This window comes from Peromyscus maniculatus, chromosome 15 (assembly GCF_049852395.1).
Source record: "Peromyscus maniculatus bairdii isolate BWxNUB_F1_BW_parent chromosome 15, HU_Pman_BW_mat_3.1, whole genome shotgun sequence".
Classification (NCBI taxonomy): Eukaryota; Metazoa; Chordata; class Mammalia; order Rodentia; family Cricetidae; genus Peromyscus; species Peromyscus maniculatus.
Window position 1 is genome coordinate 6,945,720 of NC_134866.1, and position 136,092 is coordinate 7,081,811.

At 39.7% G+C, this 136,092-nt stretch overlaps 4 protein-coding genes across 5 annotated transcripts; all 4 read right to left on the bottom strand.

Moving 5' to 3' along the window:
• Positions 1–8,770: 8,770 nt before the first annotated feature.
• Positions 8,771–22,578, bottom strand: LOC102903515 (uncharacterized). Its single transcript, XM_076552210.1, is given in 6 exon segments — positions 8,771–10,492; positions 10,495–10,596; positions 10,599–13,028; positions 14,510–14,602; positions 15,242–15,368; positions 22,424–22,578. Coding segments are annotated over 6 exon segments (2,883 nt in total). The 5' UTR covers positions 22,460–22,578; the 3' UTR covers positions 8,771–10,397.
• Positions 22,579–41,869: 19,291 nt separating this feature from the next.
• LOC143268730 (uncharacterized) lies at positions 41,870–63,082 on the bottom strand. 2 transcript variants are annotated; one of them, XM_076552255.1, is made up of 4 exons: positions 62,978–63,082; positions 49,984–50,110; positions 49,399–49,494; positions 41,870–48,526 (listed from the first exon to the last, which is right to left on the bottom strand). In XM_076552255.1, the coding sequence occupies exons 2-4, from the start codon at positions 50,015–50,017 to the stop codon at positions 46,845–46,847; spliced, it is 1,812 nt and encodes a 603-aa protein (XP_076408370.1). In that variant the 5' UTR covers positions 50,018–50,110; positions 62,978–63,082; the 3' UTR covers positions 41,870–46,844. The 2 variants fall into 2 exon arrangements, with proteins under 2 accessions (XP_076408370.1, XP_076408369.1); XM_076552254.1 differs by lacking the exon at positions 62,978–63,082 and adding an exon at positions 61,929–62,171.
• A 5,043-nt stretch (positions 63,083–68,125) lies between these two features.
• Positions 68,126–117,594, bottom strand: LOC102913818 (uncharacterized). Its single transcript, XM_042261858.2, is given in 6 exon segments — positions 68,126–72,629; positions 88,843–89,125; positions 107,087–107,997; positions 108,906–109,001; positions 109,519–109,645; positions 117,453–117,594. Coding segments are annotated over 6 exon segments (2,499 nt in total). The 5' UTR covers positions 117,459–117,594; the 3' UTR covers positions 68,126–71,553.
• On the bottom strand, positions 73,497–83,212 carry LOC121822879 (zinc finger protein 728-like). The gene is made up of 3 exons (XM_076552209.1): positions 82,631–83,212; positions 73,986–74,112; positions 73,497–73,600 (listed from the first exon to the last, which is right to left on the bottom strand). Exons 1-3 carry the CDS (start codon positions 82,634–82,636, stop codon positions 73,497–73,499), a joined length of 237 nt encoding a protein of 78 aa, XP_076408324.1. The 5' UTR covers positions 82,637–83,212.
• Positions 117,595–136,092: the final 18,498 nt, after the last annotated feature.

Below are 136,092 nucleotides of genomic sequence, written 5' to 3' on the forward strand. Positions count from 1 at the left end.
TGTCCTGTCTTAGGTTGAAAGGAGGCAAAGAAAACTTACCCGTCTTTGGCTACCAGCCTCTGGTGTTAAGTCATAGGAAAATGTGTAGTTATACTCTGTGGAGTTCTGAGCCCAGTCTCAATAACAAGTTCAAAATCGGCTTGAAAATCATAGGCAAACAGGTTATGCCTACTAAGACACATGCTCCAATATCTACAACATTACTTAAGAGCTAAGTAAATGATGACCATGATTGGGATAGCCCCTTTAAATTGTTCTAAAATATCTTCTGCTGTTTTAACTGCATTAAAATTCAATTTAGCCTTTTTCATTTCTATAATCTCTTGATGTAATTTAGCCAAATCTAAGGATTCATTAGAATCATGCCAGATTCCTTTAAGATGTGCCTTAACTCTTCCCCATCCAATAGCACTTTCATTGTACACAGACGATGTAACACAATTCATAATTAGTATGACATTTCAAATGTACTCTAGTTTTCAGGTTGGAGCTCATTTCCCAGAAACTCTACCACATCATACAAAGCATTCAATTTATTTTCCATTTTCACATCTATATCTTCTTAAATCTCTAATATCATAGAAACATTCATAGACAATTCATTAACAAACCCTGTTGTCTGGATGAATTGAGACAAAGCCACTGAAGCAACAGTAATAGTAGCAAGCATAGTAACAAGAACTGCAATTCCTGCTATAACTAATCGAGCAACATCTTTCTGTCTGCTTAAAGCTTTCTTAATTTCTTCAATTACTTGCAGCCCTTTATCATCAAACCATGGATCACTCATATATACTGGCAATGTTACAAAAGAAGGTCCTTTTTAAAACTATTACATGAGTATGATTATCTATGGTGATATTTTATTAGTACTGAAATGTGATTTTAATTTTATGTTAATAAATAAAGTTGCCCTGGGGTCAGAGCTATTAGAGCCATAGCAAGAGCGTGATGGTTAGAAGAGCTAGGTAGATTTCTGTGTGTTCAGGGATACAGCCAGTATTGGAGACATACGCCTTTAAGACCTGGAGGGCGGTACTTACAGGCAGTGATGAGGCAGTCATGTGGTTGGGTTTACAACCAATGAGAAGGCAGAACAGACTATTTAAACATAGACAAACAGGAAGTAGCTCTCTCTCAGGGAAGCTAGGAGCACTGCAGGAGGTAAGATTTTATCTCTGAGCTCTGACCTCTCGGCTTTCTCTTTTACATTGGCTCTGTGTTTCTTATTTTAATAAGACAATTGGTTACATCTACAATTATCCATTTGAGAAATACAATTAGTCAAAAATACAATTAAGACATGTTACATAGAACCATTCATAGAAATATTTGCTTCACCAATTAGAAGGACATAGAGCATTTTTACACAGTGAGGCTCTGTGGGCTAATCAGGACTTTCTCACAGGCCTTCAAGGAGACTCTGTGGACTAATCAGAACATTCTCACAGCCTTGGAGCAAACAAGCTCGAACTCTATTGACTCAGAATAGACTTCAGATTCAAACTGGGAAATTTAGTCAGTTGTGGGCTCCCACATGGCTCCGTGTTTTTTATTTAATAAGACCATTTAGAAATTTGTCTACATGTTCCTCTTTTTCATTAATTTCCCTAAACCTGGGTTACTGATATTAGGCCCTACATTCTTCTTTCAATTCCCATGTTGGCACAGTAAACTGCTGCGTTCTTTCTTACTTTTACACCGTGATTTGGAATGACTTACATTGCTTTCAAACTTTTCCAAGAAAATCCCTACTCACCTGAGTTTTGGTACCTGGGGCACTCTCACAAATATCATCCATTTTTTTAAAAAAAATTCCTGATGACAGATTCTATTGTCCCTTAAAATAACTGCTTTGCTATTGGTGAAATTATTAAGGCCACTCCAAGTAGTTAAAAAGGAGGTTTATTTAGTGGTGTAACTTACAAATGAAGGGATAGGTAGGTTGCAGGGTCTGGGAAAGGCATGGCGCAGTCCAGCGGTGTTCTCTGGAGAACTCTGCTTGGTCTACCTCCAGTGTGCAGGGTCCAGGAACCAAGAGAGCTGGCACATTCGGATCTCAGGTTTTCAGGGTCCTCTCTTGGCCCTGCCTTGTAGGCGTGACAGTTACTGAAGCCTCAATGGGGGTTGGAACTTCCAGATCAAGGTTGGAATGGCTCCCCACTACACTTTGCAGTTAGTTTTCTCACAAGGATTTGTTAATATTTTACTAGGTGCCCAGTTCCCTTAAAACAGTGGAAATAGAAGAGCACACTGGAACTACCCTGCTTTCTTTGGCTTGCACCCTGTCTTGATAGGCAGGAAACGAACCATTCAGTAAGTACAGTGTATCACCAGTTAAGTGATGGCCTGTTGATTCAATGGACACAGATAGAGGGATGTGGGAATGAGTGGCAGAGACTCCTGTGCTTGGCTAGCCAGAGTCCTCTATTTTCTGGAGGTTGCATTTATGCTGAGCATTGACTTAGGAAGTAAAAACGATAAGGTGCATTCTTCAGCAGGTGGTACTGCTTCTGGGCCATCACTAAGGTAAAGACAGATATGAAACTTGGATGGGCAGAAAAATAAACCTCCCAATAACCTAAGTCTGCTTGGGGAATGGGGAGGATGGAGTGACATGGGGGAGGTCAGGGGTAAGGAGCTGAGCAGTTCTTGGCAGAGGCCATTCCAAAAAATGGGATTATTCTGTTGTAGAATGTTATTTCAAGGCGTGATACTTTTGTTTATGCTCTGGAATGTTTGTTTAATGCAAAGATTGTTTGATTAAATAAAATTCACCTGTGGTTAGGGGGGCTGCGTCAGCAACTAGCTGACAGGAAGTGGTGGGGAGGAGCTGGGTGAGGAAGGGTTTGTAAGGAGGGGTGAGGAGAAGCATGGGTGTTTTTTGGAGGATGCCAGCAAGGAGAGGTGAGCTACTTGCTATTCAGCCTCTGAAGAGCATAATTCCACCTTAACCTTTGAATCTTGAGTTTTTTAGAGGGAGGGAGGTTTAGTTAAGCTCCCTTCATAGCTTTGTAAGAGTCGGAGTTGGAGGGAACAGATTCCCCCTCACCCTCCCCACCTGGCTATGTATGGCCCTTGTGGCCTAACTGCTGCTGGTAGTAGCAGATTTGCAGATGCTGATTCAGACAGCTGTGGCTTAAAAGGCAGCAACCATTTAAATAAAGGACAACATTATTTTATGAAGGACATGAATGTCTATGCAAGTATTTAAAATTTTTGGTTTGTTTTAGGAGAAACTAAGGAATTGGTTGTTCTACCTGTCTTTATTTTCTGGCAGAAAAAGAGGGCTGCAAATCGACTTTTGATATCAGTATCTTAAGTGTGGGAGCCCACAACTGACTCAGTTTCCCAGTTTGAATCTGAAGTCTGTTCTGATTTAACTGAGTTCATGCTTGCTTGCTTCAGGGCTATGAGAAAGTCCTGATTAGCCCACAGAGTCTCCTTGAAGGGTTATGAGAAAGTCCTGATTAGCCCATAAGAAGGAACACACTATCTAGCTAGATGCTGGCTGCTGATGCCAGCCAAAGGTACATTGAGATAGAAAATGAAACTGCCTGCTCCTTGATACAAGGCAGGATAGATAGTGGCTGAATGCCTGTGTTGTGCATTGTTCTACCTCTTCCCTTCAAAACTGTATATAAACTGACTGTGAAATAAACCCGAGGCTGTCTGGCATTGACCAGCAGACCTCTCGACTCTTTTCTGTCTTCTTCATTGTCTCTTCAATCCGCACATCTCTACCCAGCTACTTGGCTGACTGTCAGCAGGCTCCGACACTTAAGTGACCCAGGATGTGCCTAACACTTGGTAGTTTTCTAGGTGAATGAATTGGACCTGCCCACAGGTGCTACTTGTTTTTCATCATAAATGATCTGGTTACTGCCATGGAGAAGATGGGAATCTTGGACTTATGAAGCAGATGAATTCCTCATTTTATAGCTGGGATGGAGATACTGATGTGGAGAGGTTTAGGTCAGTAGGCCACTGTAAACCCTCAACCCCAGTGAGATTTTGTGTTTTCATTGTGGGCTTCCAAACATTTCCAGGACAGTGGTGATGGGGTGTTGCCTGCTACTACTGTGTTGCTAATCACGTTTTGAGTGTTCTGATACTTGGACTGCAATTTTATACAGTGAGAATCACATTATTCAAAGGCGCACAGGCATACACACATATGTAGTTGTGAGCACCCCATGCAAGAAACATGTGAACATGTTTGTGTCATTCTACTATGTCAGAATTTATTGAACAGTAAATTTACAAGGTGCAACACTTTCAAACCATCAGTTTGCCAGATAATGCTAACTACCTAGGCAGTCTGGCTGAGGTAAATATACGTTCTTTTATTTGAATCCTAATTTCTAATTCAAACTCATATTCCACAGCACATAGAACACATTCTGTATATCTATATTTAAGTATATGTATTTTTAAAGAATTAATACATGTTACAGACGCTAAAGCAGAGTAAGAGGTGCCCAAAGTGGGCTAACAGAAATACAAGTAGAGTCTGTATTGACAATAAAACCCAAGCCAGTGTAGAGAAAGAGCCGCTCCTGAGGTCAAGAGAGAGGCAAACTTTAATGTTGAATCCAGCCAAAGCAGGAAGGGAAAACTGGGTCAGAGCAGAAATGTCAGATCCATGTCCACATGGGTGAGAAGTGTTCAGGCAGTCTGCATCAACAGCTGGGGACAAGCCCAGCAAAGAGATGGACCCTGTTTTTTGAAATAATCTGTTAATCAAACTGCTTATGTAATATTTTATTATGCCTTTCTTAAGCACTGTATTGTGGAATTGTTTATTTCTTCCCTGTGCCTCCTCGGCCACGTTTAATCTTCTGACCGAAGTATTTCTTCTAGTATCTTCTGTAGGGTTGGCTTACTGGATGTTACTCTTTAAATCTGTTTCCATCTCCTTCACCTATGACAGTTTTGCTGGGTGTAGTAGTTGGGAGTGGAATCTGTGCTTTCAAAACTTTTAGGACATCAGTTCAATTCCTTCTGGCTGCCATGGTCTCCACAGAGAAACTTGCTGTGATTCTAATGGGCCTGCTATTGTCTGTGACTTCATTTTTCCTTCTTTTTGATTACAAAAGCCCCTTTGTTCTGTACATTTATTGTCTTGACTATTATATAATGTGAGTATTTCCTTCTTGGGTTCCATTAGTTGTTCAATATGACTCTTCAGTCTTCATTAGGTGCCTATGAATTGGTGGCTTGCTCAGTTTAAGTGGCTTTGCCATTATCATCATGGTGGGTGCATGGCAGCACTCATGACATTGGAGCAGTAGCTGAGACCTGTCATCTGCAGAGTAGGCTTTTGAAACTTCAAAGCCCACTCTCAGTGACACACTCCTTCCAAGGCCATACCTATTATAAAAGCACACTTAGTCCAATAAGGCCACACCTAATCCTTTCAAAGAGTTCCACTTTGGGGTGAATAAGCACTCAAGTACATGTGCCTATGGAAGCCATTCTTATTCAAACCACACACTTGTTTTGGGCTTATTCATGTTTGTGTATTTGCAATGGTACCTAGGAGACTGGTACTATGTCTTGATAGTAAAATCTTGTTTCTTTGTTTGAACTTCTATCTCCTAGTAACTGAATGTGTCAGGTAGTTACCAGCTGTATCAGACTTAAGGTTCAGTGTTGGGTGACTCAGTTGTTGATGTCTCAGTGGGGTTGCAGAACTACCTTGGCTTAGCTCAAGCTAAGTAAGGTTTCTAAGTCCAGATGCAGACCTTTTGTGGTTTGAGGACTGCAATCTTCAGGTGTTCTGGGAGTTTTCCTCAGATAATGGGTGCCGGTGGAATTGTTGGTACAAGTCTGAGATTTCCTACCTAAAATGGAGGGTTAGAGTATGGGGAGTCAGGTGCAGGACAGTGGTCCTTAGACACATTGCAAGAATGAGTCAAAAATTACTTTTTATGGTATTCCATTATTTTCTCCATTTACCAACACTGCAGTCAAGATTTGGGATGGTTTACCAATTCAGCAAATTGAAAAAGTCAAATTAAGTTGAATAAGTTGAAAATATGTATCCCTATTAACTTCATAGATCTTAAAGTACAGGTAATTTGTTGGTCACAGGATGGTTCTAGATAAGTTAGTTAAGACTGAAAAAGCCATCCTTTATGTGGGTGGCACTATTCCATGTGATGGACTCCTGAACTAATAAAAAGGAGAAATGGAAGTAAGCACAAGCATTCACCACTTCCTTTTCTTTATTAAGAATTTTGCACATGATTCAATTTTATTTACCCTCCCTCACCCAACTCTTCCCAGGTTCAACCTCCTTCACATCCTACTCATGACTGTTTCCTATCTCCACCTGTCTCCAAAGGACAACTTGTATGTGCGGCCTTTCAATGGAGTGTGGTCAACTTACTGGTGGCAACACTGAGAAAATTGACCCTTACCACAGCAGTTAGGAATTTCCCATAGGACCTTGGCTAGTGGTGGAACTTTGTGGCCAACTGCCCAGGGTATACAGCTATTTAGTTTGGTTTACTGTTGCAGTCTTAGGCATGGCATCAAATACCCTGACTTTATACGTGCAGCTGTTCTGTGTGTCCAGAACACATTGATTCATTGTATTTACACTCTTTCCATCCCTTCCTCCACAATGATACCTAAGCCTTTGGAAGAAGGGGTGGGGTATATATGTTCAATTTAGTATTAGAAATTATACAGTCAATTATTCACTGCATGTTGGCCATTGGGGTTCTGTGCTGACCATGATCTACTGTAACCAGAAGTTTTGTTGATGAGGGATGAAATGTCTTAATCTTTGGGCTTATGTATCAGTTATCAGCAGTTGGTTTAATACTATGTCCACTTAGCACAATAACAGTAGTTAATTCTCTCCTAGGGTCTATGAACTATCTAACTGTAAGTTATTGTTATGATAATGGATAATTGTTATGCTAAGAGGGGTTGAAAAGCCTGTGAGAGCCACAGTGATTAGATGTCTTCAGCAAAGCAGTATCTTCTAAAGATAACAAGGTCACTGAACAAATTCACTCCCAGCAGCTGTTACTACATGCACAACACCTATACAAGATAAATCTAGCCAAACTAGTATGGATCAGTGAGGGGCCTGTGAATTACTAAGCTTAGCTGTAGAGCTATTGGCAGTTGGTGGGTGCTGGGGAACACAGTATCAGCCTGAAAAGCTTCCCATACTTGTCACTTGTACTATACCTCTCCATATACAGGCTGCATTCAGTGAACTAAATATATTTTAGCAATGGACTTAGTTGGGAGAGAAAAGAGAAGGTAGTGATAGGAGAGAGATTTGCAGCAAAGGAATGGGAAGGGTGTATGGTTAAGACACTACATACATGAACAATGCTCTCAAAAGAAATAAAATGATCTTAAAAAAAAGAGCCATGGCTTTTGGGAATGTGCAAGCTTGACTAGTTTCAGTCAAGTCTGATCAGCAGTGATCAGTTCCAAGAATCTGGCTGTAATAAAGTTTACAGAGGGCCATCATTTTACTATGGAGAAAGAGTGAACCAAGAGAGAGGGGTACTCAAAAGTCTCTGGTTCTAAAAGCCACAGAAGCCTGCATCCGTGTAACCCTAGGGAACAGAAAGGAGTGCTCCCTGGAGATCAGACAGAGTGAGACTAACCTTGCATCTCCCACTTGTATTTGCCATGAATACTAAAGAGGAATTCTGCAGTGGCCTTCCAAACCTCCCTTTCTTTCCTTCATCATACATCTCCAATAATTAGTTCAGTTACTTGTTACTAATCATTATCAAACTTGAAAGCACAGAGGCCTGTGTTGGTGTAACTTCAGGGAACACTACGTGTGTTCAGTGCCCATGCAGACCAGAAGAGGGGGTCATATCCACTGCAACTGGTGTTATTGATAGTTGTGAGCAGACATATGGATGCTGAGAACCAAACATGGTTTCCTATATGAGAATCAATTTATTTTAACCAGTGAGCCATTTCTCCACACCTCAATAAAGGACTTTGTACTTGATGGGTTAGTAAGGACAAATGAACTCTCCTGTATCTCCTGCTAGTTCCTATGCTGTGGTTAAGATGCTTCTCAGGGTTCCTCTTTTCAAAGAGCGATGGTGGGTCTTCAGTGCAGTTTTTTCTAGTTGTGTTACTGTAATTAAGGAGTCAGCCTGTCAAGTTTCTCTTGTGAAACTGAATATAACTGTTCCCTAAGACAATGACAACGCGAGAAAACAGCTTTTAAAATGACCCGAGATAGAAATGCTACCTGTAGCCGGGCGTGGAGGCGCACACCTTTAATCCCAGCACTCGGGAGGCAGAGACAGGTGGATCTCTGTGAGTTTGAGGCCAGCCTGATCTACAGAGTGAGTTCCAGGACAGCCAGGGTTGTTACACAGGAAACCCTGTCTTGAAAAACCAAAAAAAAAGAAAAAGAAAAAAAGAAAATGCCACCTGTGATAGAATGAGGTGGCAAAGAGGTGCGTATCTATTCTCTCCATAAAGACTGACAATAGCTCAAACAACAAAGGAAAACAAGATTAAAGAAACTAATGCAAACCATGTTGCTATGGAAGTTTCAATATTGTCTCTTTTTAAGTAAACTCAATTTTTTATGCCTTTCTGGATATATGCAAATAAGAACTGAAATGACCATGATTAATACTTGAAGAAGTAGCTAGTAACCAAATCCATCCTATCTCCTGAATGAGTGTGTGTGGCTTGTGTCCCTGATTCAAAGTGGTTCTCGTTCCATGAAAACAGGGATTGTGTTGTTATACAAAAACCACAGTTCTCACCTGAAAGGGAATGAAACATTGTTTATTTTGGAGCCATATATGAATGACATGTTACCTATCTCTAGCCACAAATACCTAGTCACTACAAAGGGACCCAACAACAAATGATCCTAGGATTTCACCACAGCCCAAATTGATGAGAAAAGTGAATTTATTGGGTTTTCTTACAGACCAAAGGGGAAGAGTTACTAACAATTGGGGGATCCCAAGGGAGAAATCCGCCATAGAGATCATGGCTCAAGAATCGATTCAGGTTACCCAGGTACAGATGGATAACATGGTAACAATTTCAGGAAACATTTGTAGTTACAGAACAATCAATTGATGCACCCTGAAAACTTTGTCTAAAAGAACAGGTTTGTAGATTACAGCAAAGGGAAGTCTCTGCTATAGGACTCAGGTGTTCTTAGCTGAGGCTAGGGCTCTGATTCTCCACTCTAAAAGACGTTGTGACATTCTCTCCAGTATGAAGACTGATGATAATTAAGGTATAAAATTGAAAAGCCTTTCCATGTCCACTGCTGTCTGACTTTGATGTCTGCTGCTGTGATAAATGCTATGACTAAGACACAACTTAGGAGAGGAAAGGGTTTACTCCAGTTTAGGAATTAGAAAACCAGTTTAGCCAGGGCAAGAGCTCAAGGGAGAAATCTCGAGGCAGGAACTAAAGTATTCTGCTTACTGGCTTGCTCCCTCTGATTTCTGCTTGGCCAGAATTCTCATCCACCCAGGACCATCTGCCCAGGGGTGGGACTGGGCATTAATCAGCATCCAGGGTCCCATAGCCACATCTGTAAGCCAGTCAGATCCAGGCAACCACACAGCTGAGACTCCCTTAGAAAATGAAGAGGCATGAAGTTGAACAGTGAAGCTTACTGAATTCTTTGGTGTTGACTGAGATTTGAAATATTATTAAAGGGTTTGACACATTATTTATATGTGTAGTTTCCAGTATGAAGTCTCTGAGGATAATTAAAGTATGAAAAACAGCTAAAGGCCTTGCCACATTCTTTGTATTTCTGTGGTACTAATTCTTTCATGCTTATGCAGTGGCAAATTATAACTAAACACCTGCCTATATTCCGTATATTGTTTAGAGATTCTCCCAAGTGTGAATTCTCTGATGATCAGCAAGAGTTGACTGACAAATGAAACCTTCATAATATGCTCTACTGTGTGAGCACTCTTCAGTGCCAACACTTTTGTGTTAACTGATAAAGAGCCTTTAAAAGGCTTGTCAATGCATTCCCATTTGTAGTGTTTCTCCCCAGTATAACTTTTATGGAGGTTAGAAAGTGTTGAATTATTAGTAAAGCACTCGCCACATCCTTCACAAGGGTTTGGTTTCTCTCTGCGATGGATTCATTTGAGTTGGATAAGGTCTGAACGATAACCAAAGGCTTTGACACACCCCTCACACTTGCAGGGTCTCTCTTGAGAATGAACTCTGTGACTTTTTTCTAAGGATTGAAGACTAAAAATTCTCCAGCATTTTCCCATGGATAGTGTTTCTGAATAGAATGAACTACCTTGTGCTGGGTAAGGTTAAAAAGTCTAGCAGAAGCTTTTCCACATTTGTGGCCTTTCTCACCAGTATGATTTTTTGATGTTTAGAAAGTTCTAACTGAGTACAAAAGACTTTCCTACAGTCCTCACACTTGTGTGATTTCCTCCAGAACTAGTTAGTTGGTGTTGTTTAAGGTTTGGAGGATAGAAAACATTTTGCCACATTCCTTACACAGGTAAGATTTCTCTCCAGGAATTTGTGTCGAGGTAAGGATGGATAAGTTAAAAACCTTTCCACATCCTACACACCTGCAGAATGAATATTCAGGTGTGTAGCAAGTTCTAAGGGAGCACTAAAGACTTTGCCACACACTTCACACTTGTAGGAATTCTCTTGAGAATGAATTCTTTGATGTTCCTTTAGGCGAGAAGGATAATAAAACATCTTTCCACATTCCTCACACTTGTAGGGTTTCTCTCCAGAGTGAACCACCTTGTGCTGCGAAAGGTATGAATGAGTAGAAAAGGCCTTTCCACATTGCTCACACTTGTAGGGTTTCTCTCCAGTATGAATTCGCTGGTGTCTGGAACGTCCTGAGCGCGTGCAGAAGTCCTTACCGCATTCTTCACACCTGTATGGTTTCTTTCCAGAATGAATTGCTTGGTGTTCCCTAAGGATTGAAGGATAGTAAAAGGTCTTGCCACATTCCTCACATTTGTAAGGTTTCTCTCCAGTATGACCTAACTTGTGCTGAGTAAGGTATGAGTGGGTATAAAAGGCTTTGCCACATATATCACACTTGTAAGGATTCTCTTGAGAATGAATTCTTTGATGTTCCTTAAGGCGAGAAGGATAATAAAACATCTTTCCACATTCCTCACACTTGTAGGGTTTCTCTCCAGTATGGAATCTCTGGTGTTTAGAAAGTCCTTTGGGAGTACAAAAGACACTGCCACAAATTTCACACTTGTAAGGGTTCTCTTGAGAATGAATTCTTTGATGTTCTTTAAGGCGAGAAGGATAGTAAAACTTTTTGCCACATTCCTCACACTTGTAGGGTTTCTCTCCAGAGTGGACCACCTTATGCTGAGTAAGGTATGAATGAGTAGAAAAGACTTTCCCACATTCTTCACACTTGTGGGGTTTCTCTCCAGTATGAATTCTTTGGTGTCTAGAACGTCCTGAGCGCGTACAGAAGTCCTTGCCGCATTCTTCACACCTGTATGGTTTCTTTCCAGAATGAATTGCTTGGTGTTCCCTAAGGATTGAAGGATAGTAAAAGGTCTTGCCACATTCCTCACATTTGTAAGGTTTCTCTCCAGTATGACCTAATTTGTGCTGAGTAAAGTATGAGTGAGTATAAAAGGCTTTGCCACAAATTTCACACTTGTAAGGGTTCTCTTGAGAATGAATTCTTTGATGTTCCTTAAGGCGAGAAGGATAATAAAACTTTTTGCCACATTCCTCACACTTGTAGGGTTTATGGCCAGTGTGAACTATCTTGTGATGAGAAAGGTATGAATGAGTAGAAAAGGCCTTTCCACATTGCTCACACTTGTAGGGTTTCTCTCCAGTATGAATTCGCTGGTGTCTAGAACGTCCTGAGCGCGTACAGAAGTCCTTGCCGCATTCTTCACACCTGTATGGTTTCTCTCCAGAATGAATTGCTTGGTGTTCCTTAAGGACTGAAGGATAGTAAAAGGTCTTGCCACATTCCTCACATTTGTAAGGTTTCTCCCCAGTATGACCTAACTTGTGATGAGTAAGGTATGAGAGAGTGTAAAAGGCTTTGCCACATTCTTCACACTTGTATGGTTTCTCTCCAGAATGGATTCTCAGGTGTTTAGAAAGTTGCCAGCAAGTTCTAAAGACCTTGCCACATACTTCACACTTGTAGGGTTTTTCTTGAGAATGAGTTATTTGATGTTGCTTAAGGTTTGAAGAACAGTAAAACATTTTGCCACATTCTTCACATTGGTAAGGTTTCTCTCTAGTATGACCTATCTTATGCTGAATCAGGGAAAGATGACTAGGAAAGGCTTTCCCACATTCTTCACACTTGTAGGACTTCACTTCACAATCAATTTTCAGCTGTTTAGATACTGAATGGAGTGCACAAAAGGCATTGCCACATTCTTCACACTTGTAGGCTTTCTCTCCTGGATGAATTCCCGGGTGATCAGAAAGCATTGAGCAAGCACTAAAGGCCTTAACACATTCTTCATACTTGTAGGGCTTCTCTTCAATACAGAATCTCTGGTCATCAGAAAGTTCTATGGGAGAACAAAAGTCCTCGCTACATACTTCAATCTTAAAGGAATTCTCTTGGAAATGAATTCTTTGATGTTCTGTAAGGTGAGAATGACAATAAAACAGTTTCCCACATTCTTCACAGCTGTAGAATTTTTGTTCAGTGTGTTCTACCTCGTGCTCAGTAAGACATGAGTAAGTGGGGAAGGCTTTTCCACATTCTTCACACTTGTAGGGGTTCTCTCCAATACAAATTCTCTGGTAGCTAGAATGTCCTGAGCAAGTACAAATGGCTTTGCCACATTCTTCACACTTGTAGGCTTTCTCTCCCATATCAATTATCTGGTGTTCAGAAAGTACTGAGCAAGAATCGGAAGCCTTACCACATTCTTCACACTTATAGGCTTTCTCTCCTGGATGAATTCTCTGGTATTCAAGCAGTGAGTCCCAATCACAGGCTTTGCCACATTCTTTACATTTATATGGTTTTATATCTGGCGAGTAAAAGTTGACATGTGAATAAAAACTGAGTGACAATCTTATATTTACAATGCTTACCTTTAATATGGGGACCTTTACTCACATTTTTATAGGTAAATGAGAAATTACAAATTTCTACACCTATATTCACTGCAGTGTAATTCAGAACATGCAGTGAGTGGAAACAATATAAATTTCCACTGAAAGAAGAGGAAGACAAAATAGAATGCAGAAATAATGGAATATTATTAACAGTTTAATAGCAAAGGAAGATGTACTATCAATAATAATGGTAACTCTTAGGGCATTATGTTCACAGAAATGAACCCATTAAAATGTATAAATTATATGAACAGAGACAGATGAAAAATATAAATAGCTAAATGTGGAAAACATTACATTAATGGTGATTGTCAGAGGTTGGAAGAATGTAGAAATACACAATTTATATCCTTAGTTTTAATTTGGAAGGCACAAAATATATACTGTAGAACAAACTCTCCATAATATTAAGTATGATATTTCAGGGAGTTAAGTCAGGAAGCTATATGTTGTATTTTCACAAGAAATAAGTATCTAAAAGAATCAAATTATGAAAAGAAAAAAGTTAACAAGTTCACCTGTAATGATAGAACCTTTGCTAAAGGCACATATCAGTCAAAGAAGAAATGATAGAACCAGCCCCACTTCTAAGATAACACAATCTTACAACAGTCAGTGATGAGATGGTGCGCAAGGCATGGGAACCAGAGACGTGTGTGCTCATGTGTACAAATCAAGTGGAAACACACACTTCTGATGCTCACAGAACCAAAGCTCCCTGATGCTTTTTAATCTTACACTGTCCTAAAGTGTTTAGTATTATACACTTCATCCACAAAAAACATATAGCTTACATGTAAACAAATGATTTTAGACAACCTAGACTTCATTAATACAGAAAATAAAGTTGTAAAATAATGAAAAGAGAATCTTGAACCCACTAAATCCTGAAAAACAACTGATAAGCTATTAAAAACATTCTTTAGACATGTAAGGTTTTAACCTAGGAAAATATACCCACAAAGGGCATGTGTTTTAGATCAGTAACACTGAATATAGGAGAGAAAAACTTTGAGAATACATTGCAATCATTCATGGCGATTATGAAAAGATTTAAATTAGCATACATGTAAGTGATGTGAAAGAAATGTATTTGTGATTATATTGTATGATAATGGACTCATGTCTTTAAACATAAGTATAGGAAACAGTCCGTTACAATGCAGACTCTCAGAAAAATGACAAACTTTGTTGTTACTGTAAACACAAGCAGAGCTCTCTGGGGGGAACAAAGCTTAGACACTTAAAGCATCATAGGTAGATGAATAAATGAATGAATGAATGGAATATCTAAAAACTGATTTCCATCACAGTGTAAGATCTCAGTGCACATGGTAAAGCCTGGCCTTCTGTTGGAAAGCCCACTGACCCTCTGCCCCTCATTTCTACGCACCTGTTTGTATGGCAGCTGCTTGTCTCTTCACATCTGAAGGCTCTTGTCTTTGCTCTAGAAAGGTGACCAGGTATGGCTTAGAGAAAGCAAGCCCTGATTGTGGGGAAAAAGAACAAGATGGTTGGTGTGTTATTCACCTGGGAAATAACATGTCTACTCCAGGATTGTGCCCTTAGAGGGAAAAAGGATATACTCAGCTTCAGTTCTGTCATTTACAAATAAACAAATAAATAAAATTAAAACTTAAGGGTGGGCCTCATGTCTGTGAATTCCTGGCATTACCACTAGAGTGAAGGATACTTTAAGAAAGAGCCAGGTTAAAAAAACAAGAAGAAATAAAAACAACAAATTGTCTTAGTTACCTTTAACAATCTCTCTAATTCTTCCTTAGATGTAGGCCATGACCCTCACTGTCGGAAAGTACAAGCTCCCATGAGATGTTTTATAAAAGGAATTTAATGTTGACCTTGAATTAAGAATCCAATATGAGCCAGGCATAGTGGCACTTAATACCAGCACTTGGGACGGAAGCAGAGACAGGAGGATCTCTGAGTTCAAGGCCAGTCTGGTCTACACAGAGTTCCAGAAAGCCAGGACTACATAGAGAGACTCTGGTTCAAAAAACAAACCAAACCAAAAACAAACAAAAAAATGAAAAAAACAACCAAACAACAACAACACAAAAACCACACATATACACAAAAAAGAATTCACTATAGATGCAATCCTCACCCAGAAACACAAGGTTGCTGTAATTCTCCAGCATCACATCCCTGTACAGACTCCACTGAGCAGGGCCTAGGCATTCCCACTCCTCTGCAGAGAAATCAATGGCCACATCCCTGAATGACAGCATTTCCTGAAATAAGGAGAAATGAACAATAGATTATATTAATTAAAACCAATAACATAGATACCAATTGGCATCCTGTGCTTATGAATACATTCTTAGGAAGTATAGCAATAACAACACTTTGTTAATATTTAAAATAATTAGATATCACTAACATTCTTACATTTTCCCCTTTCCTGCTTTCTGTGATGAAGATTTATCAGACATGTATTCGTGTATTTACCATGTTCATAAGCAGTCTTTGAACTCATGAAAACTTCAGCTTAGTCTGCTGAGTACAAGAATGATAAATTGTGATGTTAATTATTATTTTCCCTTATTTTTATTTTTTTTTTTACATTTTAGTGTTGAGTTGCTTTTCATCTGATCGCATAAAGTTCTCAAATGGTCAATGACAGCAATACATTATTTTTTCCTATGGTTACATAATAGAAAATGAGAGATTTGCATGTTAAAGGGGGTATTCTGTAATATTGTTACAGGTAGACTGTGCATTTGTCTTTATATCAATTTTAGAGTGGTCATTTCCTCAAACATTTAATTTTTAAGTTTAAAATGTCCAAAGTCCTTAGGACAGGTGTGGTGGTTCGCATCTTTAATCCCAGCACTTGAGAGGCAGAGGCAGGTGATCTCTGTGAGTTCCAGGGCAGCCAGGATTATATAGAGACCTTGTCTCAAAAAACAGAACAAAACAAACAAAAAACACTGTTTTCTCATCTTCTGTAATATACTGCAAAATGGTTACTTATAGTCACCATTCTGGACAACATTTGCTATAGCTTTTTCCTTCTGACTGTATAAGAGCACTGACTTGTCAACATTTCCCAATGACTACCTTTCCTGATGTCACTGACTGATGGGAAAAAAAAAACATTATTTCTCCAACTTCTATAAGTTAAAATTCTTGAGTACTTGCCTTTCTCTACCTAAAGTAATAATTTCCTGGCTCTTCCATATTGACCCAAATTACAGGATTTCATCGTTTTGTGTGACTGAGCAGTTTCATACTGTAAACATGTGCACCATAATTTCATTGTCAAAAAATCAAGTAAATTACAGAACTCAGTTTTCAGCCATGTTTTGGTGACTGTCAGCCATGTTTTGGTGACTGTGAAACCACAGAAACAGGAATATAAAATAAAATTGAAGTATTCATGCTATAAGAATATTGAGGACAGCTTTGTACCTGAAATAAGCAAAGGAAGCTGCTAAAGGGTCAGAAAAACAAACCTAGTAAAATAACATTTACACTTGCTGCAGCATCAGTAAAACAGGAAGTAACCTTAGAAAAGCAGCCGGAAGTGTGTGCAGCTCTGACAACAAGGAAATGTGCAACTGTGTAGAGCATGTATCCTAGGAGGATGGTAATTCTGCCCATTTTAATGATACCACTGAGAGAGGTGTTTAAGAACAAGAATGAGATAGTTATTGATTCCTGTATTATTTCCACGTATGATTTCTTTTGAGCTTCACTCTACATTTTTATTAATTTGATAACTTTCTGTTAATCATTTCCCTTTACTGTATGAATTCAATGTATGAAGCTAACTAGTTGCTTAGGAAAAGCCATCTTGCTCTGCTTGCCACATACTACTCAGGTGTGGACCAGCAAGGCATGGTTTGAGGATAGCCTCCAATTTCCTGGTTCCTTTCTCAGGTTAAGAGTAGAAAGGCATTCAATTTCTTACAACACATTTGAAGGTCCTTTAAATTCAAGCTCATGACGGGTGGTCACTGTTATTCCCAAAGACCAAAGATCAATAAGCATCATAAAGTATACAAATAGGAAACATGAACCAGATCAAGAAAAACAAAATACTCCAAAGATGCCCTGAACACCCTACCTGTGGTAATGACCTAAAGGAGAATTCAGACAACCAAACAAAAAGGTAAGATAATATCTGCAGACATAAAATAGGAAATCAACCATGCATATGAAAAGCACAAGGACAGATCAGAAAATGCCATAGTGAGGGGCAAACAGTACAGAGAGAACAGTAGGAAGGGTCTGGCAGAAGGAAGCCTCAGCAAACAGGAAGCCTGCCAAAGGTTAAAGAGCATGAAGAGAGACATTGAAAACACTGAAGGCCTGGGGGGTGACTCGGCAGGTAAAAGCCCAGTCTAACCACCTGAAGTGGAACCCTAGTACCCATGGGGGTCCTAAACATACATACAGACACAATGAGGCAAGAAAAAGATAAGACAAGAAAAACAAAAACAAAAAACAAAAAATAAAAACCAACCTGAAGAGAGGGTAAAGAATTTATGGAACACTACACACAGAATAAAGGAAAAGGGGGAAACCAAAATGATGTCACATGTCTGTAATCTTAGTTCTTGGAAGCTGTAGGTGTTCAAGGCCAGTCTCATCTGCATAGAGAGTTCACAGCTAGCCTGTGATATGTGAAGAAGTCCCTTAAAAAAAACATAAAAGAAGAAAATATTTTTAAGAAATGAGGTCTTTAAGCTTACATTATGTGAAATAAGTGATGGACATAAACTAAGACTTTCCCCAAACTCCAGTCTAGACAACACTAAAGAGAGGCACAGAAGGCTAAGCAAGTTATGTAAGAATCCTGACAGGGCAGCTAGGGGCTCCTCACTCAGAAGGGACTTCTGTAAAATCCTACTGGGTTATCTCAGCAGAAGCGGCAGCCGGGGAAGCTGATAGCTCACACATGGTGGATAAAACGAACACGCATGATACACAAACAAAGCTTCGTAGCTGCTCCCAACAGACCTGGAGAGCGAGCGGAGAAGGCCACAGAACAAAAGGCTTGTCCCCGAGCCGGGGTGGAGGTGGGGGTGGGGGTACGGGGGATGGACACGGACACCGCAGTGAAGAGAAACCTCTGTATGGGAAATAGTCTTCTATCTGAACAGCAAGAGGACTTTGGGCCAACAGAGCCCTAAGGTCTCACTATGTGGTTCTGGATGTCCTGGAACTTATTATGTAGTAAGGCTGGCCTTAAACTCATAGAAATCCCTCTGCCTCCCAAGCACTGGGATTAAAGGTGTGTGCCACCTTACCCTTATGAAAAGAAAATGAGACTCTGTTGAAAGCATCTCAACAAGTAAGAGGTGAGAAACCCATCCTCCACTGTCCTTTACCTATGAGAGGGCCACCAGTCAGAAGGTGAAGTTCAACTTTCCTTCTTTTGAATGGAGGCTGGTCCTAGACACATGTCTAGATCAACAGAATGGAGCGAGCAGAAGTCATAAGAACTCCTGCATATCATGTCTGTGTCCCTCAGAGCTACTCTGACATAGATACCTAACAATCCTCAGTGCCAGGAGCTTATGGGGAAGTCAAAGCTAGATACAAAGACAGGGCTGGATTCCCAATTAACTTCTAGCTACTACTGATTCCATTTTTGGACATAGACTGTCTATGGATTAGAGAATATGCTACCTTAACATACCAGGATTTTGATAAAGCAGTCAACCCACAGGTCTCTGGCCCAGCTCTTGACTCACATGCAACTGACATGCAGATATCATTAATTCTCATTTTTAGTCAGCACATTTTGCAATACTATGACTCAGAGTGTATATTTCAAACACTGAAAATGGTATGGGAGACCATAGCTAACGTGTTTATTTGAAACATGGAATACTTGTTTAGACAACATATTAGTTTCTAAAGAAGTAGCATATGCTTTATTCTGTATGTTCAATGTGTAAATGTAACAGTGATCTTAAACTTTCAATACAATGTTACTCCATGTTCCTAATAAAATATTAAGAGCAGTCCATCTTGTCAACAGTAGGGGTTCATTCTTTTATCCATCTGATTTATTTTATGTAGCTATCTCAAAGAAGATAATAACTGCATGTATTTGAAAGAATCTGCCAGACAATCTGACACATACTTTTATTTTTCAACTCAAAATATGTCACTGCATTTGAAAACAACTATGGATAGACTCAAACACAGAAATATTTATAAACCAAAAAGAGAAGATGCTGAAAGTCTGTGCTTCTCATTTTCATTCCTTGCATATATTTCTGTCTCCTACTCAAATCTATACAAATAACTTCTGTATCTTCTCTCCATATTCTCTAACATATGCCACATAGATCACCAGAAATGTCATCATCCTGCAAACTTTCCCTTTGCAGTTTTCCAAGTACAACACGTCTAACACAACGTCACTATATGAGTTTCTTTTTTTTTTTTTTTTTTTTTTTGGTTTTTCGAGACAGGGTTTCTCTGTGTAGCTTTGCGCCTTTCCTGGAGCTCACTTGGTAGCCCAGGCTGGCCTCGAACTCACAGAGATCCGCCTGGCTCTGCCTCCCGAGTGCTGGGATTAAAGGCGTGCGCCACCACCGCCCGGCCAACTATATGAGTTTCTAAAATGAGTAAGTCCTTAGTAACTCTTTCCCTCATATCATCGTTTACACAAGCATTGGAATACAAAGACAAGAGCCTGTAAGGAAAAGGACAGAAATGTACCCCGTGGGAGACCCAACTCCTCCCAAGAAGAGGAAGAAATCCCTCATTAGCAGTTTACGGGCCGGATGTGAAGGACACTGGAGGTGTGGTTGTCACTGTCCACATGCAGAGCTGGAGTTCTGTTCTGGCTAACCATAAAGAAATGTTCCACACACTGTTGAACCTGTTGTGTAAACTGGGCAAGCCATTGAAGCTGCATAGAAACAGAGAGGAATGTAAATCATGGAGGGCTGCATCAGTTACAACTGCAGAGTGGAAAAACAGGGAAATTATAGAAGTCTCAGATGAGATGGAAAGGAACACAGACTAGAAGCATCCAGGAAAAAAACACAAGAAAGCAGCATGAGGTCACGACAGAAACTAACAAAGATTAATATCCAAAAGTAATGAATGTTCTCTGCAAATAAGCAAGGCAAAGAAGAGAATTTTTCCCCACACAGCAAATAAAACTAAATATCTAATCTCCAAAATTGAATGACTTTAACAAAAGTAAGTTAGCGAGAAAAATATTAAATTCTATGTCAAACAGAGTCAACAGAACTTATCAACCATGTGTAGAATTTTTGAAAATCAGCAAAATGTCAATTGGATAGATTTCTGTCTGGTTCCTGGTACTAAGTCAGATGACAGGAACCATAAAATACATTTGGTGCAGTCATAAGTTATTGTTTTAAAGTATGTTTTGACATGGCTCATTTAGCCTAGGCTGACCTTAAAGTCTCTAAGCGGAGGGTAACCTTGTACTCCTGACTCTCTGCTTCCACCTCTCAAATGCAGATGGCAACATTTCACCATGGACTATGCTTTGGTCAGGTGTTGTGACTGCAGATGACGTATACGTAAAGGGTTTACAAGTTATAGTGAGCAAGGGGCTGCATCATCTTTACAATGTAAGAAAGCAGCTTTGATGCACAAGGCAGTAAAAACAGAATGTTATTTTCCCACAGATTAGTGACATTAACTAGAAAGTATCTATATTAATTATAGTTACAAAGTCTACAGAAAATTCTGGTATGTAAGATAGGGTGCTTTCAAGACCACATGCTTCATATAAAACTTAGAAATAAAACATCACACACCGAAATTAACCAGACTCAAAGTCGGTACAACCTCAATGAACGTCTATACAGTTAGAATAGCCAATTGGAATGGAAGCTGTGGAGTTTCACATTCATTTAATACTTTAATGAGAAAAGTTCAATAATTTTTTTTTTTTAAAAAAACTTGTTTCTTTTGTTTTTTTTTTTTTTTTTTTTTTTTTTAGTTTTTTTGAGACAGGGTTTCTCTGTGTAGCCCTGGCTGTGCTGGAACTCACTCTGTAGACCAGGCTGGCCTCAAACTCAGGGATCCACCTGCTTCTGCCTCCTAAGTGCTGGGATTAAAGGCACGTGCCACCACAGCCCGGCTTTAAAAAAAAATACCATTTCCTTTGAGTAGACTTCAATGCTATAAGCCAATCTCTAGCACATAAACACTTGGTTTTATTGAAGTGTGACAAAACAGGAAACATCAGAAAAGACAGGGCACGGAGTCCACTGTGTAAACATTACAGGACCTCGAGTGAACCACAATTCTTCAAATGCAAGAAATGATAAGGGAGAAGCATGGAACCCAGATACCACAATCAGTGACAGAGTCAGTTTTAGAGTTTAGACACTAGACAATGGACAACGATAGAAGAAAGCGTGTGATTAGAGAGCAAAGCAAACTGCCTGTTGTGTGTGTAGGGCTATTTCTCCTCCCCAGAGAAACTCAAGCACCTATGTCCCTTTGCTAGCAATCCCTAGACATACTTCTACCCTCACATCAACTCATCTCGAAATTCTGCAAAGGAGCCCAAGCCAATGACATCATAATCCCCGATGAAACCGGATGAAGTATTCTCTACTGTTTTTAACTCTACAATGTAGGATCAGTAATTTGTTTTGCAAAACTCGAATCTCCCCCTTGAGAGATTCTACAAGGCTCTACGTGCGAGTGTCAGAATCAGGATTCAGGTCACAGTGGTGACCATGAAGGATTCCTATTCAAAACAGCAGTTCATAAGTCTAGCAATCTATTCCAATGGCAATGAGATTAACATCCTATACGTCAATCTCCCTCGCAAAACTCTCCGTCCTTGGAAACTAGTAACTTGATGAACTTAATATCAACTGTAACAATGCTAGGCCGACTATAAAACAGGACGGAGCCAGACCTCCATTTGGTCTAGGTGTCCTGAGAAAACTGACAACAGACGGGCAAGCGTGGGTCAGCTAGTAATCAAACGCCTCCATGGCTAATCTGGAATCTGTGCCCCCACCGGCACCTCCAAGCGCAGGCTCTTAGCCGACCCACCCTGCTCGAGCAATCCTGGATTTCCCACACTTCCCAATTCCTTCCCTCCCAAGCCAACCCTCATAACAGAAGCTCCTGGTGGGCCCAGGCTGCCGCCCCCTGCTTACAGGGGGTTCACTTCCAGCACCACACAAACGCCCCCTCCCCAGCCCCAACAGGCATCCAGACGCCGTGGCCCAGCCTAGGTCCGCAGAGCACCACCAAGTCGGTTCTTCCCTCCTCCGCCTCCTCCGCGCAGGATCCGCCCATCCCGCACGGCCCCTCCGACCTGCAGAGATGCGCGGCAGCCTGGACCAACCTCCATGTCGGAGACGCGACCCGAGCGCGGAGCAGGACCCGAGAATCGCCCAACTTTGCGAGCAGAGGCGCTGGTGCAGACGCAATGCGGAAGTGCCCTCTCCACAATGGCTCCTCGGTACGCGGGTGCAGCGGAAGACTACGTTTCCCACGAGTCCGTGCGAGGGCCGAGGCGGGGAACACAGGCTGGGGATTTGCGTGTTTCCGGTGTCTCTTCCCCCGTGCCAGTGAGGAGCAAGTAAACCAGGAGCTGCGTCGCTGTGCCCGGCACAGGGAGGCAGGATGTTTTTAGAATCCCGGATTCACCACAGGAGGTGTTTGAATGTGAGTCGAGCCTTGGTCAGTAATGTTTGCAATGTATTGCTGGTCGATATGTTGCGTTTCAAAACTAAAGTCTCCTTACCATGGGATCCTATTTCCACGTGTTCACATTGACTCCATTTTACTTTAAATAACTCAGCAAAAAAAAAAAAAAAAAATTATTTGGAAATGACTACTATCTCTTTAAGATAATTTTTGAAACCAGCCCCATGTCCCACCCCCCACCCCCGCCCGCCCTTTCGTCGCAGATGCTCAGGAGCTTGAGACAAAAGTACTCCAAATCCAAGGCTAACCTGGGCAAAATAAAAGACACTGTTTTTACAGAAAGGGTTAGGGAGCATCTTAGAGGTAAAGCCCTTGGCTGGGATAAAGGAGGCCTTGGGTATAAACACACCACTACAGTAAACAACCCTGTTCTACTGAAGTAAAATAAACCTTGTGCCGCAGCCAGGGCGGGAAATTTCTTAGTGTGAACATTGGAATCCATACAGCGTAGTGCATTGCATGGTCAGGGGGACTGAGAGATGATTTAAAATCGTAGAACGAGGTTAAAAGTCCAGCTCTCTGGCTTTTACATGTAAAGAATTCTCAGAATCCACCTAAGAATCTTTTCATATGTCCACAATGCCCCTTCTCCATACATTAATCTATGGAAGAAATTTAGTTTTTGTGAGCTGTAGCAGGACCCTCGCCTCCCCCTGCCCCCACCACAATCATGGATTCACATTCAGGAGTGTGCTGACTCCTGGGCCATCCTCTCCTGTTGTAGAATTTATCTCAGCATTAGGTTTCTTCCATCTCTCATCCTGAAATTCTTCCTGTGTGACAGTATTTTAAAGGTCAAGGATTGAACTTCCCTCAGTTCCTCTAACTTGGGACACAGATGGTTCTTTCTGGAATACAAAGATAACTGAATTATGTTCATAGGAATAGAAAGATGAATTCACCAGAATAAAGCTTGATTTGCACCATTGGGACCTCCTATGATAGATACTCATCCACAAGGAAGCTATATAACTTCTGAGACAGTGTCTGTGTGTGTGTGTGTGTGGGGGGGGATCACATAGTGCTTTTTTTTTTTTATCACCATAAGAAATGCATGTCCTCTTCCCTGCAGTGATTAAGTATGAATTTTATTAACTATTTGGTAACACAAATGCCAATATTTCTGTAGTATTAGATACAGGAGAATGAATAATGCAGCCCCAGTGGTAAACATGAATTAAGTTTGGAGAGAGGAGTGTAAGTTAGAAGTTGCAAGGTCTAGGAATGATTAGTGTGTACTCCCAGAGGCCCTTAATAATGAAAATGCATGGCTCGGTACTGGGTGTTCGGTTCTTTTTGCTCTGCATTGTACAAAAGTATAGCTTCTACGGGTAACACTCATCTCCATCACCCAGATGACCACTTTCTGAGATAACTGTTTATCCAGCATATATGCAGCAGGCAGGCAGGCAGGCATTTTCACTTTGCAATACTGCTCATGGTGGAGTTTTATCTAGTTGTACGTTGTACTATTGTAACTTATGGAGTCAGCCTGGAAAGGTCCCCTTGCTAAGCTGAATGTAATTGTCTATTCCATGATGATTATAACAGAAGAAAACAAGGAAATAAAGATGTCTGTCCTTGCCTCTTCAGTCCAATTATGGTAGCTGTATATGTTCTGGATTCTACTTGAAAAGAAGAAAGCATCTAAATTTTGAGGTGCCTTTTGGCGACATGTCCAAAATATTGAAGTAAGAAATTCAGTTACTATGATTCATATTTGTGAATGAGTTCATTTGGCTCATCTCCCTTTTTAATACAGGTCTCTGTTTCTACGGAAATGAGCACGGTCACTACATATTGACAAAAAAAGGACATAACTATTGTAAATATTAATGTAAATAATAAGACACTCATAAAGTACTTCATTCTTATATATAGATTGGTCCTCCAAATCAATATACACAAAGATTCCCTAGAGATAAATACTCAAATGTCTACTGGACTTATTAAATATATCTATGGAACATTATACCAACACATAGGAAACACAGTCTGCTCAGTGGCAAAGACCTCTAAAATGAACCACATTATAGACCACAAACCAAGCATTTATAAATAGAAAGAAAGAAAAAAAAAAACCCCTGTTCATCCTATTGGAACACATGGGGGTAAAATGGAAATGAATAGAGAGACAAACATGGAAAATACACAATTGGTGACTAAACAGTACACCTCTCTATGAACAGTCACTCACTGAAGACATCAGAAGGCAGTCCTATGAAGAATGGCTGTACTGAGTTCTTTTTTTTTTTTTTTTTTTTTTTTTTTTGGTTTTTCGAGACAGGGTTTCTCTGTGTAGCTTTGCGCCTTTCCTGGAACTCGCTTTGGAGACCAGGCTGGCCTCGAACTCACAGAGATCCGCCTGCCTCTGCCTCCCAAGTGCTGGGATTAAAGGCGTGCGCCACCACCGCCCGGCCTGAGTTCTTAACTTCAATATTAAAGAGGTCTCCAGCAAATAATCCAACAATGGACTTCAAAGTTGGAGAAAAAACAAGAAGTCAAACCAATAATAATAGAAATCAGGATGGAAGTCATGAAATAGAGACTTGAAAAGCTGTAGCTGGAAGTTTTCCTGTGTTCCAGCTGGCCGGCAGGCAGGAAAAATTTCTCCCACTCACATCCCCCAAGTAAACACACAGAAGCTTATATTAATTACAACTGCTTGACCATTAGCTCAGGCTTATTACTGACTAGCTTTTACACTTATATTAACCCATAATTCTTATTTATGTTTAGCCACATGACTTGGTACCTTTTCTCAGTTCTGTCTTGTCACCTTGCCTCCTCTGTGTCTGGCTGGCAACTCCTGATTCAGCCTTCCTTTTCTCATAATTCTCCTCATCTGCTTATCCCACCTATACTTCCTGCCTGGCTACTGGCCAGTCAGTGTTTTATTAAACAGGTCTTCTGTGTTTGGACCTGGCTTTACTAAGTGTGTGCAGCATCCTCTGACCATGTGAGACAAATCTTAAATTGCCACGTCAGCCATGCTAAGGCTCAGCTTAGAGCATGGCACTGCCACATGGTGCTAGTGGCTGGTTCCAGCCCACAGGTAGCAAACAGTAGCCACATCTCTGTATGCCAAGCACTGGTCCACCTGAGAGACTGCAAGACTCATAAGTGATATATGGCTCCTTGTCTGGGAATTTTCTTAGCTTTCTCAGGTCCTATGTTTGGATATTTGAGGCCCCACACTGGATGCCATATGTTACAGAACTTTTCTTTGGGTTTCCAGCTAACAAATAACAATAGGGAGACTAATTATTAAAGCTTGGCCTTAGCTTAGGAGTTTTCCTAAGTATTTCTTATAACTTTAACCCCTATTTTTAACCTACATTCTGTCATGACTTGTTACCTCATCTCTCCATATTTCTGCTTCTTCTGCACCTGGCTGGCAACTGCCTTTCTTCTTCCCAGCATCCTCTCTGTCCCCAGAAATCCCACCTAACCTCTTCCTGCCTAGCTAGTGGCCATTCAGCTCTTTATTAAACCAATCAAAAGGCATCTTTACAGCATCAACAAATATTCCACAATAAGAAATCCCATGGTTTGACTTCTTAAAACACTTATCAAGGTACATGCATTAGTAACTGCAGACTCACCTCTTATGAAGAACAAGGAATATTGTGATCCTATACATATGCTTTTAAACTGAATCTGTTTTGTGTATCATGTGTGTGTTTGCTGTGTGCAGAAGCCAGTAAGTGCATTGGATCTCTTGGAACTGGAGTTACAGATAGTTGTGAGCCTCCATGTGTACCTGGGGATCCAATCAGAATCCTCCTGAAGAGTGTCCAGTGCTCTTGTCCATCTCAGCACCATTTAAACTGTTTGTGAAAATATAAGGAAGACAATCATTCTAGTTGGTTGCTTCTACAATTTCTGGAACATGTGAAAAAGGAAAAAGAGCTGAGTGAGGAAATTAATTGGCTCCAGATTCACATACACATATATCATATTAATGGAACACATGAATCCCCATGAGAAAAGTCAGAGTCTATATAAATGTGAAGGTGGAACACTACAGTAAAAACTAATGCAAAACATTAAATGCAATAAAGGTATGATTATTTCTCAAAACCTATAATTCTTTTTTAATTTGATAAGTCTCATAAACCCCAGATTTGGCTGAAATTTCCTGTGCAATCATTGATGACCTTGTACTCCAGATCTTCCTGCCTCCTTTCTACCTCCTAAACACAGGATTTTATGTTAGCATCACTACACTGACTTACTATAATATTCTGCAATTCTTAGTTTTCTTGTTGCTCTGATCAGTTTTCTGACAAGCCACTGAGGAAAGGAAAGGGTGATTCTGACCATAGTTTGAGGCTATAGTCCATCTTGGCAAGATGAGCTCAAGGTAGCACTGTATCCAAAATAAACAGAGATATGATGCAGATGCTTATTTATGTTGCTTTCTTCTCCTTTTGTTCTAAACAAAATTTCGCCTAAAAGGGAAGCTCTTGGAATGTGCTGCCCGCACTTAGGGTAGACCTTCACACCTTGACCAGTCTGGATAGTACAGAAATGTAGACTACAGCACTCATACTGGAAGGTCGGCATTATCCAGGCATAGGCCATCATGATCCATGCATAGGCCAGCATGATCCAGGTCACCATCCTGTTCAGAGTTCCTTAGATAATGCTGGGCTGAGTGAGGGTCACAACTGAATCTAACTAGCACATCTTCATTTGCAGTTTTTGTCACAAATGTGAATTTTTATATTTATAAATAATTGAATTATTCTTTAAGCTTTAATGATACTATTCATGTACATAATTTCTCTTTGAAGTCTCTGAGGATGTTTATTTATGGTATGAAAAACAAGGAAAGAATTGGTCCCATTATTTGTTTTTGTAGGGTTCATTACTGGTATGAATACTCTGATGCTTATATAGGCAAGATAAAGCTAAATGTCTGGCCATTTCTCTCTCTCTCTCTCTCTCTCTCTCTCTCTCTCTCTCTCTCTCTCTCACACACACACACACACACACACACACACACACACACGCACACACACATGTGTGTGTGTGAGAAAGGTTTATGTCAAGTGGGAATTATTTGAGATTTAATAATAAAAAAAGGCTTTGGCACCATCCCAGTGTTTGTAGGTGTGGTGCTCAGTATGAATTTTTTTGTGTGCTGTTTAAATTATAAAAACCTCTAAAAGCCATGTCATTCCCTTCACATTTGGACTGTTTCTGTCCAGTGTGAACTTTACTGATGGTAGAGCACTCACGACATTCTTCACATGTGCACAGCTTCTCTCCACTGTGGATTCATTTGTGCAGGTTAATCTTGCCAAAGGTTTTGCCTGTTTCCACATGCTCTAAGTCTTTTATCTAGAATGAATTTTCTGGTGTTGAATTAGGAGTATTTTCCCATCACAGACTTTATCACTTTCCTTACTGTTATAAGGGTTTATTCCTGGTGAGTAAAAGTTAAGAATAAAAACTTGACATTCTTTACTATGCTTGCCATTAAAATGGAGACCTATATTTATACTTATACTTTTATATAGAAATGAAAACTACAGTATAGTTCTATACCTATACTCACTGCATTGTAATTCAGTATATAGAAATAAAGGGATATTATTCAAAATTAAATAGCTAGATAAGTTGTAGCATGGAAAATAGTGAAAACTCTCAAGGGCATTATGCCTACAGAAAGAAGTGCATTAAACAAATACAGAACTTGAATGGCCAGATACAACTAAAGGTATAAAGTAGACATATATGGAAAACAGTAATTTAATGGTAATTGTGTAAGATTAGACCAACATGAAAATGCATAAGAGCTATGCTGCATGACAAGCAGACTGTATGTAACACTCTTTAATAATGTATTTCAAGGATTATAGACAGTATTTTATACTTTATTTTTATCAAAAAAGTACATGAATTGCATCAAATTATCATATTATGTATGAAAATTAAAGTTCACCATGAATGAGAACTTTTGCTAAAGGCAACATTTCTTGCAATGAATAGATGATAAAATTACCATCTCTAAAAAGTATTCATTTACAACATTAAAAACCATCGAGTAATCAATTAAGAGAGAAAATGTACAAGGCATAAAAACACAAGTCACCATGTGGTAAATTTTTTCTTTTTTTCTTTTTTTTTTGGGGGGCGGGTTCAAGATAGGATCTTTCTGTGTAGCCTTGGCTGTCCTGGAACTTGCTCTGTAGACCAGGCTGGCCTCAAACTTACAAAGATCTGTCTGCCTCTGCCTCCCAAGTGTTGTCGTTAAAGGTGTGCGCCACCACTGCCAGGCTCACTTTATGGTGGTTTAAATGAGAATGGCCTCTATAGGCTCATGTGTTTGCATGCTTAGTCTCTACTTGGTGATCTGTTTAAGAAGCACTATGAAAAGTTACCTTGTTGAAGGAGTGGTGTTATTGAGAGTAGGCTTTCAAAACATACAAAAGCCCATGCCTGGCCCTGTTTCCCCCTCTCACTGCCTACTGTCTTTGGGTCAGGATGTAGCTCTCACCTACTTCACCATCATGCCCACTGTCCTACACACCTGCTGCCATGCTCCCCAGCATGATGATAATGGACTCATACTCTGAAACTGTAAGCAATTACCCCAATTAAATGCTTTCTTCTATAAGTTGCCTTGGTCATGGTATCACTTTACAGCAGTAGAATAGTAAATAAGACACATATTTAAACATGAAGTACGGTTTTGTTGGTAAATGCAGCAGAGGTTACTAGAGGGAATGAACAAAGCCTAGACTCTTAAAGTACCAGAAACATCTGACAGGTGACCTTCTAGACAGCAAGAATTATAACAGGAGTCATTTAAAAAGTGTTTTCCATCAGAACATAATGACTCCATGCACATGATAAAGCCTGGCTCCTTGCCTAATGTCTGGATCTCCCACCTGTCCACTGACTCCACCAATTCCTACATACCTGTGTATATGGTAGCAGCTGCTTGTCTCTTCACATTCCAAGTGCATGGTTTTGCTTCAGAAATGTGATCAAGTATGGCTTAGAGATAGCAAGACCTGTTTTTAGGAAAAGGGAACATGATTGTCTGTGTGTTCTCCTTGGTGCTGTGGGATGGTCTGTATGTCAAATGTGTTGCTCTGATGGTCAATAAATAAAACACTGATTGGCCAGTGGCCAGGCAGGAAGTATAGGCCGGACTAACAGAGAGGAGAATTGAGAGAACAGGAAGGCGGGAGGAGACACTGCCAGATGCCACCATGACTAGCAGCATGTGAAGATACCGGTAAGCCACGAGCCACATAGCAAGGTATAGATTAATAGAAATGGGTTAATTTAAGATATAAGAACAGTTAGCAAGAAGCCTGCCATGGCCATACAGTTTGTAAATAATATAAACGTCTGTGTGTTTATTTTAGAAGTGGGCTGTCAGACATCCGGGGCTTGGCGGGACCTGGAGAGGAAACTCCAGCTACACCTGGGAATTAAAATTTCTATCTCAGTATTGTGCTAATAAGGGAAGAGAAGATATAATAAATGATTGTAGAAAATTAGTTCTTTGCATGTTTCCTGACAGACATGTTAGAATAATTAGAGGGGATTTACAGTCTGTAGATCCTGAGCTTCACTGACAAGGAAAAATATGAAAAGTGGGGATTGAAACATTCTTTTATACCTGTGTGCTTTATGTCTCATGCCACCGAGTTTCTACTATTGCCACTAGAGTGAAAGATACCCCAAACAGATGGGTTAGAAGCATAAGAAATACAATAAAATGTTTCTTAGCTATACCAAAATTTCTCCTTAAAAGCAGGCCTGTAAACTTCATTGTTGGAGAGCCCAAGTTCCCATGAGATAGTCTACAAAAAGAGCAATTTATATGTTGACAGCAAATGTAAGAGTTCACTATGGATGAGATCCTCACCCAGGAAGGAGAGGTTGCTGTAATTCTCCAACATCACATCCCTGTAGAGATTCTACTGTGCAAGGTCCAGGTATTCACACTCCTCTGCAAAGAAATCAATTGCCAGATCCCTGCATGACAGCAGGTTTTGAAATAAAGGTAAATCAATGAATATCACACATTAAATTAATTAAAACCATTGCTAATAATATAAAGGCCAGTGGCTAATATGTGTTCATAGACACAAGTTTGTCCAGCATGAAAGGAGAGCTAGAAGTGTTTCTGATGTAGTTGAGTAAAATTACTAAGATACTCCTAACCTGGCCATTCAACCTTATGCAGTGCCTATCTTTAAGGAAAGAGCATGAGAGAAGATTCTAGAATCAAATATGAGTATTATGCTTTTAAGAGAGATAAAACATGAAACAAGGGGGATAGAGGGATGGTGCAATGGTTAAGACCACTGGTTAATCTTCCAGAGGACCTAGGTTCAATTCCCAGCACCAGTAACTTACAACTGTCTGTAACGCCAGTTTCAGAGTATATGACACTCTCATACAGATATACACAAAGGCAAAACACCAATGTACCTAAAGTAACAATAAATCATTAAAAATGTAAAACAAATGCACCCATAGGACACTATGCATTTAGTATCATAGGTTTATATGATACACCGTACATTACATACATTTCTCACAAAGAGAAGTTACAGAGACTGAGAAGGGAGTTTCCAACATACACACTACTGAATATGAAATGCAGATTCTGATACAGCAGCTCTGGGCTGAGGCCTGGTTTCTCGAGCATGCACAGAGTTTAGTATTGATGCAAATGACAGTATACCAAGAGATGGGAGTTTTGTTGCATGAATCCTAAATGGCCTTATAATAAAAACCCAGAGCCAGCTATCATGGTGAAAGATGAAAGAAGCAGAGCAAGCCATAGCCACCACCTCTCACCTCACCAACTCCTCAGCCAGAAAGCACCAGTTCCTGTCTCCTCCTGCCTTATATTCTTTTCTCTGTCCAGCCATATCACTTCCTCTTACAACCTTCCTAGTATTGGGATTAAAGATATGTGATTCCTAAGTGCTGAAATTAAAGGTGTGCGCACTGTGCCTGGCTCTGTCCCTCTTTTAGACTGGATAAATCTTGTGTAGCCCAGTGTGGCCTTGAACTGACAGAAATTCAGAGGGATCTCGGCCTCCTGAGTGCTGGAGTAAAGGTGTGTGCCACCACTGCCTGACCTCTACGGCTAACCCTGTGCCTGGCTCTGTCCTCTGAACTTCAGGCAAGCTTTATTTCTTAGATTACAAATACATCATCACAGAGTTTGAGGAGTCAATAGGTAGAATAATAAAGGAAGAACTCATAAAATCAAAATAGAATCAAAGTGTTTTAACAAATTACAAATTATCAAGTCTAGCAATATACATACTCTATGATCATTTAAAATACACCAGACATCACACTCATACTTTTCAATCCCTTTTTACAAGTTGGAAGCTAAATCAGGTAGGGTCTTTTTTTTTTTTTAATTTTATTTATTTTATTTTACAATACCATTCAGTTCTACATATCAGCCATGGGTTCCCCTATTCTCTCCCTCCCACCCCCTCCCCTTACTCCCAGCCCACCCCCCATTCCCACCTCCTCCAGGGCAAATCTTCCCCCGAGGACTGTGATCAACCTGGTAGACTCAGTCCAGGCAGGTACAGTCCCTTCCTCCCAGACTGATCCAAGTGTCCCTGCATAAGCTCCAGGTTTCAAACAGCCAACTCATGCAATGAGCACAGGACTTGGTCACACTGCCTAGTTGCCTCCCAAACTGATCAAACCAATCAACTGTCACACCTATTCAGAGGGCCTGATCCAGCTGGGGGCCCCTCAGCCTTTGGTTCATAGCTCATGTGTTTTCAGGTAGGGTCTTAATCTGAGAGTGCTTTAGTGATATATTGTGTACCCTAGTAAAATTTGCCTGAAGATCAGAGGACAGAACAAGCCACTAGACTAAACATGGAAGGCAGGCAGTGGTGGCACACACCTTTAATCCTAGCACTGGGAAAGCAGAGATCGGTCTTGATCTCTGAGTTCAAAGCTACCTTGGACTACATGAGATTAACTCAGGCTAGGACAGAAAAAGAGCCAGGCAGTGGTGGTATACATTTTTAATTTCAATACTTGGAAGTCACATGTCTTTAATCCCAGCATTTGAGATCCCATGCCTTTGCTTGGGAAGCACACACACCAATAACTCCAGCACTAAGAAGGAAGTGATGGCTGGGCAGAGAAAGGTACATAAGGTGTGAGGAGACAGGAACTGAAGACTTTTCAGGCTGAGGAGTCCTAGAGATAAGACGTGGCAGTGGCTTGTTCCTTTGTCTCTCTGATCTTTCAGCATTTACCCCTATATCTAGCTCTGGTGTTTTTTTTTTATTATAAGACCATTTTGAATTTGTACAACAGAGTGTCAATCCCTTTATTTCATTTTGGATCTGGCCTCTCTTTACTGTTATCATCTCTTTCAGTTCAAGACTTAGTTCCAACATTAAATTTCCTGTTTTGTTTCCACCTCAAACTGCACGTTTAGTATTTCTTTTTGCCCTGCTTGCTCTTTTTCATTGTAGAAACATATAAGACTGATTTCTAAGAGCCACACAACAGAGTCAATATTAGGCTGTCTTGAAATCTCCTCTGTCAAGGAAATTAATCCAATATTTTCCAGTTTAGCCCCAGGCAATGTTTTAGGAAAAGGGCTGAAAGCAGCCACATTCTTTGCCAAAACCTCACAGAATGGTCTCCAGTGGAGCTCCTACTATTTTTCCCCACTGATAATTCTTGAGCTGTATTCTCAGCGCTACTGTTTCCAAAACTCCTACTAATATGGCCCATCAATCTCTGTTACAATGGTCAAACTACTTTCCTAGTTGAAAGTCCTAAAGTCTTCCCCATTATTCCATAGAGGGCCAAGCCTGTCACAGACAAGTAAACAAAAAGTCAGGGAAATAAATGCATGGGTAAGGAAGAACATTAAAAATCAACCACACAACAAAGTTTTACAAGCACAAAGGATAGAGCTGAAAATTTCACACTGAAGGAAAAACAATAAAAGGTACAAAAGCAAATAGGGACAATCAGTGTTGTGAACAGCAGAGCCAGAGAAGTGGAGAAGCTTCTAGGACATTTTCATAAGTAGTGATTGATGTGGGAGGGCCCAGCCCATTGTGGGTTTTGCTAGACATGATTTGGTGGTCCTGGGGTTTATAAGAAAGCAGGCTGAAACTATGAACCAATAGCTGAGGAGCCCCCAACTGGATCAGGCCCTCTGGATAAGTGAGACTGTTGATTAGCTTGATCTGTTTGGGAGGCAACCAGGCACTGGGACCAGGACCTGTCCTCAGTGCATGAGCTGGCTGTTGGGAACCTGGGGCTTATACAGGGACACTTGGCTTAGCCTGGGAGGAGGGGACTGGACCTGCCTGGACTGAATCTACCAGGTTGAACTAAATCCCCAGGGGAGTCTTTGCCCTGGAGGAGATGGGAATGGGGGGTAGGCTGGGGGGAAGGGCAAGGGGGTAGATCAAGGGAATCAGTGGCTGATATTTAAAATTAAATTAAATTATAAAATTAAAAAAATAAATAAAAAGCAAGCTGAACAAGCCATGGGGAGCAAGCTAGTAAGCAATACTCCTCCATGGCTTCTACATCAGCTCATGCCTCCAGGTTCCTGCCCTGTTTGAGTCCCTGTTCTCACTGCTTTTAATGATGAACTGTGATATAGAAGTGTGAAGGAAATAAACCGTTTCCTCCCCAATTTCCTATTGGCTATGGTGTTTCATCATAGCAATAGGAACATTAAGAAAGACAATGCTTATTCAAATCTGAGCAAAAAACCCTCTGACATCTGAAACATGTATCACTAGGTAATGAATGTCATCACCTAACATACCTTTTCTTCAGGTTTTCCAAAAAATGGCATGACTAACACAACAAGGTCACTACCTGTGTGTGTATAAAAATGAGTAATTCCTTCCCTTGCATGGTCATTAGCCAACATTAGATAGAATGTAATGAAAACAGTCTATAAAGAAAGGTGCAGGAAACTCTTCCCATGGACCAGAAAGTAATCCTACTTTAGCAGTTTGGTTCCTGGCTGGATATGGCAACGCCACATGTGAAGGACAGTGGAAGATGTGGTTGCCATTATCCAAACACAGAGCTGGAGTTCTGTTCTAGTCAACAGAAGCATCTAGAGAAGCATCCCACACACAACTGAACTTGTGCTGTAAGGACTGGGGAAGGCAGCTTTGTGTAGAGAGAGGGGGATGTAAAGTCAAGAACTGCAGAATAGGAAATAGGGATATCATGTAAGTCTCAGAGGAGATGGAGCACAAACTGCAAGAATTCAGGTTAGATCAGAAGAAATCACCATAGGATTGTGACAGAATACAACATTTGGAATATGCAAAGATAAGGAACATTCCCTGCACACAGGGAACAATAATAAAGCAAAACAAAGGAAATCCTTTTCTACAGAGCAAATATAAATATCTAATCACCAAATTTAATGTCTTCCCCCCTCTCTCTCTCCTTCCTTTCCTTCCTCCTTTACTTCCTTTCTTGTATTAGTTTTTTGAGACACAGTTTCTCTGTGTAGCCCCGGCTGTCCTGGAACTCACTTTGTAGACCAGGCTGTCCTGGAACTCACTATGTAGACCAGGCCATAGTGGAACTCAGAGACTGGCCTGCCTCTGTCTCCAGAGTCCTGGGATTAAACGCATGCTTCACCATGCTCCACCAAGTTTAATGTCTTAACAAGAGTATTTTGGTAAGAAAAACCTAAACTACATGTCAGTAACAATCGAAATAAGTTCTCAAGCAATGGAGAAGTTTGTAAACTCAGAAAACATCCACTGGATTGATTTTTTCCAGTTATCTGGTACTAAGACATGTGATACAAAAAAAAGAAGAATTTGGTGTATTATAAAATATATGTAAACATTGGAGGTGCATAGTGTCAATTAAAATTGGATGGATTTGAATTTGCTCTGAAGTAGACGGTGACTTTGAACTCATGATTTCCTGCTTGCACCTCCCATGTCCAGAGATGACAGGGATGCACCAGATTCATCTTCGGGTTTCCTTTCAACCATAGGTATGTTTACTCTATATTATGTATCTGTAAGTTATAATTGAGCATGCTGCTGCATCATTTCTACATTGGAAGAAAAGAGCTATGATGCAGAAGACAGAAGACAGTGTACCATAAATAATATAAAACACAATGTTGTCATTTGTCTACAGATTAGTTACAATAACTAGAAAATGTCTATTTTATTTATAGTTGCATAATCCCTAGAAAACACTTATATTTAAGATAAGGTGGTTTTCAGTCCATAATTCTCACGAGTCTACTTTAATTTCATAAGCCAATCTCCGGAACACAGACATTTGGTTTGACTGAAATGTGTCAAAATATGAAACAGCAGAAAAAACAGGGTGAGAAGCCTCCTATGTGCAAATCACAGGTCCCCCAAGTGAACCAGAGCTCTTCGAGTTTATCTTTTAATCTTTATGGCACAGCAAAAATATTCGGGACACTTCCAGGAGAATTATCCAGGTAACTCTGGGGAAGTTGGAGGCCACATTCAGAGTTGGTGTAAGACAGTTCACACATTGCAGGATACAGGTAAACACAGAAGTAAAGTTGTGTATGTATAGAATAATGTAGACACCCTGCCGGATATGCAGGGCTACGTTTCCTCCCAAGAGACATTCAATACTTTTCCCATTACAACCAATCCCTACACCCACACCTACCTCACACCAACTCATTAGGAAACTCACACAATCTCTGCATTAGGAAAAGGAGTCCACACTTCCTACCATACATAGTCTCTGAAGGAACGGATGATGTATTATTTTCTAGTACTTTCACTCTGCAGCACCAAGTGATTAATTGCTTAGATGATGCAGGATGGTCCCCTTTGTGGGATTATTCAGCCCCTGTAAGGGAGTGTTAGTGTTGGGATTCAAGTCACCGGAGTGTACACTGGGGATTCCCATTCAAAGTGAGGCATCCATAAACATAACATTCCATTCCAAAGAAAAAGGAACTAACATCCAATACACCAATCTCCCTTGCAAAGCTCTTGTCTTGGAAACTATGCCTTTAATGAACTTCTGTCAACTCAAACCAAGAGTGTTGGGTAGGCTATAAAGTACAAGGGGTCCAGAAACCCAGCTTGCTCTGGATGTTCTAAGAAATAACAGCGTCCATGTGGTAGTGGGTCAGCTAGGGAGAGCATGCTTCCCCAGCCAAGCTGGAAAGTGAGCTCCCAGCACAACCTCAGGCACAGGCACAGGCTGCCCCACCCTGTCCTGGAGATCAGGTCAGTGGATAGAAACAAGGTGTTTCAGAACGGTTCAGCCACCAGAAGTCTGCTGCTTTTAAAATCTGGGATTTGATATCTGAGCCCAGCTTTTGGCAATAGTTTATTAGGTGTTAGTTACTCTGGTCAAGTTTTTGTGATTATAAACCTCAGGTCTACTTAATGTAGACTCTTGCTGGAGCAAAGGAAGTTCACCTTGACTCAATTTTACTGTAAAACAATGAAGCAAGAAACTAATGTGGAACTGAGAAGTAACTGTTTCACATGAATTGAAACCAGACTTTGTGTCCTGCCTGCCATCACAGCTGCTCTAGGTCTCAGTGTAGAAGGATGCCATGTCCAAGGCTAACTTGGACAATTTACAGACACCTCGTCTCTAAGTACAAACCACAAACAGGGATAGCTAGCTACCTTAGGGGTAAATCACTTACCTAGAATGAAGGAGGCTTTAACTTAGTCCAAATACTACAAATAAATAAGTTCTCCTGTATTGACATCTACATTGATACGTGGATGAGACTCCATACCTGGAAAATTGGTTTTCATGTGAACATCATAATCCTTATGGGGTAGGGTGTGGGTCATCAGATGAAATGTTTCAGAATCACCGAACTGCAAAATTCTACATGCAAAGAATTCCCAGAATCCCATTGAACATCCTTCCATAAGTGCCTTGCGCACTTTTATCCATTAATTGGTGTAATACATTTAATTTTGTTAGAGTTATGCTAGAAATTCATACCCTTCTCCCTGGCTTTTCACAAACTCAGGCAAGTATTTACCACCAGGTGTTCTCTGAGCAAATGCTTTCCTCCTCTGCACCTCTCCTAAGTAGAGGGACTCATTTCCTGGGCTGAGCATTGTGTATGTACTGATTCCTGGCCCATCATCCATTGTAGTGTTCCGCTAGCATTAGGTTTGATTATTCTTTCTTCTCACCGATTCTGACATTGCTCACATGTGACAGTATTTTAAAAGTCAAGAGTTTCTGCCTTGAGTTTCCCTCAGTTCCCTCAACTCAGAGATGATTCTCTTTTGAATACAAAAATGATCAGAAATACATTTGTCAGAATTACAAATGAGCTCATTGAAATAAAGAAGTTACATCGGCATGTATAATGATGGGATCTCTTCTCTCTTCTTAGTAATGTTCATTTCTGAGAAATGAACCAGAGACCAAAGTACAAACCTCTATAGAAGGGTGGGGGGCTTATAGTCATGTGATGAACCATGATTCTATAGGAAGCTGTTTCTGAGCTAAGACAGTAGAAAGATCACACTGTAATTTCAATCACTGTGAGGAATTCATGTCTCTTTCTTGTTTTATTCTTCTTTGCAATGATAGAGCATAAGTTTTATTTACTATTTAGCAACATGAATACCAGAACCTGTAAATGAGGCAAAAAGAGAAAGAGTAATACAGACAATGAAACTTTTGTGGTAAATATTAACAGTTCTGACAGGCAAGGGTTCTCTAGAACCAGGCAATGTTTGTGAATACTTTGTGCACTCCTACAGGCCCCCTCTAGTAGAATATTTGCAATCAAGTAATGTGTATCTGTCAATTTTGTTTCATGGTAGTTTGAAAAATTAGTATAGCTTCTGAAAAATGACAGAAGGCTCACAGCTCTCTCCTGCACTCAAAGAACATGTTCCCTGAGGTAACGGTCATTACGAGTCCAGCATATATGGAGCAGACATTGTCACTTGCAATGATGCTTGTTTTAATGCTCAGATAGAGGATATGTCATCCACAGGCAAGTCACATTTGATAAAGATTTGTTGTGTAACAATCCTTTTTGAACACCGTGAAGATGTGCTGCTCTCATTGGTTTAATAAAGAGCTAAATGACCAATAGCTAGGAAGGGAGAGGTTAGATGGGACTTGCTGACAGGGAGAGAGCTCTTCGGGATTAAGAAGGGTGGAGCCATCAGGAGATGTGAGGAGATGAACTTGCCATGCCGAAAAAGGTACCGTGCCATGTGGTAGTACAGATATAAAAATATGGGTTAAGTTATAAGAGGTAGTTAAAAACAAACTTAAGCTATTGGCTGAGCGTTTATAATTAATAATAACTCTCTACAGTTATTTGGGAGCTGGCTGGCAGGATAGAATATTCCACCAACAAAGACTGGACTTGGGGATTCTGCAATACAAAATATTGAATGAAATTTCAATAATTCAAATTGTATATAATTAAGTTTGAGAATCATAACTTTATTCCATTTGAGATAATCCCATATATCCCAGGCAGACTTCACGCACCCTGTAAAGCTGAGGATAACCTTGCACTCCTAATTTTCATGCTGGGATTATGAGCCAGTGATATTGTACCTGTGAAGCCTTTGTTACTGGTTTTGTTGGTAAGGTAACATATCTATTAGTCAATGGTTTACAGAGGAACACAACCAATAGTGTCATAAGAATTCCAGTGTTTAAATTCTCTTGACTATAAAATTGAAGCAGTTGTTTACCCCACAGATGCAACAAGATTACTATGCCCAATATGCAATGGAGCAATGGGAACTTTCTTATTGCAGAGGAGAGTAATAGGCATGTAGAAAGGAAAGAAATATCTAAAGAAAGACAGAATCCCAGAAGAGCAAACCCAAGTCCTAGAGACTTCAATACATGGCATCTGATGTTCATGACAGAATCATCTGGACTCCAAAGGATATGACCCACACCACACCTCCATCTCTGCTGCTGAGGCACAGATGGCCTCTCACCTTACATGTAGTATTTCCTCAGTGAATGGCCTATGGTTCAGACATCTCCAACCTGGTTGGGTTACAAAGCAACTTAGTTGTCACCTTCATTGCTTATTAGCAATGGCCACACAGGGACTGTTGTGACACAGAATACCCCTTAAAACTGCCTGTTTCTATGTCACAATGGTCCAGCACTCAATGATTCCCTGAATGTTCCATCCTAAGTACCTACAAAATAAATACCCTATGGATAATGACACTAAGTTTTTGTTCTGTCTTAGGCTGTTGACAGGGCCTCTGATCACACTGTCAATTGTCTTTGTTTGCTGATCCTGTAGAAACTCTTTCCAGAAGAGTATTTGGAGCAGCAAACATCCTTCAATGGCATTCCCAGTTTGGGTTCTCTCTTTCAAATGAATTACCAATTTTCAAGACAGACTTTTTCACCTATGTAGGTTAGGCTATGACACCCCAGGACAGAAGACCACAGTTTCTGTTATTGAAAATTATCTCTTTAACAATTACTTTAGAAGCCGGGCGGTGGTGGCGCACACCTTTAATCCCAGCACTCGGGAGGCAGAGGCAGGCGGATCTCTGTGAGTTCGAGGCCAGCCTGGGCTACCAAGTGAGTTCCAGGAAAGGCGCAAAGCTACACAGAGAAACCCTGTCTCGAAAAACAAAAACAAACAAACAAACAAAAAAAACAATTACTTCAGAGTTCACAGTTCCCTTATCTGTCACATTTAATGCACATGCCCTGTGACTTCTCATGGAGAAAATAGAACTGTCTACTCAACTCAGATAAAATATTAGCCACTGTCAGTAAAGTCTCCACTGAAGTCCATCATCATGAATCAATGAGTTTACTGGGGTAGTGGGCTGGAGTATGGTTGAGAGACAACAGAACATGGATGGCTAAAAGGTAATAGCCACCTTGGGTTCTAGGCTTTGGTTTGGTCCATTATTTATTCACTATGCTCCCTAGCCTAACGCCCAAGCCTAACCTTGGGCAGGAAGTAGTCTTATGAATCTTATAAATACCTGGTGATTTGGCATTCCTATCACTTGTTGACATCAGGAGGCTCAATGAGCTTCCCTCCAAGAAGGAGGGAAGTGCTACACAACACACTAACATATTTATCTTGGCCATCTTTACATTTCTTCCTGTCATTCCATCCTGACTTTTGTTCTTTGTCCTAGTCAGTGATCTATTGCTGTGAAGAGACACCATGACCATGGGAACTGATAAAGAAAGCATTTAATTGGGGTCTTGCTTGCAGTTCAGAGATCCTTGTCATCATGATGGACTGCCTGAAATCATGTACACGGAAATGATGCTGTAGGGATAGCTGAGGGTACTACATTTGGATCTGCAGGCAGCAGGAAGAGAGAGAGAGAGAGAGAGAGAGAGAGAGAGAGAGAGAGAGAGAGAGAGAGAGATGCAGTCACTGGGCCTGCCTTGGGATCCTGATACTCCAAAGCCTTCCCCCAGTGACACGCTTCCTCCAGTAAGACCATACCTACTTCAACAAGATAATACTTCCTAATAATGTCACTCCCTGCTGACCAAGCACTCACATCTATGAGCCTATGGGGGGGTTATTCTTATTCATACAGCCACATTCTACTTCCTGGCTCCCATTGCCTTAGCCATGTCATAATTCAAAAACGCATTCAGTCCAACTTCAAAAATCCCCGTGGTGGTAATCTAATTGTACTGAATTATTATTTTGATTGTATGTTAATAAATAAAGTTGTCCGGGGGTCAGAGCTATTAGAGCCATAGCAAGAGTGTGGCGGTGGTGGCACACGCCTTTAATCCCATAGATATCTGTGTGTTCAGGGTCAGAGCTATTAGAGCCATAGCAAGAGTGTGGCGGTGGTGGCACACGCCTTTAATCCCATAAGATCTCTGTGTTCAGGGATACAGTCAGCATTGGAGACATATGCCTTTAAGACCTAGGGGGCTGTACATTCAGACAGTGACGAGGCAGTCATGTGTTTGGGTTTACAACCAATGAGAAGGCAGAACAACATACTATAAAAAAACAAACCGACAGGAAGTAGGTCTCTTTTCGTGAAGCTGGGACAGCAGGAGGAAGGGTGAGATTTTAGCTCTGAGCTCTGACTTCTCGGCTCTCTCTTTTACATTTTTTCTGTGTTTCTTATTTAATAAGACGGTTGGTTACATCAACAAATCCCTATAGTTTAAAATAGTCTCAATATTGTTTCAAAGTCCAAAGTTTCTTCTGAGACTCATGGCAATCTCTTGACTGGAATCCCTTGTAAAATAAAAATAAAAAGCAGATTACATCTTTCCACCATACAATGACACAGTGGTAATATACATTACCACTCCAAAAGGGGAGAGGAGGGCGCATAGCAAGGAAATACTGGACCAAAGCACAACCTGAAAACCACCAGGGCAACTCCAAATTCTGTATTTCCATATCTGATATCCAAGTGCTCTTCAGATCTCCAACTGCTTTTAGCTTTGTTGAATGCAAAACAATGCTCTCTCTTGCTTTGGTTTCACACCCTGTTAGCAGCTCTCCTTGGAAGGTATCAAAAAACTCTGTCATCTCCATCTTGGGGTCTCCAGTGAAATCCAGGCTTTACTTTCACAGCTTCATACAATTGTCTCTTTGGCCTCCTTTTAGGGACACCCCAATCACATACCTAGTCTCAGAAACTTACCTTGGCTATGGAGGGAGATTCCAGAATCCCCCCTTTTTTTGTATTCTTGACTCTAAAGCCAGAACCATATGGCCAAAGCTACAAAGTTCTTCTGATTCCTGGGGCTGGAATATGGCCCTCTCATGCAATTACAGTTCCACCAGCTTTCTGTTTTCATTGGTTACCTCCACTGCCTATGATTGGCTATCCTGGAACTTGTTCTGTAGACCAGGTTGGCCCGTAACTCAGAAATCTCCTAGTCTATGTCTCCCAAGTGCTGTGATTAAAGGTGTGTACCACCATGTCTAATAATAAGCTTTGCTTTCCTTTCCTTTCATGAGTTGGAAGCTAAGTTGGGTGAGGTCTTTCCCTGTAGTCATTACTCTCTTTATTCCATTTAGGATCAGGCTTTTCTTTAAACTTTTTATCTCCTTTACCATTGAATTACAATTCCTGATTCTCCTTTTCTACTCAAACTGTACATTTTATAATTTTCTTTGCTCATCTTGCTCCTTTTCATTAAAGATACAAATAAGAGTAAACACTAATAAGCACATGACAAGAGTCAATACCAGGTTGTCTTGAAATCTTCTCTACCAAAATTGTTAATCAAACACTCTTCAATTCATCTTCAGGTAGATTTTTTTGCACAAGGACAAAACATAAACACACACACCCCCAGAATGCCACAAGAACAACTCTAGGTCTTTATTAATATTCTTTTCCTCAAAAACTTCTTTAGCTGGACCCCCACAGCTCAAATAGCCCACAGTACTACCTCCCATGCTCCTATGATGATGACCTTTATCATCCTTATAGTGTCCAGGCACTTTTCTAGTCAAAAGTCTCAACACTTTCCACATTCTTCCAAACAAAAGCATAGCCAGACCTATCACAGCAATACCCTACTCCTTGGTATGAACTTCTGCCTTAGTCAGTATTCTAGGGCTGTGAGAGATACCACAATTGTAACAACTGTTACAAAAGAAAGCATTTAATTGGGCCTTGCTTACACTCTGATTATCGTTTTGGTATGGGGCATGGTGGCATGCAGATAGACATGGTGCTGTAGAGATCTACACCTGGATCTGTAGCCAAAACAAGGGCCTGCATTTGCTTTTTTGAAAGCTCAAACCCTACTGCAGCCCCACAGTGACATACTTCCTCCAATAAATCTACACCTCTTAATCCTTTTCTAACAGTGCCACTCACTGATGATGATGAATTCAAATATATGAGCCTGTGAAGGCGATTCTTATTCAAACTACCACACAGATAAGAAAGTTAGAACAAAAGAATCTTGAAGCAGCTTGCCATGTTCCATCCACAGTAAGGAGGAAGCAGAGGGAGATAGATGAATGGTTGCCCTCAGGGTACTCTCTCTTTCTTATACAATCCAGGATCCCAGTCAAACATATGCTTCCATCCACACAGTCAACAGGTCTCCTGACCTCAAACTAATGAAGATAACCCCTGCAAAGGAATGGCCAAAGGCTTGCCTTTCACTTGATTCTACATCTCATTGTGTTAACAATTGAGATTTATGTATTACTCTACCCCTTGTCTACATAAAACACAAACACACATTTAAGAAAATATTTTAAGTTTCTTATGTGTTAGCGTGTGTGTGTGTGTGTGTGTGTGCGTGCACACACGCACACGCACACACACATATGTATGTATAAATGTATAAATGTATGTATGTATGTATGTATGTATGTATGTATGTATGTATGTATGTGTGCCCAAGCAAGAGTCAGAGGACAACCTTCAGAAGTAATTCCCTCTTTCTGTTTTGTGGGTACTGGGGATACAAATAAGGTTTTGGGTCTTGTTGGCAACCATGTTTCCTCCCAAAGAGATCATGCTAGCTCCAGCTACACAACATCAAATGATAATATTCCTTCTCTTGTCCCCAATCTTACATTCATCTCATATGCAAAATAGAATCTAAATTAAAAAGTTTACAATGTACTTCATAATTTGAAGCATTTAAACATCTCCAGTACATATCTAATGTGAGGCTCAAGAGAAACTCCTACCCATAAGCTCCTACAACCTAAAAACCAAGTGTCTATTTCTACCACACAGTGACACAGAACAAACATGCAATTCTAAATCAGAATAATTACAACACACTACAGAAGGATTAGCCCCAAATCCAGAAGGGCAAATATACAATCTGATACTTCCACTTTTGATCTGAGACTTCTGCAGCACTGGTGTTGACTTCAAAGGACTTAATGTGGCCCAACCCCTCTAGCTTCACCAGAAAGGCACATAATCTATATCCTAGGTATGCACTCTTCATTGCTTGTAGTTTTCTTCATATCCTGTATTTCCCACAATCATACAAGTGGCATCTCCAACACCTTGAGCAACATAATAATTTGGTTTTAATAACAAATTATTTATAACATCAATCTTGAGTGAACTGCATGATTCTAACACCTATTACTTGTTTCTTTCCAGCACATCAAACAATGATGTCACATAAATTCTAAGCAATACCTCCAAAGTTCCAACATTCCGAATGAACAGGATTGCTCTGCTACGCTAATTCCCCTCTACTCGTTAGGGAGGTTGAAATACTTTGCTGTATTCTTTGCCTTCACAAGATGTTTTCTGCTATAACCTCATTTACTCTTATGAAGTGCATATGTTGGACAAAGTTACTACTAGAATCATATGCAGAAGGTTTCTACATAATATGAATTCACTTGAGGTTAATTAAAATCAAGTTTAAGCTAAAAGTGTTCCACATTATTTGTATCTGTAGGTTTTTACAATGAAGGAAATTTCCTGATACAAAGGTGTGTCAAATAACCTACTGATGGAGTTTAGAGTAGTTTCTTTTAAATATGATTTTTTAGATTTGAGTTTCATTTGCTTTTGCAGTTGTCCTCTACACTAAGGTGTTCAATTGCCAATAAAAATCAGTAAATCTTTATAATATTCTTTGTAACAGTGGGGCTTTTTTTTTTTTCCCAGTGTGAATGCTCTAGTGAAAGTTAAGGTTGAACAAACATCAGAGCCTTGTCACATTGTCTCAAATATGAAGCTTCTGATGATAACTAAGGTATAAAGAAGAGTGGGAAACCTTGCCACATTCTTTATTCAGTTTGGTTTCTGTTGGTGTGACAAAAGTCATGGCACACAACTACATAGGAGAAAAAAATGGGTTATTTCAGCTCACAGACTGCACTTAATCATTCATGGAACCCAGGGCAGAACACAGCTGAACTCTAGAGCTGCAGGTGAAACAGAAACCATGGTGGAATGCTGCTTTCTGTTACCATCACTCTGGCTTGGTATCAGTCAGCAATCTGATACACCTGTGATCACCTCTCCAAGAGTGGCACATCCAAGGTGCACTGGCATCTCCCAGTGGTCTAGATTCATCTACATTAGTTAGTATTCATGACAATGCCTCACAGACATGCCCATGGGTCAATGAGGTCCAGTCATATACTCACTTGAGACACCATTACATAGTTGATCTGTGTGAAGGTTATCAGAAGCAAAATAGGGCATAAGTATTTGCAAAGCTTATCAATATATGTTCTTTGGTGTTGATAATGATTAGAAATATTATTGAAGACTATTCTGAATTATTTGGGCTTATCAAGTTTCACCCAATTTGGAGAACACTTCTGATATGATAGCCAGGTGAAGACCTTGCCACAATCTTAGCATTTATAGTGCACTTTACCAACATGAACACTATGATGTGTGTACAGGCATGAAGGACATCTAAACAACTGACCACAGATCATCCATTTGCAGAGGCTCATCTGTGATTTCCTTGGTGTGCAGTAAGGAATGAATGATCAATCAAACCTTCTCAATACTCTTCACATCTGTATGATTGCTGCTCTGTATAAGTCCTTTCCTTTTGTTTCAGGTTTGAGGAGCTTTTAAAGGCATTTTCACACTCTTCACAGTTGCGTTGTTTCTCTCTGGGATGAATTCTATGGAGGTTAGAGACGTTAACTGAAAGATAAAATTCACCGTATTCCTCATATGTGTATGACTGCCCTCTATTGTTAATTCTTTTGTGTGGGTAAGGGCTGAATGATTCCAAAGGCTTTACCGCATACCCCACACTTAGAGGGCTTCTACTCAGAACGATTTTTTTATATCTTTTATGGTCTGATGAAGTGTAAACATTTTATGAACATTTTACAATCTGCACTATTTCACTCCAGTATGAACTCCCATGTGTTGAGAAATATTGGACAGCTTATTTAAGGGTTAGCAACATTTTTCACACTTGTGGCATTAATGTCCAGTACGAATTATCAGGTATTTCAAAAGTTCTTACTGAGTACAAACGATCTAGGCACATTCTTCAGACTTGTGAAGTTTCTGTCACAAATGAATTTTTTGATGTTGCTTAAGACCAGAAGACTGGTAATAGCTTTTGCCACAATCTTCACACTTGTAACGTTTCTCTCCAGTATGAATTATCCGGTGTTTAGAACGTGCTGTAGAACTTCTGAAGTCTTTGCCACACTCTTTACACCTGTAGGGTTTCTCTCCAGAATGAATTCTTTGGTGATCCTTAAAGTTTTTAGTATTGTTGAGCACTTTGCCACATTCTTTACATTTGTAAGGGTTCTCCACATTGTGAGTAAATTTGTGCTGACATAAGTATGATTTTGTAGAGAAGGCTTTTCCACATTCTTCACACTTGTAGGGTTTCTCTCCAGAATGGGTTATCAAGTGAGTAGAAAGAATCCGGGAAGTCCTAAAAGCCTCACCACATACGTCGCACTTGTAGGGTTTCTCAACTGTATGAATTCTCTTGTGTTCAGAAAGTGATGATGGACAATGGAAGGCCAGACCACATACTTTACATTTGTGGTGTTTCTCTCCTGTATGAGTTCTCTTGTGTTTAGAAAGTAATGATGGACAATGGAAGGCCTTGCCACATAATTCACACTTGTAGAGTTTTTCTCCTGTATGAATTCTCTTATGTTTAGAAAGTAATGATGGACAACGGAAGGCCTTGGCACATACTTCACACTTGTAGGGTTTTTCTCCCGTATGAATTCTCTTGTGTACAGAAAGCACAGATGGGGCACGGAAAGCCTTGCCACAGACGTCACACTTGTAGGGCTTCATTCCTGTATGAATTCTCTTGTGTTTAGAAAGCAATGATGGGCAATGGAATTCCTTGCCACATACTTCACACCTGTAAGGTTTTTCTCCAGTATGAATTCTCTTGTGTACAGAAAGTAATGATGGGAAACGAAAGGCATTCCCACACACTTCACACTTGTATGGCTTCTCTCCTGTGTGAATTCTCTTATGCTTAGAAAGTATTGATGGATAATGGAAGGCCTTGCCACATACTTCACACGTGTATGGTTTCACACCTGTATGAATTTTCTTGTGTACTGAAAGTAGTGATGGAGCACGGAAGGCCTTGCCACATACGTCACACTTGTAGGGTTTTTCTCCAGTATGAATTACTTTGTGTTTAGAAAGTAATGATGGAACACGGAAGGCCTTGCCACATTCTTCACACTTGTAGGGTTTCTCTCCTGTGTGAATTCTCTTGTGTACAGAAAGTAATGATGGTGCATGGAAGGCCTTGTTACATGTTTCACACTTGTAGGGTTTTTCTCCTGTGTGAATCCTCTTGTGTTCAGAAAGTAAGGAAGGAAAACGGAAGGCCTTGTCACATACTTCACACTTGTAGGGTTTCTGTCCAGTATAACTTTTCTTGTGTTCAGAAAGTACTGATGAAAAATGAAAGGCCTTTCCACTTACTTGACATTTGAAGGGTTTTTCCCTAGTATGAATTCTCTTGTGTTTATTAAGTAATGATGGACCATGGAAGGCCTTAGCACATAATTCACATGTGTATGGTTTCTCTCCTGTATGAATTCTCTTGTGTTCCTTTAGTAATGATGGGACACGGAAGGCCTTATGACACTCTTCACACTTGTAGGGTTTCAATCTTAAATGAATTCTTTGATGCTTACTAAATTTTGATTTCCAATCAAAGGCTTTGCCACATTCTTTGCATGTGTAGCATTTTTTCCCTGGTGAGTAGAAGTTGAGAAATGAATGAAACCAGAGAAATATTCTTTATGTTTACAGTGCTTATTTTTTTAAAATAGTAACATTTATATATAGTTGCATTTTCCTATATAAATAATAAGCTACATTCAACTTTCTATACCTGTATTTAACAAAGCCTAATTTAAAACACATGATTATTGGAAATCATATAACCTTCCATTGAAGGAAGAAGATCATGACAACATCTAACATGAAAACAAAGGAATATTAACGAAAGTCAATCATGTAAGAAAAGCATAACATCAACAATTAAGAACATCCTTAACAAAATTATGCTACTAGAAATTATCCCCCTAAACAAATATAGAAATTTTATAACTACATAAAAACAAAGTATAAAAGTAGTCAAACTTCAAAAACACCTGAATACAAAATATATGTGTATACACACACACACACACACACACACACACACACACACACACACAGATATATATTAGAGAGAGAGTTGGTTTTTGAAGTTATCAAAGTTGGGCTACAGAAGAAGACAACTGTCCATAATAACATTAAATAATACACTTCAAGATTCAAGACAGGAAATTTTATGCCTATCTTAGGAAAAAATAAATAAATACCCATGTTAAAGTTTCCTTAGAAATAACAGAGTTTGGCTGTCACTGTAAACACAAACTAACCTCACTGTAGGGAAAAATGAAGCTCATGAGACTCAGATCATCCTAAACATCTAACAGATAGACCCCTTTGACAGAAGGAGATCCTTAAAAAATTATTTCCACCAGAACACTATGTATTAATGCTCAAGAGAAAGTCTGGCTTTCTGTTGGATCTCTGAACGTCCACTCTGTCCTCTGTCCCCCTCATTCCTACACACCTGCTTGCATGACATCTGCTGCTTGTCTCCTCACACCATAAGGCTCTTGTCTTTGCTCCAGAAATGTAACCAGGTATGGCTTACAGGAAGCAAGACCTATTTTTGGAAAAGAGAACAACATTGTAAATGTGTTCTTCTGGGAAATAACATGTCCTCCCTGAGAGTGTGTGTATACGGAATAAGAAGATACAATAAGGATCATAGAGGATTAGCTCTTCATGTGTTACATGACAGCCACATTGGAATGCTTAGGAAGAATTTAGGATTTGCAGATCCTGAGTTTCATGTCCCTTAGTTACAAGGAAAAATAATAAAACTAAAGTGTGTGACAGTCTCTTTAATGTGTACATGCTCTGCTCATACTACTTACTTTCTAATATTAGCACTAATATAAAGGATAATTTAAAAGATGAAGGGTTGTTATGAATACAGGAAGAAATGAAATAGTTCTGAGGTATATGAATAATCTTCATTATCCTTAAAAGTAGCACTATGAACTTCATTGTTGGAATAACAAGCTCCAAATGAAATATTGTACAAAGGGAGGAAGTTTCACACTGAAGACATCATGGAAATGATCCTCACCCAGGAACACAAGGTTGTTGTAATTCTCCAACATCACATCTCTGTACAATTTCCATTGAGCAGGGCCCAGGCAATCCCACTCCTCTGCAGAGAAATAAATAACCACATCCCAGAATGACAGTATATCCTGAAATAAAGTAAAAAGAATAAGTACCACACACTGTGTTGAGTAAAATTGTCAGTAAGAGTATAAATAACAAAAGGCATCATATACTTCTGGATACAGGCCCAGAGTGAGAGGAGAGATAGAAGTATTTTAGATATAAGTAGAGTAATTACCCTAAAATACTTCTGATGTACTATGATGATGTTACATAGGACTCATCATTAAGGAAATTGAATGGCAGAAGAGCCTAGAAACTCCTAGGAATATTACACTTTTAAGAATCATAAAATAGTGAGTGCATCTATAAAACAATATGTTGGGGCTGGAGAGATAGCTCAGCAGTTACAAGAACTGGCTGCTCTTCCAAAGGACCTGGCTTTGATTCCAACATGGCTGCTCACAACTGTCTGTAATTCCAGTTCCAAAGGATCAAACAATGTCTTACAGATGTATATAGCAAAACAACTAAGCTGGAGAGATGGCTCAGTGGTTAAGAGCACTGACTGCTCTTCCAGAGGTCCTGAGTTCAATTCAGAGCAACCACATGGTGGCTCAAAATCACCTGTAATGAGATCTGGCGCCCTCTTCTGGCCTTGCTAGGACACATGCAGACAGAATGATGTATATATAATAAATCTTAAAAAAACAACAAAACAAAAAACCATACAGATATACCTCAGCTAGGGTTTTTATTTCAGCAATGAAACCCCATGACTAAAAATCAAGTTGGGCAAGAAAGGGCTTATTGGGTTTACACTTCCATAGCACTATTCATCATCAAAGGTATTGAGGACAGGAACTCAAACAGTACAGGAACCAGGAGGCAGGAGCTGATACAGAGGCCATGGAGGCATTCTGATTACTGGATTGCTCCAACTCTTTCTTTCTCTCTTTTTCTTTCTTTCTTTCTTTCTTTCTTTCTTTCTTTCTTTCTTTCTTTCTTTCTTTCTTTCTTTCTTTCTTTCTTTCTTTCTTTCTTTCTTTTCTCTCCTTCTTTCCTTCCCTCCCTCCCTCTTTCTTTCTTTCTTTCTTTTTTATAAATCAGGGCCACCAGCTCAAGGTTGGCACCTCCGAAAATAGGCTGTGTCATGCTCTACCAATCACTAATTAAGAAAATGCTCTACAGGCTGGCCCATGTCCTGATTAAATAGGAAGCCTGAAGTGGTTTGAGAGCAAATGGCCTTGTTGGAGTAAGTGTGTTCTTGTTGGAGGAAATGTGTTACTGTCGACAAGGACTTTGAGGTCTCATCCACACTGAAGCCATACCCAGTGAGACAGACCACTTCCTGTTGTCTGCATAAGATGTAGGACTCTCAGGTACTTCTCCACCACCATGTTGCACCATCAATGATAATGGACTAACCTCTGAAACTGTAAGCCACCCCAATTAAATATTTTCCTTTATAAAAGTTGCTGTGGTTGTGGTGTCTCTTCACAGCAACAGAAACCCCAACTAAGACTGAAGTTGGTACCAGCGACTGGGGTATTGCTGAGATAGCCTGACCATGCTATTGTTTGAGGATATATGGACCTTGGGACTGTGGATTAGAGAAACCGTTGAATGCTTTAAGTTCTGCTTACTGGCCATATTAGTAAGAATATGGAAGACAGTCATGCTGAGTGTGATCAGATGAACTGTGGGGGCCTAGCTCAAGAAGATTCAGGGGAGAAGAATTTTAGTATGTTGCCTAGAGATCATTCTTGTGATATTTTGGTGAAGAAAGTGGCTACATTTTGTCCTTGTTCACCTAGGGCTAAAGTGAAGAGATTTGGACTAATATCTCTGGCAGAGGAAATCTCTAAACAGCCTATTATCGACTCTTTCATGTGTTTTTTAATGTTCACGCTTATACAAATTTAGAAAGAAAAGTAGCAAGCTGAGGAGAAAAGGAGCACCAGGGAGAGGAATACTGCTAAGCCCTGTGTTCAAGGAGATAAACAGATTAAGAAATGGACTAAATGGAGTAATGACCTCAGGGCAAGTTTGCACCTAGCTAAATTTCCAGAAACTAGTTTCCCAGCTAGTTTGTCTTTAAGTCTTTAAAGAGAGACTAAAGTAATATAAGAAATTTAAGCTATGTAAGGACAGGAAATATTATAACACAGGGAGTTTGGACCTTATATGGTGCCTTGTTAATTTTGAATTTATAAAATTCTGATAAATGAATTGCAGTAGCTGAGTGACATTGGATAGCAGAAATTGCTAAGTTAAAACAACCTATATATTTTAGGAATGTCTTAACTTCAAAATAGAAGACAGAAAATATGTTGCACTGGAGGAGAGGTTATATCTTTGTTTCCACAGGAAATAAGTAATGGTTCTTGGCAAAAATTCATGAAGATCAGATTTGATTGGGGGAGACCTCCTGAAGACCTTGGTTACAGACATGAAGAGAAAAAAAAAAAACAAGAAAAACTACAAGACAGGTGATGTACATGCCAATTCCCTCTACATGGGAACAGCTCTGAGACTGGATAAGACATGATAAATTTTATTGGCTACAGAGTCATAGAGACTTATTACTAGACGCCATCCTTTCATGTGGCATGGATAGAGGTTTGCTTATATAATCCAAACAGACTTAGAAAGTTAACAGATGCCTTTTATCTGCTCAGAGAACAAAAAAAAAATCTTTAGATGACTTGTGCACACCATACATTCCATACTTGTGTTAATATACACTCACACATATTTATGTACATATACAAACATGTGTGTGTGTGATAAGTGTGTGTAACCTTTAAGAGTTCATGTGTTTTCAGAAGAAAAAGGACCAGACACCAATGAAGACAAGTAGTCCAGGTGTTCCAGTCTCTTAGAATACTTCTGTTGCAGTTTCCTCAAAATTCTACATCCAGAACAGTTTCAATGCTGCTGGCTGAGATGGTCTGGCCTCAAAGACTACTCCAACCAAGACTTCAGATAAGCTCTACACTTTCCCCTCACAGAGAATAAACATGAAATAATACAGCTAGCTCTCCTAGGATGTGACCATTATCCCAATTTTCTCACTGTTGTCTAGAGATGCTGTTGCTCCCAGACAATAGGAAGCATCCTAGAGAACACAATACCCACATTCCCAAGAGGTGGGGTGGGTAATCTTTGGTCATTTGGTGGGTTATGGATGTGTGTCATCATATAGGGTGGTTGGTAACAAGTTGCTACTGGTCATTGTCAGGAAAAACAAACAAACAAAGGAGCTTAGATTCTGGGATATGTTTCTGAAGGGAAAAGTGGGGGATTTGGTATAGAAATGAAGGGATAAAAGGGTAGATTGTTGAGTCTACTTTTGAACAACCACTAATTTCAAATATTTTACATTGGTATTTTTGTATATTGATACCAATTTAAGGTTACTTTTGTTATACTGTATATAAGTTTTTATTTTTGTTTAAGGTATTGTACCCATACAGCTCACTCAAAAATGTAATGTAAAGTTCCAGTCTATAGGCAGAAGTTTCTGTCCCCCCAACAACTCCCAAATACCCAGCAGTCGCTTCCCAAATTATTGACTTGGAGGCTTAATATTAATTATAAATGCTCAGGCTTATTACTAACTAGCTGGTATGCTTAAATTAACCCATAATTCTTATCTACGTTTAGCCACATGGCTTGGTAGCTTTTCTCAATGTGGCATTCTCATCTTACTTCCTCTGCATCTGGCTAGCTACTCCTGACTCTGCCCTTTCTCTTCCCAGAATTCTCCGAGTCTGGAAGCCCCACCTATACTTCCTGCCTGGCTACTGGCCAATCAGCATTTTATTAAACCAATTCCAGTGACAAATCTTTACAGTGTACAAGAGGATTATTCCACAGCACTAGTCCTTGAAAGCTATTTAGGATAATAAAGATATACAGGTTAGTAGTTAGTCACCTATAACAATCATACTTATAGTCATGTTAGGTATGTTTTCAAGGTCAAAGAGAGATATATTTCCAATAAACAAATGGTCTTCAAACACTTCAAACACCTACAGAATATGCCATTTAAAATGTTTTAATAACCTAAGGCTTTTCGTGACAGTGAGGCATGTCTACTCCTGACAGCACAAATTTACTTAAAAAGGGAGGATAGGCATCCTCTATATGTATCCTCCATACATACTCTATGTGGAGTTTGCTTTCAATAGGGCAAAGCTAGTCATTTGGGCAAGAAACTGCCCTTGCCTTGAGTGTTGACAGTATGCTGTCCAAATTGTACAAGGATACAGAAAAGGAGGTTGCCAAACTTTGACAAGACAAGGTGAAACATTCCTTCAAAAATTCCTATTTTGCAAAAAGTCTATCAGATATCCTAGGCTTGTAGGCTGAAGATGGATGCCCTAACATTGCAGAGGAACCTTGGATTACTGCCCAGGAAGCCAGATGTCTCTGTTGTTTCTATAACTTTGGAAGTTGCTTTCTCTACACTTCTTGTTTAATTGGGTAATATTATATCCTTCTCAGTTCTCTGATGGACATTGAAAACTAGATAGTTATACAGATCTTTTTTATCAAATTAAGAAGAAAACTTACATAAAAGGCATTAAGTTTATAAGGTTGAGAAACATCAAAGAGTAAGTTTTTATCTAAGACAATGTTTTTAGGTCTAAAAAGATATTCTAGGTTGGTAACACAAGTTATGATAAAAAGTGAATTAGGTACAAAACTTTGAACTCACCAAGACAGGATAGATAATGGAGTATTTTTTTTCCAATTTTTTCATTCTTACCTGCTAATTGTTCTTATTGTATATAGATTTACTGTGTTAGAGTTAAAAATTTTTCCCTTTTATTTATACAAAAAGGGGGAAATGTTGTAGGATGTTTGTACACTGTTTGAAGATATATAATAAAGAGATGAACAGCCAATAGCTTGGCAGGAGATTTAGATGGGACTTCTAGGCAGAGAGAGAAGAGGAAGATGAATCCAGGTGTGCAAGACACATTAAGAGACACAGAGAGGAAACAGGAGGTGGGAGATGGAAGAGAAGTAATGCCATGTGATAGAAGGTTAAGATAAATGAATCAATTTAAGTTATAAGAGCTAATTATGATAATCCTAAACTATAAGCCGAGTTTTCATAATTAATAATAAGTCTCTATTTTGTTATGTGTGAGCTGGTAGTCCCAACAAAAAAATACTGATGCAGGATGCTGGGAAGGTGAAGCCTAGATGTGGTGGTATTGTGTTCCCCAAAATATTGTGCATGCTAATAAACTTATCTGGGGTCAGAGAACAGGACAGCCACAATATTAAACATAGAGGATAGTCAGTGGTAGCACACGCCTTTAATCCTAGTATTCCAGAGGCAGAAACCCCTCTGGATCTCTCTGAGTTCAAGGCCACATTGGAAACAGCCAGGCATGGTGACTCACACCTTTAATCCCAGAAAATGAACGTTTAATCCTAGGGAGTGAGGCAGAAAACAGAAAGATATATAAGGGGTGAGGACCAGAAACTAGAAGCATTTGGCTGGTTCAGTTTTCAGGCTTTTGAGCAGCAGTTCAGCTGAGATTCATTCTGGATGAGGACTCAAGAGGCTTCCAGTCTGAGAAAACAGGACCAGCTGAGGAGCTGGCAAGGTGAGATAGCTGTGGCTTGTTCTGTCTCTCTGATCTTCCAGATTTCACCCCAATACCTGGCTCAGGTTTGATTTTATTAATAAGACCTTCTAAGATTCTTGCTACTCCTGGATTGCCTTGGAGACCCCAAGATGTCGAGATGCCAGAGGTATGGGATACCTGCTGAGGAGAGCTGCTAACAGGGAGTGGAACCAGCCCAAGAGAAAGAAGTATGTTGTAGTCAATAAAGCTGAAAAGAAATGGAGATCTGAAGAATGTTTTGACATCAGACATGGAGATGCAGAGTTTGGAGTTTGCCCAGCTGGCTTTTGGTCTTGCTTTGGTCCAGTATTTCCTCACTTTCCTACCTACCCTATCTTTTAGAATGGTGATTTATATCCTATGCCATTATATGTTGTAAGTATATGATCTGCTTTTGGTTTTGGTTTTGGTTTTTATAGGGGATTACATTAAGAGATTGCATTAATCTCAGAAGAGACTTTGAACTTTGACTTTAAAATAAATATAAGACTGTTATAGACTACGGGCACTTTTGAAGTTGGACTGAATGTATTTTTGCATTTTTATATGACTACAAGCCTTTGGGTGCTAGGGCATGGAATGTGGTAGCTTAAAAGAAAATGCCCCCCAAAGGGAGTAGAACTATTAGGAGGTGTGGCCTTGTTAGAGTAGGTGTGGTGTTGTTTGAAGTGTGTCACTGTGGAGGCGGGCTTTGAGGTCTTATATATGCTCAAGCCACACCCAGTGAGACAGACTACTTCCTGTTACCTGAAGATGTAGGGCTCCAAGGTACTTCTCCAGCACCACGTTTGCCTGCACGTCACCATGTCATACCATAATAATAAGGGACTAAACCTTTGAAAATGTAAGCCATCCCATAAAATGTTTTTCTTTATAAGAGTTGCCACAGTCATGGTGTCTCTTCACAGCAATAGAAACCATAACTAGCCAGGTGGTGGTGGCACATGCCATTAATTCCAGCACTTGCAAGGCAGAGGCAGGTGATCTCTGAGTTTGAGGCCAGCCTGGTCTATAGAGCTAGTTCCAGGACAGCTAGGGCTGTTACACAGAGAAACCCTGTCTTGAAAAAAACAAGAAAGAAAACAAAAAATGAAGAAAAGTAAGTATAACTAAGACATCCCCGTTAGGGAGTGGCACTATTAGGCAGTGTGGCCTTGTTGGCATAGACATGGCCTTGTTGGAGGAAGTGTGTCACTGTGGGGGTGGGCTTTGTGGTCTCCTGTGCTCAAAATACACCCAATGTGGCACACAGTTGCTTTTGGTGCCTGAGGATGAAGATGGAGAACTCTCATCTCCTTCTCCAGTACCATGTTTGCCTGCAAGCCACCTGCCATGACAATAATGAACTAAACCTCTGAAACTGTAAGCCAGCACCAATTACATGTTTTCCTTTATAAGAGTTGCCATGATCATGGTATCTCTTCACCGCAATAAAATCCTAACTAAGACAAAGCCAAAATTCCTAACACACCAAGGCCAGTGAAAACACAAACAACATCAAAAATAAGCAACACAATGACAATTAACAATCACATATCAGAACAACTAATGCCTTCCATTGTGCCATCAAAGGACAAAGGCTGGGTGAATGAATCAAGAAACAAAATCCATCTTTTTTCTATCCCCAAGAAACACATTTAAATAATGTCCTTTTGTAAAAAATTTATTGAAGTTTGTTTTATGTGCATTGGTGTGAAGGTATTAGATCCCTGCGGAACTGGAGTTACAGACAGCTGTGAGCTGCCACATAGTTGCTGGTGATGTATTTTATGTTTTCCAATGGAATAGAACAGGTTTTCAAAATATTCTCTTATTATACCCTGAATTTCTTTGGTATTTGTTTTAATATCTCCATATTCATGTGTGATTCTGTTAATGTGGTCTTCTTTCTTTTGGCTAGTTGTAACAAGAGTCACTCAATCTTACTTATCTTCTTAATGAATCTGATGCGAATTTGTTGATCATTTGTGTCTTTTTGTTTGATTTAATTTCAATAATTTCTCTTCTGATTTTCTTGTTTTTCATCATCAACTGGGTTTGGATTAGGTTTGTTCTTGTTTTTCCCAACTATTTTTATTGTATAATTCAACCATTTTTGGTGCTCTTCCTCATATTTTCATGTAGGCAATTAGAGCTACAATCTTTGCCCATAGGGTTGATTTCAACAGGTTCCAGATGGTAGTCTTGTTGTGATTTCATTTTCATTCATACATATTTTTATATATAAATGAACAAAATTAAAGAAGAACTTAACAGCCCAAATGGACCCAAAACAAATGGGGAGACTGAAATTGTAATAAAAAGTCTTCCAGATAAAAAAAATAATTCCATGCCCAGATGGATTCACTACAGAATTCTCACAGACATTCAAAGATTTACAGGTAATAATTCTTCAAATATTAAAAAAAGAAACAGAAGGAGCATACTCAAACGACTTCTGTGAAGCCTGTATGGTTCTTAATAACAAAATCACATAAAGACAAAACAACAACCAAGAAATGTAGTGGGTAGCCATTCCAGCTTGGTTCTGGAAGTTCCAACCCCCATTGAGACTCTGGCAACTGTCACGCCTACGAGGCGGGGCGAGGGGAGGCACCTGGGGACCCGAGAGCTGGATGGGCTAGGGCTCTCTCTGGGCGCTCTCTCTGTGCGGAACGCTGACTGGTGGAGATTGACTGTGCAGAGCTCCGGAGAACACCACTGGACTGCATTACACCTTCCCCAGACCCTGCGGCCTACCCATTACTTAATTTGTGAGTTACGCCATTAAATAAATATCCTTTTAACTACGTGGAGTGGCCAAAATAATTTCTCCAATAAAGAAACACTAGGGGATAATAACAATAATGAACACAGATTCAAAGAGAACTTGCAAAGAGAACATAGGCACACATTAAAAAGGTCATCTATCATGATCAAGTTGGCTTACCCCTGAAATGCAGGGATGTTTCAAACATACACAAGAGAAGAAATGTAATAAACCATGTAAATAGTCGAAAGACAAAAAAAAAAAAAATTGCATGATCTTCCCAACAGATACCAAAAATGTCTTGAACAAACTCTAAAATGCTTTCATGATAAAAGTGCTAGAGAATGGAGAACTAGAGGGCACATATCTCAACTAATAAAATCAATATATGAGAAAACATCCAGCCAAAATCATCCTAAATGAGGAAAATGGGAATTGATCAACTGAAGTAAGTAGGGAGACACAGTTATACACTATCCATATCCTTTTGCAATATTGTGCTAGAGGCATGGGTTGGATCAATAAGTCAAGAGGGCAAAAATGTGCCTATTTGTGGATGACATTATATTATACAAAAATAATCTCAAAAGTTCTACTAGAAACCTTCTAGAAATACGTACAAATTCAGCAATGTGGCAGAAGAATCGGCTTGTACCAATTAAAGTTTTTCTATACATAAATAACAAACATACAGAGAAAGAGATAATGAGCATAGACCCATTCACAAAAGCATCAAAAGAACATAAAATGTCTGGAAATGTAACAAATCAAGGAGGTGAGTGCCTTTTACATGGGAAACTTTAAACAAATGAAGAAAGTGATGGACAACAACATTAAAAAACAGAAAGACATCCAATGCTAAGGGGTTGGTAAAATTAATATTGGGAAAAATGATCACTTTACCAAAATCAATTAACAGATTCAATGCAATCACATTCAAAATTCCCATCTAATTTTTCAGAGAAATGAACAGTATCATACAGTTAATACAGAATCACGAAAGAACCCCACATAGGCAAAACAACCCTGAAAAAAAGAACAATTATAGAAAGACTACTCCAGATTTCAAGATATATTATAGAGACATAGCAATGAAAACAAGATGGCACTTTCAGACAAGAGACATGTAGACTAGACCAATGGAACAAAATCAAAGACCCAAACATGAGCACATATAACTTCAGCCATTTAACAGCTGACAAGAATGCCAAAATACACACCGGAGAAAAGAAAGACCCTTCAACCACCACACCCATTAAATGTGTTTTTAAGAATCTTTTCTAAAACATGGTTCTTATGGAGCCTAGGCTCGCCTTGAATTTGCTATGCAGCAGAGGGTGACTTTGAACCCTGGGTTTCCTGATTCTTCCTTGAAAGTGTTTCTTGTGTCTTCCTTGAAAGTCAGAGATGACAGGGATGTGCAACAGCAAAGGCTTAATTCCAAATATATGTAAATACCTGGGGCCAGTAGGTTTCACACGATCATGGTGCTGTATTGTCTATGCATCATAAGGAAGCTGTTTTGTTGTACAAGGCAATGTGTTTTTCCTACGACACAGAATGTTACTATTTTCCCTACAGTTTAGAAACATTAACTAGGAAGTGTCTATTATTTTATGTATGGTTAGAAACCCACTGAGAATTCTAGTAGATAGGACAAAGTGGTTTGAAACCCATGTTTCCTAAGAGAAGACTTCAATATCATAAGCCAGTCTCCAGCACAAACACTGGTTAGACTGAAGAGGGTGATATATGCAACAGCACATGAGATGGGGGAGGGGCCGTGAAGGAAAATTACTGATAAGAGGATTGTCTGGTTGTGAGTGAAAAAACTCTTGGAAGGAGTCTGTGTCTGCAGAGACTGATGGACCATGTGGAATTTCAGAACTGTGGAGAGACTGGAATTTTGCAGGTTCAGAGAGTAATTGCCTTACCTTGGGCTACTTTTACCCTTCAGAAACATTCATTCCTTCCATAACTGTGTAGTGGACCAAATTGCCGATGACAATAGATAAAGGAACTTTTAGAATCCACTGACTTGGCAGAACATTAGCTTCGATAAATCCAAAAGCCAACAATGCCAGATAGTATCTTAAGCAGATAGAATACCACCCCCCACCGCCACCATCTCATAGTCCCTGCCTCTCTGGGGTACACACCAATGTATTTTAAACTTGCTTTGATTAATGACATTCTTTATTCTGTAAACCCATGTAACTACATGCATGTTGGAGCATGGAATTTGGGGTAATCTAAATCTGTGTTTCCAGCTAATGGCCACAAAAATGGCTCCAGACTAAACTGTCTCTTTCCCTTTAAGATGAGAGCTAAGGTTTTGCAGTGACAGGAACCTACTACATGCAAATCACAGGAAGCTGAGTGAGCTACAGCCTTCCAAATTCATCTTTTATTTTCTCTATCATAGTAAAAAAAAAACAAACAAAAAAAAAAAACTTGGGTAAATCATTCTAGAACTATTCAGGGAGCATCAGTGGACCACACTCAGTGACAGAGTATGTTTAAGGGAGTTTAGACATGTCTATAAAGTGAAGAAATAGAAGAAAAGCATATGACCAGAGAGAACAATGTACAAAGCCCACCAGATCAGCAGGGCCGTTTCTCCCCTTCCCGTTCAGAGATAGTCAAGGCCCCTTCTGTCAATCATGAGGTCCATTTCTCTCATCACACTAAGTCCTCTCTCACATCTGAGGAGTCCAAAATATCTGACGTCACACAGTCTCAAATGGAATTGGATGCAATATTACTCTCTAGTATATTTGACTCTGCAGTGTAAAATCTGTAATTCAGTGGATTGTACAAAGGCGGGTTATACCAATTACAAGATTATTCTGTGGTAATACAGGTGTATTAATGTGACGATTCAGGTCACAGGATTGTATAGTAGACATTCCTATTCCTCCAGAGAAATTCATAAATCTAACAATTCATTCCAAAGGAAAAGGAATTAATATCCCATACAACAATCGCCCTTACAGGACTCTGTCCCTGGAAACTAGGAACTTTAGAAACCTCTGCAAGATCAAACCAAGCATACTAGGCCAGCCTAGGCAGGCGCTAGATGTCCACGTGTTCTAAAGTCCTCAGAAATCTCACAACATCGATGTGAGCAAGGGCCACTTAGGGAGAGCATGTTTCCCCAGCAAAGCAAGAAAGTGAGCTCTCATCACCTCGTGAGGCACCAGTAACCTTCTCCACCCCTTGACTACTGAGCCAGCCCTCCAGTCCCAGAAGCACAGGTGGACACGGGCAGCAGCAGGTTGTCCTAATAGACTGGACACTCACAGCATGTGGCTTTGGCATGATGCCCCCTCCCCTGACAAACCTGCACCCAGGTGCAGTGGCCCAGCCTAGGTCAGCACAGCACCCCCAGGTCAGCTTCTCCTGCCTCCCAACCAGCCCAAGTCAGCTCCCTCCCTCTGCGCCGGACCCGCCACCGTGCACAGTCCCTCAGATCTGCAGGACGGCGCTGCACCTTGCACCAACCTCCATGTCAGAGATGCAAGCCCAGTGCCGAGCAGGGCACTCGCCTAACTTTGGGGAGAAGCTAAGTTTGAAGACTGACGCGGAAGTTCGGTATCCACAGCCCCTTCTTGTGATGTCGTCGTGGTCGGAACTACATTTCCCACAAGTCAGAGCGAAGGACTTCCAGGAACACAGGAAAGTGATTTATTTGTGCAGTGCCTGGGTTCCTGTCCAGCTGTGTGCAGATCAAGTTGGAAGGAAACAGGCTTGAGTGCAGGGACAGCCCCAGGGGATTCGGGCTGTTGCAGCCCTGCAATCTCAGCACCCGATGTTAGCCTGTGAGCCGAGCCTTTCACAGTAATGTTTTTATTACGTTTTCTTGTTATTTTTGCTAAAAAGTTGTGATTTTAAAGCTCAGTTCTACTTGTTATGCGACCTTAACTACCGCATGAAAACTCATTTATCTGTGTTACTTAAAAATAAAGAACCAGAAACCTAATGCAGGACTGAGCATCATCTCCTCAAGATGCTTCTTGAAACCAACCTTGGTGACCCTGCCTCTCATCCAGTCTCAGGCACTAAAGACAGAAGAATCAGAAAACAAGACTAGCAAGGACAATTTATAGACGGATGGTATCTAAACACAATGTAGAGAATGGACAGGGGGCCTAGCTTAGGGTAAAGCACTTGGCTATAATGAAGGTGGCTTTGGTTTAATATACAGTAACACAAAGAAATGAATAATCCTTGTTCTCCTGTGCTGACACACAGTGTGAGTCACACATGGCCAGACTCCACAGCTGGAATAGGGTTCATATGAACATGGGAATCCATACAGTGAAGGACATGGGTCAGGACCACAGAGATGTTTAAAATCATTGAACACAGTGGAAACTATGGAACTCTGACATTTACTTTCAATGAACTTTCAGAATCCATCTGAGGATCTTTTTCATCAGCTTTTAAATTATTTGTTCACACCTTTAACCTGTGCAATAAATATAAATTTTGTGTCCACAACCACCTCACCCATTTATCCCTGGCTTTCACAAACTCTGGCAAGTACTCACCACCAGGTGTTCTCTGAGCAAATACTTTCCTCCTCTGCACCTCTCCCAAGGGGAGGGGCACAGCTCCTGGGATCACACTGTAGTGTGTAGCTAGAGAAGGGAAGATATACCTGTAAGGGGGGCAGAACAGGGAAGAACAATGTGAAAACCTGGGTTTTGGGTGAACAAAGTCATATATCAGTTCTTTATGCTTGTGCTGGTGCTGCATTAGTCTCTCCATCTACAACCTTGTTGCCATGATCTTGGATGATTCTTACCAATAGGCAAAGTGAAAAGTGCCTGGAGATGTTGGTCAATGTTGATGAAGTGTATCAAGTTCCTGTGACCATGAGTCCAAATTTGTAACCAGAAGTCTCCAGGTAGGCCACATGACAATGGGCCTCCCCACACAATTTCTCGGTGCCTCTACCATATCTACAATTACTCCACCACTCCTCTTCACCCTGTCCCAGCCCCAAACTCAAAGATTGCCTTCTAGACAAGAGGGCAATCCAAATACCAGAAGTCAAGTCCAACGTACTTGAAGATCCTCCACCCTCCCTGCTCAACCACAGGCTACAACTGCCACAAGACCATAGAGAAAACAGAAACCAAGGAACAAAACACTCATCCAACAAAGACAAATTGAGAAACCTGTATCTAGATCTATAATCACCATAAACTCAGATGCCTACATTCATGATATGAACAAAGTCAACAACAGCCAAGGCAACATATCACCATCAGAGCACATCTATCCTCCTACATCAAGCCCTAAATAATCCAACATAGCCAAAGCACAAGAAAAAGACCTGAAAAACAGCTTTATGCAGATGATTGAGTTCACTAAAGAAAAAATGAATACATTTCTTAAGGAAATTGAGGAAAAGCAAATAAAAAATTGGAGGAAATGAATAAATACCTTCAAGAAAGCCAAGAAAATAATAAACAGCTGAAGGAAATGAATAAAATTGTTCAAGACCGCCAGAAAGAGAAAATAGAAGCAATATAGAAAACACAAATTGAGGGAATTCTAGAAATAAAAAATCTAAGTAAGTGAATAGGAATTACAGAGGCAAGCTTCTCCAACAGGATGCAAGAGATGGAAGAGAGAATCTCAGACATTGATGATATAATAGAAGAAATATATACATTAATGAAAGAGAATGTTTAATCAAAAAATTCTTGATACAACACATCTAGGAAATCTGGGTCATTATGAAAAGACAAAACCCAGGCATAATAGAAATAGAAGAATATTCACAGCTCAAAGACTCAGAAAATATTTTAAACAAAACCATAGAAAAAATTTTCCTAACATAAGGAGTACCTAGAAAGGTTCAAGAACCATATTGAAAACCAAATAGATTGGAGCAGAAAAGGAAGTGCCCTGCTACATAATAAAGAAAACAGAAAAAAATGGACTCAATGCAACAATAATAAGATATAGACTTACTAAATAGATGGGGAAAGAGGATCTATCCTTCTGCTGCATGCAAGAAACACACCTCAACATCAAAGATAGACATTAACTCTGAGTAAAGTGCTGGAAAAAGAGTTTCCAAGCAAATGGACCTAAGAAAGAAGCTGGTATAGGCATTCTAATGTGTAAAATTCAAACCAAAGTTTGTAGAAGTAACCGTATTATTCAATAAGAAACACAGAAAGTTAATATAATTGACAACAAAAACCAAAACAAAACAGAGGACACTTCATACTCATCATAGAAAAATTTAACTTGTTGCAATTATTAACATCTATACCCCAAACACAAGGGCACCCATATTTGTAAAAGAAACATTACTACAGCTTAAATCATACATTATAATGGGAGGCTTCAATATCCCACTCTCACCAATGGACAGTTCATCAAGACAGAAACTACACAGAGAAATACTAGAAATAAGATATTGTAAACTAAATGTACTTAACAGATATCTACAGAACATTTCACCCAAACACAAAATAATATACCTTCTTCTCAGCACCTCATGGAACTTTCTAAAAATTGTCACACATTTTGTCTCAAAACAAGTATCAACAGATATAAGAAAATTGAAATAACTCCCTGTATCATACAAGACCACCACAGATTAATGCTGGGTTCCAAAAATAACAAAACAACAGAAAGACTAGAAACTCATGGAAACAGAACAACTCTCTTCTGAAGTAAAAGAAACATAAAGAAAGAAAGAAATTAAAGACTCCACAGGATTCAGTGAGTATGAATACAGAACATATCCAAACTTTATGGGACACACACAAAAGGGATGATAGGAGGAATGCTTATAGCACTAAGTGCCTACATTGAAAAAAATACCCCAGGTGAGATCTCACACTAGCAACTTAACAGTGCACCTGAAAAGTCTAGAAGAAAAAGAAATGAGCACAACCAAGAGGAGTATATGGCAGTAAATAATCACACTGAGGGCTGAAATCAATAAAATAGAAACAAAGAGAATACAAAGAATCAATGAAGCAAAAGTTGGTTATTTGAGAATATCAGAAGATGACAAATCTTTGTCTAAACTTACTAAGAGAAGGAGAGAATATACATATTAGCAAATAAAAAGTGAAGAAGGGGGGTATAACAACAGACACCATGGAAATCCAGAGAATCATTAGGTCATACTTCTAAAAACCCATACTTCCCAAAATTGGAACATTTAATAGAAATGGATAAGTTTCTTGATAGATAAAATTTACCAAAGATAAACGAAGATCAGATAAACAATTTAAATAGATCTGTAACCGGTAAGGAAATAGAAGCAGTCATTGAAAGTATCTCTAACTAATAACAACCCAGGGTCAAATGGGTTTAGTGTAGAATTCTATAAGACTTTCAAAGAATAGCTAAGGCCAATACTCCTCAAATTACCCCACAAAAGAGAAACAGAAGAAACATTGCCAAATTCATTTTGAAGTCACAGTCACCCTGATACCCAAACCATACAAACATTCAACAAAGAAAATGACAAACACCCCTTATGATCATAGATGCAAAATTTTTCAATAAAATTCCTGCAAACCCAATCTAGGAACACATAAAAGAAATCATACATCAGGACCAAGTAGGCTTTGTCCCAGAAATGAAGGGATAGTTACACATACAAAAATCAGTCAATGTAATCCACTACATAAACAAAAGAACCCCACATGATCATCACTGCCTGTAATGTAGTATGTTTATCTCATGGAAACATCCTGTTCCACTGGGCATTTACCTGTAGATTATTATGAAGATGATTTATTCCTAAGATGTACTGTCTAAATGATAATAATAATAATAATAATAATAATAATAATAATGTTAGTTTAAATGGAGATTTGATGAGTTAAAATATAAATAAGGAAGTGTCACACTGCTACAACACATAAGTTTCTATTGAGGAGCCATATAGACTGTGGCTTAGGTTAATGATTAAGAAAACAATTGAGTCCTAGTTAGCCCAGCTAGCTTAAAATTTTTTTACCTTAATGTTGGGAGATGTGTTCACAGGTTTTAGAGTGCATCATGGGTGAAACAAAACTTTTAAAATAACTTAAAGTTAAGCTAAGACTTTTTTGCCAAATAGCTTTGAGGTGAAAAACCCAAGAAGATAATCTAAAGTTTTAGAAAGGCACATAGTTGAATGTGGAATTCTTTAAGGTCAGGGAATAAAAACAAAGCAGCCCAATTATTACTAACTGATGCACCTTTCTTGCTATGATTGGTTGATGACCAAAGGTGATGATTAATTTCTTATACCCATTTTTGCCCTCAATCTCCTGATATAAAAAATTGTTGATGAATGGATATGTACCCTAAAGATTTAAAGTAGAACTGGCTGATTCTTTTTCATATATAAAAGTTTAGACTAGCCGGGCGTTGGTGGCGCACGCCTTTAATCCCAGCACTCGGGAGGCAGAGGCAGGTGGATCTCTGTGAGTTCGAGGCCAGCCTGGGCTACCAAGTGAGCTCCAGGAAAGGCGCAAAGCTACACAGAGAAACCCTGTCTCGAAAAACCAAAAAGAAAAAAAAAAAAAAAAAGTTTAGACTTGTGATCCTTTAAGATTCCTTATAAGATTACCTTTCAAGATAAGTACTAAAGTAATTGGCCCTTTCTTTGTAACTGCAAAATGCAGCCTGCCAGCAAAAGACCTGACTGAGAAGCTGAGAAGAATACCTTACTTACCGAGACAGCTAATCTATAACAAGTTGCTTGGATATGAATGTATGAGAGTTCTTGGGATAATTTGTTTTTCACCTGTAATATATAAAATGTTTAATCATGTAATGGAAAGCATTCTGTTTTTTACTGTTTGTCTTGTATTCATTGTAATCATTTACTCGAAAAACAAAATGTAACAACATTGTAATTTTTATATTGTGTGAAAGATTTTGCTGGGGTATATAAGCTGTAAGGGAAAGAATAAAGATAGAGTTAAAAGAGGCTAGAAGGAAAACATCACAAATGAGAGTTAAAATGAGTAAGAAGGAAAATATCAAGAATGAGAGTTAGAAAGAACTAGAAGAGAAACATCAATAGAGTTAGAAGGAAAACATCAAGAATGAGAGAAGGACATTACCAGGAAAAGAAAGACTAGAGAATGCAAAAGACGTGTCTTTTTCCCTAACACCCTCCAATAGAAATGTCTAGTACTCGCCAATGCTGTGGATTTCCCTTTGAGCCCTGAGCTGTCTGGAGGCTGGCCCCCTAGGAAGCATATATAAGCATTAAAATATATGAGCCCTTAGGGGAAATTCTTATTCAAGCCACTACACATCGTGAGAATTTTAAGACAACAGGAGCTTGAATCAGCTGGTCATGTTCCATCCAGTCAAGAGGCATAAGGATATAGAACAATGGTTTGCTCTCAGGGTGTTCTTTTTTTCTTATACCATGCAGGATCCCAATCAAACAGATGCTTCCTCCCACAGTCAACAGGTATTCTGACCTCAAGTAAACTAATCAAGATAACCCTTGCAAAGGAATGACCAGAAATTTGCTTCTCATGTGATTATCATCTCATCACATTAACAATTGAGATTTAAGCTTTACTTCTACGTCCCTTGTCTATATGAAACAAAAATACACATTGAAAACCTCATTTAAGTTTATTTTGTATGTGTGCGCAAACATATGTATTTATGTATTTGGGCCCAAAAATGGAGGTCAGAGGACAATCTTTAGAGGTAATTCCTTCTTTTTATTATGAATACAAATATGGTTGTGGGTATTGCTGGCCATTAAATTTCTTTTCAAAGACATCATGATTACTCCAGTTACATAACTTTAAATCATAATATTTCATTCAACCCAAATATTTATCATTTGATCCATAAATTAGAATCCAATTTGAAAGGTCCATAAAGTACTTAACAACTTCAAGAGTATAAAAGATCCCAGTCCATATCCAATCTGAGATTCAAGGCAGTTTCTTATCTGTGAGGTCCTACAAGATAAAAACTGACCACTTCCATCATGTACTGATACAGAACAAACATTCTGATTCTAAAATGGAAGATATGCCACACAGCAAGGATCAGCCCAAAATTCAGAAGGGCAAATACATAATGTGACAGCTCTCTGAAACTGCTGCACTGGTGTTGACTTCAAAGGACTTATGTGCCCCACGCTTTCAGTTTTGCCTGAAAGTCACATAGCCTCTTGCCTCGGCATGCTCCACTCATTGCTTGTAGCTTTCCATAGCAGGTTGTGTACTACCTTCCTTCATACTCTTGGAATCTCCAATATCCTGGACAATGTAATCATTTGGTTTTACAGCATTTAAAAACAAACAACAGCTGAGCGTGGTGGCACATGCCTTTAATCCCAGTGCTCTAGAGGCAGAGGCAGGTGGATCTCTGGGAGTTCGAATCCAGCCTGGTCTACAAAGAGAGGTAGAGGACAGCTAGGCTGTAACACAGAGAAACAAAAACAAACAGGCAACAATCTCCCCCACCCCCCACCCTCGCGCCCCCAAAAAAAGCAAAAAAAAAAAAAAGTGACCTTTCCATAGTCGTGTGATTGAATAACAGAAAGGTTAGCTTTGTTTAAGTTTACAAGTCTAATTGATATCCTATCTTGAGTGATCTGCATGATTCTGACACTAATGAGTTATTTTTTTCAGCATATCAAACAGCACTGTCACTTTAATTCCAAGCAATACCCACATTTTTCAACATTCCTTATTAACAGTATTGATCTCTTACACTAATTCCCCTCTAGTCATTACTTTTTAAGGGAGGATAAAGGACTGTGCTATGCTTTTTGCCTTCATCCAATATTTTCTGCTATAACTCTCATGAGGTTTATATGTTGTACACAGTTACTGCCAGAGTCACATGTAGGGTTTCTACATAATGTGAATTCACTCATAGTTAGTCAGAATGGAGTTTAAATCAAAAGCTTTCCACATCATTTGTATTTGTAGGGCTTCTCAGTAACCAAATTTCCTGATGTGAAGTTATGTCAAATAACCGATCATTGGAGTTTGTAGTAGATTTTCTTAAATTGAGTTTCATTTCTTTTCACAGGATTCCTCTGCAGTTTGACCTTTGTGGTGTTCAAATGTTGATAAAAACCAGTAAAATCGCCGGGCGGTGGTGGCGCACGCCTTTAATCCCAGCACTTGGGAGGCAGAGCCAGGCGGATCTCTGTGAGTTTGAGGCCAGCCTGGGCTACCAAGTGAGTTCCAGGAAAGGCGCAAAGCTACACAGAGAAACCCTGTCTCAAAAAACCAAAAAAAAAAAAAAACCCACAGTAAAATCTTTATAATATTCTGTGTAACAGCATGGCATTTTTACACTATGAATGCTCTAGTGTAGTTAAGGTTGATTAAATCATAAAGCTTTGTGACATTGTCTCAATTATGAAGGCTCTGGTTGATAACTAATGTATAAAGCAGAGTAGAAAGCTGTCACATATTGTTTACTTAGTTTTATTTCTGTTGGTGTGATTAACACCATGACCAAAAACTACTTAGGGGAGAAAGGGGGTTATTTCAGTTCACTGGCTATATTTCATGATCCATGGAAGGCAGGGCAGGAGAACACAGCTAAAATACAGAGGCAGTAGGTGAAAGTAGAAACCATGGAGGAATGGTTACTTTACGTTTTCTTCTTACACACCCAAGACTAAGTCACCAAGAGTGGCATACACAAGGTGCACTGCCATCATCCAGTGGTCCAGATTCTCTTATGTCAAATAGAATTCATGAAAAAGACCCACAGACATGCCCAAGGGTCAATCAGATCCAGGCATTCACTCAATTGAGACTCCATTACATATTGTTTGTCTGTGTGGAGTTGAGAGCAGAAAGAAACAAGACATCTGCATTTGTAGAACATCTCACCAGTGAATATTCTTTGGTGTTAATGAAGATTAAAAACATTACATAAGTGTTTTCAAATTATTTGGATGTATAGACTTTTGTGTTGATTGGTGATATCATTGAAGGCTTTTTCACATTATTTGGATATGTGGAGTTTTGTGTTTATGATTAGTGATATTATTGAAGGATTTCCCACGGTTTTGGATGTGTAGACTTTTTTACTAGTAAAAAGTCTCAGAGGATATTTCTGATATGGAAGTCAGATAAAGGCCTTGCCATAATCTTAGCATTTGTAGTGCACTATACCAATAGGAATTCTATGATGGGGAAACAGTCATAAAGAACCACTAAAGGCCTGGGCATACTCTATGTTTGCAGAGACTCTTGTATAGCAAGGTCGGAATTGCTGTGGGATGGTCTGTATGTCAAATTGCTCTGATTGGTCAATAAATAAAACACTGATTGGCCAGTGGCCAGGGAGGAAGTAGGTGGGACAAGGAGAGAGGAGAATTCTGGGAAGTGGAAGGCTGAGGCGGAGAGACACTGCAGCCACCGCCAGGACAAGCAGCATGTAAAGATGCTGGGAAGCCACGAGCTACGTGGCAAGGTATAGATTTATAGAAATGGGTTAATTTAAGATATAAGACCAGTTAGAAAGAAGCCTGCCACGGCCATACAGTTTATAAGTAATATAAGTGTCTGAGTAATTATTTTATACGTGGATTGTGGGACTGCGGGGCTTGGTGGAGCCTGGAGAGAAGCTCCCCGGCAACACAGAATGATGACTCTTCACAGTTGTAGGGGTGATGCTAAGTATGAGAACTTCTTTTTTGTTTATGAGGAGCCTTCAAAAGCATCGTTGTACCTTTCACAATTGTAGTGTTTCTCTTCAGGATAAATTCAATAGAGGTCAGAAAGCATTCATTCAGTGGAAAACTCACTACATTCTTTACATGTGTATGGCCGCCTTCCACTCTGCTTCTTTTGTGCTAGGTAAGTTTATCACTTTCCCTACTCTTAAGGCTTCTATTTAAAATGAAAAATTTGATACCTTTTACAGTCTGAAGAAGTGTAAAACATTTTATGAACACATGAAAATTCGTACTAGTCAACTCCAGTTTGAACTGTCTTGTGCTGAGAAATACTAGAAAGCTTATTAAACAGTTAGCAATATTTTTCACAACTGTGGCATTTCTCTCCAATATGGATTTCAGGTGTTTTAAAAGTTCTTTGTACATCCAAACAGCCTTGGCACATTCTTCACATCAGTGTGCTTTCTCTTACAGATGATTTCTTTGGTGTTGCTTAAGACCAGAAGACTGGTAAAAGGTTTTGCCACATTCTCCACACTTGTAACATTTCTCTCCAATATGAACTGTCCGATGTCTAGAACGTGCTGTGTAAGTTCTGAAGTCTTTGCCACATTCTTCACACTTGTAGGGTTTCTCTCCAGAATGAATTCTTTGATGCTCTTGAAGGCTTCTAGAACTGTTGAGCTGTTTGCCACATTCTTCACATCTATAAAGTTTCTCCATCTTGTGAAGTAATTTGTGCTTAGTTAGGTATGACTTTGTAGAGAAGGCCTTTCCACAATGCTCACACTTATACGGTTTCTCTCCAGAGTGGATTACCAAGTGACTGGAAATCTGCCAGGAAGTGCTAAAGACCTCACTACATACTTCACACTTGTAGGCTTTCTTCCCTGTATGAATTCTCTTATGTACAGAACGTAGTGATGGGGTATGAAAGGCCTTGCCACACACTTCACACTTGTAAGGTTTCTCTCCTGTGTGAATTCTCTTGTGAGCAGAAAGTAAAGGGGGAGCATGGAAGGCCTTGCCACACACTTCACACTTGTAGGGTTTCTCACCCGTGTGAATATTCTTGTGGTCAGACAGTACTGACGGACAATGGAAGGCCTTGTCACATACTTCACACTTATAGGGTTTTCCCCCTGTATGGAGTCTTTTGTGTCTAGAAAGCACAGATGGACAATGGAAGGCCTTGCCACATACTTCACATGTGTAGGGTTTCTCACCTGTGTGAATGTTCTTGTGTACAGAAAGTAATGATGGGCAATGGAAGGCCTTGTTACATATTTCACACTTATAGCGTTTTTCACCTGTATGAATTCTCTTGTGTACAGAAAACAATGATGGAGAATGGAAGGCCTTGCCACAGACTTCACACTTGAAGGGTTTCTCTCCTGTATGAATTCTCTTGTGTATAGAAAGCAGTGAAGGGAAACAAAAAGACTTGCCACATTCTTCACACTTATAGGGCTTCATTCTTAAATGAATCCTCTGATTGTTAGTAAGTTGTGAGTTCCAATGAAAGGTTTTATCACATTCTTTGTCTGTGTATTGTTCTTTTCCTGGTGAGAAAAGGTTGAGAAATGATTGAGAGCTGAACAAAATTCTTTATAGTTACAATGCTTATTTTTTAAAACAGAAACATTTACTTATTATCATACTTGCATTTCCCTTTGTAAATGATAGGCTATATTCAAATTTCTGAAGCTGTATTCAATGGAACATAATTTAAAAACATAATAGCTGGAACCTTACATATAACCTTACACTGAAATAAGAAGACCCTGACAACATAGAACATAGAAACAAAGGAATATTAATCAAAGACAAACATGGAAGTAAGGCATAACAAAAAGAGTTAAGAAGACCCTTAAGAGTATTATGCTAATGGAAATCAGTCCCTTAAACAAATATATAAACATTATGACTGGAGAAACACAAAGTGTAAAAGTAGTCAAACATGGAAAACACATGTATATGTAATTATAAGTATTCTGACACAGAGTTTTAGTTTTGAAAGGTATGAAAGTTAAGTTGCATAATCGGAGGACTGTCATTACAATATTAAATTATATATTTCAAAGATTTAAGACAGGACTCTTTATACATATTTTATGAAGAGGATAAATACCCAAGATAATCATATAATGAAAAATAAGTCAAGTTCACTTAGAAATGACCGAGCTTTGGAGTCACCGTAAACACAAGCTGACCTCATGGGAGGAGAACAAAGCATGGGAGACTAAAGCATCATAAACCTCTGAGATGTCCTCCTTTGTAAACAAGGGACAGAAACAGAGATCCCTGAAAAATGATTTCCACCAACACCTCATGTCTCAATGCTCAGGATAAAGACCAGATTTCTGGTGCACTGTTGGCCTCCCGCTCTATCCACTGACCCCCTCTCATCCCTACACACCTGGGTGCATGGTGGCAGCTGCTTGTCTCTTCACATCTGAAGGCTCTTGTTTTTGCTCCAGAAATGTCACTAGGTATGGCTTTGATGAAGCAAGACCTGTTTGTGGGAAAAGGGAACAACACTGTTAGTGTGTTCTGCGAATAAGATGTCCTCTTCAGGACTGTGTGCACAGGGAATAAGAAGCTACAATAAAGGGTCATAGAGGAGTGGCTCTTCCTGTGCTGTGTGACAGCCACATCAGAATGCTTAGGAGGAATTTAGGATTTGCAGGTCCTGAGCTTCATGTTCCTTAGTTACAAGGAAAAATAATAAAACTGAAGAGTATGACAGTCTCTTTAACGTGTACACACCCTGCTCATTCCACTTAATTTCTAACATTACCACCCACTACTGTAAGTACAAATTCCCATCATATATTCTACAAAGGCAGAAAGCTTCATGCTGACAATTATTAAGAATTTGTGATGAAAGAGATCCTCACCCAGGAACACCAGATTGTTGTAATTCTCCACTATCACATCCCTGTACAGATTCCACTGAGCAGGGCCCAGGCATTCCCACTCTTCTGCAGAGAAATAAATGGCTACATCCCAGAATGACAGGACATCCTGAAATAAAGAACAGTGAATGAATACCACACATTGTATTCATTAAAACTGTCAATAATATATAAATAACATGAGGTATCACCTGCTTCTACATACAAATCTAAACGTCATCAAGAATGACAGGATAGCTAGAAGCACTGTTAATATATGTAAGCAATACCCCTAAAATAAGTCTGATATAGTATTGTGATGTTACATGGAACTGATCTTTAAACAAAGTGAATAGCAGAATGTCCTAGAAACTCCTATGAATATTATACTTTTAAGAACCATAAAACAGAGAGTGCGTGTATCTATGAATCAGTATGATGGGTCGAGAGAGGGGGCTCAGTAATTATGAGGACTGGCTGCTCCTCCAAAGGACCCGAGTTTGATTCCCAGAAGCAATATGGCTCCTCACAACTGTCTGTAACTCCACTCGAGAGGCTCAGACAATCTCTTAGACATGCACACTAGCAAAACACGCCTACACTGGAAATGAATGAATAAATACTAAAGTTTAGAAAAAAATATGCATTTAGTGTCCCATGTTTGTATTATAATACAGCACACATTATACACATCTCTCACAATAGAGAGCTGTGCTGATGGAGAAGATATTTCTCAACATATTCTACACAATCATGAATGAGAAATACAGTGACGGTGTAGATCTGATGCAGCAACTCTGGGGTGAGGCCTGGGATCCTGAGCATGTGGAGAATGATGCAAATGACAGTGCACCAAGGGACGTGATCAGCCAAGGGGCAGAGGAATAAATGAAGAACTCACAGACAAAATTGAATAACAAGCAATTTAATAAATTTATAATTAGGAAATTTAGAAATACGTGTATTCAATGTGACAACTTACATTGACTCAAGGCTTTTTCAGAGGCACCTATGAGAGGACAATGGGAACTATAGTTCTCTGTTCCTGTTCAACAGTGTCCTTGGGCCAGGCCAGTCTGACACAGGATCCAGTGCCATGAAGGAGGCAATGTGGCAGTTACTGGGGGATCTAACTCTTCTCTCGAGACTGGGGTTATCAGTCCTAAGGCAGCTGTTCCTAAGGTATCCTGTGTTCTCATCACCAACATTGTATGATTAAGTCTCTGCTGACCTTGACCATTTACCACCTGGTAATACTATATAGCATGCTGTATTTCTTAATAAACTTCCTTGCCTTTGAGTTTTCAGTTAATATAAAACTGTGTGGTACCAACTATTTCTTTTGTCATCTTTATGTCTTTTTCTTCTTCACTTCTCATCCCTGGTCTTCCCACTCCATACCTATCCATTTGGAATCCTTGTTTCTGTAGGTTCAGGTCAGCCACAGTACCTTAACATTCCTTCCTGTTATCTAAGTAAACAAGAACATCCATTGATCCATGGTTCTCCAGACCTCTTCTTCCTGATGTCACCAGCTAATGGAATAAAAAATCACATCTCTCTCTTGATTGAAAATTCTTTAGATTCAACATCTGACTGACAGTGCTACATTTCTGAGACAGCATAAAGAGACAGAAGACAGAAAAGGGACAGGAGTCTGAACTTCAACAAACAGGACTTTGTTCATTAGCTCGCACAGTGAGGAGCAGTCTCAATCCCCTAGGAAACTGAGGGTTCTACCAAGGGAAAATATGGCTATAACCTTTATAGGGGTACAATGAGGGGCCAGGGAACAAGGAAACTGTTATGACATAAAGCCCACCTTTCTCACTGGGTGGTGGTGGCACATACCTTTAATCCCAGCACTCAGGAGGCAGAGCCAGGAGGATATCTGTGAGTTCAAGGCCAGCCTGGCCTACAGAGTGAGTTCCAGGAAAGGTGCAAAGCTACACAGAGAAACCCTGTCTCGAAAAAAACAAAACAAAAAAAAAGCCCACTTTTCTCTCCACATTCTCTATCACACTGTTTCCCAATGTTGAGACAGGCTGACCCAAAAGGCATTTTTTTTTCTAGGATGACTGAGATCAATGACACCCATAATCTCATAGGAATCCTGTTTTACCTCCAAGTACAGTTGATCAGTGCTAGCGATCAGAGCTAGATGTGCTTCTGATATAGGTAAGTAAGTCTGATAGCACAATCACAGTCACACATAATGTGGGACTTGATGAGAGTTCACGTCCCTCTCTGTGAGTACAAATTAACAGTCTCTGCTGTGCTGTGGGATGTTCTGTATGTCAAATGTGTTGCTCTGATTGCTTAATAAATAAAACACTGATTGGCCAGCAGCCAGGCAGGAAGTATAGGTGGGGCAAGCAGAGAAGAGAATTTTGGGAAGTGGAAGGCTGAGGCAGAAACACTGCCAGCCACCACCTTGACAAGCAACATGTAAGGTACCGGTAAGACACGAGCCACGTGGAAACTTATAGACTAATGGAAATGAGTTAATTTAAGATATAAGAACAGTTAATAAGAAGCCTGAGCCATTAGGCCAAACAGTTTAAATAGTATAAGCATCTGTGTGTTTATTTTATAAGTGGGCTGTCGGACTGCTGGGGCTTGGTGGGACCCGGAGAGAAAAACTCTCTAGCTACACCTCTGTTGTCAGCTTCTTTCCTGCCTTTTGTCTCTTTACTCTGTATTCAGAAATCTAACATTATCCATATTGTCACAAATGACCATATTACATCCTTTTATGTAGCCGAATAGTATCCCACATTAAAGATGAGAGTTACACTTAGGAAAAATGAAATCAAACCATGCCAATTTGCAGATGACATGATATGCATGAATGATCCCTAAAGTTCTACTAGAAAATGACTAGAAATATAAACCAATGCAGGATTGTGGCATGATATAGAATCAATTTGCACAAATCAATAGTTCTATATATGAGCAATAAACATCCAGAGAAAAGAGATCATGGACACATACCCATTCACAATAGCCTCAAAAAGCATAAAATATATGGGACTGTGTCAGAACAGTCAAAAGAATAAGGTATCGTGAGTAATGCCTTGGGGGAACTATGTGAGAAGCTCTAGGAAGAAGGGCAGAGGGCCTTTTTTCTCCGGTGCATTCTGATCCTTGGATTGTTCTTGGATGTGACTTTTTTTGTCTCCCATGACAAACATTTAAATTTAATTTAAAATATGCTTGTTCTTGTTGGATGTCAGAACATTACTATAGAACCCAATCTGGTAAATATACTCTGAATCTGGATATAGTTTTCCACCTTGTTCTGTGCTTTCTCAAATAGAATCTATAGTATGTGCCAGTCAATTGTGTTAAAATTGGTCTGTCCTGAGAAAGTTCTGGGAAAGGGCTGCTCTGTTGGTATTTAGAATTATTTAGTATATTCTTTTTCCCATTTATTTACATGTTTTTCTGATCATGTTCAACTAAACTCAAACAACCTTCCTTGGATCATTGTTTTGTTACATTCATGTATAAAGTACACTGAAACTGAAGTAAGGTCGTCTACAGCATTAATCTACAGCTGTAGTCTATCCCATTATTTCAGGTCCTCAGATGCCAGGTCTTACAGACACAGATCTGTATAGGTCAGTGAAAGTTGACAGTAATGAAACTAGGAGGTCAAGGCCCTTTGAAAGAGAGACTTTAAACAAATGAAGAAAGTGATAAAGACATTAGAAAATAAACATTCAATGCTCATGTATTGGTAGAATTAATATTGTGAAAAAAAACCACTTTACCAAAATCCATTTATAGATTCAAAGCAATCCCAGTTAAATTCCACATCTCATTCTTCACAAAACTGAACACTATCAAAAGTTCATAAAGAATAATAAAAGATGCCCACATAGCCATAGCCAAAATAACCATGAGAAAAAGAACAGTGTTAGAAGGAGGACCACTCTGGACCTCCAGATATATTACACAGTCTTAGTAATAAAAAAGGGGGGGCATCACAACAAACAGATATGTAGACCAGGTGAAAAGAACAAAATAAAAATCCTAAACATGAGCATAAATAGCTTCAGCCATTTAAATTTTACAAAGATGCCAACAATATCCAGTGGAGAAAAGAAAGCATCTTCAACCAACGTTTCTGAGAAAATGGATGTCCACTGGAAGAAGACTGAAATTAGATTTGGATCTATCACTATATAGAAAAACTAACAGTAAACTGATCAAAGAACTAAAGGGTGAAAACCTGAACACTGAAACTGACAGGAGGAAGCATAGGCAGCATCACACCTGAAATAGGTACAGGAAAGGACTTTATGAATAGGACTTGATTTGCCTTAGAATTAAGGCCAAAAATTGATTAGTGCGATTTCATAAAACTAAAAAGTTAGGTACAGCTAAAAAAACAATCAATCAGGTGAAGAAAAAGCCACAGAATAGAAGAGAACCTTTGCCACCTATATATCTGACAGACAAAGTAAACTCCAGAATTCAAAGAACTCAAACAAAAAAGAGTCCAAAACAACTAAACAAAGGACCTATTTACAAAATGAGCCTGGGACCTGAACAGAGAGTTCTCAAAAGAGGATGAAAATGTCAGAGAATTTTCTCAAAAACTGTTCATCTAAACAACTTTGAGATTTCCTCTTACCCCAGTCAGAATGGCAAAAGATCAACAAAACAACTAACAAATAATTCTGGAGAGGGTGTGGGGAGAAGGGAACTTTATCCACTATTGGTGGGATTGCAAACTGTTAGCCACTCTGGAAATCAGGAAAGAGAATTGCTGTGGAACAATCCCTTTCTACACTTTGAATATTTATTACAGGCCGGTAGCCGAACAGGAAGTTAGCCAGGAAAGCCAAACTGAATGATGGGAAGGAGGGCGGAGTCAGGGGATCCGCCAGTGAGCTGCCCAGGAAGCAAGACATGCTAGAGGACAGGTGAAGCCATGAGCCACATGGTAAAACATAGATTAATAAAAATGGGTTAATTTAAATCTAAAAGCTAGTTATTAATAAGCCTGAGCTATCAGTTCAGCATTTACAAATAATATGAAGTCTCTGTGTGGTAATTTGAAAGCAGCTATCAGGACAGGGAGTGGATGGTCAGGACAGGAAGTGTCCATCTACAGACAATTTCCAAAAAGCTAAAGATAAATCTATATGCCCCAACTATACTACTCTTTGTACTATTTATTGCAACTGACATTCAATCCAAGATAGCTGATTAACCATGTTCACTGCTGTTCTAATCATAAGATCTAGGAAATGGAAATGACACGAATATCCTTCCATTGACAAAGCAATAATGAAAATGTGGTCCGTAGACACTATGGAACACTCTGCAGCTATACAGAAAATAAACGTCACGGGTCAATAGATGGAACTAGAAGAGATCATATGGAGTGAGATAGTCCGGATCCATAAAGACAAACACCACATGCCTTTGTCATCTGAGGCTCCTACCTCTAAATCCTCTTACATTTTTACATAGCCTGGAGTAACTGCAGAAACCAGGAAAGTAAAAAATGACCTTTGTGGGAACATGTGTGGGGCACCGAGGTCTTTGCATGCACACATTCACTTGAGGAACCTGGAATTTAAAGCATACAGGGTTCTTTCTTCAAGGCGAAGGAATGCAAAGCCTGTTTTCTGTCCAGAAGCTTGGAGTGGATTTTAAGCCTGCTGACGTTTGTTCTATCTGTGTGGTTAGAGCTGATTCTGCCACAGACCTTCCTCCAGACGCTTATAAATTAGTTTTTCTCATCCATTCTAAAAGCCATTTTTTCTTATTCAATCTATAGAACTTATCTGTATAGACTTTACAAGACTTTACTTTATCCTTGTAGTCACCTATGATCTGTATTTAGGTTACTTTGTTCCTCAAAGTATGCTTTGTTGTGAATACAGGGTTGAGCTAATTATCACCAGAAGAATTTTCATCTAATTGTGCTTGTGCATAAATGTGTCTAAAATAAAGACCTAGAGGTCACACTCCTGACATTTGAATCAACACCTGCTACTGAATTTTGTTGGGCAGAACCACCTTCCTGCTTCCCCTGCCTAGTTATTTTACTGTCCATGAAGGTCACAAACACCCCTGCAGGGACACAGTAGGGTACCAACACAGAGAATTCAGGATATATACAACTTCATGAAGGAAACTGGGGAGAACACTGGGGCACTAATTATGGACGGACATAACTATGGAAGTTGAAAAGTGTCCTTGGACTCAGTGACAGAAATTTCAACTCCAAAGCTGAAAATGATCCGAACCCATGCTTCTCAGGATTATTCCTTTCTTTTGCTGTCAACATACCACAAACAAAAAAACAACTGAATACAGTTTTTGATAGAGTCTGCCAGACAAATTGAGTCAGACTTTTCAACTCAAAACATGCCATTGCACTTGAAAAGTATCATTGGACTCACTGACCAAAATGTTTTAATGCAAGAGCAGAAAATGTAGCCTAGGCTATCCTTGAATTTGCTAGGAAGCAGTGAATTACTTTGAACTCTGGGGTTTCCTCATTGCTTGAAATGTAGAGATGACAGGGATGTGCCACAGCAGATGCTCAATTCAAAATACATATATAAATATTTGGGGCCTGTAGGATATATGTGAGCATGGTGCTGTATTGTCTCTACATCATAAGGAAGCTATTTTGTTGTACAAGGCAGTGTGCTTTTCCCACCTCACAGAATGTTACTATTTTCCCTACACATTAGAGACATTAACTAAGAAGTGTCTATTATTTTATATATGGTTAGAAACTCATTGAGAATTCTAGTAGATAGGACAAAGTGGTTTGAAGCCCGTGTTTCTTAAGAGTAGACTTCAATGTCATAAGCCAGTCTCCAGCACAAACACTGGTTAGACTGAAGAGGGTGATATATGCAAGAGCACATGAGATGGGGAGGGGCTGTGGAGGAAAATTACTGATAAGAGGATTGTCTGACTGTGAGTGAAAAACTCTTGGAAGGAGTCTGTGTCTGCTGAGACTGATGGACCATGTGGAATTTCAGAACTGTGGAGAGACTGGAATTTTGCAGATTCAAAGAGTAGTTACCTTATCTTGGTTTACTTTTACCCTTCAGAAACATTCATTCTTTGCAATAATCTGTAGTGGACCAAATAGCTGCTGACAATAGATAAGAAACTTTTAGAATCCACTGACTTGGCAGAACATTAGCTTCCCTCAACCCAAAAGCCAAGAATGTCACCAGATAGTATCTTAAATAGACTAGGTCCCCCATCTCATAGTACCTGCCTCTCTTGGGTACCCACCAATATATTTTAAATTTGCCTTGATTAATAATTTTTTTCTGTAAACCCACGAAACTGTTTCCATGTTGGAGCATGTTATTTTGGATAACCTAAATCTTTGTTCCCAGGCCATGGTCACTCAGATTGTTCCAGATTGAACTACTCTTCTTTCCCTTTAAGACTAAAGCTTCAGTTTTCACATGAGGAGGAAGCTTCTATATGCAAATCAAAGGACTGTGAGTGAGCCATAGCCTTCCAAATTTATCTTTTATTGTCTCTAGGACAGCACAAAAACTTGGGTAAATCGTTTTAGAACTATTCATAAAGCATCAGTGGACCTGGAAACCACATTCGGTGACCGAATGTTTGAGGGAGTTTAGACACTGTTGATAAAGTGAAGAGACAGAAGAAAGTGTGTGATGAGAAGACAATGTACAGCCCGCCAGATCAGCAGGGCAGTTTGTCTCCTCCCTTTCAGAAATATGCAAGCCCCCTCCTGTCAATCATGAGGTACCTTTCTGTCATCACACTAAATCCTCTCTCAAAGGTGAAAATATCTGATACCACACAGTATCAAACAGGATTGATGCAGTATTATTGTCTAGTCCCTTCCACTCTGAAGTTCAAAATCTGTAAATATGTGGATTGTACAATGAGGGGTTAATACCAATTACAAGATTATTATGTGGCTCCACAGGGGTATTAATGTGATGGTTCAAGTCACAGGAGTGTACGTCAGGAATTCCTATTCAACAGGAGGCATCCATAGCAAATCACTGAACAAAGGGGGTGGGGGTGGGGGTACTAATTAACATCTCATACAACAATCACCCTGGCAGGACTCTGTCTCTGGACACCAGGAACCATAGGAACCTCTGTGAGCTCAGACCAGGAGTGATAGGCCAGGCATAATGTATAGGAGGAATTAGATGTCCACATGGCCAGGACTGAGAAATCTGACTACAGCCATGCCAGCGAGGAGCACTAGGAAGAGCATGTTTCCCCAGCCAAGCAGGAAAGTGAGCTCTCATGAGCTCCTGAGACAGCAGCAGTGACATACCCATAGCCCTTGCAATCCTGTTCTTTCCAACCTTCTCCACCCCTTGACTACTGAGCCAGCTCTCCAGTCCCAGAAGCACAGGTGGACACGGGCAGCAGCAGGGCGTCCTGAGAGACTGGACACTCACAACATATGGCTTTGGCATCACGCCCCCTCCCCTGACAAACCCGCAGGCAAGTGCAGTGGCCCAGCCTAGATCAGCACAGCACCCCCAGGTCAGCTTCTCCTGCCTCCCAACCAGCCCAAGTCAGCTCCCTCCCTCCGCGCTGGACCCGCCACCGTGCACAGTCCCTCAGATCTGCAGGACGGCGCTGCACCCTGCACCAACCTCCATGTCAGAGATCCAAGCCCAGTGCTGAGCAGGACACTCGCCTAACTTTGGGGAGAAGCTAAGTTTGAAGACTGACGCGGAAGTTCGGTATCCACAGCCCCTTCTTGTGATGTCATCGTGGTCGGAACTACATTTCCCACAAGTCAGAGCGAAGGACTTCCGGGGACATAGGAAAGTGATTTATTTGTGCAGTGCCTGGGTTCCTGTCCAGCTGTGTGCAGATCAAGTTGGAAGGAAACAGGCTTGAGCTCAGGGACAGCCACAGGGGATTCGGGCTGTTGCAGTCCTGCGATTCCAGCACCCAATGCCTATGATCTGAGCCTTTCACAGTAATGTTTTTATCACGTTTTCTTGTTATTTCTGCTAAAACGTTGTGGTTTTAAAGCTCAGTTCTACTTACTGTGGGATCTTAACAACCGCATGAAAACTCAGATTTATCTGTTTTACTTAAAAAGAAGAAGAAGAAGAAGAAGAAGAAGAAGAAGAAGAAGAAGAAGAAGAAGAAGAAGAAGAAGAAGAAGAAGAAGAAGAAGAAGAAGAAGAAGAAGAAGAAGAAGAAAGAAGAAGAAAAAGAAGAAGAAGAAGGAAGCTAATGTAGGACTGAGCATCATCTCCTCCAGATGCATTTTGAAACCATCCTTGGTGACTTTTCCTGTCATCCAGAGTCTCGGGCTCGTAAGATGGAAGAACAGAAAACAAGGCTAACAAGGACAATTCATAGGCACTTTATATCTAAACACAATGTAGAGAACGGACAGGGGGGCTGGCTTACCGTAAAGCACTTGACTATAATGCAGGTAGCTTTGGTTTAAGACCAATTAATGCAAAGAGATAATCCTTGTTCAATACCCAGTAATAAAAATAATAATCCAGCCGGGAGGTGGTAGCGCACTCCTTTAATCCCAGCAACTCGGGAGGCAGAGGCAGGAGGATCTCTATGAGTTCGAGGCCAGCCTAGGCTACAGAGTGAGTTCCAGGAAAGGCACCAAAGCTACACAGAGAAACCCTGTCTCAAAACAAAACAAAATAATAATAATAATAATAATAATAATAATAATAATAATCCTTGTTCTCTTGTGCTGACACACAGTATGAGTCATACTTGATCAGAATCCACAGCTGGAATAGGGTTCAGATGAATGCTAGAATCCATACAGTGAAGGACATGGGTCAGGACCACAGAGATGTTTAAAATCATTCAACACAGTGAAATATACAGATCTCTGGTTTACATGCAATGGACTCCCAGAATGCATCTGAGGGTCTTTCTGTAAAGTCCTTTCCCACACTTTCAATGATTTATCTGTGTAATTTTTGTGTCCATTCTACCACATCCACAGCACCTACTTCTTCCTGCCTTTTCATAAACTCAGGAGTGTGGCCACCACCAGGTGACTTTACACCTCTTTTGTGAGTTTCTTTTCTGAATTTGTTAACAAGGAAAACTATAATTAGGCAGTCTTTAATTCCATCAGAGACCTGAGAAGATATAAAATTACCTGAGTAAACAGGAGGTACAGAGCAAACAACTTCCAAAATTAAGAGATGACAGAAGCAGCTAGCTGTCTGGACAGGCACCCTAGGTTCCTCTGTAACATTGGGGCATCCATCTTCGGCCTGCAGGCATAGAATATCTGACAGACTTTTCTGTGAAGCAGGTTTTTGAAGGACTGTCCTACCTTGTCTTGGAAAGATCCGGTAGTCACTTTCTTTTGTGACATGCTTGTACAATTTGGACAGCATACTGTCAGTAGTCGAGGCAATAACCTTAAATTTGAATCAATATCCAAAAACATCTTAAACAATAGTAGAAACATATATACAGTACCACAAAAATAACCTCAAATCTGTATCAATATTAAAAATCCATATCAGTGTAAAATATTTAAGACTAGTAGTTGATTTTTTTTGGTTTAAAAGTAGATTAAATAATCTCCCCTTTCTCTTTTTTGAATGAGATCCCTGAATCTAATCTCCTTTGTTCAACTTTTTCCCTGATCATTACCAATAACAACTTGTAACCAACACCCCAAAATGATGACAAATATCCTCTTAATGACCAAAAACCACCCACCCAACTCTTGGGAATGTGGGTGTTGTGTTCTTAAAATTACTTCTTGCTGTCTGGGGACAATGGCATCTTTAGGGAACCCTGAAGAAAACTGGGATAGTTGTCAAGTTCTGGGAGAGCTAGTTGTATCATTTCTTGTCCAGTCTCTGTATAATGGGAAAGTGCAGGGCTTTTCTCAAGTCCTGGCTGGAGTTGTCTGTGAGGATGGACCATGATGTTTAAAGGGAACAATATTTTATCAATATTTAAATATACATACAAAGCAATTGGTTAAATACCTGACAATACCCATGAGAAAAAAAATCCCTTCACCAGTGATAAGCATTCATTCACAACTCTTTGAATTCTCTGTTTTCTTTAGTGGAGTTGTGTGTTTAATTCAAGTGTAGGAGGAACTACAAACAGAACATGGATAATCTAAGAGGGAGACTCATCCAGCAGGATATTAGGGATCCAGGTATACATATGAAACATTCTACCCAGAGTCAGATCTCAGGCCTAACATGTTTGTTTAGACCATGTTGGCAACTTTATTATCTCTAGTAACATTTTTTGTATAACATCTTGATTATCTAATTGCCTCCCATTGAAACATTCTGCACTAGATGTGATTTTTGGCAAAATCATTTTAAACTCTATGCTTACAGGCTGAAGATTTTTAATTCAGTTAAAATTTTAATTAAATTTTTAATTGAAAGATTTTTAAATTAGGCATGGTGGTGTATGCCTTTAATCCCAGATCTCAGTTGGAGGCCAGTCTGTTCCACAGACCAAGTTCCAGGAAAGGCAGGGTTACACAGAGAAACCTTATCTGGAAAACATAATTTTAAAATCTCAGGTTTGAACTTGAGAAAAGGAATTGCTGTTTGGAGGTAATATTGTTTTCTTACTATTTAAATACACAAACAAAAACAAATGGTTAACTACCTGCCCAGTGCTATTTATAAAAATATATCCTTTCATCAGTGATAAGCAAAAATCCAGTGAAAGACACCTTGCTAGTGCTGTTATGAAGACCCGATACTATCCACTTGTGTGCATGAGCAGTGTTTTCTCCTTGCCTTGTGAACATGTATCTTTTGGCTATCTGCCTTCCTCTGTGGTTTAACTTGTCCTGCTTTGAACTGGTCTACCTATGCATCTCATGAAGCTATTCATGGGTCCCTGCCAAGAACAGAATTACATAGGTATCCACAAACATGGGGTCCTGTGTGCATTCCAGTTAAAAGAAACAGGATAAGGATTGGGAATCAGAACATCCATGTCAGTGTTGTGGGTTTACAAATGCCAGGAACAGATACTTTCTGTTGTAATCATGTTTATATTTCTTTTAAAATACAAGTACCCTGGAGCTTATATCTTTGGGCAAAGACATGTTCCTTTTTACCTCATGACTCTCTGGTAGTTGGCTTCTCTGTTGTTGTTACAGATTATGCTGCCCTAATGCCATGCTGGGGCAGAAAGGGTTTATGTGACTTACATACAGGTCATAGACCATCATTAAAAGAAACCAGGGCAGGAGCTCAAGCATTAAACTGGAGACAGGAACAGAAGCAGAAACCATGGAAGAATGTGCTTTCAGGCTTGCCCCACCACCAATGGCAACCTTGGTTTCCTCGTTATACAACCAAAGAGTAGTTTGTCAGCGATGAAAATGCCAACAGTGATCTGAGGCCTCTGAAGCAATTATTAATCAAGGAATTAATTCACAGACTCATCTACAGGCCAATCTAATAGCGGTTCATTCCTTAGTCAAGGTTCCATCTACCCAGATTACCACAGCTTCTGTCAAGTCCACAAATATTTGCTAGCACACTCCCAACTTGAAAATCCATGTTATTAATTTTCAGATGCTGGAGAAGGAAAGATACACCTGTGTGGGGAAGAACCACTGGCAAACTTGCACCTTGACTGAACAAAGTTATAAACCAGTTCTTTATGCTTGTGCTGATGCTGCATTATTTTCTTCATCTGTCAACCTTGCTGCCATGATTTTGGATGGTTATTACCAACATGGCAAATTGAAAAATGCTAGGGAATGTTGAATCAATGTGATGAGGTGTCTCAAGTTCCTGCTACCATGGATTCACCTCCATGAGCTTCTATACCTTAATAATGTCTGTCATCTGAATAACAATTTCCTTTCCTGTTTTAGGTAGGTTTACTATTTCTGTTATGAAACATTGTGACCAAATCAACATGGGGAGGAAACTATTTGGCTTATGCCGCCCCATCACAGTTTATCATTAAAGGAGCCAAGACAGGAACTCAAAGAGGGCAAGGGCATAGAGGCAGGGGCTGATGCAGACATCACTGTTTACTGGCTTGCTGCTCATGGATTGCTCATCTTGCATTTTTATAGACTGCAGGAACACCAGCCCAGGGATAGCCCCACCCACAATGCGTTGGCCCTTCCCCATCAATTACTAAATAAGGTAATTTCCTACAGCTTTTGTTCTCAATCCTTTTAATGCTTTGGCCCTTTAATAAAGTTCCTTATGTTATGGTGGCCCCCAACCATAACATTATTTTAGTTGGTAACTGTAACTTTGCTACTCTTATGAATTGTAATGTAAATATCTGATATGCAGATGGTCTCAGGTGACACCCGTGATAGGGTCATGACCCCCAGGTTGAGAACCTTTGTCCTAAGGCTTGCCTACATTCTGACCTTATGGATGCATATTTTAATTGAGATGCTGCTGTGGGATGTTCTGTATGTCAAATTGCTCTGAGTAGTCAATAAATAAAATACTGATTGGCCAGTGGCTAGGCAGGAAGTATAGGTAGGACTAACAGAGAGGGGAAAAGAAAGAATAGGAAGGCAGAAGGAGTCACTGCCAGCCTCCACCAGGACAAGCAGCATGTGAAGATGCTGGTAAGCCACGAGCCACGTGTCTAGGTATAGATTTATGTAAATGGATTAATTTAAGATATAAGAACAGTTAGCAAGAAGCTTGCCACGGCCATACAGTTTGTAAGCAATCTAAGTCTCTGTGTTTACTTGGTTGGGTCTGAGTGGCTGTGGGACTGGCGGGTGACAGAGATTTGTCCTGACTGTGGGCCAGGCAGGAAAACTCTAGCTACAAGATGCCCTCCTCTCAAATGACTTTAGCATGTCTTGAGCTGACTTAAAGCTATCCAGCAGTTATGAAGGTTCTCTTTGCAAGTGTTTCATCACACCAACAAATAAGTATTTACTGCATCTACTCATTTTTTTTTTAATGCAGGAACACATCTGGTTCAACTGTGAAAGAATGAGTCAGGAATATAAAGTCACACATTTTATATGAAGTGGTTCAATAGTAAGTAAAATTAAAGACCATTTGAAAAAGTTAATGTAACAGGACAAAAAGGCAATTGTCCCTCAAATAGAAAGTAAATTTAACATAAAAGTGAATCACTTCCCCATAGCCAGACTCAAAGAAGCAATCTAGCAGATGCAGAAAAGGCATTTATTTGCTCAACATCCTGCTATGATGAAAACTCTCAAGAAAATAGTATAGAAGGGAAATGCAGCAAGAAAAAAAATGGCCAGTTATACATTATACAACAAAAACAATATGGAAACAAAAATTTAAAAGATTAAACAAGTCAGAAACTTTAGCTAATATCACCACAAACATAAAAAGCTGCAATCTTTCCCTCTCAGATCCAACACGAGGATGCCCAGTCTCATCATTACTTTTCTACAAAGCACTGAAGCGTGACCTAGAATTTCCATGAAATAAATAGAAATAGCATGTACCCAAATCCAGAGAGGAGAAGCAACATATATTCACCTTGTCATGATACTTTTCTGGATGCAGTCAACACCAATATTTACAAATAATTAATGAACTCAGAAATTTCAGGTTATGAAAACTTACATTTAAAAATAAGTTGTTTCTTTTTAGAACAATAAGAAGTCTCACAAAGAGATCAAGGGGATATTCCCGAATAAGAAAGCACCAAGAAGAATCCATTAAAATAAATTAGATTTCCTATGTTACAAACTTTAGCATTTTCATAGGCTCTCCTGAATCCTCATCAGGGAATGGAGGAAATGAAAGGTTAGTTGAATTATCAAATTCTTCATCCCATGCTTTAGGGTTTGCTCTGGGATGTCTTTCTGTATGCTATGAATGTGTTTTATTACCATTGGTTAGTTTCTCTCCTGTATGAATTCTCTTGTGTTCAGAAAGTACTATTGGAACATTGAAAGCCTTGCCACATAGTTCACACTTGAAGGGTTTCTCTCCTGTATGAATTCTCTTGTGTACGGAAATTCGTGATGGAACATAGAAGGCCTTGCCACATACTTCACACTTGAAGGGTTTCTCTCTTGTGTGAATTCTCTTGTGTATACAAAGTAATGATGGAAAATGGAAGGCCTTACCACATTCTTCACACTTATAGGGCTTCATTCTTAAATTAACTTTCTGTTGGCTAACAGGTTGTGAATTCCAAGAAAGATTTATGCCACATTGTTTGCCTATATAGTGTTTTTTTTCCTGGTGAGTAAAGTTGAGAAATGAATGAAAACTGAACAAAATTCTCTATATTTATGATTATTTTTAAAAATATAAACATTTACTCATACCTGCATTTTTCTATATAAATAATAAGATGCATTCAAATTTCTAAATCTGTATCCAGTGTAGCCTAATTAAAAAGCCATGATAGGTGGAAATTATGTAACTTGCAGTGAAAGACAAAGACCATAGCAACATAGAACATAGAAATAAAGGAACATTAATCAAAGTCAAACATGAAAGGAAGGCATAACATCAACAATTAAGAAAACAAGAGTATTATGCTATTGTAAATAAGCCACTTAAAAAATAAAGAAATTTTATGACTAGATGAACAGAAAGTATAAAAGTAGTTAAAGTTAGAAGACACATGTTTTCACAGTTTATATATATCCTAAGTACAGACTTTTAGTTTTGGAAGGTATAAAAGTTAGGCTGTATAACAAGAAAACTGTCCATAACAATATTAAATATATATTTCAAGGATTGAAGACAGGCAGATCTATGAACATTTTATGAGTAAATATCTCTTAATCAACTTATGAAAAATAAATCATGTTCACCTAGAAATCACAGAACTGAGGCAGTTACTGTAAACATAAGCTGACCTAATGGGAAGTGGAGAAAAAAGCATAAGAGAATCAATGCATCAACAACATCCTCTTTTTACAGCAAAAAGACAGAGAGAGAGAGAGAGAGAGAGAGAGAGAGAGAGAGAGAGAGAGAGAGAGAGAGAGAGAGAGAGAGAGAGAAGGAGATCCTTAAAAATTGGTTTCCATCAGAACATTGTGAGTCAATGTTCATGATAAAGCTTGGCTTTCTGTTGGATCTCAGGCTCTCATTCTGTCCTCTGTCCCTCTTATTCCTACACACCTATTTGCATGTCAGCTGCTGCTTTTCTCTTCATAGCTGAAGGTCCTTGTCTTTGCTCCAGAAATGTGACCAGGTATGGCTTAGAGGAAGCAAGACCTGTTCATGGAAAAAGGGAACATCATTATTGTGCTCTCCTGGGGATAACATGTCCTCTCTAAGACTGTGTGTATAAGGAATGAGAAAATACAATCAAGGATTGTAGAGTATTAGTTCTTCATGTGTTTCCTGGTGGCCACATTGGAATGCTTAGGAGGAAATTAGGATTTTCAGAACCTGAGCTTCATGTCCCTCAGTTACAAGGAAAAACACTAAAATGAAAGTGTAGTATTCTTTTTGAAATGTATGCCTCCTGCTCATGCCACTTACTTTATAACATAACCACCAATATAAATGATACTTATAAAAAGGAAGGGGGTAGTTTGTGAACACAAGAAGGAGTAAAATCATTCTAAGGTATATAAATACTCTCTTTAATTTTCCTTAAAACTGGTCCCATAAATTTCAATGTTGGAAGCACAAGCTTCCATGAGCTACTGTACAAAGCAAGCAAGTTTTATATTGATAGTTAAGAGTTCACCATGGAAGTGGTCCTCACCCAGGAACACAAGGTTACTGAAATTCTCCAACATCACATCTCTGTACAAATTCCACTTAGCAGGGCCCAGGCATTCCCTCTCTTCTTGAGAAAACTCAATGGCCACATCTGCAAATGATAGCATACCCTGAAATAGAGGGAAAAAAGAATGAATACTATACATCATGCTAACTAAATCTGCCAGTAAAACATAAATACCAAGAGGCATATGTGGATAAGAGGATATAAACCTAAAGGTCACCCAGAGAGAAAGGAGAGCTAAAAGAGCTTCTGATATAGGTAAGCAATATTCCTAAAATAAGTGCGATGTAGTACTGTGATGTTGCATGAGACTCATTTAATCAAAGTGAATGACAAAAAATCCTAGAAACTTCTACAGATATTAAACTTTTAAGAACCATAAAATGGAGAGAGAGTGTTATCTATAAAACAATATGTTGAGGTTGGAGAGATGGCTAAGCAGTTAAGTGCATTCGCTGCTCTGCCAAAGGACCTGGGATAGATTCCCAGCAGCCACATGGCTGCTCACAACTGTCTGTAACTCCAGCTCCAGAGGATCAGACAATCTCTTAGACATGGACACTAGCAAAATAACCATGCACACAACATAAATAAATGATAAATTTTGAAATGAAATATGCATTTTATCCCATGCTTACCTCATAATACACCATACATAATGTATATTTCTCACAGTAGAGAGCTATTGTGATAGAGAGGGTACTTCCCAACCCAATATGAATAATCACAGATGATAAATACAGTAAAGATGCAGAAATGATCCAGCACTTCTGGGTTGAGGTCTGGCTTCCTGAGCATGTACAGAGTGATGCAATTGGCAGTATACCAAGGGATGTGAGTTTCAGCATCCAAGGGGTGGAACAATAAATGAAGAATTTGTAGACAAAAATGGAATCCCAAGTATTTTAACAAATTGATAATTAGGAAACTTAGCAATAAGTTTAGTCACCGTGGGAACTTACACATACTACACAGGAAATATTGTACCCATTCTTGGGTTGTACAGCTCAACAGTCTAAAGTTTCTATTATCAATCAACTTTTATTAGCTATTTTACAGCCATTGACTATTTTAACTAAACTCATGCATTAAAAAAATTATCTTAGGATTCACAAATTCATTGAGTATGCTGAAAAAAAATAACAAAAATTTAAGTTAAAGCTTGTAACAATCGGCTGATAATTAAATCTATAAACAGATAATTTTAATTTACTACAGTATACTACACATAAGATTCAACTCTTGTTTAGAAAAAGAGGTCTACTACATAACACTGTAAGAAGAGATGTCTTTAAATAGTAGCCATGTGGCTTGAGTCCATCTTGGCTGATGACCTCATCAGGATAAAAACAACCATGTGGCTAGCAGCCATCTTAACAAAGATTAAAGAACACAAGCCATGTAACTTCACTGGCATCTGGATTTAGAGGACCACTCAGCATAAACCAACTAAGGGAGCACCTATAAAACTTCTTAGTCCTATTGTGCCCTGTATGTATGATTGTATCTTCTTTGTAGACTAAACAGGCAACAGCAGGTCTCCAAGGTATTTTAGATTAGGATGAATTTCTATACAACATTAAATTCCTAAGGTTACAAAGGTATACTCAATCTAACAAAAGACTGAGAGATGTATGTCTAACCACTTATGTCTTTGCTAACTGTATGTTTAACCACTTATTTCTTTGTTAACACTAGGCTTTTAAAATTTTTAAAATATAAAACAATGTATGTTTGATAAATAAGGTATAAATTCCTAAGGTCTGTTTAGGCTAGCCAAACTGACATATATAGTATATATATATATATATATATATATATATATATATATATATATATAATCTTTGTCTTTACAACTATGTTTATAATTTAAAATTTTTACTTTAATGCTAAGGGATCTTCAATTCAAATTTTTAAGGCTCAGACTTAACAGCGATAAAACTGTAAAATCCTAATCTAATAAAAGCTACTAACTTCTTGTAAATTGTGAAGGATAATTAAGTCGTACAATTAATGGTCAGTTATAAATGAGTCAGTTCTTCCATGTCCTCAAAACTATGTTTTATAGTAATGGTAAGCACAAATGTACTTCATTTACAAGAACAAGCTTCAGTCTTCTGCACATGTTTTCATATAGAGAAGTAAGTACAAATAAATTTTGCTTAAAATCAGGTATACTTAAGAGATGGTCCTCAAAGTCCTTGGAGATACACTGAATATGACATTTAAAATATTTAATGATTGACATAGAGGCTATCTGGATTATAATTCTTGTTCTAATTTATCCTTTTCAGATCTCTGGTGTTGATGAATAACTAGCTTTATCAGTTTAACAGCAAAATTAACAAAATAAAAAATTCTCTTGTCTTTAATTTTTAAAATTTATATATAAATTTATCATCATATTTAAATTTATGTTCTTATACAGCACAAAAAAATTAAAAGAAAAATGTAAACAGACGAGATGGATTTTTAAAAAGCTAATAGGATTAAGATGGAATATTAAAGAAAATAAAAATATTTCCTCTGGGTAATATGATGGCGAAGAAATGCAAAGATAATTGCATGTTTTTAAAATTTCCTTGGAGGCCAAAAAGGTTGAACAGAAATTACAAGCATTAGAAGTTAAATTATCTTAAAATTTTCACCTATCATTATTTTGGTGCAGGCTGAGAATCTGTTCCATCAGACTGTCTGCAGAATATAGTAAGAACTAAATCCTCCCAGCAAGGGTTTCCTCCATGGAATTGTTATACATTGAAATTGTTCCCATTTTTGTATCCAGCTGCATATGTACTTTAATGTTTATTTGAAAAAATTCAGTTGTTTTCTGCTTCAGAATTTTCTATGATTATTTCATGGCTTCTTCCAAATATCCTGTTACCTAATAGATTCTTCCTGAGCTCAACATTGATATTGTCCTAAATTTTAAAGATCCCAAGTCTAAAATTGATAAAGCGTTAGGTATAAATTCTAAAAATTTTAATGACCACCATTAAGTTGATAGATTTTGCTTGGTTTTTAGTTTAGTATTTGCTCTTAGTCTTATAAATGATCAGACTCTGGCAAGGGAGGTGATGAAAGGGGGCTCACAAAAACGTATCCTCTATAGAGGAATGATGTTATATAGTATAAAGGTGATACTCCAAGCTTCTAGTGCACAACTAGTAATGGGTAGACGTCAGCTTGATACCTGAAGCTGTGTCTGTCAGTGTACAGGGCCTTCTCTGCTATCAGTTTTGCAGAGATCTGTGATCAAATTCACTAGATGCATGTACAGTGCCTCTCCCTCACTACTCAGAACACAGCCTCAAATACAGCACAAAGCTCTGGGAGCTCAAGCAAAATGACCATTGTGTCGTATCTGGAACTTGACTTTGACAAATAGCTCTATGCATAACCTTCCCAGGACTCTCATTATAACCAAATACTAATAATGGTCTTGCTTATGGTAACAAATAATTTAAGGCATCATGTTACTAAAATCTCTTACAACTCACAGAGTATTGCTACTATGAAATGCCATCAAATACTTCATTGGCAATTTAAAAAAAATAAAGGGGAATAGAGGGCTACATTCATCTATATCCCCACATAGTGTGCTATATTTAGTTATGCTAACTTTAAATTTTCAAAATATGCACTTTAAAGAAAAATTCTTCCTCCCTTAAACCATTTTCCCAAAAGGAGATGCAACATGATACACACTGATATATTCTGCAAATAAATGTATGCTAATACTCCTTTCATAAAATTGTTTTCAACCCCTGATATTAAATGTGAAATATTTATATTTATATAAATAAATAAATATATATAGCAGTTATATTGAAACACAAAAATGGCTGTGTTATTATAATGTAAGATGGCAGAAAAATGTAAAATCATTTAAAATTATTATTAAAAAAGTAAAATCATTTAATGGCCACAGAAATGCACACAGAATAGTGGACTCTGGATAAATTAGAGCACGCATCTAATTGTTGTCTCATTTCAGGCTTAATGAAGAACTGAATTCTCCCTTGTCTCCCCCAGAGACCCAAGAGGAAGGGCATGACACCTGGAATGGTGGGGCCCAGATATTGAGAAAAAGCTGTAGCCCAAGAGATAGGTTCCTATAATATGTTAGAGAGGTCCTTGAAGTTCTAGCTGGAGGTCAGTGAAATTTCTAAAGCCCAAAGTCAATAACCATTATAAAGCTTATGAATAGGAAACATGGACTAGAAAGAAAACAAAACATCAACAACAAATCTACAAATATGCTATGACTGCAACACCTAGGTCAATGGTCTGAATGAGAATTCAGATAACTAACAAAAAGTCAAAATAATAACTGCACATATAATAAAGAATATTAGAAATCAACCATGTAATAAAGTATGAGAAGCACAAGGATGAGTCTGAAAATACCACGGTGATGGAAAACAAATAAATATCTAACCACATGCTGAGGCATAAGGAAGCCTTGACAAACATAAAAGCTGGCAAAAATTACAAGAGCATGAGGAAAAACATTAGAGAACACTAAAGGTCTGCAGGTTAGCTTGGCACAAAAAGAACCTGCAGCAAAACCTGACGGCCTGAAGTGGATCCTGTACACTCACACAGTGCAAGGAAAGAAACTGGGATCTGTATATTCATAGTATGGCACGTAAATCTACATATAAACACAGGCACACAGTCCAGCAGTCAATCAATCAATAAACCAGTCAATCAATTTACTAAAGAGCACCAAGGGATTGTAAAAGATTTATTGGACACAATGCAGAGAATAAAAAAGGAGAGAAACAAGAAAGCCTGTATGGTGACACATGTGTGTAACCTTAGTTTATGGAAGGTGTAGGTAGGGATACAAGGCATTTATGGCCAGCCCCATCTATGTTGTTCAAAACTAGCCTATGTTGTATCAAGGCCTCCCTCATTTAAACAATCAAACCCTCACTCTACCATCAAAGACAATGAACTCAAGGAGAATAAAGAGCTTAGTGATACCCAACCAAAAAGAAAATCCCACAATAATGGTGGAAATGACAAGACAATCCAGGATTTGAAACTGGAATTCAATAAAGAGAAAGATTGATGAGGGCTTTAGCTGAGATGAAGATGGAATTGAAAAGCCCAAAAATCCAACTAGGAAAATGTACAATCAAATGAATCAAGCAGAAGGTAGAATGTCAGCATTTAGAGATAAAGTAGATGATCTACGTAAAATAAGTTAAAAAATATGGAAATTAAAAAAACCCACAGGAAAGGAACATTGGAAATGTTAGACACTATGAGAAGATGAAACCTTCAAAATACGGCATAGATGGGAAGGATCCCTAGGGATAGACAAGATATTCAACAAGATCATAAAATAAATCTTCAAATGAAGAAAAGACATGCCTATAAAGTTACAAGAAGCACACAGAACATCAGTTGGACAAGACCAGAAAAGAAAATCCTTAGGGCATACTGAAATCTGCAAGTAAAAAGACATGTCCATAGCGATAAGGGCTGATTTCTCAATAGAAACTCTGGAATGCAGAAGGGCCTGGAGAGATGCATTCCAAGTCCTGAAAGACCACGACAGCCAACCTAAGCTACTACACGCAGCAAAACTATCTGTCATAGCTAAAGGACAAAGATAATATAAAAAGCATTAAAAATTGTAATCTACAAACCAAACCTAAAGAAAATACAGGAAGCAGTATTCTATGCTGAAGAGAAGTCTATGCATAGCAAAGAGACTGTGGAAAGAAATAAGAAGCCAAAATTCCTAAAACACAAAGGGCCATTGAGAACACAAACAGCACCACCAAAAATCAGAAGCACAATGACAGTTAACACTCACATATCAGAACAACTAAGGTCCTCCATTCTCCAGCCAAAAGACATAGGCCTGTAGCTAGAGTTTTTCTGGTCCTGCCTGGCTCACGGTCAGGACAAATCTCTCTCACCTGCCAGTCCTGCAGCTGCTCAGATCCAACCATGTAAACACACAGAAACTTATATTGTTTACAAACTGTATGGCCATGGCAGGCTTCTCGTTATCTAGTTTTTCTATCTTAAATTAACCCATTTCTATAAATCTATACCTTGCCACATCACTCGTGGCTTAGCAGTATCTTACATGTTGCTTGTCATGGCAGCAACTGGCAGTGTCTCCCTGCCTCAGCCTTGCACTTCCCAGCATTCTCCTCTCTTTTTGTCCTGCCTATGCTTCCTGCTTGGCTACTGGCCAATCAGTGTTTTATTTATTAACCAATCAGAGCAATACATTTAAAATACAGAACATCCCACAGCATAAGCCAGATGAAGGGATCAAGAAATAAAATCCATTTTTCACTTGTCTGCAAGAAACACACTGAAGAGATTTCTTCTATGGACAGGTTTTCAAAATATTACCTGAAGATAGACTGAATTTCTTTGGAATCCATGGCAATGTCTCCCTGTTCATTTCTGATTCTGATCATTTGGGTCTTCTTCCTTTAGGTTAGTTGGGCCAAGAATCACTCAACCTTCTTTATCTTCTCATTGAACTTGCTGTGAATTTGTTGATTCTTTGAATCTTTTTTTTCTTTGTTTAAATTTCTGTTCTCATTTTTATTATGTCTTGCCATGGACTAGGTTTGGATTAGGTTTGTTCTTCTTTTTCCCAGTTGCTTAGCTTTATCATTAAATCATTTGCTTGTGCTGTTTCTCATATTTTCGTGCACACAATTCGTGGTATAAATTTCTCTTTTAGAAGTGATCCAAACAGGTCTCAGAGGTTTATTCTTGTTGTGTTTTCATTTTCATGCATATGTACCTTTATATATGAATGACCAAAATTAAAAAAGATTAAGTTAACCTACAGAGTCTCAAAACAAATGAGATGGAATTGTGATAAAAGGTCTTACTTCCAGATTTAAAAAAAAAAAAAAAAACATGGCCAGATATTCAAAACACAATTCTCCCAGACTTTCAAAGATCTAGAGTCAATTCTTCTCCAAATATTCAAAACATATAGAAACAGAAGAAACACCTGCATACTCCTTCTGTGAAGATGGTATTGCTCTTATAACAAAACCATGTAAAGACACAACAAAAACACTGAAGGAAAACTAGACATGAGCACAGATAACTTCATCCAAAAATATGCACTGGAGAGAAAAAAACATCTTCAAGAAATGTTTCTGGGAAAATGGATGTGCACTTGCAGAGACTGAAATTGGACTCGAATCCATCACCCCATAGGAAAACTATCACTAAATTGATCAAAGACCTAAACGTGAAACCTGAACACTACAACTGATAGAAGGAAACACAGTCAGTACCCACATGAAACAGGTGTAGGAAAGGACTTTTGGAATAGGACTCAATTTTCTCTATAGTTAAGATAAAAATTGATTAGTGGGATTTCATAAAACTAGTTAGGTACAGCTAAAGAAACAATCAGGTGAAGAGGAAGCCACAGAATAGAACAGAAACTTTGCCAGCTATATACCCGAGAGAGGAGTGAACTCCAGAATATACAAAGAACACAAAAAAGAAAAAGTCCAAACACAAAAACTAAAGAAGGATCCATTTATATAATGGGACTGGGACCTGAACAGAGAGTTCTCAACAGAGGGCTAAAATATCAGAGATACATCTCAGAAGCTGTTCATGTGTCGAGCAACTAGGGGAATGTGAATCTGAACAATTCTGAGAGTTCATCTCACCCTAGCCTGTGGTGGTATTGTGTTCGCCAAAATATTGTGCACCCTAATAAACTTATCTGGGGTCAAAGAACAGAACAGCCACTAGATACAGAGGCTAGAAAATGGTGGCACTTACACCTTTAATCCAGCATTCCAGAGGCAGAAATCCCTCTGGATTTCTGTGAGTTCAAGGCCACATTGGAAACAGCCAGGCATGGTGACTCATGCCTTTAATCCCAAGAAGTGAGCCTTTTATCCCAGGGAGTGATGGCAGATAGCAGAAAGGTATATAACGTGTGAAGACCAGGAACTAGAAGCATTTTGGCTGGTTAAGCTTTCAGGCTTTTGAGCAGCAGTTCAGCTGAGATTCATTCTGGATGAGGACTCAGAGGCTTCCAGTCTGAGGAAACAGGATCAGGTTTGAAGACTGACTTGGAAGTTCGGTATTCAAAGACCCTTCTTATGATGTCATCATGGTCAGAACTACATTTCCCACAAGTCAGAGTGAAGGACGTCCGGGAACCCACTGAAGGTGATTTGTACAGTGCCTGGGTCCCTGCCCAACTGTGTGCAGGTGAAGTTGGAAGGAAAGGCTTGAGCACAGGGACAGCCACAGGGGCTTTGGGATGTTGCAATCCTGCAATCTCAGCACCTGATGTTAGCCTGTGAGCAGAGCCTTTCACAGTAATGTTTATTACATTTGTTGTGCCCTGATCTCGACCCCCAGAGAGACCACTGAAGACGAGCATGCTGGAATGCAAAAGCAAGGTTTAATTTGGGATATCCAAAAGCAATACAAGCCTAGGCAGGGACTTTGTCCAATACATCCAACACAGTGGAGGCTGGAGGAAGTGCCCACCTCTCTGCAAGCTCGGTTTTTAAAGGCAAAAACCACAAGGTTACATCATTTAGGGGTGCTAGTATGGGTGCAAATCTGATTGGCTCACTTCTAGGGGCTTTCTAGAAATCATGGCTTAATCTTACTTCTAAGGGAGTGGTTACCCACCACCATTTCTCACTGGCTGCCCTCAGGTGGGGACATTTCTGTGGTCAGTTACCCTGGAAACCAGGGAGAGGACATTCCACAGTCTGGCAGTCATTACCTCATGACTACCTTGTGACTCTGTATTTTTACACTAGTAACTCATGGCCTGTACCTAAAAGGAGATATCTCAGGCCTTAGTTTTAGGGTGAAAGCATTTTGGTCTTATTTCTAAGATGACTCATTTTGGTCTCAGTTATGTTTGACATTCCTTATTGAATTTTCCCCTCTTCCCCCCCTCCCCCTGACCCTGACATTGCTCGTATTTGACATGATTTGAATGTCAATAGTATTGACCTTCCCTTGGTTTTTGAAGCAGAACACCAAGATGACTCTTCATTGAATAGAAAGGTCTTAGAAATGTGTTTTTAGGAGTATCAAATAAGCTCACTGTAGTGAAGACGCTACATTGGAACCATGGAGGACTGAGAATGCACATCTCTTCTTAGGGATATTTCTGTGCAGCTCATGCTTGTGACAAAGATACAAGCCCATTACAAGGAAGATTTCATGTTTCCATGATGGACACCGATTCACCGGAAGCTTTTTCTGAGCAGAGACCATGGGGAATTCATAGTAATTTCTTTATTCCAAGCAGTGTGTTCAACCCAGTGATGAATAACAGCTTCCTCACCTTGAGAAACTATTCCACAAGCAGTGTGTCCCCCTGGACATTTGATTCACAAGTCTGTTTAGAATGAGGTCATGACTGCTCTGTCCTCCTCCCTAGTGCTGCAGTGAAGGGCGTTGTCGGCAACCTTAAGACTTAGCATTCCTGAGCATAGCTAGGCTTCCAATGTGTGTGTGTGTGAGTGTGTGTACATGTGTCTTGGTGTTTGTGAGTGTATGCACATGTACTTGTGCCTGTTACATGGAAACATGATTGTGAAGCTGCTGATTCTTAAGGATGCAGTACTCCTTCACACCTCTTCTGCAGTGTCCATTTCTTTCTAGTGGGGTTGTTTGTTCAATTCAAGAGGAGGAGGAGCTATCATGGTGTGGTTACAAACTCAGCATTCGGGACCAGGACCCAGAGGCTGGATAGCTCAGAAACTTGGGATAGAACCAAACATGACCAGAAAAAAGTCAATGAATAATTCTTAATGATACTGTGTTATACTAGCATAATCTTCATCAGCAACTGATGGAAGCAGATACAGACCCACAGGCAAACATTAGGCAGTGCTTGGGAAATCCTGCTGAAGAGGGCAGGAAAGACTGTAGGAGCCAGAAGGGTCAAGGACACAAGAAAACACACAGAATCAACTCATCTGGGCTTATATGGGGTCGCAGAGAATGAAGTGACAATCTTAAATACAGCTGAATTGGCTACTTGTTAGTAATCAAAGCAATACTATTCAGAAGAAATGAAGAGCTTTGCACTTTGAGAAATAGGACATAACTATTGTAAATATTTATACACCAAATCATAAAGTCTCCAATTTTATCTAGATAACATTGTAAGGCATGGAGAGTTCACATTGTTCAGGTACAATATTACTGGGACACTTCAATGCTCTTTTCATTTCTAGACAGGTTCTCTTAATAATAATAATAATAAAACAGTGCAAGGAATCCACAAGATAAATACCCCAAATAGTAACCAGACTAAAACTGTATCCACAGTTGAAAAGTCGGGAGTACACATTCTTCTCAGAGACACAGTGAACTTTCCTTAAAATAGATCACATTACATACCACAAATCAAACATTTATAAAGAGAAAAAAGCAGAAATATACTCGTAGGTCCAATTAGAGAACCCTAGGCTAAAACAGAAATGAAGACAGACTAAGCTTAGAAAATACAGAAATACTTGGTGACTAATTAATATACCTCTGAATGAACAGTGTAGTTCATTTAATATCTAAGAGAAAGCAGTTCTAAGTAGAATTTTTATATGGACATTGCTTAATTTAAATATTAAGTTCTTTAGTAAGTACTCTAGTGATTCAATTCAAAGGCAGAGAAAAAAGTAAAAGCCTAACTTAAATACAGAGTTGACTAGGATTTGTAAATAATAAAATCAGGATAGAATTCATGAGGTGGAGACTTCAATAAAAATATAAAAATTAATCAGACAAATTGGTTCTTTAATAAGTTCAACAAGATTCTTCAACCTTGGCCAAACAAAAGAGAGAGAAAAAGAGACAGAAACACTGAGAGAGAACCTAAACTGATAAAACTCAGTACAAAAGGGACTGGTTAAAATGACTCCATTGAAATCCAGAAGATCCTCAGGATAAACTTTGAAATCTTATGTTCTAACAAGTTACAAAATATAGTAAAGGATAAATTTCTAAATATTCATCAACAACTAAAAACCCAGGAGAGAAAACAACTAGAGTGGTCCCATAACAACAACAACAACAACAACAACAAAACAGTAATTAAAGACCTCAGCACAAAGGAAGTCCAGGGCAGATGGATTTACTGCTAAATTCTATCAATCTTTCAATGGTGATCTAATAACAATACTAATAAGAACACTTCCATAGAATAGAAAGGGCACTGTCAAATTCATTCTATGGAACCAATATATCTCTACTACCATACTTGGATAGTCAGGTGTAGTGGTGTACAACTTTAATCCTAGTATTCAGGTAAGTGGGAAGATCTCTGGGAGCTCAAGGTCATTTTGTCCAACAGAAATATCCAGGCCAGCCAGAGTTACACAGAGAGACATTGTCTAAAACAAACAATAAAGACAACAACCATAAACAAAATCTGGATAAGAACATACTCCTAAACAATATCCTCAATGAACATAAAAATTTAGAAACTCTCAAATTAATTTGACTTAGATCAAATTTACAACCAAGCTGCTTTAATCCCTATGACAAAAGGTTGGTTCATCTTTTGAAAATCACTGTGTATAATATACCATATTGAGAGAAGAAGAAATTAGTTGTCTCAATAGTAGTAGAAAAGGCAGTTGTCTCACTTCAAAATGTCTCCATCATAAATCAATAGAAAAGCAGGGGTAGATGGAGAAACTTTCAACATAATAAAGGCCATGCATGACAAGCCCATAGTCGATCCTGAGTAAATGGAAGGAAAACTGAAAACTTATCCTCTAAAATTTGGCATGAGGTGAAGTTCCCTATCTATCCTCTTATGCAATGTTGTTCAAATACTACATTAAAGAAATAAGACAACAGAAAATAACAAACGGTAAAAATGGGAAAAGGAAAAGTTAACCTATATGTTTGAAGATTATGGGACTCTATACTTAAAAGATCCCACACTCTCCAGTAATAACTCATGAATCTAATGGGTACTTTCAGTAAAATAACAGTTCACAAAATCAACACATAAAAATCATTAGCCTTGGCCAGGTGGTAGTGTCACACACCTTTAATCCCAGAACTTGGGAGGCAAAGACAGGTGGATCTCTGTGAGTGGCCTGGTCTACAGATTGAGTTCCAGGATGGTGGGGATACAGAGAAAAACCCTGTCTTGAAAAAAAACAACAACAAAAATCATTAGCCTGTACATACATCAACAACTAACAGGCTGAGAAAGTCACCAGAGAAACAACTGTGCTTTTACAATAGCCTCATAAGAAGGAAAAAAATACAGGAACAACTCTAACAGAGGAGGTGAAAGACTTCCATATGAATAAATAAAAATAAATAAATTACCCAGAAAGACATTATAGGAGAGAAGAATATTACATGTTCCTGGATTTGCAGATCTCATGTTGTAAAATGACTTCATTAATACTCAAATAAAAACAAATATGTACACCAATGGACTATAAAGTTAACAAAGATAAATCATTAAGTCAATAGATAAGGAATTTTTGAACAAGACATCAAAACCATATCCTGAATTAGAAGCTTTTAAGCAAATAGTATTGGCAAAATTGGATATCCAGTTGTGTAAAAATGAAATGATCACCATGCAGAAAAATCAATTTGGAATGGACAGACATTTTGCATTGAAAATGCAAAAGAGTGATATATTAACTAATACCCCCCCACACACAAACACATGAACACACAAACATCGAAAGCACATACGTAGTTTGTACATTTTGCAAAAGAAAAACATCATTCACAATCCATAAGCTTATGCTGATACTACATCTGTGTTTGTTCATGTAGATGTGTGTGTAGATACATAGGTAAAAAGTAGAGGGAACACTTTTGGAAGAAAGGGAGGTAATGAGAAGGGACCAGGAGGGAGGATAATAATGGGAATAAGGAGGAAAAACTATGATGCATATGTATTAAACATTGTTACTTTCATTTGGCATGGAACTTCAGTAACTGCTCCTATTGCAGAGATAAAATGTGCTCACAAGAGCGACTTACAGGAGAAAGGGTTCAGATTGGACTGTGGTCCAAGGTCACTGTCTACCACAGTGAGAAAGTTAAGACTGAAGGAGCTGGTCATGTTCCATCCACAGTCAGGAAGCAGAAGGAGACAGAAGCATTATTGTTTTCAGGGTACTTTCTTCTTATACCACACAGGATCCCAGTCAAAAAGATGCTTCCACCCATAGGCAACAGGTCTTCTGACTTTAATTAAACTAATGAAGATAAGCCCTGCAAAGGAATGACCAGTGACTTGCTTTTCACATGATTCTACATCTCATTGTGTTGACAATTGAGATTTAAGTATTACTTCTTCATTCCTTATATACATGAAACATAAACACAATTTTAAAAATATACTTTAAGTTTAGTTTGTATTTGTGTGTGCACGCGCGCGCACTTGCACAGGGACGTGCGTGCGTGCGCGTGCGTGCGTGCGTGCGTGCGTGTGTGTGTGTGTGTGTGTGTGTGTGTGTGTGTGTGTGTACCCATGAATGGAGGTCAGAGGACAACCTTCAGAGGTAACCTCTCTTTCTACTATGTGGGTACTGGGAATACAAATATGGTGTACATCTTATTGGCAATCAAGTTTTCTCCCAAAGCCAACATGCTAGCTCCAGCTACAAAGCTTGAAATCATAACATCCCTTCCCTTCCCCTAATCTTACACTCATCTCAGAAGTAAACTAGGATCCAGCTAGACAGGTCCACACAGCACTTGACAATTTCAAGAGTTTAAAAGGCCTCAGTGCACATCTCACGTGAGACTCAAGGCAATCTTAAGTGAGGTGCTACAACATAAAAACAAACGGCGCACTTCCTCCACGCAGTGACACAGAACAAACATCCTCCTCTGTAACAGAATATTCAGAGCACAGCAAGGAAGGGTAAGATCCAAATCCAGGAGGCAAACACCCCATCTGATAGCTCCAGTTTTGATATCTGAGACTTCTGCTGCACTGATGACTTAGGTGACCCCCACCTTTCCAGCTTCACCCGAAACATGCATAGCCTCTCTCCTAGGCATGCTCCAATCATGGCTTGCAGCTTTCCTTAGCAGGCCCTGCACTTCCTTCCTTCAAACTCCTGGCATCTCCACTATCTTGGGCCATGCAATAATTTGGTTTCGTAACAAGTTGCTATCCTCAGACTTGAGTGGTCTGAATGATTGTGATATCTATGACTTGTTTCTTTCTAGCACATTAAACAATGTTATATTAATTCCAAGTAATCCTTCATGTTTTTCAACATTCCACTTTGACAGTATTGGTTTCCCACATTAATTTCCTTATATTCATTATATTCACAAGGGATGACAAGACTCTGCTACACAATTTGACTTTATATGATGCTTTCTGCTATAATTTGCCCTATGAGGTTAACATGTTGGACAAAGTTTCTGCCAGAGTCATATGTGGAAGGTCTCTATTTCACATGAATTCACTCATTGCTGTGGGATGGTCTGTATGTCAAATTGCTCTGATTGGTCAATAAATAAAACACTGATTGGCCAGTGGCCAGGCAGGAAGTATAGGTGGGACTAAAAGAGAGGAGAATTGAGAGAACAGGAAGGTGGAAAGAGACACTGCCAGTTGCCGCCATGACAAGCAGCATGTGAAGATGCCGGTAAGCCACGAGCCACGTGGCAAGGTATAAATTCATAGAAATGGATTAATATAAGATATAAGAACAGTTAGCAAGAAGCCTGTCACGGCCATACAGTCTGCAAGCAATATAAGTCTCTGTGCTTACTTGGTTGGGTCTGAGCTGCTTCAGGACTGGCGGGTTAGAGAGATTTGTCCTGACTATGGGCCAGGCAGGAAAACTCTAGCTACAACTCGTTGTTGTTCTGGCTCTACCAACCTGGGTACCCTGCGAGCAGGGGGTGAGAAGACACAGAGTCAATGACACAGACTCTGGGAGATTGCAAGCAAGCTCATTTATTAAATAAAGGGCTGAGGTATTTATGCATGCGCTGTTTGGCAGGCTTTGCTTCTATGGCTATTGTGGTGTTCTTGATTTGGCCCTGGGTCTTACATCAGCAGTTGTCATCTTGGGGGTCCAGTTTCAGGCTCCTCTGGGTCAAGGTGCTATTGTGCATGTCACAGCTTTTCTTACTTGAGGCTTAGCCCATTCATCTGGCATATGGGCTTTATCTGCCTCAACTCATCATTTATTAGAATGTTGCTTTCCAGTACATAGGCTCTGATGATCACTAGGATATAAAGAAGAGTGGAACACTGTTTCTCATTCTTTACTGCCTTAGTTTGATTTCTGTTGTTGTGATAAACACCACAACAAAAACTACTTAGGGGAGAAGAGAGGTTATTTCAGTTCACTGGCTGCACTTCATCATCCATGAAAGCCAGGGCAGAACACAGCAGAAATCTAAGGCAGCAAGTGAGGTGGGAACAAGAGAGGTGTGCTACTTTCTGGCTTGTGCCCTTTAGCTTCAGCTCAACCAGCATTCTGCTACTATCAGGATGAGCTGCTCAGGTGTGGGTCATCCAAGGTGCACTGGCATCATCACAATTCTTCTAGATTCTCCTATATCAATGAGTATTCATGAAAATACCCTATTGACACAGTCACAGTCTATCAGATCCAGATTGAGACTCCATCACATTGTGTGAAACTGAGAACAGAAACAAATAGGACATCTGCATTGTAGAGCTTCTCATCAATGCAGATTCCTTGGTGCTGATGGTGATTAAAAATATTTTTTATGTTTTTTCCACATTATTTGGGCGTGTAGAGTTTCACTCTACTATAGTGTCTCTGGGGACACTTTGAGGACACTTCAGATAAGGAAGTCAGGTAAAGGGATTGCCACAATCTTAGCACTTGTAGTGCGCCTTACCAACATGATCCCTATGATTCTTAGAATAAAAAGCAGCTAAACACATGGCCATATTTTATACATTTACAGAGACTCTATCATGTGTGACTTCCTTGAGGTTCAACAAGGGCTGAATAAGCTTTTCAATATTCTTCACATTTGTAAGGTTGTTGCTCAGAATGAGTGCTTTCCTTTGTTTAAGGTATGAGGATCCTTTAAAATCATTGGCACTCCCTCCACAGTTGTGCTGCTTGTCTCCAGGATAAATTCAGGTCGGGAAGCATTGATTGACTGGGAAAGCTCTTCAGCATACTCTTCACATGTGTTTAGCTGTCCTCCTCTATTGATTCTTTTGTACTGGGTAAGGTCTGAGTGCTTCAAAGGTTTTACCATATTCTCCACACTTGTAGGGCTTCTAGTCAGAATGAATTTTTTAATATCTTTTAGGATCCAAAGAAGTATAAGACATTTTATGAACATTTACCATTTGTATTATTTCACTGAAGTTGAACGACCTTGTGTTGAAGAATATTACAACATTTTTTAAACAGTTGGCAACACTTTTCATTCTTGTGGCATTTCTCTCCAGTATGAATTATCAAGTGTTTCAAAAGTTCTTAGCTAGTGCAAAAGACCTTGGCACATTTGTCACACTCGTGTTCTTTCTCTCACAGATGAATCCTTTGATGTTGTTTAAGACCAGAAGACTGGTGGAAGGCCTTGCCGCATTCTCCACACTTGTAACGCTTCTCTCCAGTATGAATTCTCTGGTGTTTAGAACGTGCTGTGTACGTTCTGAAGTCTTTGCCACATTCTTTACACTTGAAGGGTTTCTCTCCAGAATGAATTCTTAGATGCTCCTTAAGGTTTTTCGCACAGTAGAACAGTTTTCCACATTCCTCACACTTGTAAGGTTTCTCCCCGGTGTGAGCTAATTTGTGTTGAGAAAGGTATGACTGAGTAGAGAAGGCTTTTCCACATTCTTCACACTTGTAGGGTTTCTCTCCAGAATGGACTCTCACGTGACTAGAAAGTTGCCAGGGAGTTCTAAAGACCTTGCTACACACTTCACACTTGAAGGGTTTCTCTCCAGAATGGATTCCCAAGTGAGTAGAGAGATGAGAGGAAGACCTGAAGGCCTTGCCACACACTTCACACCTGTAGGGTTTCTCCTGAGAGTGACTTTTCTGATGTTCCTTAAGCTTTGAGGAATAATAATACATTTTGCCGCATTCCTCACATTTGTAGGATTTCTCTTCTGTATGAATTCTCAGGTGTACAGAAAGCACAGATGGAGTGCTGAAGGCCTTCCCACATTCTTTGCACTTGTAGGGCTTCACTCTCGAATGAATTCTCTGGTGTTTAATGAGGTGTGAATTCCAATCAAAGGCTTTGCCACAGTCCGTACACGTGTAGCATTTTTTTCCTGGCAAGCAGAAGTTGAATACAAATAAAAGCTGAGCAACATTCTTTGTGTTTATAATAATTATTTTCAAATTGGAGACATTTACTCACAGTTAAATTTTTCTATATAAATGAGCTACATTCAAATTTCTACACCTGTATTCAATGGAAACTAATTAGAAATCACACTGGGTAAAATTGTGTAACTTTGCATTGAAATAAGATCATGACAACATAGAACATAGAAACTAAGCAATATTAATCAAAATCAAACATGTAAGGAAGGCATAACATCAACAATCAAGAAAACCCTGAAGAGCATTATGTTAATGAAAAAGGGTTCATTGAAAAATATAGAAACTTTATGACTAGATAAACAAAAAGTATAATAGTCAAGCTTGGAAAGCACGTGTATATGATACACACACACACACACACACACACACACATATATATATATATATATATATCCTAGATACGATTTTTAGTTTTGGAAGGTAGGAATGTTAAACTTCATAAGAAGACTGATTGTCCATAAATTATAATGGAGTAATAAATTATATATTATAATTATAATGAAGTAATTAATTATATACTTCAAGGATTTAAGAAAGGAAGCTTTGTATATATTTTATGAAGAGAACAAATATCTGAGAAAATTTATAAAAAAATAAGTCAAGTTCACTTAAAAATGACAATTTTGGAGGCGTTGTAAGCACAAGCTGACCTGAAGGGAGAAGAACAAAGCCTGGGAGACTCAAAGCATCACAAATACCTGACAGACATCTTCCACTGATAGCAAAAGACAGAGAGGGAGATTTTTAAAAATGATTTCCACCAGGACATCGCATCTCAACGAACATAGCAAGCCCTAGCTCTGCCGGATCTCTGGCCTCCCACTCTGTCCTCTGTCCCCTCATTCCTACACACCTGCTTGCGTGGCAGCAGCCCCTTGTGTCCTCACATCTGAAGGTTCTTGTCTTTGCTCTAGAAATGTGACCAGGTATGGCTTACAGGAAGTAAGACCTGTTTGTGGGAAGGGGGCAACACTGTTAGTGTGCTCTCCTGGGAATAACATGCCCTCTCCAGGATTGTGTGCGACAGGAATGAGAAGGTAACACAAAGGATAGTAGAGGATTACCTCCTCATGTCTTCCGTGATAGGCACATCAGAATCCTTAGGAGGTGCTTAGGTCTGCAGGTCCTGAGTTCCACCCCACTCATTTACAAGGAAAAAAATATTAAAACTGAAGAGTGTGACATTCTCTACAACATGTATGCCCTTGTTCCTGCTACTTAATTTCTAACATAACCACTGATGTGGAGAATACGTGGAACAAAATAAAACAAAAAGCCAACAAAAGGTTATAAGCACAAAAGAAATGAAACAGTTCTAAGGTATAACAATAATTGCCCTAATTTTCTTTAAAAGTAGCTCTATGAACCTCACTGTTGGAAACACAAGCTCCCATGAGATATTGTACAAAGAAAGCAAATTTTATGCTGACAGTTAATTAAGAGTTCACCACAGAAGTAATCCTCACCCAGGAACACAAGGTTGCTGAAATTCTCCAACATCACATCCCTGTATAGGTTCCACTGAGCGGGGCCCAGGCACTCCCACTCCTCTGCAGAGAAATAAATGGCCACATCCCAGAATGACAGCATGTCCTGAAATAAAGAAAAAAAAAGAATGAATATCACACATTGTGTTAAGACTGTCAGTAATTACATAAAGAGGCATATGTGCTTCTGCACACAAATCTAAAGGGTACCCAGATTTAGAGCTTTGCCGCTCATATAGGTAAGTAATATCTCTAAAATACGTCTGATGTACTAATGTGATGTGACACAGGACTCGTGTTTAAACAGAATAAGCAGTGGAAAAGCCTAGAAACTCCTATGTAAATTATACTTTTAAGAACCACGAAGTGGAGAAAGAGTGCATCTGCAAAACAGTATTCTGGGGCTGGAGAGACGGCTCAGCCGTTAAAACACTGGCGGCTCTTTCGAAAGACTTGGGGTTGATTCTCAGAAGCCCTGCGGCTGCTCACAGCTTTCTGTAACTGCAGCTCCAGAAGATCAGACAACCTTTCAGACATGCACACTAGCAAAACAACTACACACAGAAAATAATCTACTCTCTGGTGACTAAGAATTCAAGTATATGAGCCTATGAGGGCCATTCTCATTTACTTTATCACAATTATCATGGCTGCCTTGGTTAATGGATCCTAGATATGTACAAGTCTATTCAAATACCTTAGTATTTCTTACTAAGGACAAACACAAACAAGTAACATGAAATCAAATCACTGTGCTCAGTACAGATTAAAATGTCTGTTTCCAGAATAATGGAGAGTAATGTGAAAATGTACATAGAGTTGTGGTGATAAATTAGGTAACCCAATAAACTTATCTGGGGGTCAAAGAAAAGAACAGCCACTGGATTAGACATGGAGGCCGGACAGTGGTGGCACACAACCTTAATCCTACCATTTGGGAGGCAGAGATCCATCTGGAGCCCTGAGTTCAAGGCCACACTGGAAACAAAGCTAGGCATGGTGGCACACACCTTTAATCCCAGCAATGGGAAGCACACAGACAGGCCTTTAATCCCAGGAAAGGACAGCAGGGTGGAGAAAGGTATATAAAGCATGAGGAAACAGGAACTAAAGCAGTTCAGCTGAGATCCTTTTGAGTGAGGACTCAGAGGATTTCAGTCTGAGGAACCAGGGTCAGTTGAGGAGTTGGCGAGGTGAGGTTGGCTGTGGCTTGCTCTGCTTCTCTGATCTTTCAGCTTTTACCCCAATATCTGGTAGTGGGTTTTTTGTTTTTTGTTTGTTTTTTATTAAAAGACTATCTAAGATTTGACAACATGGAGTAGTTTCTATCAATCAGAGTGAGGACGGTTTACTACTTCATTGTAGGCCTAAGGATTTTCCAGAACTCGTCCCTGAATTTCCTGCAGTTCTCGCTCAGGAGCTGGGTCCCAACACTGCTTTTCTAGAAGCCACAACTGTGTTTCCCGTGGCATTGCCAGCATGTCCCCCTCACAGATACTCTTTCTCCTCCTTACAGTGTTTCTGCCTTCCTTACAGTAGGTGAACCCTTAGGGTTTGGGGAGTTTTTGCAGGTGTCCACTTGTGTTTCTGAAACTTGAATTTATCCTTTCTTAGACACTGAGAAGTGGGCTCTTGTAGAGAAGTAGGCTCTTCTAAATACTCTCCATTGTTGTGAGTTTTTCTCTGTTCTACCTGCCAGCTCCCACATAACCATACAGAGATTTATTATCAATTATGAAAGCTCAGCCAATAGCTTAGGCTAGTTTCTAACTAGCTTTTATAATTTAAATTAACCCATTTCTATTACTTATGTGCTGCCACATGGCTTGTGGCTTGTTACCTCATCTCCTACATGACCTGCTTCCTCTGTGTTTGGCTGGCCACTCCACTTTTCTTCTTCCCAGCATCCTCTATGCCTGGAAATCCTGCCTAGCTATTGGCAATTCAGCTTTTTAAAAAACAAATCAGAATGACATCTTGACAATGTACAAAAAAATTATTACACAACATTTCCCCCTTTTTGTGTAAATAAAAAAGGAAAGGTTTTTAACTCTAGCACAGTAAAACTATATATGGTAAGAACAATTATCAAGTAAGAATTACATTCATAATGTCCAATCCATTAGTATTTGGCAAATTAAGAGAAATAATTCATTATCTACCCTCTCTTGATGAGTCTAAAGCTTTGTTCCTCATTCATTTTCTATCCTAGCTTATACTGCCAACCTGAAGTTATTTTTTTAGACTTCAAAACATTTTTAGATAAACAACTTAAGCTTTAATGCCTATCAAACTTATACACTTTACACCTCTTTTGTGAATTTCTTTTCTGAATTTAGTAACAAGGAAAACTATAACTGTATCTATCTAATCTTCAACTCCATCCAAAAAGGCTAAGACCCTCTCTAATCCCCACCCTAGTATTTTCTGTCTCTCTGTCTTCAGTCCTCCAAAACCTCTATGGTTAATTTTTGTCAGCTAGTAGCTAGCTCTGTCCTCTGATTCAAAGCAAATTTGATTGAAAGTTCTGGGAGCATCAGAATGTGGTGCCATTTGTAGGGAGACTTTCTGTCCTACCAGCCAGCTTCCAAATCATGACACAGAGACTTATTATTAATTATAAAAGCTCTTCTGAAAGCTTAGGCTTGTTACTAACTATCTCTTACAATTTAAATTAACCCAATTTTATGAATCTACTTTTTTGTTTTATGGTCTTATTACCCTTACTCTGTACTGCCCATGTTGCTTCTTGTCCATCTGGCTGGTAACTCCTCACGACTCCACCCTTTTTCTTCCCAGTATCCTCTCTGCCACCCCCCCCCCTAAATCCTGGCTAGTTATTGGCTGTTCAGCTTTTTATTAAACCAATCCAAGAGACACCTCTTCACAGTGTACAAAATTAACACTCCATTTCCACGGCATTGTGCTAGACTGGGAACTGAACGGATTTCCTTTTCAATGTTGTTTTACTAACTCATGCACATACAACTTATTCATAGAGCCTTTCACATAAAGCTTATGCATACAAAGGAATAGAAACACTGTCACATCTTAAGATTCCATAAAAACCCAGCTACTACCCATGGAAATGCAGGGCATTTATGCCTCCCCAGAAGATAAGATGTGCCAGAATAAACCTCAGTGAGAAACCCACAGATTGTTGGTGAGTTTTGGCACAGCAGAAAATGGTAATCTAAATAAGAGTGCATTGAAGTAAAAGAAGAAAGGGGCTGGGAACACAGCTCAGTGGAGAAATTCTAGCTCAGATGTGTGAGGTTCATTTTCCAGCATGGAGAAGTGGACTGAAGGCAAATTAGAAGTACTGTGCTTGCTCATGCCCCATTCACATGCACCAGCAAGGCAGGACTTGCTGGACAGTCTCCAATTTTCTGGCTTATTCTTCAAGATGCTAAGAGTAGAGCAGACATCTATTGTCTATCTCCTTTCAGGCTGACCAAGAACCTAATTCTTACCAGTCTCCCTCAGAGAGCCAATGAGAAGGGCATAGTGTCTTCCATGATGGAGTCAAGTCAATGAAAAGAGGCCACAGCCCAAGTGAAAGGTTCCTGTACTATACTAGACAAGTCCTTGAAATTCTAGCTGGAGGATACTTAAAGCCCAATATCAATAAAGCGTTATAAGGACTATGAACAGTAAATATGGATAGGAAATAGAAAAAAAAGAAAAACAAACAACAAAACTATAAATATGCTCTGAATATAAGACCTATGCTAATTGTCTGACTGAGAATTCAGACATGTAAACCAAAAGTCATAATAATAATTGGAAATGTAATTAAGAGCATTAGAAATAAAAATGTAGTAATGTGTGACATGCACAGGATGTGGCTGAAAACACTGAACTGAATGGCAAATGATAAAGACCTAACAGCACACACTTCAGCAGAAGGAAGCCTTGGCAAACAGAAAGGCTTTTGGGTCACAAGTGCATGAAGACATTTAAGAACTCTAAAGACTTGTGGGATGGTTCAATGAAGAAGGTGCTTGAAACCATACCTGACGACCTGAAGTGGATCCAGAAAACTCTAATAGAGCAATGAAAAAACAATCCTCCAAATGATGTGCACATGTACAGCATGACATGCATTTCTACACCCAGGGTGAGCCTGAGGAGACTTGCACTGACAAGCTCAAAGAGTTTAAGAACTGAAACTAGATAGTGGGCTCTACTCCTGCCATACTCCATAGGCATGGGGTCTCAGGCCTCTACTCTGACACTCAGTGGCAAGGTGACCTTGGGACTGTCCTCTGTGTGGCTCTTGCTGACTGCACCTTTGCTGAATTACACGTGGCTGCTTATCCGTGCTAGCTTATGCTCTCAATGAACTTCTGGACCTGCACCAGTGCCATCTCCCTAAGCTGCCACCACGAAGGACTTCACAGTGGATGTGGGTCAACCCTGCAAAGCAGCCTAACTGGAGAAGATGCCCAGTGGGAACCTGGAGCATTTCCTGTCCCTGTTCCCCATTTAGTGAGATGTCTGATTACCATAAACTTTATAATGTGACACTCAAGGAATGTTTGTGTGGACAAACCAAACATATTCAAAAGACATATCTCACGTGAGCATGCTGCACAGCACCTCACAGCCGACTGGCCATGCACTCCACAACAGAGCAGAAGTCATAAGACACCTGTATTTCCTTTCTGTGCCTCAGAGAACTTTTTTAGGAGCCAGACAAGCCTGACCACCAGAAGATTATGAAACTGCAAAGAGCAAAACAGGGCTGGCTTCTTGATCAGCCTCCCACAACTATGACTTCCCATTCCAGACCTAGTGTATCTATTGATCGCAGAACACATTAGAAAGATCATGAAAAGCCAATTCACAGGTCTCTGTCCAGGATCTTGACCCACAGAAACGTGACATGAAACAGTCATTTATTCTTGTCTTAACAAATTTGGCAATACTTTGACTCACAGCAACACATTTGGTATTACTTTGACTGAGAGCATATGACTGCAACATTGAAAAGACAATGGAGACCATCAGGAAATACTGTTTTTAAAAATGGACTTTAGATTTGACAGTTTTTAAGCTTCAATCTTAGGTGTCTAAACATAAAGGTTAATTTTAACTACTCAGATGGTTAACGCCTGTTGAAATCCTAATGAAACAGTATGTGGACTTCAACCTGGAAACCACTGAGGCTTACAGACTCTTACATCTGACTTGTTTTTCCATAGCTACCACAAACAAGAAAACAACTGAATATAGGTTTTATAGTCTGTCCAGACAAACTGGCACATATTTTTCAACTCAAAATATGTCATTAAGGTTGAAAACTGTCATTTGACTCACTGACAGAAATATTTTAACTTAAAAGCAGAAAATGACTTCAACCTGTGCTTCTCAGGTTTATTCCTTACTCATTTTTGACTCTCATGAAAATCTCTCCAAATACTGACTGTGTCTTCTCTGCACGGCCTCTGTCATGGACACAGTCATCACCAGGAACTGAATGCCATCACCCAACACAAGGTCCCTTCAGAGTTTTCCAAAAACGACATGTGGAGCATGACAAGGTCACTGCCAGAGTCTATCGAAACCAGAAACTCCATTCCCATCACCACTCACACTAACATTAGGGTAACATGAAAAGAGCCTGGGAGAAGAGGGGCAGACTGCACACTGTGGGGAACTGGACTCCTCCTTGAGTAAGGGAAAGGAATCCCACTAACAGTTTGCTTTACTGGCTGGCTGGTGGCCATACCACATGTGAAGGGCAAGGGTAGATGTGGTTGTCCTTTACCATTTGAAGAGCCGAATTCTGTTCTGGTTGACTGTAAGGAAGCATTATGGACAAAACTGAACTAAGGTGTAAGGACTTGGGGTGGCATTCAAGTTTTAAAGGAACAGGTAGGAATATAAACCCCAGAGAGCTGCATGAGGGAAGGACAAGCGCAGAGCTGGAAACGGGCAAATGGGGGATGTCTCTGACGAGAGGAGAAGCACAGACTGGAAAAATTCCGAAGAAAAGACAGCATGATGAGGTCATGACAGAAAAAAACAGCGATGAAAATGCAAAGATAATTAGCATTCCCTGCAATTGCTGTGGAATAGTCAAGCAAGGCAATGAGGAGATTCCTCCCCCACACAGTAAATGCACACAAGCATCTAGTCACCAACACGTGATGTCATTAACAAAAGGACACTAGTGAAATCATTGTAAATTAAATTTCAAATACAGTCAATAGAATTACTCTAAGCGTGTATGTAAGTTTCAAAAGTTGGTATCAGTTGGATAGCTCTCTGTCAGGTTGCTGGTGCTCAGAAGTGAGAGGAATCAGAAGTAATTACCACACCCAATAAACAATGTTTTAAGAAAAAAAATTAAAAAAAAAACAAAAACCACAGGATCTCATGTAGCCTAGGCTCACATTGAATTTGCTATGAAGCACAGAATGACTTTGAACTCCATGCTTCCTGACTCATCCCCAAAATACAGAGATGACAGGGATGAACCACAGAATAGACTTAATTGCACCTTTCAATCATAGGTCTGTTTAGTTCAAAATATATATAACTATTTGGGGCCAGTGGGTTATCCATGGGCATGGTGCTGTATCATCTCTACATTGTAAGGAAGCTGTTTTGATGTACAAGTGCTTTTCCCACTTCACAGAATGTTACGATTTCCCCTACAGATTAGAAACTTCAACTATGAAGTGTATCTTATTTTATATATAGTTGGAAACCCACTGAGAATTCTAGTAGATAGAACAAGGTGGTTTGAGCACATGTTTCCCTAAGAGTAGACTTCAGTGTCATGAGCCAGTCTGCAGCACAAACACTAGACTTGACTGAAAGATGGCAAAATATGCAAGAGCATAAAAGATACCAGGGGGAACCCCAGTGAGCCAAAGCCTTCCAAATTCATCTTTCATTGTCTCTAGCACAGCACAAAAACTTGGGCAAATCTTCCTAGAACTATCCCGGGAGCATCAGTGGACCTGGAAACCACATTTGCTGACAGAGTATGTTTGAGGGAGTTTAGACACTGCTGGTAAAAAGATAAGAAGACAATATACAGCCCTCCAGAACATCACGACCGTTTCTCCCCTCCCTTTCAGAGACATTCAAGTCCCCTCCTGGCAATCATGAGGTCCATTTCTCTCATCACATCAAGTCCTCGCTCATATCTGGAAAGTAGTCCAAATATATGACACCACACAGTCTCAGATAGAAATGGATGCAGAACTGCTCTCTAGTATCTTTTCACTTTGCTGTATAACACTAGTAATTCTGTGGACTATGCAGAGCAAGGATCACACCATTTACAGGGTTATGCTGTGGGTACATGGGAGGGTTAGTACGGGGATTCGGGTCAGAGGGGTGTACAGAGGGTTCCATTTCAAAGTAGTTGTCCTGAACACCATCATTTATTCCAAATGATCGGAACTAACATCCCTCAATCCCAAAGCCCTCACAAAGCAATCTGTCTCTGTAAAATAGGGACTTTAGGAACTCCTGTCAGCTCACACCAGGAGTCCGGAGCCGGCTTTAAATACAGGAGTGGCCAGAAACCCCACGTGTTCTAAGAGTCCTGAGAAATCGGACCACAGCCCTGTGAGCGAGGGTCTGTTAGGGAGCATGTTTCCTCAGCCAAGCAGGAAAGCGAGCTTCCTTCAGCTCCTCAAGCACCAGAAGCACAGGCGGACACGGGCAGCAGCAGGGCGTCCTGAGAGACTGGACACTCACATGTGGCTTTGGCATGACGCCCTCTCCCCTGACAAACCCGCAGGCAAGTGCAGTGGCCCAGCCTAGGTCAGCACAGCACCCCCAGGTCAGCTTCCCCTGCCTCCCAACCAGCCCAAGTCAGCTCCCTCCCTCCGCGCCGGACCGTGCACAGTCCCTCAGATCTGCAGGACGGCGCTGCACCCTGCACCAACCTCCATGTCAGAGATCCAAGCCCAGTGCTGAGCAGGACACTCGCCTAACTTTGGGGAGAAGCTAAGTTTGAAGACTGATGCGGAAGTTCGGTATCCACAGCCCCTTCTTGTGATGTCATAGTGATCGGAACTACACTTCCCACAAGTCAGAGCGAAGGACTTCCGGGAACCCACGGAAGGTGATTTGTACAGTGCCTGGGTTGCTGTCCAGCTGTGTGCAGGTGAAACTGGAAGGGACAGCCCCAGGGTATTCGGGCTGTTGCAGTCCAGCAATCTCAGCACCCGATGTTAGCCTGTGAGCCGAGCCTTTCACAGTAATGTTTACCACGTTTCCCTGTTATTTCTGCTAAAACGTTGTGATTTTAATGCTCAGGTCTACTTATTATGGAATCTTAATTATCGCATGAAAACTTAGATTGATCTGTTTTACTTAAAAATAAGGAAGCAGGAAGCTAATATAGAACTGAGCATCATCTCAAGATGTTTTTTGAAACCATCCTTGGTGACCCTGCCTGTCATCCAGCGTCTCAGGCGCTTAAGAACCAGAAAACAAGGCTAACAAAGACAATTTATAGACTGTTATATCTATACACAATGTAAAGAATGGACAGGACAAGGGCTAGTTTAGGGTAAAGCATTTGGCTATAATAAAGGTGGCTTTGGTTTAATACCCAGTAATACAAAGAAATAATCCTTGTTCTCCTGTGCTGACACACAGTGCGAGTCACACATGTTCAGACTCCACAGCTGGAATAGGGTTCATATGAACACAGGAATCCATACAGTGAAGGACATGGGTCAGAGCCACAGAGACATTTAAAATCATTGAACACAGTGAAAACTGCAGATCTCTGACGTTTACTTGCAATAAACTTTCAGAATCCATCCAAGGATCTTTCCAACTGTCTGTAAATTCTTTGTCCACACTTTAACCTATTAACCTGTGTAATAAATATAAATTTTGTGTCCACAACCACCTCACCCACTTCTCCTTGGCTTTCACAAACTCAGGCAAGTACTCACCACCAGGTGTTCTCTGAGCAAATACGATCACACTGGAGTGTGCACTGACTCCTGGTCCATCCTGCATTGTAGAATTTCCCTCTGAGTTATGTTTGACATTCCTTATTGAATTTCCCCTCTCTCCCCCGATCCTGACATTGCTCGTATTTGACACCATCTTGAACATCAACGGTATCCACCTTGACCTCTCCATTATGCTAAGTAGAACACTGAGATGACTCCTCCTGGAAAACAAAGGCATCAGAAACATGTCCTTAGAACCCTTGATTGTGCTCATGGTAATGAAGAAGCTACATTGGAACCATGGAGTACTGAGAATGCACATGTCTTCTTAGGAATATTTATTCCTGTGTGGTCCATGCTGGAGACAAAGATACAAACCCCATCACAAGGAAGATTTCATATTTCCATGACACAATTCACAGGAAGCTGTTTCTGAGCAGAGACCATGGGAAGTTCATATTAATTTCTTTATTCCAGGCAGTGTGTTCAACCCTTTGACTCAGAACAGCTTCCTCACCTTGAGAAACTACTCCACAAGCAGTGCATCCCCTGGACATTTGATTGACACATCTGTTTAGAATGAGGTCATGACTGCTCTGTCCTTCTTGTTGGCACTTCTGAGCATGGCTAGGTTTCCATACGTGTGTGTGACTGTGTGCACATGTGTGTTTGTGTGTGTGAGTCTGTGCACATGTGTGTTTGTGTCTGTTACATGGAAACATGACTGGAAAGGTGCTGAGTCATACAGGAACTACAGATGATGCAGCATTCCTTCCCACCTCCTCTGCAGTGTCCATTCTTCCTATCTAGTTCAGGAGGAGGAGGAGCTACCATGGTACCGGTGCAAACTGAACATGCAGGATCTAAGGGGGAGCCCATACCGCAGGATATTAGGGACCCAGGTATAGTTGCTGAAAATTCTACTGGAAATTGAGTTCTCAGGTCTAATGTGTTTGATTAGACCCTGTTGACAACTTTAACACCTCTAATAAAAGTTTTTGTATACATCTTGATTATTTAATTTCCTCTCATGGGAACATTGGGCATTAGATGTGATGTTTGGCAAAATCACCTTAAAGTCTGAGCTCACAGGCTAGAGAAATGGTTCAGTAGTTGAGTGTTCAACGTTCTGGCAGAGGATGTGAGTTTGTTTTCCAGCCTGCACATGGTGACTCACAAGCACGTATAGTAGCAGTTCTAGACTGTAAGAATCTCCCCTCTGCTATTACTCATGTACAAGATATTTGCACACAGACACACAGTCTCACACTGATAAAATGAAAGAAAAATATATAATTAACATTTTTTAATTGGGTATAGTGGTGCATGCCTTTACTACCAGCAGTCAAGGGACAGAGGGAGTCGGCTCTCTGAATTGCAGGCCAGCCTGTTCTAAAGAGAAAATTCCAGGAAAGCCAGGGCTACACATAGACACCTTTTCTGGAAAAAAATTTTTTTTTCAAAATCTCAAGTTTGAACTTTAGAAAAGGAATTGTTGTGTGGAGGTAATACTGTTTTCTCGCTATTTAAATATACAAACAAAAAATGTTAACTACCTGCCAGTAGCTATTTACAAATATATATCCTTTCATCAGTGATAAGCAAAAGTTCAGTGAAATTGACTCCTTGCTAGCGCAGTTCTCAAGACCCTGTGCTCACCACACACTGGCCTAGTACCATTTCCCCCAGATACATTACAGGCCCTTCATTACTGCATCCCTCAGTGAGGCACATGAGCTGTGTAGACAGTTCCATACCTTCTCTGAAGACATACTCAACTGTGTCAGGAGGCCATATTGCAAATGGTGACTCTATAGAAGATTGGTTTCTGAATTTCAGAATATGATTTTATAATACATCCAAATACTTCCTTGTCTCTCTCCACAAAAATAAATGTCTTACTATCCACTTGTGCATATGGGGAAAGTTTTATCCTTGCCTTCTTCTTCTTTTTTTTTTTTTTTTTTTTTTTGTTTTGTTTTTTTCGAGACAGGGTTTCTCTGTGTAGCTTTGTGCCTTTCCTGGGACTCACTTAGTAGTCCAGGCTGGCCTTGAACTCACAGAGATCTGCCTGCCTCTGCCTCCTGAGTGCTGGGATTAAAGGCGTGTGCCACCACCGCCCAGCTCTCCTTGCCTTCTTTTTTTTTTTTTTATAAACAGGTATACTATCTTTTATTCAACTTGAATTTCCTGATCACATAATCTTGTATTAAATTTTTTTTTGATATATATTTTTTATTTTACAATACCATTCAGTTCTACATATCAGCCACGGGTTCCCCTATTCCCCCCCCACGCCCTCCCCTTACCCCCAGCCCACCCTCCATTCCCACCTCCTCCAGGACAAGTCCTCCCCTGAGGACTGTGATCAACTTGGTAGACTCAGTCAAGGGAGGTCCAGTCCCTTCCTCCCAGACAAAGCCAAGTGTCCCTGCATAAGTTCCAGGTTTCAAACAGCCAACTCATGCAATGAGCACAGGACTTGGTCCCACTGCCTAGTTGCCTCCCAAACTGATCAAGCCAATCAACTGTCTCACCTATTCAGAGGGCCTGATCCAGCTGGGAGCCCCTCAGCCTTTGGTTCATAGTTCATGTGTTTCCATTCATTTGGCTATTTTTTTTAATAATTGAGTAAAACTGAAATTTATTATATGCCACAGTCGTCCTAAGGACCTCTATGCTATATATATATAGCCTCTATGGTTCTATGGGTTGTGGTCTGATTGTTCTTTATTTTATATCTAGAATCCACCATGAGTGAGTACATACCATAACTGTCTTTCTGGGTTTGGGTTACCTCACTCAGGATGATTTTTTCTAGTTCCATCCATTTGCCTGCAAATTTCATGCTTTCATTGTTTTTCTCTGCTGAGTAGTACTCCATTGTGTATATGTACCACATTTTTTTCATCCATTCTTCCGTTGATGGGCATCTAGGTTGTTTCCAGGTTCTGGCTATTACAAATAGTGCTGCTATGAACATAGCATTCCTTGGGTATATGCCCAAGAGTGGGATGGCTGGGTCTTGAGGTAGTTCGATTCCTAATTTTCTGAGAAACCGCCATACTGATTTCCACAGTGGTTGTACAAGTTTACATTCCCACCAACAGTGGAGGAGTGTTCCCTTTGCTCCACATCCTCTCCAACATTGGTTGTCATTGGTGTTTTTGATCTTAGCCATTCTAACAGGTGTAAGGTGGTATCTCAGAGTCGTTTTGATTTGCATTTCTCTGATGATTAAGGATGTTGAGCATTTCTTTAAATGTCTTTCAGCCATTTGTAGTTCTTGTTTTGTGAATTCTCTGTTTAGCTCTTTAGCCCATTTTTTAATTGGACTGTTCAGTGCTTTGATGTCTAGTTTCTTGAGTTCTTTATATATTGTGGAGATCAATCCTCTGTCAGATGTGGGGTTGGTGAAGATCTTTTCCCAATCTGTTGGCTGTCTTTTTGTCTTATTGACTGTGTCTTTTGCCCTGCAAAAGCTTCTCAGTTTCGAGAGGTCCCATTTATTAATGGTTGTGCTCAGGGTCTGTGCTGTTGGTGTTTTATTTAGGAAATGGTCTCCGGTGCCAATGCGTTCAAGAGTGCTTCCTATTTTCTTTTCTATTAAGTTTAGTGTAACTGGATTTATGTTTAGGTCTTTGATCCACTTGGACTTGAGTTTTGTGCATGGTGACAGATATGGATCTATTTGTAATCTTTTACATATTGCCATCCAGTTATGCCAGCACCATTTGTTGAAGATACTTTCTTTGTTCCATTGTATAGTTTTGGCTCCTTTGTCAAAAACCAGGTGTTCATATGTGCATGGATTAATGTCAGGGTCTTCAATTCGATTCCATTGGTCCGTATGTCGGTTTTTATACCAGTACCAAGCTGTTTTTATTACTATAGCTCTATAGTAGAGTTTGAGGTCCGGGATGGTGATGCCTCCAAGGGTTGCTTTATCGTATAGGATTCTTTTAGCTATCCTGGGTCTTTTGTTTTTCCATATAAAGTTGAGTATTTTTCTTTCCAAGTCTGTGAAGAATTGTGTTGGGATTTTGATGGGGATTGCATTGAATCTGTAGATTGCTTTTGGTAAGATTGCCATTTTTACTATGTTAATCCTACCTATCCATGAGCATGGGAGATCCTTCCATTTTCTGATATCTTCTTCAATTTCTTTCTTTAGAGATTTAAAGTTCTTATCAAAAAGGTCTTTCACTTGTTTAGTTAGTGTTATCCCAAGGTATTTTATATTATTTGTGGCTATTGTAAAGGGTGATGTTTCTCTGACTTCTTTCTCAGCCCTTTTATCATTTGTGTATAGGAGGGCTACTGATTTTTTTGAGTTGATCTTGTATCCTGCCACTTTACTGAAGGAGTTTATCAGCTGTAGAAGTTCCCTGGTAGAGTTTTTGGGGTCACTTATGTATACTATCATATCATCTGCAAATAGTGAAAGTTTGACTTCTTCCTTGCCAATTTGTATCCCTTTGATCTCCTTTTGTTGTCTTATTGCTCTAGCTAGAACTTCTAGTACTATATTGAATAAATATGGGGAGAGTGGACAGCCTTGTCTTGTTCCTGAATTTAGTGGTATCGCTTTGAGTTTCTCTCCATTTAATTTGATGTTTGCTGTTGGCTTGCTATAAATTGCTTTTATTATGTTTAGAAATGTTCCTTGTATTTCTAATCTTTCTAAGACCTTTATCATGAAGGGGTGTTGGATTTTGTCAAAGGCTTTTTCAGCATCTAAGGAGATGATCATGTGGTTTTTTTCTTTCAGTTTGTTTATATGGTGTATTACATTGACTGATTTCCGTATGTTGAACCATCCTTGCATCCCTGGGATGAATCCTACTTGGTCGTGATGGATGATTGTTTTGATGTATTCTTGGATTCGGTTTGCCAATATTTTGTTGAGTATTTTTGCATCAATGTTAATGAGGGAGATTGGTCTGTAGTTCTCTTTCTTTGTTGCATCTTTGTGTGGTTTGGGTATCAGGGTAATTGTAGCCTCATAAAAAGAGTTTGGTAGTGTTCCTTCTGTTTCTATTGTGTGGAACACTTTGAAGAGGATTGGTATTAGTTCTTCTTTGAAAGTCTGGTAGAATTCTGCACTGAAACCATCTGGTCCTGGGCTTTTTTTGGTTGGGAGACTTTTGATGACTGTTTCTATTTCTTTAGGGGTTATTGGTCTATTTAAATGGTTTATCTGGTCTTGATTTAATTTTGGTATGTGGTATTTATCCAGAAAATTGTCCATTTCTTCCTGGTTTTCCATTTTTGTGGAGTACAGGTTTTTGAAGTATGATCTGATGATTCTCTGGATTTCCTCATTGTCTGTTGTTATGTCTCCCTTTTCATTTCTGATTTTGTGAATTTGGGTGCTCTCTCTTTGCCTTTTGGTTAATTTGGCTAGTGGTTTGTCTATCTTGTTGATTTTTTCAAAGAACCAACTCTTTGTTTCATTGATTTTTTGTATTGTTCTCTTGTTTTCTATTTCGTTGATTTCAGCCCTCAATTTGATTATTTCCTGGCGTCTATTTCTCCTGGGTGAGTTTGTTTCTTTTTGTTCTAGAGCTTTCAGTTGTGCTGTTAATTCATTGGTATGGGATAGCTCCATCTTCTTTATGTGTGCATTTAGAGCTATGAATTTTCCTCTTAGCACTGCTTTCATAGTGTCCCATAAGTTTGGCTATGTTGTACTTTCATTTTCATTGAATTCTAGGAACTCTTTAATTTCTGTCTTTATTTCTTCCTTGACCCATTGATGTTTCAGGTGGGCATTATTCAGTTTCCATGAGTTTGTGGGTTTTCTATAATTTTTGTTGTTATTGAGGTCTAACTTTAAGGCATGGTGGTCTGATAAGATACAGGAGGTTATTCCAATTTTTTTGTATCTGTTGAGATTTGTTTTGTGTCCAAGCATGTGGTCAATTTTTGAGAAGGTTCCATGGGGTGCTGAGAAGAAGGTATATTCTTTTGTGTTAGGATGGAATATTCTGTAGATATCTATTAGGTCCATTTGAGTCATAACATCTGTTAGGTTCTTTATTTCTTTGTTAACTTTCAGTCTGGTAGATCTATCTTTTGGTGAGAGTGGTGTGTTAAAATCTCCCACTACTAATGTGTGGGGTTTGATGTGCGTTTTAAACTTTAGTAGTGTTTCTTTTATGAATGTGGGTGCTTTTGTATTTGGAGCATAAATGTTTAGAATCGAGACTTCATCTTGGTGGATTTTTCCTGTGATGAATATGTAATGTCCATCCTGGTCTCTTTTGATTGATTTTATTTTGAAGTCTATTTTATTAGATATTAGGATAGCTACACCAGCTTTTTTCTTAGGTCCATTTGCTTGGAAAACCTTTTCCCAGCCCTTTACTCAGAGGTAGTGTCTGTCTTTGGAGTTAAGGTGTGTTTCTTGTATGCAGCATATGGATGGGTCCTGTTTTCTTATCCATTCTGTTAGCCTGTGTCTTTTTATAGGTGAGTTGAGACCATTGATATTGATGGATATTAATGACCAGTGATTGTTAATTCCTGTTATTTTTTTGGTTGTGTTGTGTTGTCCTTCTGTGGTGTATGTTGGTGTAGGATTATCTATTGCTTGATTTTTCATGGATGTGTTTAACTTCTGTGGGTTGAATTTTCCCTTCTAGTGCTTTCTGTAGGGCTGGGTTTATGGACAGGTATTGATTAAATCTGGTTTTATCCTGGAATATTTTGTTTACTCTGCCTATGGTGATTGAGAGTTTTGCTGGGTATAATAGTCTGGGTTGGCATCCGAGTTCTCTTAGTGTCTGCATGAGGTTTGTCCATGATCTTCTAGCTTTCATAGTCTCTATTGAGTAGTCTGGTGTTATTCTGATGGGTTTGCCTTTATATGTTACTTGGTCCTTTTCCTTTGCAGCTCTTAATATTTTTTCTTTATTCTGTGTGTTTAGTGTTTTGATTATTATGTGGCGAGGGGACTTTTTTTTTGGATCCAGCCTATTCGGTGTTCTGTAAGCTTCTTGTATCTTCATAGGTATTTCTTTCTTTAGGTTAGGAAAGTTTTCTTCTATGATTTTGTTGAATATATTTTCTGTGCCTTTGAGTTGGTATTCTTCTCCTTCTTCTATCCCTATTATTTTTAGGTTTGGTCTTTTCATGGTGTCCCAAATTTCCTGGACGTTTTGTGTTAGGACTTTTTTGTCTTTATTGTTTTCTTTGACTGACGAATCTATTTTCTCTATCGTGTCTTCAGTGTCAGAGATTCTCTGTTCCATCTCTTGCAATCGGTTGGTTATGCTTGTTTCTGTAGTTCCTGTTCGTTTTGTCAGGATTTCTATTTCCAGCATTCCCTCAGCATGTGTTTTCTTTATTGTCTCAAATTCATTTTTCAGATCTTGGAATGTTTCTTTCATCTCTTTAATTGCTTTTTCTTGGCTTGATTTGATTTCTTCCCATTTTTTGTTCGTTTTTTCTTCCATTTCTTTAAGGAAGTTTTTTATTTCCTCTTTAATGGAGTTTTTCATTTCCTCTTTAAGGGAAGTTTTTATTTCCTCTTTAAGGGAGTTTTTTATTTCCTCTTTAAGGAAAGTTTTTATTTCCTCTTTAAGGTAGTTTTTCATTTCCTCTTTAAGGAAAGTTTTTATTTCCTCATTGAGGGAATGTTTTATTTCTTCTTTAAGGGCCTCTATCATCTTCTTAAAGTCATTTTTAGGGTTGATTTCTTATGTTTCTTCTGTCATGGTATGTTTAGGTCTTGCAGGTGTAGAATCACTAGGTTCTGATGTTGCCATATAGGTCTTTATGTTGTTGCCTGTATTTTTGCACTGGCGTCTACTCATCTCTTCCTCTGTGCGGTGCAGGTGGTGTCTGTGTCTGAGAGTGCCTCTCTTGTTCTAATTTTTAGTCTTGGTTTAGTAGGGGTTCTTGGTTAAATTGGTGCTATTGGGCTGTTTCTTCAGGGACAGCTGATTTCAGTCAGTGAATTATATACTTATGATTCTGGTGATCTGGTTTGGTGTCTGGGTAGTGCCTTCTTCTGTGTTCTCAGGTCACGTTTTGTTCATTTGTCAACTCCTCAGCTGATCTTGTTTCTTCAGACTTTAAACTGTAGGCATCTGAATCCTCTCCCAGATGGGTTTCAGCTGAGCAGGGTAGTCTCACCAACACCTCCAAGTTGTTGGGTTTCACAGGATCAGCAGCTGGGCCCTGGGTTGTCCTCAGACGGAGTGTTCAGATTTGTTCTGGTTCTGACCCACGGAGATAGCTTCTTCCCCAGATGTTGGGGTTAGGGGCGTCCCTGTTCCAAGCTGCGTCTGCTTGTCTCCGTCCCTGGGCCTGTCTACCTCTGCGGTCCGCCGCCGCCGCCGCCGGGCCTGTATGTCCCTGTCAGCTGCCGCTGGGTCTGTCTGCCTCTGGGGGCCGCCACCGGGCCTGAATGTCTCTGCCGGCTGCAGCCGGGCCTGAATGTCCCTGTCGGCCGCCGCCGCCGGGCCCGTTTACCTCAGCGGGCCGCCGCTGGGCCCGTCTACCTCTGTGGGCCGCTGCTGGGCCTGAATGTCTCTGCCGGCTGCCGCCGGGTCTGAATTTCCCTGTCGGCTGCCGCCGCTGGGCCGGTCTACCTCCACGGGCCACTGCCACAGGCCTACCTGCGTCTGCTTGTCTCTGCCGCCGGGCCTGTCTACCTCTGTGGGCCGCCGCTGGGCCTGAATGTCTCTGCCGGCTGCCGCCGGGTCTGAGTATCCCTGTCGGCTGCCACCACTGGGCCCGTCTACCTCCAAGGGCCGCCGCCGCAGGCCTACCTGTGTCTGCTTGTCTCCGTCGCCGGGCCTGTCTACCTCTGTGGGCCGCCGCTGGGCCTGAATCTCTCCTTGCCTTCTTGAATTCGTGTCTTTTGTCTGTTCACCTTCCTCTGTGGTTGATCTTGTCAGCTTTGATCTGATCTACCTAAATATCTTATGAAGGTATCCTTGGGACCCTATGACCAACAGAATTACATAGCTATACACAAACATGGGATCCTGTGTGCATTCTAGTTCAAAGAAACAGGAAAAGGACTGAAAATCAGAGCACCCATCTCAGCTTTGTGGGTTAACAAATGTTAGTTACAGACACATTCTGTTGTAATCATGTTTATATTTCTTTTAAAATACAAGTATGTGCTGACCAAAAGCAGTGTCGGGGAGGAAAGCATTTATGTGACTTACATACAGGTCATAGACCATCATTAAAGGAAACCAGGGCAGGAGCTCAAGCATTAAACTGGAGACAGTAACAGAAGCAGAAACCATGGAAAAATGTGCTTTGAGGCTTGTCCTGATCCTAAATGGCTACCTCAGTTTCCTCATTACTCAATCAAGGAATAGTTTGCCAGGGACAGAAATTTGAACAGTGATCTGAGGACTACCAAAGCAATCATTAGTTAAGGAATTAATTCAGACTGATCTACAGGCTAATCTAATAGAGGTTCATTCCTTAGTCAAAGTTCTTTCTACCCAGATTGTGGGAGCCCACAACTGACTCAGTTTCCTAGTTTGAATCCGAAGCCTATTCTGAGTCAATAGAGCTCAAGCTTTCTTTCTCCACATCTATGAGAAAGTTCTGATTAGCCCACAGAGGCTCCTTGAAGGGCTGTGAGAAAGTCCTGATTAGCCCACAGGAAGGAACATACTATCTAGCTAGACACAGGCTGCTGATGCCAGCTGAAGGTACATCGAGATAGAAAATGAAACTGCCTGCTCCTTGACTCAAGGATGGGATACATAGTGGTTGAATGCCTGTGAAATAAACTCGAGGCTGTCCGGCATTGACTGGCAGACCTGTCAACTCTTTTCTGTCTTCTTCATTGTCTCTACAATCTGCACACCTCTACCCAGCTACCCAGCTGACTGGTTGGCTGGCCTAACACCAGATTACCACAGTTTCTTTCAAGTCAGCAAATACGTACCAGGACACTCTCAACTTGGCAGTCCATGCTGTTAATTTTAAGCAGACCACAGAAGTTTTCATATGTTGGAGAAGGGAAGATATATGTGTTGGAGTAGAACCTTTGGAAAACCTGCACCTTGGCTGAACAAAGTCATAAATCAGTTCTTTATGCTTGTGCTGATGCTGCATTATTTTCTCCATCTGCCAACTTTGCTGCCATGATTTGGGATGGTGATTACCAGTTTGGCAAGTTGAAAAGTTCCAGGCACATTGAATAGAATGATGAAAAACATCCTAATTAATTCTATAGATCTTAAATAAATGTGATGTGATACTCACAGGATGTTTCTAGGTTAGGTTAGTTAAGGTTGAAAGAGCTACCCTCTAAGTGGGTGGCTCAACTCAGTGGATGGACTCTTGAATTGATAACAAGGATAAAGGAGTGAGCACAATACTTCACCCCTCTCTATTTCTTGACTGTAAATCAATGTAATGAAGAATCACAAGGCCCTGTCACCATGGATTCCCTTCCATGAGAGACTTCACCCTCATAATGTCTATCATCTGAATAACCCTTTCCTTTTATTTATAATTTATTATTATTATTATTGTTGTTGTTGTTGTTGTTGTTTTTTCAAGACAGGATTTCTCTGTGTAAGAGGCCTAGCTGTCCTGGAACTTGCATTGTAGACCAGGCTGGCCTCAAACCCACAGAGATCCCCCCATCTCTGATTCCCAAGTGCTGGGATTAAAGGTGTGAGCCACCACGCCACAGACACAGCTTCTTAAGGTTCTTTTTTGGGGGGGGGGATTTTGTTACAGCAGCAAATCAAGTATCACCTTCACCTACTGAATTCTTTTTTTCAATGCAGGAACACATCTGATTCAACTATGAAATAATGAGCATTTCAAGAATATAGAGTCTGACATTTTATAAGAAGTAGTACAGTCACAAATAAATTAAAGATAAGATAAAAAGTATCAGTAACATGACAAAAAGAGACTTGCCCTTCAAATATAAAGAAAATTGAACACAAAAGTGAATAATTGTGATATGTTAAAATAACCAAAGACACAAAGAAGCAATGCAGCAGATGCATAAAGGACATGCTCAGCATCCTGCCATGAAGAAAGCTCTCAGCAAAACAAGTATAAAAGGGAAATGTACCAAATAATGGCCAGTTATAAAAAATACAATGACAATATACAAACAGGTTTTAAAACACCAAACACAAGCAAATCAAATCCTTTTAACTAACCTTACAATGAGCATAAAAAACTGCAATCTTTTCCTCATGGATCCAACAGGATTCCCAGTCTAATCTGTACTTTCCTACAGGCATTGAAGCATGACCTAGAATTTACATGAAATAAATAAAAATAAAATGTGCCCAAATCAGGAGTAGAGAAGTAATGTTATTCCCTTTCACACATGACATTTTTCTATATGCAGTAAACACCAACATTTATAAATAATTAATGAAATCAGAAATTTCAGGATATAAAAAAATCTACATTTGAAAATTTGAAATAATTTCAATTATTCCAGTATAGCAACATATCTCACAATGAAATCAAGGAGATAATTCCATGCATGGGAGCACCAAGAAGAATACATTCAAATAAATTAAACCGGTGTAGCTGTGTGAGTCACTTGCTACACGGGTGTGTGGGTTCACACGGATCCGTGGAATGAAGGTTCAGAGGCATCTTAAGAATGACTCTAGCCTTTCATGGCTGCAGAGGGGTTCAGCCTGGAAGGACTGAAGCACTGACCCTTTGCCCAGGGCAGTTTCATTTCTCTCCAATACAGTTTAGCCAGCTAATCTCCATATGCTCAAAACAACCTGAAAGGAGTTCCCAACAATACAATGCCAAGTGCAAATTCCTCGATTTATCAGGTACCAAGGTTTTCTGGGTTTCTTGAACCAAGTTTTGCATAGGCCTTTGTATCCTTGGGAAACTCCTAGACAGGATTCACATAGGGCAACAAGGGAAACAAAAGGTGTCTACTAAACAAAGGATGGATTGGGGCCAGGTGCTGCTCTCTGGAGCCAGGCCAGGTGCAGCTCAGCAGGAATGCCACCATAGCCAAGAAAGTGAGAAACTGGCAGAAATGGACATTATAAAATATTGATAAAAGCATCAAACAAGACACAAATGGATTGGAAGAAATTGGGGCTGAAATACCCTCACTGTTATCAGAGAAGTATAATAAACAGTTTTACTCAGCTGTCAACATGGGCATGGAATAATAACTGTCTAAGCAAAGTATTCCACTAGTGATATCATAGCACAGTTTATGGGACTACCAACTATTTTCTGACTGGGTTGAAAGCCACTGCAGCAGACCTGCTCATACTTGGTAGTGTGAATTGGCTCATAAACCTGAGCCTGGCTAGGGCAGAAACTACTACTATCATTGGTAATGGACAACGTGATGGACTGTCCCCAAGGTCATACCTACACAATAGGAAGAAGGCTGTGGTTCTCCTTCTTCCTTGGGATCATCAGCCACTGATCAGCAAGGGAGGAGATAAAAGGATTGGGGAACAGGGACAGCTGTGGATAAGATGGAGAGAGCCCTCCAGGAGATGACTTCAGAGAGACAAATCAACTTTGAGAGAATAGGAAATATATAGGATTGGGAAGCCTGGGGACAAACTCTAGTTTGCACCAAATGGCAGATGCCTATCATAAAGGTGGGTTAGTGGCAGCATGGCCCTATGAAAACAAGCTAGAGCTTGTTACTTAATTACCATATGGTCCACAGCGGGAAAAGCATTTGCAGGGAACTATGTCAAGGGTCATCCTTGAGTTAAGTCAGGCATCCAGGCCTAGAGACATCTTCTAAATAAAGGCAGGTAAAGAGCAGGAAGCCTCTCTGGGGAGGGAGTCCTTCATGTTGCTGAGCTTGGAGAAAGCTGCCAGGTCATGATAGAGACTGCAACCTCTGACCAGCAGGGCCTCATAACACTTATCCACTTTTCAAAAAAACTTAATTCTGTGAAGTGTGACCCTGATTAGTCTTATCAATAAAAATCAAGAATCAACTATCAGGGTAATAACCTGAAAAATCAGTGAAGGCGAGCAGCAGCCAATAGAGACTTCTTTCTCAGATGGAAAGGAGGCCAAGATCCTGTCTCCACCTACCTTATATTCCTGTCTCCACCTCTCAATTATGCTGGAATTAACGGTGTGAGCCTCCCAAGTGCTGGGATTGACACTGGGAGCCACCACCACCAGGCCTCTGTGGTTAACTAGGGGCTATCTCTGCCCTCTTATCTCCAGGTAAGCTTTATTTGTCAGAACACAAACAAAATATCACACAATTCTGCAGTAGATGTGTAAACACAGAGACCTATAACCGGTCAGCATGCATAACGTAACTGACTGCTGTGTGCATAGCTCTAAATGAGATATCTATGTCATATCCGACACTCAAGGCTTACCAATCCTCAAGGTAGATAAGATGGAAAGAGTGTAAGAGCCAGGAATAGTAGGTGTATAGAGATTAGCAATATTTGCAGGGAATGGCTAGGTTGTCACATGTATGAACTCACAGTGGCTATCACTACATTCACAAGATCTACAGAAAAAGCCGACAAAACACCTGCATGGAAAGTTGCAGTGCTTATAACATCCCACACTGAGCTGGTGAGGTATTGGCAATGGGTGGTAGGGAAGCTAGTGACAGCCTGAGGAGCTTCCTCCTTCAATAGGCTGTCCTACACCTCAGCTCAAAACCTTAGCAGGAAATGGATTCTGCATTTTAAGGAAAAGCTGATGGAGTTTGTAGAGAAACTGATGGTAGGAATAGGGAGTAATTTGCAAGGAAGGAATGGGGAGGATATTTGAGCAAAAACACCTTTTATATCCATCTGAAATTTTGAAAAATAAAAAAACACACAAATTAAGTCCAATATGGCTTTTGAGAATGTCAAGCCTGGCCTGGCCATTGTGATTTCAGTCTATGACTTTGGCGGTTCAGAGTTTGCAGAGGGACATTATCTTACTATGAAGGAGTGACGAGGAGGCAAGAGAGACGCTCCCTCAGCGTTTCAGGTGCTGATGGTTTAGGATCTCTGCTTCAGTATCAACCCCGGGAAGAAAAAAGGAGATTGCTCACTGGAGATCAGGTAAGAGTGGGCCAGCCTCACCTTGCATCCTCTCCTTAGCTTTGCCATGAGGAAAAGAGAGGAATTATGAACAGATGCCTTTTCTAACACCCCTCCCTTTCCTTCTGCATCTTAAATACAACTGAGTTGGCCCTTATTACCAGTTAAAGCAATAATCAGAAGAAATGGAGAGGAGCTCTACATACTGACAGACATGACATAGTTAACTACTGTAAGTTGACGGGAGCCATAAGCCTAAGTGACCCTTGACACACATGCTGCCATATTTGGGTTTCTCTCCTCTTTTCTTAGATCTAGGCCTTGCTTAAGTCTCCATAGCACCAGAACCTCTTCTCACAGATACCAGAACCTCTTCTCAGATATCAGGTGAATGAGCTGCAGTTAAGCAATTAGGCAGTTAGACAAGAGTAGATAGATAACCCTCAGAGCAATATTTCCTGCTGGCTGAACAGCCCATAATCAAGTCCCTTCCTGCTTGCAACCCCCATTACTAAGTCCCTTCCTGCTTGCAACCCCCATAATTAAGTCCCTTCCTGCTCTCAACCCCCTTTGCCTACCTATATATGCCTTGAGAGAAAAATAAAATTTTGGAGCTTGATCAAACATCCTGTCTTGCTCTCATTCTTTGTGTCTCTTGTCCCTCTCATTCGCCGGCCCTCTCTTTAGGTCCCCATTGAAGACCCCACTGGCCAGGGCAGTAAGTATTTATACATCAAATCCTGAGGTCTTTGATTTTTATATGGACAACTTTGAAAGGCACAGAAGTTCACATGTTCAAGCACAGTAAACATGGGACACTTCAATATTGCATTGTCATTTCCAGATAGGCTCTCTTGATAAAAAACAATGTGCAAGGGGCTGGATGGATGGCTCAGTGGTTAAGAGCCCTGGCTGCTATTCCAGAGGACCCGGGCTCAATTCCCAGCACAGACATAGAAGCTCACAACTATCTGTAACTCCAATTTTGGGAGATCTGACACCTTCACATCAATGCACATAAAATTGTTTAAAAAGTTAAATAATATTTTTTAAAATGTGCAAGGAATCCCCAGAGATAATTTTCCAAATATTATCTAGACTTAATAACCACCGAATATTTCACCTGAAAAGAAGGGAATACCTATTCTCAGAGGCACAAGGACCCTTCCTTAAAATGGACTTCAGTACAGGCCACAAACCAAGCATTTATACATAGAAAAAAAAAATGAAGTAAACCTGTACATCTTACTGGAGGACCTGGGGCTGAAATAGAAAAAGAGAAAACCCTTGGAAAGTGCAGAAATAATTTGTGACTAAACAATATATCTTTGAATGAATAATGGTTCATTGAATAACTCAGAGAAGGCAGTCCCAATGGAATTGTTATACTGAAAAGTTCCTAATGTAAATATTAGAATTATGTAGTAAGTAGCCTAATTATGTGATTCAAAGATGGGGAAGACATGGGGGAGGGCAGCAGTGGCACATGCCTTTAGTCCTAGCCCTTGGGAGGCAGAAACATGCAGATCTCTGTGAACCAGAGGCCAGCCTGGTCTACAGAGTGAGTCCCAGGACAGCCAGATCTACACAAAGAAAACCTGTCTTGAATAACCAAAAGTCAAAGGGGCGGGGGAGAACAAAATACAAGCTAAATTTAGATACAGAGTTGATAAGATCTAATAAATAATAAAAGAAAAAGAAAAATCAGAATAGAATTGATGAAGTATAGACTTGAATATCAATAAAAAGAATTAATCAGGGGCTAGAGAGATGGCTCAGAGATTAAGAGTTTTTCAGTTTATTAAGGTACACAATATTTTGGGGAACACAGTACCACCACATTTCCTCTCTTTTTGTCTAAAATTAAAGAAAGCTTATAACTAATACAAGAAAAACTATCCAATAAGTATATACAATATATACAGCCAAAAATTACATTAATGATATCTAGTCCATTAACATTTGACAGATTCAGATAAAAACTCCATTATATATTAACAATGTCCAGTCCAGTAACATCTGAAAAACTCAGACCTGCTCTTCCAGAGGTCCTAAGTTCAATTCAGAGCAACCACATGGTGGCTCAAAACCATCTATGAGGAGATCTGGTGCCCTCTGCTGGCATGCAAGCAGAACACTGTATACATAACAAAAAAATAAATCTTTGAAAAAAGAACTGATTAAACAATTGGTTCTTATATTTGTAAGTTTAACAAGATTCTTCAATCTCTAGCCAAGCGCAATGTGGAGGGCAGGGGAGATAAAAGAAGACTAAGAGAGAATGAAAGAGAGAGAGAGAGGAGAGAGAGAGAGAGAGAGAGAGAGAGAGAGAGAGAGAGAGAGAGAGAGAGAGAGAGAACCTAAATTAATAAAGCTCAGTACAAAAGAGAATGGTTAAAACAAACTCCATTGAGGAATCCAGAAGATCATCAGGATAAACTTTGAAATCTTATGTTCCAAAAACCTATAAAATATAGTAAAGGATAAATTTCTAAATACTTATGGCCAACTAAAAATATTCCCAGAAGATAAGACAACCAGAACAAATCCAAAACAACCACATTGAAGCAGTAATTAATAGTGTCACCACAAAGCAAAGTTCAGGGCAGATGGTCCCCGATGGCTAAGGGGTCTGTGAGATCCAGGAGTAGAGTTTATGAGTGGAAGAAGAGAAGAGTATGCTGGACATCTAAACCAGGTGAGAACCTGGGGGAAGGGGAAGAATAGGCAGGAAGTGTTGTGGATTATTTGTTTACAATATGTGAAGATGTGTAGCTGTTTTACTTTGCATGCCTAGGACACTGGATTGGTTTAATAAAGAGTTGAACATCCTATAGCTAGGCAGGAGAAAATAGGCAGGACCTCCGAGCAGAGAAATAAACTCTAGGATGAAGAGAGGTGAAGTCACCGCCAAGACAGAGAGGAAGTTCAAATTACACAATGGAGGAGAGGTAAAGAGCCATGTGGCAAAATATAGATTAATAGCAACAGGTTAATTTAAGTTATAAGAGCTAGTTGTGAACAAGCCTAAGCTAAGGCTAAGCAGCCACAATTAAGGATAAGTCTCTATATCACCTTTGGGGGGCTGGCGATCCAAAGAAAGTCCATCAAGAGAGACCTACTATAAGGAAGAGTGGGTACAGGCTTGATCATTCCTCAGGAGACTGAATCCAAAGCCTCAATGGGATACCGAGGTGGCACTGGTCTCTAAGGAAAAGCTAGAAGGGATACGGAGGCACTGGTATTGGTCTCCGGAGAAACAGACTAGGGATTTAAAACCAGTAACAAAGGAATGGTGAATGAGTGTGAATGCTTGTAATGGTCCCACAGCTTTGTGGCTATGGGATCATATGGACCCTGACCTATGAGTCCACTGAGGTCTTTTTAACTGAACAGGCACTCACCTCTGGCAGTAAGAAGTGACATAGCATGAGGATATGTATGTCGCCTTAAGATGAGACAGTTTAAATTGTGAGAAGATGAGGGTTAAGCCGGAACCCTTGATGAGAAGTGGATCTTCTTTACCTGACCCTGGGCACCACGCTGGGCTAAGCACATATAAACTTGTTGTAGAATATTATTTTAAGGTG

Excerpts from the sequence above, each read along its gene's own strand:
- LOC143268730 (XM_076552254.1), bottom strand. Across the intron at positions 49,495-49,983 it reads CAACAACCTTGTGTTCCTGG|GTCTTGCTTCCTGTAAGCCA; the intron begins GTGAGGATCATT and ends TTCCAAAAATAG. Across the intron at positions 48,527-49,398 it reads AGCAGATGTCATGCAAGCAG|GGAAAAAATGCTACACATGC; the intron begins GTGTGTAGGAAT and ends TCTACTCACCAG.
- LOC121822879 (XM_076552209.1), bottom strand. Across the intron at positions 73,601-73,985 it reads CAACAATCTGGTGTTCCTGG|GTCTTGCTTCATCAAAGCCA; the intron begins GTGAGGATCTCT and ends TCCCACAAACAG.